At 35.7% G+C, this 117709-nt stretch overlaps 1 protein-coding gene across 1 annotated transcript; it reads left to right on the forward strand.

The window, feature by feature from the left end:
* Positions 1-7601: 7601 nt before the first annotated feature.
* CFAP54 (cilia and flagella associated protein 54) lies at positions 7602-114742 on the forward strand. The gene is made up of 69 exons (XM_050324831.1): positions 7602-7783; positions 12847-12952; positions 17151-17297; positions 19337-19508; positions 21392-21450; positions 22801-22944; positions 23255-23368; positions 23463-23561; positions 24081-24306; positions 25358-25426; positions 26678-26790; positions 26905-27073; positions 27688-27773; positions 29474-29608; positions 30668-30815; positions 32573-32631; positions 33615-33743; positions 35047-35194; positions 35994-36071; positions 36155-36276; positions 37859-38032; positions 42422-42514; positions 44122-44307; positions 45266-45408; positions 47966-48113; positions 49113-49268; positions 50900-51022; positions 53119-53262; positions 54813-54900; positions 57079-57168; positions 57832-57958; positions 58739-58799; positions 59793-59908; positions 61421-61639; positions 62048-62184; positions 63929-64104; positions 64527-64754; positions 64969-65192; positions 65292-65427; positions 67098-67212; positions 67777-67929; positions 68419-68616; positions 69486-69573; positions 69999-70205; positions 71764-71827; positions 73499-73681; positions 76186-76272; positions 76928-77050; positions 79932-79985; positions 81338-81554; positions 81894-81988; positions 83358-83527; positions 90447-90549; positions 91977-92115; positions 93050-93207; positions 93402-93587; positions 94843-94969; positions 96247-96402; positions 97476-97584; positions 100042-100147; positions 100884-100976; positions 101505-101646; positions 103739-103939; positions 105189-105397; positions 108396-108578; positions 109924-110030; positions 110849-111038; positions 112393-112470; positions 114562-114742. Exons 1-69 carry the CDS (start codon positions 7602-7604, stop codon positions 114679-114681), a joined length of 9435 nt encoding a protein of 3144 aa, XP_050180788.1. The 3' UTR covers positions 114682-114742.
* Positions 114743-117709: the final 2967 nt, after the last annotated feature.

Raw genomic sequence — 117709 nt, forward strand, 5'->3', positions numbered from 1 at the left:
AAAGTTTGTAAGCATTTCCCTCTGCTCTGTTTGCAAAGAAAAGTGGAAAAGTGGTGTCTTAGAAGGCTATCTTCAAGTAGAGATATTTTAAAAAACAGCTCTCCCAAAATGACATAATTGTTTTTCATCCTGCTTCAAAAAAATGTTGTTTCCCAATCAGCAAAGTAGTCTATGTCTATATTAACAAGGAAAATAGTGTAATCACAGCAGATCTATACTGTGAAACTAGTTCCAGGGACCAAACGTTCACATAATGCATATTGGGGGGGGGTTACTTTGAACTTGTTCTACTCTATTTCTAGAGACTGAATTGCCAGTACCAGTTGGAAGATGTTGGATGTGCTCATGGAGTGCACATTTCAGTTTAGGTCCATTCAGAGGAGTCCAACTCACACACTCACGATCACTTTGTAACATACAACAAGTGCAGATCTGGGGATACTTCAGAAGTGTACTCTTGATCACAACCAAATTGCTAATGCAGATGCATCTCAGACCTAAAAATTATCATTTTTTTTTTATTCATGCTTGCTACCTAGTGATGATTTTTCTGATGTTAAAATTATATTTAAATGACCTTTATGCTAACTCAGATGGATGTATAATGCTTTACTTCAGGGAAGCTCTGTCTGCCTTCTTTAAGGAACCATTCTGTCAGTCTTAAAATGGAATTATACAGGTACCACATAACAAAATTTGCTTCTTTAAGGTTAATTTATTAAACAACTCTACTGCTAACAAAACAAAAGAATATAATCTAGCTCATTTACTTTGATTCTACAAACACAAATACTACGTTTTTGTCTCTAAATGTAATAAATATGCCAGAGTATATGAAGTAGATCCACTGAGTAAAAAAAACAACTCATATATCCATACCTAACAGAGGAAGAACCATATGTCTACCTGAAAGCAATTTAGCTTCAAAACTTGCAACCAAAATTTCATCTACATTTGTGAGGCCAAGGTCTAACCACTTCTTCTTATTGCATCAATTAAACATGGTAAAGTGCTGATAGCAATTTCTGTTTTTTCTAAAGTATCATCATGTAGAGAAAAGGCAATAGTTCAATTTTGCTAATTCAAAATTCTGAGGGAGAAAAGGGTAAAGTTTACCATTTATTTTTATTTAATCTTTTCACATGTATGTAAAATGCAGAACAATCACTTGTTATTAAACATTAATTTTCTTAAAATTCTAAAGTATTAAGATAAAAGCTAACAATTACATAATTACATATATCATTATTAGAAATAATATATATCAAAAGCTCAAAATAGTTTATATTACTAGAAAGAATAAACTAGAAAATACAATTACATAGAAAATTCTAAAAAGTACTATTGAAAAATATGAAAAATCAAAATAACTATGTGAAAACAAAGGTATTTTTCCTACTTTCTTGAATAAGCAATGCTTCCAGGCTGCTAAATCTCCTAGTTCAAGGTCAGGCTATTGCCCCAAACAATTTCTGTCAGCTGCTTGAAAAAACCTCAATCAGCAGATACGCTGACCTTGGAGTGAAATATTCTTGCAAATGAGTGCAAAACTATAAGAATGGAAAATGGAAGCAATGATGCCAAAAAGTTTCAAAATTCATACTGTGACGCAGGAAGAAACGGCCTGAACAGAAATGCATTGATCTAAAAATACTGAAGGGCATCACCAGGTTATTTTAGGCGACCCTTTGTTTGTTGCCAATAGATAATTCCTAGAAGAGTCTATTTTGATCCTGTGAGTACTCCCAGACCAAATGCACAACAGAGAAAGTGTTATGATAAGGATGCATTTGGCTACTCAGGAGTTATATAGACAAACAAGAAGATTTCTATTTACAGCACCTCAGAATTATAAACAGCAAATGTACATCAGGAGAATATGAATAAAAATGCACTGTCATACTTGGCTCCAAGAGAATTTGGGAAGATCTTCAGAACTAATTTATTTCTTGGAATAGGCCATAGTTACATTTAGTTTGTCTTGAGAATATATATGAAATGAAGAAAATGCATTTAAAAAAAAAAAAGTCACCATTTTTTCCAAAATCTAATCTTGTTACTAGATGTCTATGTAGCATTCAGCTTAAGCTGAATGTAGTTAAAATAGAAATAATTTCCACAGTCCTTCTCTGCCACTTCTTTGTTCATATTCCATAGAAAACAGAACCATCTTGCCTGTCTCTCTGCTCAATAAACTAGATGTTGTCTTTAGCTCAGGCCTCTCTCTAGGATTTTATATAGATAGCTAAGTGTTCTACTTTTTTAGTGTGTTTCTAAGATGCAGCTTGCATCTTAAATGTCGTTCAGACTTTCACCTTTTCATGATTGGAAGGGCTTTTCCGAAAGACTTCTTTACTGTTGCTCTAACTAGCCTTAGGCATAGCTCCTTCATTAGAAGAACCCCTACAGTTTCCTGAGATTTGAGTGAGACAAGAACTTTCCTCCATGATCTGTCTGATGAACTGAAATTAGTACATCCTTAGACAAAATATTTGCGAGTTCCTGGAAGTCTTTACAAAATAAGCTATATCAGATGATGTCTATTTGAATAGAATTTACTTGTAAACTGGAAAATATTTGTAAACTGGAAAAGTATCTTAAACAAATATAGAAAATAATATGAACTGTAAGCAAACTCTCTCATTGAAGCAATATTTCTATTTTTGTAAAGTCACTAATGGACTTTGATATATCCAACTCTTACCTCTGGTACTTAAGTCCATAAAGCAGATTTTAGAATCTGTCGTGTTTCAATTTAAATCTCTGACAAACTCAGACAGCTATATAAAAACCCTGCTGCATCTCCCTTCCCAAAGACTGGTTAACCCACTCAGTGCATAACAATACAACCTGAGTGGGTGAGTCAAATCTCACAGATTGTTCACACAAGTATTACACACTCCTACAACTTTCTTTGTGTGTGTGGTGGGGGGATTCAGCTGAACGAGGTCACTTCTCCCAGATAACATATTTTCTGCAAGTCAACTGAGATTCATCTATATGCCTAAGAATATTTCCCTAATGATAAAAGGAAACTGAGGAAACCTTTTTGTGAGCGTTCACACTCACATTAAAAAAAAAATTACTTTTATATTATAACCTTGAAAGCTGACACTTCATCTTCAGAGTTTGGCACTGAAACCTTTCCTATGATACAATCGAACACAGTGACAGCTGTCACCCCGAACTCGAACGCAGCTCCAGAAGAACCTGGCACTTGCACGGGTCTCAGTTATTTCAGTTCTTTCTCGTATTGATCACTCTTTTCCCTTCCTCTTACAACACTGATGAATTAGATCAGAAAAGAAGCTAACAACCGTTTTCAAGTAACAACTTAGCATTTTCCTTCTCTTAGCACTCACTTGCATTAAAACTGCCCTAGATCTGCTTTCAATATATCTTAAAAGACCACCAATTGGTTGTCAATAGACACACATGCCTCAGCTGCTTGGTTAATCTATGTTCCAGAGTTCAGAGACCATTCCATTGTCTAACAAATTTTGTATACTGCTCAGGAACAGTATTGGAATATTTTACAAATATGTGTCACTGTCTTAGAAAAGGGCTGGAACAGCTGTGTTTTTTGAAAAGTTATCTGTATTGTTTTCTAAGTAAGCCATTTCCACCATCTTTTCACATTTCCTTATCTTTGCAATCAGACATGTATCTTAATTCAGGACATGTTTCTTCATGGTACAGCAAAAAATACACAAATGCTGTCAAAATATATCTCTCATCTCCTTACTAACTCTTCCATTACAAGGTAGCAGGTAGCCCTTAGATAAGATTAGGAATCCACAAATTCTGGTTAAATGTAAAGGCAGATTTAAGCAAGGCATCTGAGTCTAAAGACACTCACTATCAGCTGCCACAAGCAGCACTACCAAACAGCCCTAAAACATGAAGGTGGGAAGGAAATGATGACTATAATCTCTCATAGCTGTCCATAAAAGCCCTGTATTCCCATATCTGTCTCATTAGCTGTAGGTATAGGCAAGTGCCACAGGTTGCAATAGCAATAAACATGCAGGTCTGCTGCACCTCTCTGCTTCCTCTACAGTTAGTTATTTTAAAGGTACATTGATTTCAGTGTGCATTTTGCCTCTTGTAAGCTCAGTACAAATTCTCCCTTTTCCCTCTCCCATTGGACAACTTCATCACATTTATAAAGTGCCAGTACTCCTGGCATTCAGCAACTTAGTTCACACCTTCCACACCTATCTGGTGGCTTTTTAAGGACCTTTATCAGGTAACTTAGAGCTACTATTTTGTAATGTATCTGATTCCCCTATACCATCTGAATAGCAAATGCTGTACTCTCATATAAGACGTGTTTCCTTGACCTTCTTTTCCTTGACTAACTCACAAACTGAATTTACCCATAAGAATCAGCACACACCTGCCACTGCTTCTTTCTCTAGATTTACTTCTATTTTTTAAATCCAACAATGCACTCCTACTCAAAGGGGGAATTCCCTACTGAAAGTGGATTCCCACTGGCACTTAGGAACTGGCAGGCATACTGCAAGTAGAGTAAATGCAGATCCCAGTTCTGAATATGCTAGTACATAAATATGTTAAGCATTATTTTAAAGTATCATGTCTTCATTAGCCTAATAGCCTGAAGATGCTAACTGATGAGCCAGAATCATTTTTACTCAGAGTATTTTCCTTAAAGCATCAAGGAAGAGATGACATAAATGTAGCTCTTTCAAATCTCTGAGGACTGTCATGTTACCCTACCAGACCCTGAAGTCCGGTCACACAGCATCCATGACCACCTCTCGTCTCTGAATATCATACAGCAAAATCTACGGGCACCATAATTCAGGTGTACATTTGCTACAAGCACCTAGGAAGAGATCTGAACATGCATCTGAGAATTATTCATAGGAAACAAACTTCTACTGATGCACTAAATAGGGCTCAGCAGACATTACCTCAGCTCCTGTGCCTGGATATCACTGGACACTCTTCCTGCCCAGCTCTGCTGTGATCATACAGTGTTTCCCCCCTTTGTCTGCTCTTGGTAACACTGCTATTCACACAAGTGGAACACAAGAAGTAAGCAGGCAGCTTGATGAGTTAACAGCAAAGTTTTCCCCCTTTCCAGCTCAATCATACTATAGCTATGAGAGCAGACACTTCCAATAAATTAACTCTTTGTGGGTCCTTCCGTTTCTGAGGCAGCTTTATCCTATCTGACCTGGTGGTGTTAAACCACAGGTTGCTATAACCTCTCAGCTTGGTTCAATGGATTTACCTAAATTCCACTTCTTGGGAACCTGTCTGTGCCAGTGCTCCATAATCTCACTTACTTTCTCCCTAATGTTACTGTAATTCAAATTACTATCTAAATGTTCACCTACCAATGATGAATAAATCATTAGCCTTCCAATCACCAGATCACATTTTTTTAGGGTGTAGTAATTCAAAAAATTGCTATGAACCTTCCAAGTCTAAACTTAAGTTTTTGAGGAAATTATCCTATCTGTTGCAACTTCAGTAGCCATCAGTCTCTTACTGTTTTGCACACACCAGGTTTTTCTCTGTAAAGATCAGATTATACAAGCTGAATGCTTCTGAAGAATCTATACTCTTTCCAAAGTTAAAAAGTTCTATTCATTTATCTATAAACCTTTTTGTCTTTTGGACCCGTTAAATGCCCAACCCATTAAATGTTAGATGGAGATTTGAAGTGTAAATTTGAGTCTTCCCCAGCACAGTAAAATAGGAATCAATATTGTAAGCACCCAGAATTGAAATGACACACACTACAGTGTTTGCTGCTGTGTAGTTCCCTGCTATGATCCACCCTGAGTGCTGAGAGGGTCAGAACTGCCCTCCTTGTACTAAACCTCCACGTAGCAGGGAATGGTCACTTGGACCCTGTTGAGCTCACACGTGAATTTTAGACTGAACACTCTACGTGAGCTGGCTGACCAGCTACGCCCTGGGTAACCTCCCAGTGGTTAAAGCTTTATCTTAACATAGTTCTGTAATCTCTCCCTTTAGAGAATGGCTATACTCCCTCTCTCTGTTTTCTTTGACTCAGTTTGTTTCTATGGCTGAAACACTAATCCAAATTGCAAATGTTACACTCATTCCATCATGTGCTAGCAAAATATTAGAGATATGCACAGTTGTACTGAGCCGTCTCGTTTCCAGTTTCTCAAGTTCCCCTTGAAGCTTCTGGCACTGCTGGTTTGTGAAGTGCTGTCTCTGCATCTCGCGAATTTGAAGACCAGCCCTTTGGGATGCAGCACCACCTAGTGAGGCAAACTAGCTCAGAACTTCATACGGACTTGAAACGGATGCCACCAGCAGTACTCACGGTGGCACAAGCCGCCTTTCACAAGAGGCCAGTGTTTATTAGTCGTCTGGAATCCATCACGGGGAGCTCTTTGCATAAAGCACAGGCAAAATCTTTAAATGTAGCAGTAATTGCTCTCCAAGCCAAGATCTCATATTTCATTTGTCCTGTAAAATTTGGTTTTATACCCAATGATTTCTAAATCCCCGCATCAACACCTTTTTGCCGTGTCTTTTCATTGCAGGCTTCGTTTTCTACTATCTCCACAGAAATTTGAGGAATCCACTTCCTCTTGCATTCAGCCTAAATTGCTCCCACCTAAACGCATAGCCATCGTCACTGGAATTAACTACATGCATACGAACTGTAATGATTCCTGCTAACACCTTCCCATAGTTACACAATACCTGTTGCGCACAACTCCCAGCAGGTGGGATACAGTACAAAATCACTGTGTAAAATGAGTCAGACACGTTAGTCATAAGTTAATTAAAATTTCTGCATCTTACCCATAATATGTAGATGATTCCCATATTGTTTATTTGGCCTCGCTAATGCAGTATTTTCTGATTCCAATCATTCAGCATGCTGATGCTCCATCTCTCCAGTTGTTCGAAGGGCAGTTCTTTTACTGTCATCTATGAAGTCGTCGGATGATTTTTTCCAGTACTTCTTTGCCTTATCCTCCTCTATTTGATCGTTTTCCATTCAGTGTCAAGAAACTGCCTCCAACTGGCCCTGGCTACCATTGCTCACTCACATTTCTAAGCATTCACTTTCATGTTTTCAATTAAGCCGTCCCTTGTGCTCATCATGATGATGGACACGGCAACGAAGCCGGTTTCCTTCACATCCCTCCCAAACCTCTTTACCAAATGCGTCTGTAATGAACTTCAAAACACATAGGTTGCTATGGCCACCTCCTAGATCATAAATATGGCTGTTATTTCCTAGTTTGCCACTTTTTTATTATTTTTTAATAGACAAATATAACCATTAGAAGGGTAATCACACTTTCACCTTTTTTCCGTAGCCGTGCAGGAGGCAGGCTCAGTGGCACAATCAGTAAGTTCAAAGCGACATCCCCGCTGAAACACGCTGTTGTGACTCTTGAGGACGGTTCTGTTCAGGGGTAAGAGCTGGACTCGCTGATCCCTGTGGGTCCCTTCCAGCTCAGCGTGTTCTGTGACTCTGTCCCTCCCGGCCTGTCCGGGAGTGGCTCCTCGGGCCCGCTGCCCGCGGCCGTTGCCCGGCGACGGCTGCGCGTCCCCCGTGGCCGGGCCGAGCCATGGCGGACCCCGCCGCGCCGCCGCTCCGAGCCGCCGCTGCCTTTGGAGCCGCGCCGCGGGGCAACCTGGCGGTGGAGAGCTTCGAGGCCGAGCTGCGGGGCGCCCTGGGCCTCCTGCGGCGGCTGGGAGGCGCGGGGCCGGGGGAGGCCAAGCCGCCGCAGCACGAGCTGCACCGCCGCGGGTAGGGCTGCGCCGCCGCCCCTTGTTCCCGCGTCGCCGCCCGCTCCGGGAGCCGCTTGCCGTTCCCCCTTCCCCTGCCTCAAATCCCCTTCGTCGGCTGCACCCCTCTTCTTTTGCTCTGTTGCTCCAGCCCCGTCCCCTCGGCCGCCCCACGGGGCTTTCCGCGCCGCCTCCCCATGGCTCTCGGGCTGCTCGTCCCGGTCCCCCTCGCCCTTTCCCTCTTGCCCGGGTCCCCCCTCACGCCGCATCCCATGGGCTGGGCAGCCCCTTCCCTCATGCTCCCCCTGCACTGGGAGCTAGCCAGGAGTTTGTTCACCCGGTCAGCTTTTCCAGCACTGTGGCAAAGCACCGGTAATCCCTTTCCTCTTTTTTGTTCTTTCTTTTTTCTTTTCATTATAATTAAATCCCCTTCAAAATCTGAAAACAGCCCTTTTTTTTTTTTTTTTCCAGAACTTCCTAGAAGTCTATGCTTTAGGGGAAAAGCACAAGGTGTTGTGGAATTTGGCAGCCGCCACTGTTGGCTCTATCAGAGCTGCCTGAGCTTTCTGGTAGGAAAATCCCTTCACAGTGCTGGAGCAACTGGCAGAGCACCAGTGTGTGCGGCTGCGTGCGAGGGTGAACACTTGTGGGCACGGACATGCCTTTAAAAGATGCGCTCGCAGTAGGGCTACACGAGGATAACACCACACAGCTCTCTTTGTGCATATGTCTCTGTCTGCGTTGGTATATTTTTATACACATATGTGCGGGCAGAGCATATGGCGAGTATAATAGTGCATATTTGTTTGCCCGCATACATGCATATCTGTGGGTATGCATAAATCTAGATTTTGCACTGCAGTTAAGATAGAGCAACTGGAATGGGTGTATGATTCATAGTGCATGCATATGTCTTTTACAGACTGTGCATTTCTCATGTAGCATTTAGGTACGTTGTGATATAAGAGCTCAACTGGTTCTTTTAAGGTAAATAGTTAATTTTCTGTTGTTATCCAAACAGTGCTCTATCCTAAATTTACAAGTCGTTAACACAAAACCCTCAAATTTCCCAGGATATCAGAAGTTGCTTCAAAAACAACACAGGAATTAGGTTACAGGGTGGTTACCTTGTCACTTAGGTGCAGCTTCTATGCTTGCATATTTCACTGAGTACTTTTCCTGGATGTAGTCGACAAATGACCCTTTTCAAAAGGAGCTGTTTACATTTTCACAAGGTACTCAGATTGTGCAGCCTGGCATTTGTCTGAACTGGAGATCTTAATTGCTTCAGCAGCTGATTTCAGTATTTTGCAACGTTGAAGGCTTTCTGTAGTTTCAGGTCTTTTTTTTTTTTTTTTTTTTTTCTTTAGCTGATCTGTATTATTACTATTATTTTAAAAGTTATCCTCTCTAGGCCTCCTTTACTGCTTCAGACACCACCAAAATTGCCAATAATTAATCTTCTATGCATCTTTGGTTGGGAGGTGGGCATGCTGAATCTTCCACTTTGCAATGGATTGCCAAATTACCAGTTTTTGTAAACAGGGTCTCCAAGCCTTTCTTTACTTTACCCTTTCAGATATTTTGATCTAAATAGGTTCTGTGTTATTCAAACTCGTATTTTGTGAATGTGACCCGTGACCGTGCATAACCCAGTTGGCATGAGAGCATTTTCACATCTGAAGAAATCTACGGTGTTTGTTGTGGAGAGAACTAATGCTACCAACACCTTGATCCCAGAAGACACTAGTGGTGCTGATCCCTACCAAAATTCACAGGCACAGAGAATGTTGTGTGACATGAAGCTCCCAGTAGCTCTGCATCCTCAGGTGTTCTTCATTTGTATAGGGACAGTACAGAGGTAGAACACTGGAGTTCTGGTTAAGAGCATAGGTTCAGGCAGCCAGCAAAGTCATGACTATTTATTTGCTACTGTGAAATTTCATGGTTGTTTTTCCCTAGCCTTTCATTGTTTGATAACTCAAAGTTGGAGCATGTGCTGCTTGCAGAACCAGCCTTACTCTTGCTGTTCCTAAAAACTTCTGAAGGTAATGGCTATTACAGATGCTTTCCTAAATGCTCTAAAGACTTCATGCTGTGTCATTTGTCAATCTACCTTTCCTGGTCTGGGTTTAGATCAAAGTGTTCTTGTTACTCAAGGAGCAAGAAAACCAATTTCCACGTGGCAAGTATGTTCAGTTTAAAAAAAATAAAATTGTCAGCTTCATTCCTCCAATGCTTTCAGCCTTTGGTGTTGATAGGTCAACAGTAAGGCCATAATTTAGGCACTTGCAATGTTCTAATGTAAAACAAAAATTACTGAGGACCTGCTCTGGAATCACAAATCTTTTCAACCAGAAGTAGCAATCAAAAGTAATTTTTCCTCAACTAAAATAACAAGAAGTTATTTTACCCCATTTCTCGTGGCAACAGGGCCATCAAGACATTACCTTGAACTATGGATTTTATCTCACGTTGTATGGCTTAGCCAACCTTATTTAATAAGACATCTTTTGATCAGTATCAGAGAATCCTTTACTACTTGTAGTAAAGGTTGTAGCCATGAGGGTCTTACCTTGTGCACACTATTTAAGGGTGAACCATAAGGAAATTTTTTCTGTTGTTCATAGAATGATTGGGAATAAAGAAATTTCATGTCTGAGCTCCAACAGGTCAGTGTTTTTTTAAGAATTCAGTTGCTTAACTTGTTAGTCGGGCCAGTTTAAAGGAAAGCCTGATGAGGTGTTTGGGAAGTGTCTCACTCCCCTCCTTCGTCTGTTTCAAAGAAACGTTGTGTCATGAAATCACTTGAAGTGAAATCAGTTTACCTAATTTTCCAATAGAAGTTGAAAGTCTGGTCAGGTTTGTCACTACTTTGCCAAAGTAGTTTCTTACAGGTTTGTTACTCGTTTATTACGTCTAATAATCTCATATGTTAATATGAGCATTTGAAACAAAAAATGAAGATTACCTTCACTGGGGACTTTCCAGCTGATGGGTCTTAAAGAAACGTGTCAGTCTCACCTTTCCAGAGCTTTATCCACAGTCATTCTTACTATCCTTTTTCCCACTTCTTCCTACTCCTCCTCTTCACCCCCATAATATGCATCAAATCTCTCTTTTCCTAAGCTTGTTCCTTTGACAGTTCAAGGGAACTCTGCTCAGATGCCTGACTGATTCCTTTGCAGATACTAACTGGTGTGGAATACTTCTCTCAGTACGAGAAGTCAGTAACCACCCAGCCTGTTAATTGTTATTGATGGACCAGGAGGGAATCAGTCCCATTTGGAAGGTGCCCTTCATTAGATTGGGCTATGGTTTCCTCCAAAATAATTCACCTTAAAAATGCCTTAAAACATTTTATTCAGATTGTTGCTTTTGGCCTAGTTTGTGCTGTGACTGCATTTTTCCTTCAGGATACACCTCTAGAATGTCCTACTTATTTCTCTGCTGCTTACTTTCAAGAACTGAGAATTGTGCTGAGATGATACTTTTAGAGGAAAAAAAAGGATTACGATTGTTGCAATTCTTTGTTGTAAAGATAATTTTGACAAGTTTCTTATAAAGCCATCTGTTTCACCTTGAAATGTGAAGGTGGTTTGCAGCTTTCTGTGTGGAAAAGATGTTATTTATTGTGCTTTTTTTTATTGGGCATGTTCGTACAAGCTGAAATGAAGAGCTGTATGGGCACCATGAGAATGGATTCCAAGTTCCTGAGTGTTAGAAAACAGTTTAGGAAAGTGTCTTGCATTCTAGTCTATCGTACCTGTTTTAAGAGATTGTAAAGTTCCAGCCACCTCACACCAGTAAGAGTAAGGTTTACACATGACAATTCAGCTAGATGGGTATTTTCAAATGTTAATTTCTTCAAATGTTAATTTCTTTCTTCATATTTTTTTTCTTTTAATCTCATAAATTACTATATATGAATAATTTAGCAGTTGTGGTTTCACAAGGCAGTCTTTGCTGAGGTTTCTGTACAAGTGATTTGTTAAGAGTGTAAATGTAAGAGATGCCTAGCATTGTGAACACTGTCAATACTGTTAATGATTTGCTAATGGGATTCTCTTCCGAAAAAGTCTTAGTGCTTATTGACAGTCTGTCTGACCAGTTATTGTTTTCCTGTTTGAATGTAGCTTTCCTAAAGAAGTGTAGTGTGGGGATGTTGTACACAGGAGGGCACTGGGCCATGGAGCCACAGTCAGTAGGGACTGTAGTACTGGCATGATGTAGTCAGTGCTTCTGCAGTGGAGGCGAAATGCTTAGAGTTACCATTGATGGGAGGCTTGCTGGTTCAGCAAAATGAGTAATTTGTTACACAAAGGCATCCTTGATGGCAGCTGTGGCTAGAATAACAGACAGAGGCAACAGAAGAGCACCACAACTATTGCCATAAAATCCTGTTTATTTTAACAATGTGTCATTTGGTTCTCTCTGAATCCTACCCCTACAGTTCAAAATTCCTGAGCACTTCTTTCATGATTCATGGTGTAGCTCATGGTATGAGCTTTATGTCAGTAGTTCTATATAGTCTATAGAGTATATATATACATATTTTCTATACACTCTATAGCTTAGTTTATTTCATAGCTACCAGTTCCCAAGGTTTCAGCTACCTTACATACGCTGTTACTTTGGAATCTATTTTCCTGCTCGTAACATCTGTAGTTTCCAGTCCATTAATTGCTGTGAGCTGTAATTCATTGAGTTTAAAATATCAAATTGTTTCTTCAAACAGAACCTCTCAAATACTAGCTGAAAGGTGGGACAGATTTTCCACTTGTGACACCTTTGAACAATGCAAGGGGATTAATATTAAGATGTTTTAATAAGAATTTACACGAGAGAAAATTCATCCTATTTAAAATGTGTGATAGAAACTGGTGACAGAAATGAGACCCAGAAATGTCCTTGTCTACCTGTTAAATCCAGCTTTAATGATCACTTGTTTTGAAATACGTAGAAGTTCAAATAGATTTGGAAGAAATGAGTTTTCACCATTTCAAGTTTTCCTGATTTGTTTATTTGTTATGACAGGTCTGCTGCCAGTTTAATCTGAAACCTTTTCTCCTGTATCTTTTTTAGAGCAAATGCTTTGTTTAACATTTGGATCAAATATAAGTCAAAACTACCAGAGTGGTATTACAATGAAAGACTCGTGCAAGTTGGTGATTCCCTTGCTCGGATCAAAGTAAGTCGTATAAAATTAGAAAAGCTTCAATCACAGAGTTTGTTTCATTATGTTTCTGTGCTACTTTAATTTTTAATCATATTTTACTGACAGCTATTTAGAAAGTAGCTAAAACTTTTACAAAATAATTCCAGTGAGAGTTGGTGATTTGTATCTCTCGCTTACTTTTGTAAAATTTCCCTGATTTTTTGGTATGTTTTCTATGTCTGTATTTTCTATGACCTGATGTCTTTTTAAACACCCCAACATTTTTCTTTAATATTTGTTTGATGTTTCAGCACAGTAGAGTATAATATCTGATTGTGCCTTTAGATGCTGTTTAAGTACAAATTGGCAATGATAGAGCAGTTCCACTGACTCGGTGCTCAGTTAAGCAAATGTGAACAAAAAGACAGGAGAGGAACAGAGCACGAGAACCAAAGTGCAATTACAGCTATATGTATTGATGATGCTCCTGCATCTTGAATTATTTGCACTTCTGATCTCATAAAAAAATTTAGATCACAACAGAAACAGGGAGCTAGATTGTTAAAGATGGAGAGTATTTGACAGGTGTTTCACTATGTGATAACTGTATTTTTATACTCTTACTTAATCATCTGTTATTAGCTACTGTTGGAGATGCAATACCAGGCTTGTAACTGTTGATGTGACTCAGTAAGGCTTATAAACTTCTTATAAACTATTTGTCCTTTGTGTTTTTTGGGGAAAAAAAAAAAATCCATCAAGGCCATGTCATTTACTGCATCAGTGGTATTTGTGTCACAAGATCATGTCATGAAATCTGGGGCATTCAGAGGTAGTTAGTAAACAACACTCAGAAGCAGCTTGGAGATGTATAGTTAGAATGTAATTTCTTCGAGGTTTGACGAAGGGTGTGTAGTCCTGAGAGATACAGTTATGAAGTGAAAATACTGAAGAATTACAGAATTATAGGTTAATTTATTATAAAGATTCAGTACTTGAAAAGCTGCTTGAGAGAATACAAAATAAAGTTGTAGAGAAACAGCATCATTTAAAGTAAGGAACAGCTCCTAAACAGATGCTGTCTGCTTGCTGTGATTTTGTGTTTGGAATAATCCATCAGTGGATTTTTAAACTGGTTTCCATGAACATATTAGAAGATATTTATTTGTTCAATATACTTTTCTGGCTTAAAACTCTGGCTATTTAGTTTGTCAGTGTTACGGGACAGTGAATTATATATTTTGACTTTGTCCTTCAGTCTTTCAGACTTATTTCAGACACAGATTTTTGATATTACTCTTCCAAATAGTCGATTTTCATAGGAAAATTATACTTATTGGATAAAATTTATATATAATTGTATACATATTCATGTACATATACATATCAATTTCTACATATAATATATATTAACATATAATTTTATATATATATAATTTTTTTATATATATATTTATAAAGTCTGTAATTTATTAGTGGAATTCTTCCATGCTTTTGGAATGGTTTCTGTAACTTCTACTTATTTTTTTAACATAATGAGAATAAAAAATTATCTTAAACAAAGTTTGTATTTTTTTTTCACAACAGGAATATTACATTTTAATTCTCCTCTCCCTCCTGCCACCATGGAAAGAAAAACATAGCTGACATTGTGTTTAAATTGAAATAACTTTTAGGAACTTGACTTCTGTGTTCAAAAAGCAATTAAATGCCAGTTGTCACCTGTATTCACCCTTTTTCATTCTCTGCAGCATATGTCACTTTAGATTCCTTTTTTTGCCCCAGAAAAGAAGAGGTAACAACTAGAAATGTATCAAGATAGTTTGAGGGGCCATCTTTTTGAAGAACATATCTAGTGAAGCTGTTCTTTCACTATTACGTCCTTCACTTATGGAAAACAGCAATGATAAATGCTAGCTGTGCTGTTTGTGGAAAGCGTATATGAAGTTATGTTATGTAGTCTTATATATCATTGCATTTGTGGAGCCATTCTAATTGAAGGTAGTGGTGTAGGTTTAGAAAAATAGAAATATAGAAATGCTTAAGGAAGCTTGAATATCAGCAGTTGTTAATAATCCCCTCACTGCCTAGGCAAGTCCAATCGTGTTTTCTTCATGCTCATAATTTCCTGAAGTTTTCTTAGCTTCTGGGCCCTAGGAATTGCTTGGAACATTACATGAAGCTTTTAGTACTTGGGAACTGCTGCTCTTACAGTATGCACAGTAGGGTTATTTCAAACACATCAAACCCTACTCTCTATACTTTACATTGGCTTCCCATAGCACCACTCAAATATTTGGTCCTTGGTATTCAAGGTGCTTGATGGCCTGGTCTATATTGCCTAAAAGTAATCTAGAGTTCTCACTAATGATTTCTGCTTGCTGCCTAAAAATAATCTAGAGTTCTGGGTAAAGACTTCTGCTTGCAACTTCAGTCTTCTAGTGCAATGTGTTTTTCTACAGGAGAAGTAAAGTTATCAATGTTGTTGAAAAAGTTGTTTTGCTGGCCAGCCTAATATTTTGAGATGAGTTTTTTTTTGGAACTCCCATTTATAAGTGTATTTCTTTGAGTTACTTTTGGAATTAAAATCTGGTTTTCATTTTATCTGTTTTTTTCCTGGGGGCAAAAATGAAAGAAACAACATGAGATAGATATGCAAATTTTAAATGTATTACAGGAAAGATGAATGTGATGTAACACCAAGTTCTGTGATAGGTGGGGTAAAGCCCATTCCATAAGTACCTCTCATGACTCCTAGTTGAAAACTGCTGTTGATTATTTTTTGATCTGCTTTTACATTATATAATAATTAATGATGTGTATTCTTTAAAAAATAATTATTGCATATGAGTAGTCAGCAGGTAATCACCAACTTAGCTGTCTGTCCTGCTGCTATTTTTTTAATGCCTTCTTACTTTAGATTCTTTCCTATTATACATCTGCTATGTATTTTTTAGGACACACCTACATTCATGAAGTCATATATCTGGAAATTACTTAGTCCATTAGTCATCATACTGATCAGTACTGACTCATTTTTTTTCCTGCCTCCCTCTCTACCTGTGTCTGCCTGCTGCCTCTGGTCATACACCCATATTTTAAACTATTTAGGAGAGAAATTACCTTTTTGTTATGTATCAGTAACTACCTTAATGGTATTCTGATCCACGGCTTTGGATTCTAAGTGTTATCACAGCCTGAATCTATCTGTTAAGTCACGCAAGTGACTGACTGCCCATAGCTGTCCATGGAAGGCCAAAGCCTCTGTGTATGGCTGCTGCTGTCACACAGCAAAGAGGACAATAGGGCCATGTGAGTTAGGCTCCTCAGATGATTAAAAATTCAAGGTGTTACTATGGTGAAGGAAAAAAAGTGAGTACAAGGAAATACCTAAGAACTTTTTGTGATTAAACATGAAAGGATCGTTTTTACCAACAGGAATTAGTTGCTTTTTCCTCGAGCATTTATTTAGTGTGTGTGCTAGAATTAGTGAAGTTGGTAGAGAAACCTCTATATAACCTTTGCTACAGAAAAGGTGATGGTGATTCAGTAAATGGCACTTCCATATCTGAGTCAGATCTGAAGCATAGTTTCAGCATGATGTTAGTGGTTCAACATGCTGCTGGGGAGCTCTATTTTGAATGAAATATAAAGCTCAACATCTGTTTGTTAACAGTTCTTAAAGACCCAGTGGCTGATTTCTCGGATATATGTAAATTCCAATTGTCACTTGTTTCATTCTTTTTTAGTGCATCTTAATCTTCCTCTCTGCTTTTAATAAAAAAATAAAAAGGCTTTGACAACAGAGAAACAAGAAGTGATGATGTCTGTATTGTTTATAAAGTTCTATATTATGAAATACTTTTCTCAGAATTGTAGTGTCATTGTCATTACTGTTGCAAAGATGCAGAACATTTGAGGAATCCTTTGAGTTATTTATCATTATCCCAGGATCCTACTTTATAGTTGTTCTGTGATAGCTCATATTTATAAATAAAATAAACAGAAACTCACAAAAGCTTGCAAGCCATTCTTTTAAGTGTTTCAGCCTTTCATATGCTGAGTGCTCACACTGCATTGTTGAATATTTATATGAAACTGTAATGTTTTACTCCCAGTTGGTCTTTCACATTGATACTTTTTTACATGAGGATAATAAAAAATAATATGTTTTATAGAAATAGAAACATAATATACACATTATGAAAAGAACATGTTATTCATGTTTCAGGAATATAAGTTGGCACTTCTCCACTGCTATGAAAGATACCTTCAGCAATTCGTTTCTGTGAACCTTGATGATATTATGGATGATGTACATCAATTTAAATCTACCTTTTTTCCAAATGGTTTCAGAGACAAAAATGCTGCTCTTACGGTAGGTTGTGGGTTTTTTTCATTTTTTTGGTCAAAGACATTAACATATTCCAAGTAAGTAGCTTATTTTATCCTCCCCTAATGTGTTTCATATTAATTATATATTAACATTAACTAATCTTTATTAATTTGTTGCTATAAATTGTATTGAGATTTAATGATCATGTGCATGATATGAACATCTGGAGTTGGGGTATATTTTTAAGAGGATATAAGTGCTTAATGCTTTTGTGGCATAAGCCAACCACTATCAACTTAATGTTGATATGGTAATGTTGATAATGTTTCTCTGAACTGGTTATTCTGTAACTGTTTACAGCAGTTTTTGCTCTGAAATAGTTGCTATTATCCACTGTCAGAATTAGGATATGGGCAAAATTTGATAAATGTACTGCAACTGTAGACATTTCTGTACTGTATGATCTAAGAACTAGGCAGAGTGCAAGACAATTAAAACATTGTCCTGTAATTTGTATTAATGCACAAAAATGCTACATGTAAAAGAGCTCGTGGCAGTAAACAAAGCAGCATTGGATTACTCCCTGTAGCTTGTTTGCTTGCTATGAACAAAAAGTGCAGAATGCTGAATAGTTTTGTAAGTGCTTTAAGCTCTGGGAAGCTGAGTGACCTCAAGAGTGTGTTGAAACCCTTTTTTGTTATTTGCTGATTGAGGTAGGGACTTGCAGTATATCTTTTGTTATCCATGGAAGAAAGTGTGTCAGTAGATATAGGGAGAATGCTAAAAACGTGTTAGATTTTACCATAAGCAGTTCTTTGCTGAGAAGGTCTATCTTTATAAGTGGTGGATATTTTGAATTAACTAGTGAAAGTTACTATGTGATCAACAACAATGAACAGAAACAGTAAGCATCTCCTGTGTATTGAGCTAATCAAATTTATATTCCTCTAGTCAGAGTTAGAGTGCAAATAGGTGTTTAGGAAAGAGAAAAAAGCAGACAGTTTGCTTAAAAGCTAGAACCAGATAGAAGATATCTATCTGTCATGATAGAAGAGATACTCTGTTTGTATAATTTTTTTGTTTTTCAAATGTGGTTCAGCTTCCTAGAAAGAATATGATCAAAGACTACATTAACCAACTTTTAAAAAGTGTTTTGTAAATACATTTGAAGTTCCAGAGTTGCTTTCTTCTGTTTTCTGTATGTCTGCCCTGACCTTGAACCAACACTAGTGCCAAATGTTATCATAGTCTATACTAAAATGCCTGTTCTATAACTTTAGAGACTGAGATAACTATACATTTTCAGATATGGAACCTAATTTGTCAATGATCCCTACAATTGGAAATGGAAAATGATAATGTGTCAAATGATTGCACCTAAAGGCTTTAGATACCATTCTTTTTTTGGCCAGTTTCTGCAGCTAACTTTTGGTTTTTTAGTATAACACTAAGAAAATCATTAAAATGGAGTTTCAGGGCTCAAAACTTTCAGCTTCAGTTAATTAACAAAAAAAAAAATCATATATTATCAGGTTAGTAGTCTTCTGAGAGGTTGATGGGTACTGACTGTCTGTGCCTCAGCTCATTTTCTCACATGTTGGTTTGTTCAGATGATGCTGTACTCCAGGCAACACCGTGATCATGTTAGGTTAGGTATTACAAAGAAGAGAAAAGTAACAGATGTGAGTGAGAAGTAAGATATTGGTGATACAGGTGGACAAGTCCAGAAAAGTTAAGACTTGCCTTAGTTTATGGAAGACATCTACAGAGAAGCCAAGAGTTAAAACTAGATTCTTTGAATAGCAGTTTAATGCCTCTTTCTCCCTTCACTCCTTTCAGCAGTCCTAGTGCACTGTGTGTATTTTCATCCTGTTACACAGTGGAAACTGGTTCAGGCTATTGGTACAGCAACTCTAAAGCTTTAGCACTTTATCTGTATTCTAATGCTCATTTCAATGTCATGCTGATTTTTTTTCTGATATGCTCGATCTTTTCCAACTCACCATTTCATTGTACTTTGCTGATGTGAACTGACATATTCTGGTATTTTAATTAATTTTGTATATGTTTCTGTGTTTTAGTTCCATGCTTTGCAAGCAAGAAATGTTTGCATTTATCAGATGGTTTGTAGCAGTGACAGAAATCTCCAGAATCAAGAGTCCCTGCAGACTTGTTTCGATGTCTTGACCTCATTACGACTCACTATGCAAGTGGCTCTACCTCAGGAGAATTTGTGTTGGCTTATCTACAACGGTACATTCCTTTGCTAAGCAAAGCTCTGGAGGGAAACTTTTGTACATATTCTTTAAGGTCAACCTAAGGGTCATGAATAAATCTCTAGTTAGTCTTACAGTTAGTCTTCACTCACATTAGGGGTTTTTTTTGGTGGTGTTGTTGTGGGAGTTATTTTTGTGTTTTGTTTGTTTGTTTTTCTAAAAGAAGGGATTTTAAGATGGAAGTTTCTACACAGTGTGCCTTCTCAGGTGAACTCCTGTAAAAGCAACAGCTTTTTCATCATAGCTGTTTACAGTATACTAATAAAAAGAAATCTAACAACACAGTAAGGGCATTTTTTGAGTGGATCCTGATTAACCAAAAAACCCTCAGGATTTTTTTGTCAATAAATGTTTGTGTTTATGAGTTTGTTTTGGTTTTGGGTTTGTTTTTGGGTTTTTTTATAGTGGAATATAGCTCTAAGAGTAGAAAATTATTGTCTGCCATTACATATTTGTATTTTTTAAAGTACATTGAAGGCTACAATTAGTAATAAAACTATTCTAAAAAATACCACATGAAATTTAAGAATTTTAATCTCCATATAAGACTTTAATGTGCTATTTGTAAATGCTTGAATTAGCAAAAAGTTGAAGAAAGAATGGAACTTCTGCAGGCTAGATAAAAAGAGAATGGTGTATCAAAATTTTAATTTCAGGAACAACAACAGTATATTTTTGCTTTGAAATGCAATGTCATTTAGTCCAAAGTCAAAACATTGTTATGAATTTGTTGTACTATGGTCAATTGTTGCAATACAAATTGAGGAGATAATATGTTTTTAATTTCATTTTAAAAAAATTACCTTCTCTGAGCTATAATTGGTCAAAATTCTTATCCTTCTGTTTTTCTGGGACCGCCTTTGCCATCCCTACTTTTGAGGTGTGTGTTTTATTGTCTGTTTCTATGGGAGAAGAATTAAAATTAAAGTATACTCACCTGCCATTCTTACATCCCAATGTGTGTGAGACAGGTCTCTGTACCCATCCTAGCCAGGAACTCAGGCAGGAATTCAGATTTTCCCAAGTTCCTGAGCATTTTTCTGCAATTTCAAACAATAGATTTTGTGCCTCATTACACATTTGACTGACAAAAAGAAATCTTCCTACTGCTTGCTCCGTTCAAGCTTATTGGCATAATAACACCCTTCTAGCTATGACAGTTGACACTGTGATGCCTCCTGCTGCCTCAGGTGTCCCTTTCTGAACATTCACGCAGACAGAAGAATAGGCTTTTTTTTTCTCCCAGAACTGCAGTGTCTTTTATACTTCTAGGGCTGATTTTTGAAAAGCAATTTTATGACATAGCTTAAGTTAAGTAAATTTTTGACAGGTTTTTATTTGTAAGTCACTTTGATGCTCTAGAAAACTCTACTTGCTATCAATTTTCTTCATGTCAATTATCATACTTAATATCATGTAATAGTGGTGTTGTCTGCCAGGACAGTGCCATGAAAGACTAAAAGAATCATGTAAGGTAAGGTCTGTGAGGGGAAGTAGTATTTTCTTTTAAAGACCTTGGCATTTGGGGATGAAAAGATTTTTCTCTCCATCAGTTACTTAATAAAAATTTGATAAATTTTTAACATTTCATTCTTTCATGCTACTACTTCATTATGTAGTTATTTTTGAAGGTAATATCACTAAAGAATTTAATGCCTTCATCTTCTCTAAAAGTTTTTATAGAAAAATCATTAGTTTATTTTTCAATTTGTTTTTTAATGAAAAGTCAACAGTTTCTTTTTCTCTGGAAATAACAACCTGGACAATAAAAAAAAGTTTCAGTTAGTTAACATAACAAAATTTTATGTCGGATGATGGAACTTACCTATTTTTTAAATTTATTTTAATTTATTTTTGCAGGTACTATTTATATTTACACCATATGCAGACATTTGATGACGATAGGTCAGTCTGCTCAGGTATGGCAAAATATATCGAAAGGCTTGAAAAATTTACAAAAGTTTGGAAAATGTACTTGTATTTTGCATAACATTGTGCCCTGACTTCTCTATTTCATTGTCATTGCCAAGAGTACTGCTTGGTCACAAGGAAATAAAATGTTTAGATTGCAAAGTGGCCGATTTCTAAGCCCTCATGCCTTCATGAGTCTGCTGCTTCCTCAGCTATCGAATGGAGCCCAGAGTAATGTCTTGCTGGACACTGAGATGGCATTTGTTAGGCAGTTTGAGAGGATTATGGGTGCTTTGTTTCGGACAACTATGCCGTGCCCCAAGAACTGGTCTTTTGTTTCCTAAAATGCGGAAAGGTACTGACATCTGGTGGCTGGGTTTTTTAGTTGAAAATAGTTGATGAAAAGTACCTGGCCTTTCCCTCCTGCTTTTTTCTTTTTGACTGAATGTAATATTTGTTTGTCTTAGCTTTACTCTTTTCTCCTAAAACTTGAACAGAATATGATTCAGCCTTAATACAGTATATTTTCTTATATGTTGGTTATATTAATCTTCATTGAGCAGGAAAGACTTTTTCTCTTTCAACAGCTTTTGTTGAAATCAGAAGATTAAACACCTCCTTTAACATATTCAGTTTCCTACTATAGAGGAAACAGTTGAATTGGTCATAGGTATTTCAGATTCTTTAAATTCAGACTAAAAGAAAATCTGTATATTGACTTAATTTAGGGCTGTGGTTGTGCACATTTTATATACCTCAGGGAACAACTGACCCGAAGAAAATAGTAAGGGGAAGATATTGTTCAATCAATTTAGTAGGACTAATTCTTAAAATGAGACTGCTGTTCATCTGAAAATGAGACGGTCTATGTTGCTCCACCCATTAAGAGCTGACAGTATAGGTCCATGGTTATAAATTAATCTTGCCATCAAACATTAATCTGTAATCAAAGAAGACAGACTCCATTGCATCCCAAATAAGCTTGCTGATCTTGTTGAAAACTGATTGCTAGAGCTGCCAGAAGGGAGAGGGATAACTCTCGAGGTAAGAGCAGATGAGAGAAAAGGGCAAGACCTCTGGTGGCAAGACTATCTTGAACTGGAGTGGTTAAGGCAGTTTGGAGGCTAAAATATAATGCTTGACCACAGTTTCAGATGGAAAAAAGCAGCATTATGCAGGAGGAATGCTTAAGTCAATAGAAATGTTAAAAATTAATACAATTTCTGTGATCCGCCCCCTCCCCTTTTAATTTGTCCTACCAGGTGAGGATAAATCTTTGTATCTCTCCTTTAGTAGTAGGAAGTATATGTATGTAGGTAAAAATACATTAATTTTGAAACTGGATTTCTTTAATACAGGTTCTGGAGTACTTGCTGTGGGCCAGTATATGTATGGAATCATCCATTCCACTCTTATCTGTACATTATTTGACATGGAGAGCCACCCTATATACTGCAGTTTCTCAGTGTTATTTTGATTGTCAAGCCGGCATTCATGGAGAGGTATCCTGATTTACCTTATGTAGCATTTCAAATGCAATCAAATGAGAAGTATTTATTTAAATATTCCTGCTTATTATCAGATTGTATGCATTTAGAGTTCTACCAGTATTCCAAATTTTAACTGCAAAGTGGAGGTGTGTTTCCACATGTAATTGGGTATATCAACTCAAAGTTAAATGCAATAATACTTGGTAATATACTCACAGTCACAGATTTCTAGCATTAAGCAGTGGACAGCTCTAAAATTAAATACCAACATGCAGAATATGAGCATAGAGTATCATTTTTTGTTTTTTAATTCTTTGGATAGGTATTTGCTCGCCGTGGTCTGATTAAAATTGATGAACTGAAGCAATTAGAAAATATCAGCTCTTCCCCAGAAAATTCAGAAACGCAAAAGATTTTTAAAGAGGCCACTCTAAAGGTATCATCTTGCAATTTATTATAAACAGGTAGTTATAATCTCTATGAACAGAAGATGTAACATAGTTATTTACTTGCTTTTTTCTTTGTGTCAGATGTCAGTGATGATTTTCAAAAGAGCAGTATATGAATCCAGAAGAAAGTCAAAAAACTCTCAACGTGACCCAAGAGTTAGCACAAAGGAAGCACCAAATGTAAGTCTAACGTTTTGTGTAAGCCTTCTCTTCGTTTACTGTATGAATGTGATAAATATAATTCTTCTAAATATAGATGGTATTATACACAAGCAGAAAGTTCTACTTTTTCTGTTTCCTAGTTAGCAGAATTTATCAATAAAACTGAGAACAAACTCAAAAGAGGGGAAGATGTAGTAATTACTACTTCAAAAATTGTGAGGAGAGATCTGCTTAGTTTTAACTACATGGTCTTAATACTCTCACTCATAATTTCTATTGTATTATTTTTGAAGTAAAATGGCATGCAGCGGGGCATCTGCTTGCTATGAAATTATTACCCTTCTTAAGTACTGTGCCCTCGTAGCTTTGCTATGCCTTTGAAGCATGAAATTAATAACAGCAATATATTTTACAGTATGTTATTTTCTATTTTAAATGTGTACTTGCTTTCTGATGGAGAACTGTTTTGAAAGAAATTTTGCTCTATTGTAAGCCAGTTGAGATGTCACAAGGCTTAAATTATCTTTTCTTGCTTAGTTGTCGTGGCCTCGCACTATCACCGAACAGCTGCTGGTGGAAATGTTTGATGGTCCTGCAGCTCAGTTCCTTGCCATCCTGGAAGCACTCTCTGACAGTAATAGGAATGTCTTGCACCCTCATCCACCTGTTCCCGATGAAATTGAAATTTGTGATGTCATTTCAGAGCTTTTTTGTGCAGGCCTAGAAATCCTCTCAGGTAACAGCTTAAAGAAGCAAAAAGGGTGTTGATGAGGAGCCTAGACCTCTGTTATACTGTATTTTTTTTCCTATTAAAAAAAGAACTTGCCTGAAGGCATATATTTCATTTGTAACAATAGCACCTGTAAACACAGGTAATTTTTCTTATCTTCATGAAATGTGAGATAAAAATCTGGGTTGATTCTGTGGTCCATTATATTAGTTAAAATCTACAGTAGTTTATGCATATATTTTCTAAGTAAAGTGGAGTTCACTTTCTTTGTAGCAGCCTTTACAGTGCTGTGCCTTGCATTTATGGCTAAAACAGTGTTCTTAACACACCAGTGTCTTTACTATTGCTGAGCAGTGGCTACACAGCATCAAGGCTATGTATCCAACCCTCCTGTGCCCTGAGGCAGGCAGGTTGGGGGTAGGCAGGAGGCTGGCAGAGGACACAGCTGGCACAGCCGACCTGTACTCACTGAGTGTCTGTTCCATGATAAAACATCATGTTCAGCAGTAACACCTGTGGCTAAGGGAGAGGATGGGGGCACTTCCCAAGAAACTGCTACACATCCTGAAGCCCTGCTTTCCAGAAGGTGACTGGATATCTGCCTGCCTATGGGAAATACTGAATAAATCCCTTGTTTACTTTGCTTGCAGTCACAGCTTTCTTTTTCATTAAACTGTATTTTATCTCAACCTGTGAGCTTTCCATCTTATTTTTTCCTCCTGTCCTGCTGTGGAGTGGGAGTGAAAGAACAGCTGGGTGGGGATCTAGAAGCCAGGCAAGGCCAAATACCATGGTGTTTGATGGTTTTTTGCATCTGTTTGTTTGTTTTTAAAAATAACCCAAAGTTAGATTTAAAAACTTGAGAAAAACACTGGACTAGATGGTTCCTACGACACCTTTTTTTGTTGGGCTCTGGGCTCAATAGCCATAGGTATAGAAATATGTTGTCATTTTGTCAAGAATTTATAGAGATTAAATACCCTTTGGAATGATATTTTCTTTACATGATTACTGGCTAATTAGAACGCAACAAATCAAAGACATTATAAATTGATTTAATGAGTTGTCTATATTGAAGGTGGAGCAAGCTGTGGCACCAATCGTTTTGGTAACATTAATCCATCATCAACCCTTCTGCAGTTGATACTAACAGGTAAACTAGCTTTGAATTTCAAAATACTCTGTACCCAGTGATGCAAATGTTCAGTAAGCAGACTGCAAAATGGTGTCCACTTGGAATGGTTTTGTGCAGGGCCAGGAGCTGGACTTTGATGATCCCTGTGGTTCCCTTCCCTTCCAACTCAGGATATTCTATGAGATATGTTTGTTTATACATATAATGTTAAGGTATCCGAAAGGGATTATGTACATATTGTTACAGTTTTCTTAACACAAGAATTATTTAAATAGCATACAGTAATATCTGGACATTGTAATCACATACTGTTCAACATAGAAGTTCATCTAGATATGTTAATGCCCCTAAACAATAGTTGGAAGGCCAAATTCTGCAGTGATGTCCTGGTACCTTCTTACAGAAGAGAAGTGGGATGCAGTAACACAAAGATTGTTGAGATCCTTGGACCAATCATTGCGCTGCTTTGGAAATAACAGCAAAGTTACATTACTAAGTTCATACTGCTAACATCTTTAGCTGAGTAACCATGTGCCCAGGGGATATGATAGTGACTGTGGCATATTGCCAGGACTGCAGAACACTGCTGAATAAATATATTAGCTGAGATACTTGCTTAGAGTTCCAAGGACCATGAAGTCCCTTTTCTGCCTTGCTGGGGTTTGAATAAACTTGAAGAGTGAGAAAATAGGCTCCCTATGTATACATGAACATTTTCTGACACAGTAATGAGAAATGATTAACTATCTTGAAAGAAATTGTCTGTGTTTCTATGTAAATTTCAATCTAAATTTCTGTCAATAAGGGTCATTATGGGGTGATTCCAGACTTAAGCTCTTCCTGCAACAGACAGGATTAGATCCTTGGTATTCTGTACATGGGTATGTTAATACCAATAATAGTACAGCCTCTTTGGAATGTAACAGGACATTGTGATATGGTTAAGTGGGCATGGTGGTATTTGGTTAAAAGTTGGACTTGGTGATCTTGGAGGTCTCTTCAAACCTTTATGATTCTATGATTGCAGATACATCATTAAAGTAGCATGGAAGCATAGACGTTATCATGAAATAATAAAGCTGTCATTTCTTGTAGAGCAATGAAAGCATCCTTCAAGATTATGCTGATTGTTCAGAACACATGTGGAGTTTTATCTTTGTACTTATCAATACCCAAATTATTAAATTAAATTAAATTAAACTTTAAATAAACTTCTGAATATATATATATATATATATAACAGAGAAAATATTTTTGTCATCACTGCAGGAGAAAAGGGGGTGTCTGGAGATGCTGCTGTGAAATTCATAAAATTAGCTTTCAGCTATGAAGAATGGGAAGTGTTTGATTCTGCTATTCAACTTGTTGTTAATTTTCTTCAGGTAATCTGGATGCTTTTTAGACATTCTTTATTTAGGCTTTTTTTCTGTGAGGGTAAGTATTCAAACTACATATTTTAAAGACCAATTTCTATGTTTTTTTTCCATCTCAATTAGGCTCAAGATGACCCAACATGGAAGAAAGCTGAAATGGAGCTCAAACTTCTTACACTGCTGCAACCTTTACTATTTCCAAGAAAATTTGAGCGTGTTCCTTCTGTTAGTGAAGATAATAGCAAAGAAGCTAGCCCAACCCAAGGTTCTGAAAAGACACAAACATTTAGAGGTGAGTGTTGTTCAGTTATAGTTATGTTGGAATTTCAAATATTTTTGCAGCAAGAGATTTTGTTAATTATTTCAAAACTATGTAATATGGTGCATGCAGTATTCTATGACAAAAAGTAGCAATTGAGAAACTGCCACCTATCAAACTTTGTCCAGTTTTCATTGGCCAAAATATGACTATGCCAGTCCCCTAAAGTGTGAAATGCATGATGGATGTTAAACATGCATCAAGTTATAAGCAAAGATATAAAATGAATGGATGCTTTCAGAAAAAAAAGGGGTTTTCCTGTTCTTATACTTAATTTATGCAAAATTTCTTTCCATAGAAGCAAGAAAAACTTATTAGAGTAACTGCAGTTTAATTCTATGACAATTAAAAAAGCCTGAAAACTTCTTGAAAACTTTCTGTTACCTAAAATAGAAATGCTCACTTTTCACAGAAGTGAGTAAACTTGGGAATATCTGTCCCCGCTGTATTTACTGTTTCTTAGACCACATTATCTGCTGGCATATTTTGGTAAGTCAATTCACTCAGATGTTTTCAAACATAGGTTTGTAATTAGATATAATGTCTTGCCTTTCCTTTTCTTTCTTTTTTATAAACACTGAACGTAGAGGGTTCCTTAAAGCATGGAGAGCCTTATAATGATCTTACCATTTTGGCAACAACAGTGTTTTCCTGTATTTCCACATCTCAGCAGGTAATAACACAACTAAAGGCATTTCTTTTAAGTGCATGACTTAATCTGTGATTAATGCATCTAATTGAAGACCAAAGGAATCAGCTGCATGATTAACAACCTGCAAGAATATAAAAAAATGAAAAAATGTACTTATAAAATTTGACCAATTTGTAATTTAAACAATGGTTTAATTTTCTGAAATTGGTGCAATGTAATCAGGCTACTTAAAAATGTTTAATATATATTAAATCTGTTTGGAAGACCATAGAGCTGATTGCATGTTTCAGCTTATCAAGCAGAGATCAAATCTCTTTATGTGTGTTAGAATTAGGTAGGCAAATATACTCAGCTGTAGAAAACATTTCTGCAGTATTTATAGAAATGGGGCAGTTACCCTAAGGAATTATGTCTTTATAGCAGCAGTATGTCTGCAATTTAAGGTAAATTCTCACTGCAAAAATCCCAAAACAAGCAGAAACAACAACAAAACCAGTGAGAGTGGGACTCCCTGTGCCAAAGAATTAATCCCACTATACCTCTGATTGTTTATTCCCACTTTTATATTACATCCTCAAACTGAGATTTCCCCTTAATGTGCTATTGAGAGGGGAAAACATATTGTTGTATATATTTATTTGTCAATTTTTTAACATGACTTCTGTATCACAGAGGCAGTTACCTAGATTTAAACTCTTCTGGTTCTTCTACACTTCCCCACAAATCTCTTTGATACCTAATCTGTCCGGGAAAGAAAGACAAATTCTCCCCTACTTAACAGAGCATTCACTGATGATGAAGTTACACGATATAGCCGAGGCAGTCTAATAGCTTGCTGCTACCAAACCAGTGGCAAAAGTGATTTTGATTTACTTCTTTTCCAGTCTTTGTCTCCCCCCACTTTCATTGTTAATATCCCTGAAGTCTTTTCACTCAAACATGTATGAGTGTATAGATAGTTGGATATACAGGCTTCACTGCACCTGAGATACTGATCCAACTCTGGTATAAATGATGCTAGGGATGTGTACTGATCCTTACTCTCTGATCAGAATGTGTTTAACATGGGGTATGTGGACTATTGCCTTTTAAAATGTGTTTATTAGGAGATGTGAATTTGTTAAGTATTCTCTTCACAAGATGCAGATGTCGTTTAACATTTCTTTCAGTTGTTAGATATTTCACTCCAAGCATTTATTCTAGTTCTTTAAGTTGTTCTTCTCTGCTCCATCATCTGAGATGCACCAACAAACCATGGAAGTACTCTGTCAGTGCAAAGTGAAACTACTAATTAAGGTTTTCTTCTGCAAATATTTAAATACTGTAATTAAAAAAAGCATAATTTCTCCAGAATGTTGATTATTATAACATTTCACGGATCATTTTCTTTCTCATGTAATTTTCATTTCACTTCTCTTTTTGTCTGTGTTACTTTTAAGGGCTTGTCATAAAAAAAAATGAAATAAAGCCCCCCGATACTCTAAATCCACTTGTACTGTTGGGAGAAGAAAAGCTTGGGTGGTCTACCAGAAGTTACTTTTTAAAAGTACTTCTTAGGCTTTCAAGATGTTGTTAATATGTTGTCATTCCTTGGAAGAAAATTACATATGATAATGGTTTATTTATTTATGTTGAAAAATGTTGAGACTCTTGATATACTGGGTTATTTGTGTGTTTGTATGCCTACCTGTTTCCACAATTATATTGTTTTTTCTTTCCAGAATGTCCATCCTGACAAAGAAATACTTTTTGATGTAATAATGTGTTTGTGGAAGAAATGTAAAATGGAACTTCAGCAAATCCAAACAAGTGGAAGTGACTACTTAGAATATATCCACAAATACAAAGCTTACCAAGTACTCCTTCATTACAATGTATTTCTCTCAATGAATGCAGTCTATTATAGTTAAGCCAAGATAAAATACTGATATCCAGCCTAAGTACATTTTCTTATGGTGAAATGCAGATAATCTTCTTCACTGAAAATAGGAATTGTATATATGCTTTGAACAAACTGTGCTCCCATATGTCAGCATCAAAATATCTCATAGTCTTTTTGCTGTAAAGTAACTCATTCTCTGCCAGTGGGCCATGGTGTTAAGAAGCTAAAATAGTGAAAGCATTTGGACATGGTATAAGAAGAAGCATTTGATATGTTGTGGCAGGAAATATCAATATATTTCATGGAAGTTCTCTAGAAAGTTGAATGAAGTGGCAAAAACCTTACAGCTTAAGACAAGGCAGAGTGGGTGGTCAATAGTATTTATTTGGCCCACTGGACAGTCAGAGCCTGTACCCTAAACTTTTCCTGAGACTGGGAGGCTCTTGGTGAAGTGCAGTCTTCTGAAGATAATTCTCGCTGGTTTCTCTGGGCTGCCAGTTGATGCTAACCAAACAGTTTCTGGAGGAGTTAATTTTGTGACCTGGTTCCTGTAGTAAAATTGTTCATAGATTCACCAAGAGCTAGTTTGTGGTTACTTTCCTCTGTATGTACAACGATAGCATTCAGGTCTCTTTTATACTGTTCAAGTGGGAAGATGTGGGGATAAATGAGAGGCCTATAATCAGATCTACTGGAAGAATCACTACACTATACCAAAGTATAAAAGTTGTGGCTGTAGAACGTTCATAAACCTTTCTCAAAGGAATGGCAAAAATAATAACATTCTAAAATAAAAAAAGTCTGCTGTCTGAAGAAATAGGGGCTATTGAGCAGCATAAATTCACCATCTTAGTCTGGTGGCATTCAAAAAAAAGAAGCCCAAGCCAAGAAAGGAGTTGTGTGCATGTTTATGAATATTTTTAAACAGTTTTGAGTGCAAAACCATATCTACCTCTGTAATACATAGCTATCTTCCAAAAATTTGTTTTAACTCTCTCTTGACTCTTTTTCTTTCTCCTCCCCCAATTTTTAGTGGGTTCATATACTCTGGATAATAAATGAAGTAATTGAGAAGAGCTGCATAGCAGACACTAATGTCATGTTTGCAGAGATAACCTTATGTCTAACTACAGTATTGGAAAACATAGCTGATTCTATGAGTGAATCTAAGAAAAAAGAAGGTAAAGCTTTCAACAAACATTTGGTTTTCTTTCAAGAATGACTTTCAAGTTAGGAACTTTCCTGGGTTTGACAAACGTAAGTATTCAAAAAATGTTGTAAAGAGATTGTTGAGAGTAGAATGATAATTTTTTGCACAGAATTTCACCTGTAATTGGAACTACTGAAACCTTTTTTCATAAGATTTATGCCTTATTTCCTTACATTTCCAGTTACACCAGAGTAACCTTATTTTGAATTACACCTCATTACTCACCCTCCCCATAGGTCTACATGTGTCATAACTCCTTCAGAGTAACCTCAAATCACTGATACGTTCTCTGAATATTGGCTGGGCAGAAGGTAGCACATTCTATGGCTCATTTGGAGCATTCAAATGCTGGTTGACTAATGGCAGGTCAAACAAAAGAGGAAAATATTGATGTCATACTGAAGTTTTGCTTTTACTAGGTCATCAGTTTGGTTTTCTTGTCTACATAGCCTTGATTTTTGTATAGGAATTCAATTGTCTTTGAAACTGAATTTGGCTGGCACTATTGGGATATAATGCAATTGCAATTACATTAAAAAATTCCATTCAAAACCTGACTAATGCAGTAAAATATGAATATTTAGATACACTTTTAGAAGTTCTTTGTTATTATGTATTTTGGAATATGTATCATAGTTCAAATTAATGCTTTACGGTAACTAGTGAGTAAATGTTAAGGATCCTTTTAGACCATATCTAGAAACAGAAAGGAATGACAATAGCTTTGCTCTTTTGAAAGTAAAAAAATCTTGGAAAACTACTATTCATTAAAAAGGTAGAGTAGGTATTGGTGGAGTTATAAAAATGATACTGTTCTCAGGGAGACTGGAAGAATCCTCCTTTTAGAACCACTTCTATTATTTTCCATTCTGTTTAAATATGTCTTTGTGGAGGAAAAAAACCTGAATAGATAGGAGCTATTGGTCAAAACAGGCTGACAAATAGCCAGTCAAACAGATTTTTATGCTAAAGTCTATTTACTAAATGGAGTGAATATAGATTTTCATATTTATGAGAAAGAGACGGTGAACTAGCAGAAATAAGCAGGCATAAGTGGAGTGACTAGAAGGTTGCCCCTCTGTAAGGGTAAAAAATTGATTTACTTCAGCGAAGAAATGAAATTAGAGGGCTGCAACTCAGAACCAATAAATTACTTCCTCTTGTTTTGAAAAGGAAAACACAAGCCTGGATGCATTCTTTATAAGTGAAAATGATTTACAGAGTCAAAGTGAGCATTAAAAAAGTGATAATACCGCTTAGAGAAATACTAAATTGAAATTATATATATCATAAAAATATGACCTCCTATACTTAAAAATGCTTCTGTAAGTAAAATTAGTGTTAAACCCACTGTGAATCAGATATAATAGATTTGAATTGATTTCAAAATGGAGAATTGATATGAATTGCACAATAATGTGAGGATCTACAAAATGAGTCCAAGTTTTGCTGGCTTGGATGTAATGTTTGTGTGAAATATAGGGTAAATTTAAAAATGCAAAATCATTGGATAATGATATCCTGTATTAGTATAAGTGTACATATTGTAGCTATGTGTCTAAACCCCAGAAAGGTTGCCAAGAATCAATATAATTACCTCTCACAGTCAAGCACTGATGAACTGAATTATTGCCAGATTCTTACATTAGTAGTAGAGCTAATCAAATGGAACTAAAATTTTCTGAGTTTATTTAATTTTCACTTCTGATTTTCTTCCTATAAAAAAAGGAGAAAGAAGTGCCTCTCTGTCACAAGATGAAACCTGTGATATCCCTGAAATACTGATGGTAACGTCTAATTTATCTTCATTAATACAATGATTTTGAATAGCATAAGAGTATTTCTGCTTGAAGCTTTTCATAAAATTTTACGTTTAGTTTTACAAAGATTAAATGTTTCACACAAACTTGCTAGTGCACAGGAAAAAAAAAAAAGATTTTTTTTTTTTCCAAATGAAATAAAATTTGAAAATTTTCCCTGAGTCTCTTTTATCAATCTTCTGTGTGGCAGAAGTTTTATTAGAAACTTCTACAGCATGGTCATACTGTTTTCTGCCACACACTTTTTTTTAATGCCAATGTGTAGTACCAGCTTTAAATGGTTTAACAGCACTTTTTTAAAAAAGATGGTAGAAATTTTAGTCCTTGCTTCATTTAGGAAAATATTTTGGGTTGTACTTTTGCTTCTTTGTTTTTGTAAGGGTTGTATGGAATAGATGAAACATCTGGAGTGTCCTTGCTTTGCTCAGTGTGTTAAGTGGTCAGCAGTTTGCAGAATTGCCCAATCAAATGACTCACTAAAACACATTAAGAAGGAAAGATATGCACTAGTCTGAGGATTCAGGAGTTTTGTCAGTGGTATGTCTAATGCTTACACATAGAGAAGGCTTAATTCATCAACAGTCTATTTAAAGGTGGTGTTTTCTGAAAAAACAGTGTTTTCTTAACAACATCTAATAGAACATTGAAAAACTGCTTGTGAAAAATACTGTGTTTTAAACTTAATTCCTTAAGTTCAGTTTCATTCTGCTATAAACTAACGCCTGGTAGTTTGGTTTTTTTTTATAGCTGAAGGAAAATCAGTCCTACTTGGAATTTAAGTCATTGATATTAGTATATGAAAGCATGGGGAGCAGTGCCTATGTAAAGATTATTTGACAAATTTTAAAGGTCAACAGCTAAAAACTACAGCAATTTACCTTTGATAGTCCATGTTAAAGTTTTTAATGCTGTTATCTAATAAAATGTGTTTATATGTGTTTTCGTTTCAGAAAACTCCTACAGAACAATTACAAATTGCTTATGAAAGTCTCGAAAAAGCAATTAATGGAATGAATGCATCTCGGGTAATGACCCTTCTACCAAACGGAAAGTCAATATTTGACAACTGCTGTACAAAGGTAAATTTATGAAAAGCTACACTGCAAAAGAATCTATGAGGTTTGTGTATTTTGATGACACAAACATCATATTTCTTTTATAGTTAGTAATCTTAGCACAATCAAATGTGCCTCACCTTCCTACCCCATGTAAAAAGAGAACAGAAAAAATAAATCTCTGTTTATTAGTATTGTGGTTTGACCCCAGCTGGCAACCGAACTCCACACAGCAGCTTATTCAATCCCTCTCAGGGACATGGGGGAAGGGTAAAACTGAGAAAACTCATAGGTTGGGATAAAGACAGTTTAATAGGTACAGCAAAAGCTGTGCACACAAGCAGAGCAAAACAAGGAATTTATTCACTGCTTCCCAATGGCAGGCAGGTGTTCAGGCATCTCTAGGAAGGCAGGACTCCATCACTCATAACAGTTACTTGGGAAGACAAACACCATCACTCCGAACAACCCCCTCTTTTCATCTTCCCCCAGATTTAGGTTCTGATCTTGAGGTTGTACGATATGGGATATCCCATATCCCACACCCAATATGGTTTGGGATATGGGATATTCCATACCATACAACCAGCTGGGGTCAGCTGTCCTGGTTGTGTTTCCTCCCATCTACTTGTGTACCCTCAGCCTCCTTGCTGGTGGGGTGGTATGAGGAGCAGAAAAGGCCTTGATGCTGTGTGAGCACTGCTCAGCAATAATGAAAACAACATTATTGATACTGTTCCCAGCACAAATCCAAAACATAGCCCCGTGCAAGCTACTTTGAAGATTATTAACTCTACCTCAGCCAAACCCAGCACAAGTTGAAATAGCATTTTTCTCTTTCAGTAGTAAATTATGAACTCTTTTATGTTTTCTTCACAATTTTCTTTTGAAATAATTATAACATATAGATTTCTTCTATAAATTAAAAACAAATTTTCTTTTAATATTTATTGCTTGCAACTGTTTATTATTAAAATAATTTTTGCTGTTGATGGGAGTTCAGATTTTCTAAATATTACCATTCTACACTAATATGATTTTTTTGGTGTGGATTAATAAAATGTATTTTTCTGCAGTTTCATCTTTATTATTGATCCAGTTTCCTATTCATACTCAGATTTTGTCTAGTTTACTCTCTCTGTTATCTATGCTTTCTCTGCCTGATCATTCTCCTTCCTTCCATGCTTTCTTGATTGACTGCATATTACACAGATATGACAAATTCAGTGTTTGTCAATTTACTGAAATAATATCAGTGTTAAGAAAAATGCAGTAAGCTAAGTAAAAAAAGTTTTTATTTGCCTAATTGCCACTTCCTATTTATTAGGTGGACTCAAACGATCAGAATTTGAATTCTGTTTTGGGATGTGGTAATGATAAAACAGAAACAGATAATGGTTTTGTAGCAGATTTACACCTGGAGCTCATTCAAGCCCAACATCGAGTAGCGGTGAAACTTCTTAAAATTACACGAGGTAGGTTTCAGTAAAGTTAAATAATCTTCATAGCTTGATTAGAGTCCTTTTGTTAATATATTTTGTAATATTAAGAAATAAAGGAGTATCTGCTTTCTGAAGAGGAGCTGATGTTGGGCAGTTTGTATGCCTCGTGTAGACAGAAATAATGTGCTGAATTTGAAGGATTTAGATTTGCATGACACTAGTCTCTAACCTCTACTCAACCAATGGAAGCTAAACTTTGCTACAAGTAGTGGATTTCATTGCTAGACAGTTTGTTGTTGTATTTTAGTTATTGACTGTTACAGTGCCAGTAAAGAAAAATGGGGGGATGTTCTGCAGATTTTTTTTTTTCTGTAATGCTGATTTTCTCTCTAGAGAATGCCTTGAATATTTTATTCAATGCTCTTGGTAATTTGAATTTCTACTCATGTGAAGTTGTCTTTATATCTTTTCAGTCAGCGGATATCCCACTCTTGCCAAATGGCTTCTGAAAAAACTCTACTCATTCTTAGAGTTGTTTTGTTTTCTTTAAAATGAAAAGCTTTGACACTACAGAGCTCCCCTGTGCCGTGCTCCCTATGATGAAACAAGAGCTCTCTTTTTCTGTGATGTTAGTATAACTACTAGAGATGTCAGAGCAGGAGGGTGGAATATTTTTAGTGGCATGATCTGTCCAAGAAATTCTACTTGAACCAAAGAGAAGAACATGAGATGGAGCAGAGCTTTACTACAAAACAATGTATTAAACCCTCTCACTGAATTTTTCACAATAGCACCATCAAAACAAATAACTTGGTATTTCCTTCCCACACAGGTGGTGAAGTGGATCACAGAAGTCTTAAGTCTAGTAAGTCTGATGTGAAGAATATTAAAGATTTCCACTATTTAACAGGTAAGGCCCATTAATTAAGATTTTAGAAGTATAATAAATTATTGCTGCTGTTTTATAGATGTCTTAAAATATCTATTTTATAGAGGCACTTATAATGAAAAAAATAAAAAGGAATAAGCTATCCAGAGCAATCTTTTTGATGCAAAAGGCTGCACAGAAGTTCCCTGAAGAGTTAACTGCTACTTCCCAAAGGCAGCTACTGGAGGTAATAAGAAATAACTTATGATAGAAATCCTTTATCGTTAACAGAGTTTTTCATGTTCTGTGTAATTAAATCAGGGATTACTCCTTCTTACAAAAAGAAGGAAAATGGAAGGAACTTGAGGAATAGTGTGTGTTTTTAATTTCTATTGTCAATTTTTTTCCTGAAAAGTTTAATTATGATAAAAGAACAAAGTGACCTTAAAACAAGGAAAGAGCACATCCCCAAATTTTGTGCTCACATGGAGATTTCGGGAAACCTGAAAGAAGATATGGTCTTTCTTTCTACACTTAATCACCCAGACTTCGCAGTTATGAACGTGTGCCTAAGAGCCTGTACAACACATAACAGAATCTACAATTTTCAGTATATAATAGATAATAGAGGATTTTAAAGAAGAAGTTACCAGAAAGTGTTTTTCTTTTAAATGCCACAAATTTGGAAGCATGATAATTAGTACATATATCTTTTATGTCAGAAGAATTAAAAAACTGGATTACAAAGGTATTAATTAAAAATCTCTGATATATTTGTAGAATATTTTATTTATGAATACCAAATGTAGTGATATGGTATTAAAGTTGTAATTGTAATCACCAGTGAAGACTTAGTAAGCAATTTCCAAGAAATCTGTGATTATCCCAAACAAATATTTGTCAAGGCCTTACACTGACCTTTGCTGTATTTTGCTTCTGTTCACTTTTCACTAAGAAATATGTAGATAAAAGAATATAATATATCTGCAGCTATTTGCCAGAAAATGTAAGAATTCACTTTGTCTGGACAAACTTAGTATGATCTCCTTTGATATTATATGCTCAATTATTTTTCCTCCTTGAAGTAGACAGTGCTCACTTAATAAACAGCAAAAACCTGAAAACAACAAACCCCTTCTTTTCATGCTTTTGCCTTTTTTATTGTAGAGCTCTATATAGAATTACTTAAAAAATTCTGGCCTTTTCTACTGTACCCAGCACATCTAAGTCTGTTTTTATTATATAGCAAAATAGGAAGCAGTTTATTTTATTTTCAAGAGCATTAAAATAACCACTTCTCATGCAGTAAACCACTGTTCAGGTATGGACGCTTCTCATATTCTCCTCCTCTTTCTTAATTTCTAGACTTAATTTCTTTCCTTTACTTTTGAAGTACAGAAAATCAGTCTAAGCACTTCCACAGCTCATTCAGAAATTCCACAGATTGGGTTTCCAGCTCTCTCCCCAGTAACACTTGATATCTCTTTGGTTCTTATTGGAGCTAATCCCTGGTTGGCACTAATTGCTTCAACATTATTTGTAATCATTCGCTATTTTTCCTATAGATTCTTGCAAAACTGGATATGCCTCAACCCTATCTCTTTCATATGCAACCCTGCATTCCCTAATTGTGAAATTAATCTACATATGTAAGCTTACACAAAGGACCGTTTATCCTGATTTAGAATGTAAGATGATGGGAAAGTCTGTAAGTTTTCTACATAGCAGTGAATTTTTTTATGATAATTTGAAAACTATTTATGAGTGCTAAATCTCTCTGATTGTTATATTTTAATAGTTTCTCCCTTTTGTTTTAATTTAAATCATAGGCAGCACTAACTTTAATTGAACAAGTTGAAGCTGAACAGAGCACGTTGTATCACAGTATCAAAGAAGTTATGAGCAGCAAGAAAAAAAGCAAAACTCCTCCTCCTCCTCTTTTACTTTCTAGATCACATTGTTCCATGACATTTAAACCAGCCCCATTCTCTTCAGATATTCAGGTAATGTGTTTCATTATGAGTGCATGAGAAATAACTAAACAATAGACTAGATAAAAAGTTGTTTCAACAGCGCTGTACCATCACATTTTTCTCTGTTCTTAAGAAGATTATGTTATTCTGATTTAATTAAGTATCATTTTTTCCCTCCTCTTTGAGTCAACTGTGATTCACTGTTTTGATCTTCAGATTTGTATGAAACTTTCTTAATGGAGTGCATCATGTTTCTTGGTGCTTCTGTTGTCTAACACTTATTTATTCCACTTACCAAAAGCTCATTTACTTGCTTGGGGGCTGATATACTCTTAGTTACCTTCTGAAGAAATGTGAGACTGCTGCATAATATGATGCAAGAAAGTACCACACTAACGTCTCTGTTTATGAAGTGTTGAAGTGACATAGGTCATGTGGAAAAATTTACTTTCTGTTGAACATGTAGAGTCACAGAACTATGCAGATCATAAAGGATTTTAGGAGAGGTCTCGCGTCCAACCTTCTGCTCAAAGTAGGGTTGCCTATGAGATTAGACCAGGTTGCTCAGGGCTTTATGCAGTCAATTCTGAAGACTTCCAAGAATAGAGACTGAACAGCTTCTCTGGGCAATGTGTTCCAACGGGGCAACATGTTCATATGGAAACTCTATTTTGTATGTACAGTTGGAATCTCCCTTGCATCAGTTTAAGTCTATTGTTTTTCATCCTCCTAGGATGCACTATTGTGAAAAGTAAATGGCATCTACTTCTCTCCCTTCCCCTGCTAATCAAGTAGTTTTGTCACAGGGCCCATCCTGGTGATCAGATGTGATTTGCCCTTGGTAAATCCATGCTGACTGTTCTACCTTATTTTCCTTCCCATGTCCCAAAAGGGTTCAAAAAGACTGAATACACTAGCTACACTCAAATCTTATTAATAGTAGTAAGAATGCTTCTGTGAACAGTTATTTCATAACTTGCAGTTTTATTGCAGTTTTATTAGTGAATTTCAAATTAATTAGTTAGGGAAAACCTTTTTACTTAAGGAGTCTAAAATAAACTTTTAAAAAAATCTTTAAAATTCGGTAGTTCAGTTTCAGTAAGTTTTCAAACTTCATTTTCTTTGATACAGGAGAGTGAATGCACCATATTGGGCCACTAGATGGCGAAATAAGATTACTATTCTTTTAATATATTATTATATGTTATTATTCTTGTAATTCTTATATCCAGATAGTCTAGAAGAGGTTTTTTTTCTAAAGTTATGCATAGCTGTTGAGCAGACATGAAATGTATTTTTAATGAAGAAATTATACTTAGGATTACTAGTTTCTTAGGATAGATGTATACCCAGGATTTAATTGGACCTATGTAGTTCTTGTACTAGGAGTCAAAATATCTCTAAAATTTTCTGATATTACAGCTCTTACTGAAAATTATCTTCTCAATTTCAGTAACTCCTTCTGAAAAACAGTCAGCATTCATTGTAAGAGAAATTTTCTTAAAGCTCAAGAACTCTCTCTCCAGGTGTGGAAATCAAGCAAGGCAGGCTGGAAACCAGCATGGCTGAGCAAGGATCTGCTTCTCAAACTGAGGAGTAAGAAAGAAATGCACAGTCAGTGGAGCCAGGGACAGGTGACCTCTGGAGAGTAGAAAGATATGGTTTGAATGTGTAAGGATGGGGACAGAAAAGCCAAGGCAAAGCTGGAACAGAACTTGGTGAGGGACATGAAAAATAACAGGAAGGGATTGTGTAAGTACATAGGTCAGAAAACAAAGGCCAAGGAGAGTGTAGTCCCCCTAATAATCAAGAAGGGTAAACTGGTGGCAACTGATATGGAGAAGGCTGAGGTACTCAATGAATTCTTTGCCTCAGTCTTCACTGGCAATCAGGCTTCCAGCTTCTCTCAAGTTCCTGATCCTCTGTATGGGTGCATGGGAGTAGCGAAGTCCCTTTCACTATCAGCAGTGAGCAAGTTCAGGATGACCTGTTGAAGCTGATTAGCCACAGTTCTGTGAGACTTGATGACATGCATCCCAGGGTCCTGAGGGTGATGTTGTTGCCATGCCCCTCTCCATCATATTTTAAAAGTCATGGCAGTCAGGCAAAGACCTCAGTGACTGGAAAAAAAGAAACGTTGCTCCTGTTTTATAAAAGGGGAGAAAGGATGATCCATCAGCTACAGACTGGTGAGCCTCCCCTCTGTGCCTGGGAAGATCATGGAGCAGATCCTCCTAGAAGATGTGCTAAGGCACATAAAAGACAAGAAGATGATCCAAGGCAGCCAGCACAGTTTACTAAGGGTAAATGGTGCCTGACCAATCTGGTGGCCTTCTGTGGTGAGTGATGGCAATGGCTGAAAAGGGAAGACCGACAGATGTCATCTATCTAGACTTCTGTAAGGCCTCTGATACTGTCCCACATGATATCTTTATCTCCAGACTGGAAAGCCATGGATGGGCTGTTGAGTGGATAAGAGTTGGCTGGATGGGTGCAGCCAGAACATTTGGTCTGTGGCTCTGTGTCTGGGTAGAGGAAGGTCATGAGTGGTGTCCCTCAGGGCTGGCTCTGTCTGGGGGCTGATGCTCTTCAGTATCTTCATCAGTGACACAGGCAGTGAGATCAAGTGCACCCTCAGCAAGTTTGCAGACAACAGGAAACTGCACAGTGCAGTTGACACAACAGAAGGAAGGGATGTCATCCAGGGGGTTGGTTTCCATGTTTGATCTTACTGGGCACAAGTGAATACTGATCTAGGACTGTAAATCTCACATTCTTCCTTTGTTAAAGATTGGAAAGTGTAGATGATATGCCCAATGAGTTTATGAGCAGCTCAATGGCATTAAAAGATGTTGATTTCAATAGGAGGTAAGAACATGGCTTGTTTGGAGAATATTACTGCATTGCTTCATATCTGCATTTCTATTGCCTGATTTTAAGGATCTGTCCACAAGTAGTTTTGCTGAATCAGAACCTGATACCAGCTTTAGAAGAATACCATTCTTCTCCATCAAATAATGCATCTAGGTGCCTTCAAATCCATGGGATGAACTCTAGAGTTTGTGTTTTGGGATAGCTTTGATGAATAGCATAGCTCAGGATAGGAAATAGAACAGTGGAGAGTGATTTGCTTTTATTGCTATTGTAGTCGCAGTGGGTTGACCCTGGCCGGATGCCAGGTACCCACTAAAGCCACTGTCTTGCTCCCCTCTGCAACTGGACAGAGGAGAGAAAAAAAAGCAGCAGAGGAGTCATGAGTTAAGAGCTGGGAGAGGTCACTTACTGATCACCATCATGGGCAAAACAGATTCAAAGTGGAGATATTAATTGAATTTATTACTAACAGGGTCAGAGCAAAAGAGGGAGGAGTAAAATAATCTTAAAAACACCTTCCCTCCACCCCCTTTCCTTCCATGTTCTCTCTCCTCCTCCCCCACAGCAGTGTAGAGTGATGGGGAATGGGGGTTGCAGTCAGTTGTTGTTTCTGCCACTGCTCAGGGAGAGGAGTCCTTCCCCTGCTCCTGTGGGGTCCCTCCCATGGGAGACAGTCCATGATAGACCTCTCTGGTGTGAGTCCATCCCATGGGCAGCAGATCTTTCCAAACTGCTATCCTGTGGTTCACTCCTCCATGGGGTGCAGTCCTTCACAAATGAGCTGTACTGGTGTGAGACCCCACAGGGGCCAAAAGTCCTACCTGGGAAAAAACCAGCTCCGGAGTGGGCTTCCCGCTTCATGGGCTGCAGGTCTCCAGCAAGACCCTGCTCCATCCTGGGCCCCTCATGGGGTAACAGCCTCCTTCATGCATCCACCTGCTCCAGCATGTGCTGCAGGGGGATCTCTGCACCCCAATGGTCCTCCATGGGCCGCAGGGGCACAGCTGCTCCACCATGGTCTGCACCTCGGGCTGCAGGGCACAGCTCCAGTGCCTGGAGCACCTCCTGCCCCTTCTTCTGCACTGACCTTGTTGTCTATGTTGTTGTTCCCATGTTCTCGTTCCGCTCCTTCCTGGCTGGAATTCCTTCTGTGTAACAACCTTATGTTCTTAAATACGTTATCCCAGAGGCGTTACTATTGCTCCTAATTGGCTCGGCCTTGGCCAGAGGCAGGAAGCCCATCCTAGAGCCAGCTGGCATTGGCTCCATGGGACAGGGGAAGCTTCCAGCAGCTTCTAACAGAAGCTTCCTTGTAGTCCCCCCAGCTACCAAAACCCAGCCACAGAAACCCACTACATTAGTATATCTCATTTCTCCAGCTAAATAAATTAATTGATGTTTCTAGTGCAGTTAGACTATACTTTTTTATACCTAAGGTGAGTTTTTTTGCAGGGACTGTTTTCACAAAATTTGTACATTCTACACTATGAAAAAGTTGGAAATCGTATGGTGTATCAACGAATTTTGTTCTCATTTTCTTCAAAGGTTTCATGGTACAGTATTTTTGGCTCTGTAGCAGGAGGAAGTAATATGAAAGTAAGGTTAAATGACAATAAACTTCCAAATTCAGGAGAACAGGTAAGACAGAGGTAAAACTTGTTTAGGTCATACTCTCTTCCTCTAAAACACATCAGCTTTCTAAATCTGTATATCTGACATATATTTTAATCATGTAACTGGCCAAGCATTTGACAAACTCTTTGATCTTTACACCAAAAAACTTATAAGGAATCTTTTTTGAATAATAAATTATTCAAAAACTTAAAGTTAAGCAAGTTTCTGTCCCTTCTGTTACGTTTTTTTGAGTGATATCTAAGAAATGTAAAAGTATATGGTGTATTTTTAGAGTGTGCTCCAGACACATTTTAGAGTGTGCTCCATGAATTCAAAAAAAGAGAAATTGTAAATGGATAAAAAATTATTATTTTTCTTAATTGTGTAACTTCTATCAGCCATTTCTTCTTAACCAGATATTGCCTTTTATTACTTAATTCTGACAACATGATAATGTAAAGGAAGGTCTGTGGAGTACTACTGGCAATAGAGGCTTTGATGTTTTTCCTAATACTCTGATCATCAAATCCGGATAATCAAGTTTTCTGTGATGTTCAGTGAATTAGTTTCTGCTGATGAATTAAGTGTTTCACTGACTTTTACCCCACTGACAGCTGTTCTTTCTGTGAATTTGCTGCAATCCATCCAAGCCACTGGCTGTTAGCTGTGGCAGGCACTGGAGATGCACAGACCTGAGGTTAACCATATGCCTCAGCAATGGAGTTTCTGTTTGCTTTAGAATTTGCTTTTGCAAAATGTTGACCTGCAGACAAAGTCATTATCTGTCTGCTCCAAGAAAAATTCTTGGGGGTCAAACGACCCCCAGCTTATCAACATTGGAAAGTCTTGCTCTAAAGGGATGCTATGGACTGTCGTGCTCTAATTTCTGGTCTGCTGGTTCAGCATTCAGGCCCAGCATTTGAAGGGATTTCTGTTGTTCAGAGGTCTCCTTATGAAGGCCAGACTGTGTTTGATGAAGAGCACTGTATTGATGCTACATTATGATGATCTCAAAAACCTTCAAACTTTCCTTGTGTAAGTTGTCCTGGTTGTGGGGGCAAGGTAGAAAAGCATGTTGGGAGTGAGCTGTGGTGTTAAAGTGCAGGTGCAAAATTACTTGAAGGAAAAATCAAGATCTTGAAAGTATGATGTTTTCTTCACAAACTCCAAAATGCTCTTAATGGTGCTGAAAGGACCTGGGATATCCTCTGCCCCTATCCGATCCAAGAAGGTGGCACGTATGGAGGAGAGCAATATACTCTTTCTCTGGAAGCACAGCTCAGGGCCAGAATGTTTGCAGCTCAGTGACTGCAGTCATGCACAATCACAGTGTGAATGTTCAAATGGACAAAAGTATCTTAGAAAAACTCCAGCTCCTGATACTTAACTGTTCTCTTAGGTTATGTGCTCTGTATACGTTACAGTATTCAAGAGAAAACTGATACTTTTTTCACCTGTCATTTCACTGTTTTCTCATTGTTTTCAAAAACCTAGTATTACATGGAAACATTACAATCTAGATTGTACTTTGTATCAAAGATCATTAAATAATTTAACAATGAAAGTTTAGAATGTGAGAATTGGTTTTGCTATGTACAGTAGGTGTAACTAGAAAATATTTTAATTGATAGATACCAGCTGATGGGAAGAGCTTTTTGGAAATACAGGGCTTAGATGCCAATGAGAAATACGTATTTGCAGTTGCAGCATATGCTTCTGATGGAAAACTTATTGGTGATGCCATTGGGGAAATGACTAAGCCAATCCTTGCTTATCCACCCCTTTCTACTACTACTGCTCGATCCTATCTAACTCAGGTAAGGTTAGAGTCTGATAATAAACACATACTTTAGTTTGGTTGTAATTACGTGTTGTCACTGGTAGCTCTAAAACTGAACTGCATATGGTAAAAACTCAAGACCTTCTTGCCAAAAGCCTGATAAGCAAAAATCACAATTTTAGCATAACAAAATTCTCAATTCAAAATTATTGAAAATTCCATGTTAAGGGTAAAGGACTCTCTCAAATAGTTTTCTTACCTTTGTCCCTGTTTTTCAGTCTACATTTAACTTCTTTCTTCTTTTTCATACTTTACTTTTTCATTTTTGTGATTGAGACCACTTACAGGTAATCATCTTATTAGTCATTAAGGTATGGCATGAAAAATGTGATTGGACTTACAAGTTATCAAAGGTAACCATTTTCATGTTGAAATTAGTTTTGTAATGTCTTGTGGAAGATCACAAAGACTCTTTCAGACCTTCATAATAATTTTCTGTGTTCTTAATAAAGGATATTTAAAACAGAATGTAACACAGAGAAAAATTAAACTGTCTAGCCCTATAGATAGATTGTGGGGAGAGATTAGAGCATTTCCTAAAATATTCCAGAGTAAGAATTTACACCTACTTGCTTGACTTCATTTAAATCCCATGATCCAGAGAAGTGGGGCATTCTGCAGTGTTAGCAAAAGTAAAATAAACTTAGATGAAAAAATATGCTTTCAAAAACTGCAACACAAGACCTGTGAAGTATTTCACAAAGGAAAGTTAGGTCAAGAAACTCTTTTGCTTTCTCTGATGTTAAATCTAAACCAAACTGATACTAATAGAATCAGGCTGTTACTACATATATTTTATTCAAATATGCTGGAATATTCTTACAGAAATTGTATGTTGGGGGGAGTTTTAAATCCTTCATTATGCTATAATCATATCTGGCATGGTTATTTGATGAACATGTCAACTTGCTAAGTTTTGTTTATTTGTTTTGTAGGTAGCCTATCAGACTGGAAACTTTAGATTAGCCAGAGAAGCATTTTCACCAGTGTGGGATTATTTTGTTTTAAATTCTTCTCCACTGCCTGCCAATGCAGCTGTTATTTCTGCAAGTAGTAATTTGACTATATCTGAAAAAAGGTAACTGCCGAAAACAAAATTAAAATAATAGTTAATTACAGATATGCACATTTTATTTTAAAGAGTTCCAGGTTGTGCAATTTTGCTAAGGCTTATGAAATTAAGAACATTCTGAAAAAAGAAGTGTGAAATGTGTTATAAAAATATAGTAGTTTACAATTAGCAGAGGATTTTTGCTATTTATGGAACTGCTAAGATTTATACACCTAGTTCTTTATAATGACTGCTTTCTTAAGATAATTAGGAGACATATAAAGTGGGTGCTAGTTCTGGGTGGTGCATTTTCATATACAAAATTTATAATATGCACTGGGTTATTGACTTTTCAATTAAGGGAGCAGTAGAGTTCAGAAACTGTGAAAATTTTGTCAAGAACACCACCCAAAATAGGTTGCTAATTTTGTTTTGGAGTGGCTATATAATCTGCCAATAACATTTGCATATATTAAAAGAGCTTTAGAAGATATATTTCAAATTAATTTTTTTATAAATAAATTTTAAACGTTGAACCATAATATTGCAAGTTTTTCATGATGACAAAGCCCAGCTAGAAATTTTGTGGTTGCATTTACTGAAATTCAATAGATCCAGATTCAAAATAAATCAAAACTTAATTTACTCCCAGATAAAAGAGATTTTCATTAAGTAATAAACATGAAATATTGTAATAAAATAATTTCAGTTGTAAGTCAACTATTTGTGATTTGAAAATGAATTAACATCCAATATAATTGAACACACATAATCATCTTCACTTGTATGTAATTCTTTTAAAACTAATCCATTCATTAGAAAAGTTTTGGCAAGCTTGTGGAGGAGGTACGGAAAAGTTTCACAGCATCTCTGTTTCAGTTTGACAGACTGGCTCTTAGTCTTGAAATCATAATGACAAGAAGCAACTTTATTGCATGTGTATTAATAGCTCTTGAATGTTTCAATAATTAAAGAAGAAATAAAAATCTTTGTTTCAAGAAATAAGTATTAGAGGGATTTCCTCTAAGGTTTGTCAGAATACTTCCATTTCCACTTTACATGCAGACTAACCAGTAATCAGCTATTCTGAGACGTAGCAAGTTTTATCTCTATATTGTTTTTATATACTTGCATCAGAGCCCATGGTTTTCTCATGGTAATGCTGTTTGGTTGCAAGCAGATAGCATAGACTTTGTGTGTTTTGAGTCCTGTTATGGGAGAAAGTAGTGTGGGTAAGTGTATTCTTATTATTCCAGGCTCAGTCAGACCACTGGTGTATATCCTGTCTGTCCTTTAAGTGCCACCATGTGTCCGATACGAGGCATACAAATTGACCAAGGGTCTTGATGTTACATGCCATGGCAGCACCTGGGATTTACAGACAGCCTGAGGACTGCATTGATGCAGGCAGATAATCACTAGACATCCTATTTCGTGATTATGTAGTTTTTTTAAATCTATCCCTGGCCTAGGCAACAAAGCAGGAATGCCAGTCTGGTTATTGTGCTGGTTTTTTGCATTTGTTTTTCATTAATATTTTTTTTCATAAGCAATTATTTCTTCTTTGAACACATGCAACTCTAGAGATAACATTTGAATGAGTCTGCTTTCAGATAAATCAAATGAAGGCAGAAAATTTTAAATAGATGTGCAAAGCAGTTTCAGGGATTTTGCTTTTCTGACAGTTATGTCCAAGCCTATTATTTTAATTTTTTTTTTCTTTTTACAATTAACATGCAGTATCAGGCAGTTTCAGTTTTACTGATCAGTAGCTAAGAAATTGGACTAGCTTGAAAGTAGACACGAACTAAAGAGACAGCAGAGGGAGCTGGAAGGAAAGAAAACCTCTTATTTCCAGCCAAAAGCTCTGTTGGTGATACCTTGGTAATGTCAACTATGTGAATGTGTCTATTTGATCTTCCTTCTCGAATTTCAGTCTTTTTTCAAGAAATACAATCGGGGAGAAGAAGGAATTTATTTCTTGTACTTCATAATTCATAGGATTTTTACTGTAACAAAAATATAAAAAACAATAACAAGGACAAATGCCTCCCTAGCCCCAGGGAAGAAAAAAAACGACCAAAAACCAATGGGATAGAGAAACAGGCAGAAGAAATTCTTTTTAGACTTGTAATACAAGATATCACTGATGAAAAGGAGTCTGTTAGTGATACTCAGTAATGGGCTTCACAACTGCATGTATCATTGTCAGAACACAGAAGAATGATGTGTAAAGGAAGACAGTGAAAATAAATAATCTGTAGAATCCCAAGTTTTCAAAAAAAGTTGAAAACAGGTTTCACTGGATTTGATGAGAGAAATGAGGAAAAGTTGTCTGTAGAATAGTAAAAAGTGGACAGCAATTTGAAAGGGAGTCATATTATTTTTATTTTTTTTTAGAAATGTTAAGCTATTTTTTCAGTTTAATGTATAAATCTTATTTCCAGAAGAAGCTGTAGTAAACCTTTTTGTCCATAATTTTAAAACTAAAGACTCCATTTTAATATAATGCAGTTTCAGGTGTGCAAGGATCTGAATCATAATTAACATGCTTTTACTGTTCTTTTGCTCTTGTATTTCCTAGGTTATGTTTTGAAGCTGTATCTCAGACTTCTCCTATTACCTTGCACCTCTTTCTAAGGAATATATTTGCTGTCTCTGACATTAGTGTCATGGAAGGAGCACTCTTTTGTGATTCCATCTCTTCCAATGAGATATTTTATAAGGAACAAGTATGTGTGGTTTAAAATAATATACTGGATTTGATTTTACTTTTTGATCAGCTTTATTTTATCGTTGCAAGATAGATTTTGCAATCTACTAATCCTATTTACAGAATACTCCATTTGCTGTGGGTTATATGGTCTTTCTTTCTGAAGTACTTTAGAAGCTGTTGGTTATTTGTATCCTGCTGGAATGATGGTTTCTGAATCAGTTATAGACCAGATCCAAAGCCCACTGATTCCTACTGAGGAAGAATTTTCCTTGACTTCAGTGGTGGTAGATTATAATTTAAGAAATAAGTGTAGTAACTGTTATTTTTGTCCTACTAAGATGTACCTTGAATTTTTGATTTTAAACATTTCTGCTATTTAATACATATATTTTAATTAAGATTTAACTACTAACAGGATTTCATGGATTTAATACACTAACCTTCTTCTACCTTATTTCAGACTTTTTCATAGTATAATGGCATATTGATGGCAAAAAAAACCCTTTCTTTTTTATTTGGATAATCAAGTTTTGTCTTCTGTGTTATTACATTCCTATTCTATTATTTTCTTTGCTGAAGTACTTGTCTTGTAAAAAATGTGAGCAGGTGGTCACTCAGTGGTTTTACTGGATCTACTCATGCTTGCAAGGACTACAGCAGATAACTTGAAGGGAAAGGAAGGAATTGTTATCCTACCCTTACCTAGTCTGAGAGGGTAGCATGTGAAATTTCCACTCCACACAGGCTGAGTTTGTTAACCAGGTTTTGTAAATTATATGAACAAACTCAGAGTGCACAATTAGAAAAAGAGAAATTGTTTCTTTTAGAATAATGAATAATATCCCATTTTTAATACACTTCTAACAGGTGTCAACGTAAATTAATTTTTAAACTTTTATCTTACTTGCTGCATACGCTGCTTTTGAAACTGCAGTAGCATTTGTCTTCTTCCACTCTCAAATTATTTCAAGCACCAGAATTCATATTTAAATCAAAACGTGTTTTTCTTTTACAGGTTGCTAGATTAGCAGAATGTGAAACAATGACTGCGGCAATTGAACTTAGCAGCTGGTTGAATGATGCAAGTTACAGCCTGCAGTCTGTTGTACAATGTTACGGTCTCCTTGCTCCACTTATTTATCACAAGATTTTTTCAGTGCCAGTAGTTCAGGTGAGAGCATTTTAAGACAAAGCAGCTCTCAAGTCCTGCAGTTACAGTGATTCAAATAAAACTTATAATAGAGAGTACAGTGGGAGAGCTAAATATCTAGGCTTTGAGTTCTCAATAGCTGATGAAAGAAAAGCCTTTTATAGTTTATGTGTCCCCAGTGCATATATGTTCAGTGTAAGCTGCACACGTTCTGGTCTCAAGTATGACAAGGGAACTGCAGAATATTGACTGTTTCTTCAGGATGATTTGTTGGTATTTTAACCTATAGTAGAATCTATGATGTAACTTCTACTTGAATGTTATTTGCAGATGGCAATTTTGAGGAATTTGTGTATGGAGTTTGTTGGGGATTTTTTGGAATGTTTGCTTCATATACAAGTTTCTTCTTAAAAAACGAAAGCTATTCAGTGTTTTGCTAATGCAGTCTTTAAGTTTTCAGCCATGTTCTCCTTTCCAGAAGCAAGCACCTTTTCTTTGAAAACAGTGCCTGAATCCTTTCCTGCCATTTCTGAAGGAGCAGGTGTGGTTTTTAGATTCAGCAAGTATACAGCAGAAAGGTGCAATCCTTTCCCCCTCAATTACATAGCTTTGTTGGGGGCAGCAGTGAGAGCATGTTTGCTCTGTGAGAAAGAATGAGGTAACTGCACTGCAGGCAAGGCACAGACTAGCAGCATCTGAACATGGCAAACAGAGCAGGGCATGGGTAAGAGGATCCACTGACGGTCCAGAGAAGGTGAAGTTATTTGGCTAGCCCGGGGTCCATCCATGAGGAAAAGTCAAGAGCCGCAGGAGCTGGAGCCAGAGACTGGAGACGAGGCTACAGCACAGGTCTGAGGTGTACCCGGGATAAGAACTGAAGACCAGCACACCAATACCACAGCTCAAGCAGGGACTGAAGGCTTGTGTTGGAGTTTAATTGGGACTCTTGGGCCCTTGAGCAGAAGGTGTGAGGGGATGGCTCAAGTGAGGATGCTCAGGGGAGGACTACTGGAGCATTGAGGGCTCTGAGAAGTTTTTAGAAGAATGTTTAGAAGAAAAATATAATCTATTTGATTAGGGGTAACCTCTTTCTTAAGAAGTCATTGGCTGTGATGACCTATGAAAGGAACAGCTAGCCACTGGAAATGGCTACTGTTTCAGATTTCCTAATTTAAGTGAAAATAAATTAGTCACATTTTTTTTTTTCATGTCTGATAGACACAAATGGTGCAAAGAAGTATTTTATTTTTACAGCATATGGGAAATATTTTCATTTCTTTTGAAATTGTGACCATTTTGATATCTTTTTAAGCAGTTCTCCAGTAGGAGGAGTATGTCATCTCACTGAATTAAGCATCCTTGAATTTTATGTTAATTAAATCAGCAAAAATATCCATCATGTATCTGTAAATTTAAGATCTGTGATTTTATGTGAACATGTCATTTATTCCAAAGGGCTATGGTTGAAATCTTGACACCGTTAAATTAAAAGGAAATTTTATTATTGGCACTTGTAGAGCTAACATTGATTCTACCCATTAGATTTCAAAGTATTTTTAAAGTTCACCATCAAATACAATAAGCTGTACAGAGGTACAGGCTTGTAAGTGTGTGGCAGACTCCAAACTTTGTTTTAACTCTTGTATTTACAGATTCTCATTAAGTGTTTGGCTGTCCTCCAAGAAATTCCAAGTGATATTTTGCAGAGGAGACAAGAAGGATGTTATGAGAGTATTCAGCATATGATAGCTTGTACGTCATTTTATACAGCAAAGGTATGACATTATTGTGCTTAGAGCTTAATTTGAGATACAGCTCTTGTCATTTAGAGAAAAAAAAGAGATTTAGTAAGCTGGCCTTCAGAATGATATCTTAGAGAACCAGCACTCTTAAATAGTAAAGTTATACAAATATCTATTAATATGTTTTATCAGTGCATTTTATATAATAATAACATTCTGACTTTTTAATATTCATTTGTTCAGAAAATAAACTGAAACTATTACACCATGACATCAAATCTGTATTTTATATAATTGTGTGTATTTTTACATTTAAGGTAGTACTATTTTCAATAAGGCCTATATGTAATATATTAGTTTAAAAGTCTACTTACTGCAAATAAGCCATATTTGTAGTTTTAATCAGATTAACATTTCTGGTTTATTTGCTAATTAGATACAAGAGACTTTGTATTATTTGTCTCACATGCTGGCAGAAATATAAACACCTTGAATTTTAACCATAATATATATCTGTAGATTACATTTATGATTCACATACTCAATCTATTTAAGTGAGATAAGGAGAAAGATGGTACTGGGTTTTTTTTCCTCGGGTATAGAGACATGCTACAGTTAAATTACTTACCATCATAAATGTATGATACTGGAAAAGTCAGCTTTGCTGTAGGTTTGAGTACACCTCAACTAAGAGCTCATACTAGGCTGTGGCTAATGGTTTGAGGGATTCCCCTGAGGTGGTAATGCTTTACCCCGGCGCCTTTATAGGAGCTGAATCTCTGTGCTCACCTCACAAGACCAGATCAATATCAAATGACCCTAAAAATTCTCTGAAAGAAGACCCAGTTTTCATTCTTTCTTTAAAGATGAGTATCTTAAGCCTTAGTGTTGTCATTTTCTTTGTATGAAGCAAATACATTTCGTGGCTGTGAGGCCAGGAGTCAAGGGCAATGCCATGGCTGGTAGGGCACCACCTGGTAGTCAGGTTCAACCAGGAGCCCAGATTATCAGGTGAGTTTGTGGTGACGAGGCAGGTCAGAACTGAAGCTGGAAAGTCAGTCCACAGGTCAGGCTAAGGTGTGGTAAGTGTAGATAGGGTCAAAAGTAGCCCAGCAGGCTGGTCCATCACAATAGGAACAATCTGAGATCAAGCTGAGAAGTTGGTCCATGCATCAGATGCCCAGACCAGTGGATCCATCACCAGGCCCAGGCATGGCTTGGACCAAGCTGGAGACCAGCATTCCTGAGACACAGGAGCTGGCAGGGACTGTAGGTTTAGGCTTGAGTTGAGAGGAAGCTCCTGACCCCACAGTGAGAGGGCCCAGGTGGATGCTATAAAGGCAAATAAAGCCTGTTAGGAACCCTGAAACCTTGATTAAGTGTTTGTTTGTTGTTGGATTCCTCAGCTAAGTGACTGTCACTTATATTGCTGATTTTTTTCCTTAGAGGTAGCATTTAAACAGAATAGCATACAGAATAGCAAACAGAATAAGTGAATTGCAAATGCTTCTGATTAAACCATGGTATATAGTTTTCTTTTGAGTTACAGTCAGCTCATGTACTGTATTTATGCTAAGGTAATCTGTACACTTATTTAGTATTGCAAAGGCAAACATCCTTACTTGAAGTTAGCTTGCATATAGTAGAAAGAAAGCACTTGGGCCTTTAGAGCTCTATCTCAAGAAGATAAAGCCTAAAAACATTTCCTATGTTGTTAATTTATAAATTTTGTAACTTAAAAATAAATTTCACCACTCTTTTCACTAATACAGTTGGGATTGTAAAATATGCCCTTGGTACCAGAGAGGTAAATGAGAATCATTTAGTTACCCTTTATGTTCTTTGATAGCAGTTCTGCCTGAGAATAGGGAGAGTGTCAATCACAGAAATAGATACTTCTATTCTCTGAGGGATAGGTTAAGCAGAAGTAGAACACATAGATAATATATCTGCAATTCCAATTATTTTACAGGTCTATAGTCTTTGTTTTTTAATGAAAAGAAACTTGAGTATTGAGTAATTAATTTCTATTTCTAATATTCATGCATTTTGACAATTACAAGTAGACCATAATGAAAAATTACATGTTATGTAAACAAAAAACCATATAACAGATTATTCTTTAATAGGTACTACGTTCATGGAAAGAATATGAACTTGCAGTAATTATCATTAACTATGGGAAAAAATTGTTGGATTCCTCACCAACAGTCTCACTCTGCCTGTCTGGAGCTACGAAAGCTGAAGAAACACACACTAACAAAGAAGTAAAAGTAATTGCTCTTGGTTTTACTTTTTATTTTCTTCAAATGCTTTATTGTATAATTTTGAAGAGTAGATTTTTTCTTTTTTTTTTGTTTTAGAATCATAGAATGGTTTGAGTTGGAAGGGATCTTAAAGATCATATAGTTCCAATGCCCCTGCCATGACCAGGGGCACCTTCCACTAGACCAGGTTGCTCAAGGCCCCATCCAACCAGGTCTCGAACACCTCCAGGGGTGGGGAGTCTACAACCTCTCTGGGCACTTCAGAAGCGATTGTATGGAAGAAGAGTTTCCCTGCAGAATAGAAGTTCCCCAAGTAGAGCTGAAAGGCTTCTATTTAATCGTAGCCATCTTTGTTAAGGTAGTATAAAATTGCAGTGTGTGCAGGTTCTCATCTAGTTGAACTGGAGAGCAGTTAGCAATATTACTGTTCAGAGCCAAGAGGCTTCTGCAGATATTTGTACAAGCATCCCTAGCTGATCTTCACATATAATTTCCAAGAATTACAGACTCTATTAGACAGAAAAAGAACAATTAAATAAATGTTTAAATAAAGAAGAGCAAAAATACCCCAAATAGTGTAGAAATGTAGCATTTCACTTTGTGTAGAAGTTGCTTGAAACCAAGTCATATAGGAGTATCTTAGGAATTTTGTGGACTGAAAATTATATCTCAAGGGAGGAAGAACTTCCAACCTCAAAGACCATAGTACTTCAGTTACAAAGAGATGCAGCAGGTTGCAAGGATTTCCTGCAACTTAGAATCAAAGTAAAATATTGATTCTCCATACTGTTCTTAAAACCAGTTCTGTTTGTTTTTTTTTTTTTTAAATAATCTTAAAAAAGGTTTTACTGAAGAGGAGATCTGAAAAAGAGGAAAGAAAGTAGGAATAAATGAGAGAGGAAGAAAGGAAGCAGTGGGGGCATGAAATGGAGATATATTAAAGAGAGTCAAAAAGTCAATTGGCTTACAGGAAAGGGTTTCTGTAGAACACTGGTCAAAATTTTGTCTCTTGTTTATTGCTGAGTTTGTGTTAGCTGCTCCCAGGTTCATATCAAAGAAAGAGAAAAGTATCTAAGATTATAGGAACAATATAATATCTTCATCCAAGTAGGGCTGACTGAAAAGTATAATTTCACTGAACTAAAAAAAAAGAACTTTGTTTCCAAAGGAGTATTTTGATTTCTGTAGCCAGTAAGTAAACTAAAAAAGATTATGTTTTCTGGAAAATGGCATGTTTTGTCAAACCAAAAACCTGGCAATGATTCATTCTGGATTAATCTCCAAGGGAGTAAGTGGAATTGCTCTACCACCAAATAGGTTTTTAAGGAAGTCCTATATGCTATGACAACAACATATTTGAACAGTCTGCTTAACAAAATATGCTGTACAAAAAAAAATCATTTTTATTTCACTTCAAAAGAAAAATGAGATAATATTGATGAAATTATCAGATGGAGATTCAGAAGACTTCAGATCTAACCTAAATTCCACTATTGACATGCTGGTTTTAGTTTAATTAAAGCTAAGCTTTCATAACAAAGTATTGGATATTTCAGGCCAGTTCCTCACATTTAGCTGCAATGGCAAAAGCAACAGAAAATCTAAGCACTCTTGAATCAGATCTCCTCAGACTGACAGAACCAGGTGGGTACTATTGAAACACTTCTTACCTTTTTCTGTGGAGTTTTCTATGCTTTATTTGTAAAAAATATTTACCTAAGAAATACTTTTATTTCTTATCTCATCCACAATAAATCAACCCAAATAATAAAATAATTTCAGTGATCTTATTTATACCTGGTAGTGATGTGCGTAATGACCTTTAATCATATTTTTCATAATTTTCACTGGAACTTTCATTTCTTCTTTCAAAGGAATGTTCATTTGTGGTTATTCTGCAAATATGTATGTTCTCCCAGTCTGTGTAAATTGGGTTCCATGTTATTTAGGTTCCCTCTATCTTCCTAAATCAGAAGATGCAGTGGCAAAGACCACTGTACATTTACAGCATGTCTTAGTACTCTACCAGTGCTAGTAACAACGACCACTGCAGGAAATTTTAGGAGAGAAAATGCTTCCTAAAGAAAGCTCACAGAAATTATCCTTTCTGTGAAGGAATTGCATGTATACTAGCATTTAACTACCTTTTAACTCAGGAATGAGTATATCAACTTTGAAATATTTTAGAGTCTGGATTAAGCATAAGAATTTTCACGCTAATAATTCTGCCGAAGTTAGATAAATTAACAAGTAGAAATTATAAAGAAAATTTGAATGGAACTTAAGAACCACTCAGAGCCACTGCTGATTTTTTTTCCATTATATCTACACGGCATCTTGTATTCCTTGGAGCCTGGATAGACCTGGAGAATAATTTAGGTGGGAAGGGATTTCTGGAAGGTATTTGTTCCAACCTCCTTGTCAAGACAGGTACAATTAAATCAGGTTGTTCTTGGACTTGTCAGGTTTTGAATTGCTCTGAAGAAAGATATTTTGCAACCTTTATGGGCAACCTGTTTCTATAGTTGACCACTCTTATGGGTTGAAAGGTTTTTCTTTATATCTGTTTGGATCTTTCTGATTTCCAACTTGTTTCTATTGTTTGGTTTGCTACTGGTGAGGATAGTCTGTCTCCACATTCTGTATTCTTCCCATTAGGTAGGTGTAGACTGCTCTTAGCCTTCCCTTCTTCTATAAGAAAAATGGGAAAAAAAATCTGCCTCTTTCAAAAGAAGAGAAAACCAAAATATTTCATACACAGTATGATTTAAATTCTGGAATTTCAAATCTTTTTCCATTTAAAAATTTTTGGAAGGTATTATTCTTTGTGAAAATGCTTATTTGAAGCAATATATTTTTGAACTTGTCAAATAGGAGAGAGTACTAACAAACAGTGTGAATTGTCCTAAGAAGAAAATTTTTAAAAGTCTGCTTTTTCTGCTGTCTGTCCTATTTGATTGGACATTATTTGCATTCAACAGACTTAAAATGATTGCTCTCACTGGAAGGTGTAGCTGTTGATCCACTGTTACAACTTGTTCCAGAGAGTACTTTTAACCTCGCTTTTTGTGGGGACTCGCTGCATTGATCTTTTTCAACCACAGGACTTGCCTAAACACAAAATTTGTAGGTCGTGTTTCTTTATCAAGACAAAATAAGAACTAGCACATGTAACATTGTTCTGGTGCTCATCAGCTGCTAATGCAATTCCATTTAACTTTCAGAAGCTTGAATCCAAATTATTGCCCTATATATTATATATACTATTTATATCTATATATTGTATATATTATTTACATTTATCTATGTTTATAAATATATTATTTATAGAATATAAACACTCCTGTAGACATATATTTGCGTAAATATTTAGATTAAGGAAAAAATCCTTTCCCTGCATATGCTATCTATATCAGGAGCATGTATGTAAACTCTGGTCACTAGTAGCATTGTGTGATCAGTTCATGCTTTATAACCTTAAGTACATTTTTTGACATGTCCTTTCTGCATATTATCCTCCACATATCATTTGTATGGATCTTTGTTAGACCTCTGGTGAACTCCAGACATTCTCTGTATTAGTCTGGTAGCTGGAAGTTCATCAGTCACATCTGTAAGCTCTTCATTATTTAAGTTGCACAGCTACTTCTGTTAGAAGAAAAGAGCAAGCATTTGAATTTCTCTGGATGACAGTGAGAGATTTAAAAGCAAACTCTGTTCTAAAGAAGGATTTTTCTAGTTTTCAGTTACAGTTCCTGGTAGAGTTTCTATTGCACAGTATCAATGTTTAGCATAATGGATTTGATTTGGTTATTGATCTAGGTCCTCGAACAGAGCTCACAGGAAAGGAATATCCTTTGTTCCTCTACCCTGTAATTTCATGTTGGAAATCAGATCGTGCTTATCGAGAAGGTAGGATAATTGGTGTTTATTTTAATTGTAAAGGCTTCTTTACATTAGAAAGCTGTCAGAAAGCTGTCTTGTTTTTGCTTGAAATAAGCTTCTGGAAATATTATCTTCATTTCATTTCCAAATAAATAAAGTTAAGTGAAACATAGCCTATAAAAAGTTCTACTATAGTCACATATAGAAGTGTATGCAACAAATTATTTTGGATGTTGAGGCTAAGTATATAAAATACTAATATTTTAAATTGAATTATGTTTATTTTCTAGTAGTCTTAGAAATGAGCTAATTTTAAAAAAATAATTTTTTTTGCCAAGTTTTTTAAAGATTCTGTTTGTGTGAAATGTTCTTTTTAAATTGAGGTACCACATTTCCACATTTATTTATTTTACTGGAAGAGGAATTCACATAAGTCTCTGTCTCTAGAAATCTTGCCATCCTAAGAGTGTAAACAGAGTGAACTTGTGATTCTGGATGCCCAACAACAAGAAGTATTTAGCAACTGCTATTGTGTATCTATGATTTCAGTATCAGTATGACTTTTCTTCATTAGCATGCAACATGATATAAATATGTGCTTTAAGACTTACATAGCTGTAATTGTAGCTGAATGCAGAATCTTTTTACAACATAAATACAGAACCTGTGATATCTGTTACTTTATTGCAGTGCTTAAATTCAGAAACCAATCACGTTTCCTTGAGTTCTTTGTTCAACTTTTACAAAAAGTTTTGAATGAAGAGAACTTTCAATGCGTTCTGGAATGGGCAGACAATGTGCAAGATTACTTGAAAAGGTAAATCTCTATTAGAGTAGTAGCAAAAAACTACTACTTAGGTTCACCAGAGTCACAGTTACAGCAGCAACTATAAGTTATACCTGGTAGAAGACCCATCTGTAGTAATTTCCATGACTTCTAGTCTGCAGAAGTTCCATGAACACAGAGGATTATATAGCTACATTAATTACTGTGCTGTGACCTGACTATATATAGAGATGTAATGATATGGCCATTTGCCATTAGAAAAGTATGCTGAGTTAAATCAAAAGCAAACTGACCAGGGCCTACCTGTAAGTGTCACAGAAAAGTTAAGTGGAATTGAATTGTAGGTACTCACCTGAAAGGATCCCAAAGAACTTTAACTTCTTTAAAAGTGCACACTGGCATTTCTAAAACCTGAATGGAAAATAATCAGTGAAAAGGAGATATATGTTTTAGGGAACAGGAACCACTGTGAAAAGAGACCAAAAATTTGAACAAGAAGTTCTTTGTAGAATTCTGTAGTCTAATTTGGATAGTGAAGGAAATGTTTTTGTTTTACTAGGAGTTAGGAAGGTTAGATAGTTGTTGCTTAAAAATTCAGATTTCTGTAATAAACCTTGAAGGTGAGCACTTCCTATTTTCTGAAGGGAAGAAAGGAAAGAAAATCTACTGATTTTAAAACTACCAATGAAATAGGAATTTCATGTGCTCTGTATGTTCCCAAAGATAACCTTTTAATTATGAAAGGAGTTTAAGATGATGATTATAATGATGATGAAGATGATGATGATTTTAACAATATTTTTTTGTCAGGAGGAATGACACCATTCTAGGTAGTGATGGAATTTCAACACAAGAAGCAGGAGTTGAGAAAGTGAGTTTTATTTTTAAGGAGTCATGTATGTTTTTCCTGGGCAGCAATACCATAAGCATTAAAAATAAATTTTTAAAATTTGTCTTATAAAAACCTCAATTAGAGACATGCACAATTGCTAAAATTTAGGATACAAACTCTAGTCCTCAGCTCACCTCTGCATTCCTAAAACCAGGAAGAAAAGTTGGCATGGGATTTATCTGAAAGACCAATTGTGAGACTTTGAGATGAGTCAGAGTAATGCATTAAAAAATCAGTGGAAACTTTCCTCAGCTCCCTTAAAAAAACCACAGGGTTAATAGAAAATGCCTTGGGTACCATCATATTAAGAAAAGGAGATCAGCTCAGGCCTTTTTGTACAATATATTGTGCTTACACTTTTTCATGAGTAGTTGTTCATGGTTAACTCCTTGTGCAGATACTCTAATTCCACTGTAAAGACTCTTCATTCAGAATTATTTTAAAATAAATTATTGTTTTTATTGGAAGGTAAGACTAATGGATTTGTATTGTTTTGGAGGAAGAGTTTTCTTCTTCATAACCACCTAGTAATGTTGTAACACTGGTAGCATCTGAAATAGATTAGGGAAAGGATTTTTCTGTCTCAGTTTTTGCATTGCAAAGTTTTATTATTTATAATAATAAATTTAAAAAATTATAAGAATAGGAAAAGAAATATCATTATTTTTGTAATGAAAATACTGGTACATGAAAGAAAATATCTGGGGACTTGGCTGGCTTCTTAGTGTCAGGCGTTTGACATGTACTTTCCAGAAAAATTGTGAAGCTTTCTGGAATTTTTAAGTATTCATTTTACAATCTTATTTTGACAACCAGTTCCAGATTTTTTTTTAATATTCATTTCTGTTCCTGTGTAAACCAAACTGCTGCATGCCTCAAATAATTGATAATGGACATATAAATAAGTATTTGAAACATATTTAAGATTTTCATGGAAGATTTTTTTAAAGAGAATGCCTTCTTTCTTTGAAGAAACCAAAGGCAACAAAAGCATCACCTTCGAAGAAATCAACTGCTAGAAAAGAACAGACTCTTAGAGAGCTTTTAAAGAAACAACCAGATATAATGAGTTCTCCAGAAGGACAAAGGTAAATGAACAGAGTTGTCAGTTTTATATACAGAAACAAAATATTTTGACTAAAATCTAGTTTACCATTAAGTGTGTATTTAATTTTTTTTATATCAAAGGGATGGATTTCTTCATAGTCCTCTAACTTTTCTGCTTGAGTTGAGTATAAAATTGGCTTACTCTCAAGAAAACAGAATCTGTCTCATTTCTGTTTTAGAAAATAATTGTTGAAGATTTTCAAGTCTTTGTATTAATAATTAAAGATTGTATTTCATTTGTGTTAGTCATGTTAATTCATCAAGGTGGATATTATAATGCTTTTCAAACTGTGTTGGGGAGTTTACCTGACACAAATCTAATGAAAAAATGTTTATTATTTCCTGATGTTCAGGTAATTTCAGAATGATTTCTGTCATCCTCGTGCTAGTTTTTTTGGACTATGTGTTCTGTAGCTTTCAGAAAATTTTTTCCTGATAAAAACAAATAAATATTCATTCACCTCTTTTTTGGCAGGTATTTCTATATGTTAATAACACTAGCTTCTAACCTAAAAGAACATATAGTATTCATTTCCTAGTGTTTTGGTCACTTATGCTTCCAGCAATTAGCAAGTAGAAAGCTATAAATATTTGCGTATAAGCAATCATGTAATTGATTCTGGAAGTGTTTTAAATAACCTAAAAAAGTCTTACATATAATCATCTAAATATTCCATTTTTTCCTCCTTAAAAAAAACAAACTCCACCTTACTTAAAATGATTTCCATGGCTTTCAGCAGAAGTGGAGATGTTAAACTTATCCTGTTTTTTTTGCTTTTGTATCTTACATAATAGTAGTACTGTATAATATAATCATAATTCTGTATGGTATACTATTCTGCTCACATTTTAAAGGTGGAAAACAGGCAGAAAAAATAATTTAGTTTGATAAAGGAATCAGTTTACAGTTCATTAAAAAAAAGAAAAAAGAAAAAATGAGATTTGGGTTGAATATAGCAATGTACGCGTGCGAGGTAATACAGAATTGTTTGAGAGAAACATAAAAAAAACTATAGCTGGAAATTAAAGCCTTGCATCCAAATCTGAAAAAGCTTGTTTTCTTCACAGTGAGGATGATTAGCTACCAAAGCAAAGTAATAAAAAGAATTATCCAAATTCATAGTTTAATAGTAGACTCTCCATCTCCTGAATAGATTGTGTGAAGCACGTTGTATTTGCTATAATACTGTTTCAATGATTCAGGTACAAATAACTAAACTAAATTTCCTAAGTACTAAGGCAAATATCATGGAAGCTGATAAAATATAAAGTGGGATTTAATGTGTATTAAGTGCACTTAAAGAGGGAAAACTAAATTGCTTTTCTTTACTAAAGCAAAAATCTTTTCCTTAGAAATGTCACATGCTTCAGAGTTAAAATAAGTCTGTGGATATGCATTGGGATACTTTTGTGTATCTTTACCATAATTTTGTTTTCTAGAACTTCAGGAAAACACAGTTTCATTTTTTGCTACTTCATATGTTTTGGTGTAGGAAAGGGAAGGAAAAGTTGCAAAAAGCAGCTCAGCAGACCTTAGTGGTACTGCTGGGTAATCACTTTAAGCGAAGAAGGTTTCGTCACATGTGTCTTGAAGAGATGCCCTGGAAGTCCCAGATGAATATCTATCTGGCAGTTGCACACTACCACTTATTTAAAAAGAACCTGGAGGAGGAATATAACATTGGAATTTGTGGTTCACAGCATCTGGAGAGGTATATCTTACTGCATTATCAGTGATTCCTACTAATATATCTTATTGTATTATTGCTGTTAATGCAGACAGATCTGAACGACAATGTCATCAGTCAGTTTGTCATATGAACAGTTCAACTTCCAAATACAAATTGATTTACTATGTAACGAGTTTAGCTTTCCATCATGTGGACATCATGCATATTTTTGGTTGCTCACTTGTTTGGTCAGACGACAGCTTTGAAATATGTTATCTGTGTTGTTTTCTGATTCCTTATAACATTTGGCTGTCATTCAAGATTTCTGATTCCTGAAGCTGTAGGAAAGTAATCACTTCTGAGAAAGTGAATTTTTGTATTCTGAATTCTTTTTGATATTGTGTCTGGGGTTCTTTTTTTGTGCTTTCTTCTCTTTCTCCCATTCCACAGTTACAATATTTTGGATCCTGAGATATTCTCACTAAACAATTCTGGAACTGTGATGGTGAGAGAAGCTATAGAGAGTAACATGAGAAAACCAACTCCTCCTCTCCTTGAAAAGTTGGAAACGTCTGAAGACCAAACTGGTAAGATCTTTTATTGGGCACACAACTGAAATCCATTTCAACTTAACTTTTTCTTTCTCTTAAATTCTATCTTTCCCTCCATCATTAGTCCTCCACATCACTTTTGGAAAAACAGTCATACCAAGTTAAGAAAAGACGTTTCTAGATTTCAGCTGTCCTCTGTACTTTTTTGGCATACCTAGTATAACAAAAGTCGTAATCAGTGATGGGGCATATCTAATAATTGTGAGCGTTTTTTATTGTATTTGATAAATACGTTACATTTTATCAAGTAGTTTTACTACTGTTACTAACTTTATGTTACATTTTATCAAGTTCTTTATCCTATACTTTAGTAACAAGTTTATAGGTTCTACAAAATTAATGATACTAGCTTTAGGTTTGCAGATACGACACTACCTAGAGCTATTACATTGATAATATACCAGATTATTCTGAATGCATTAATAATTTGTTTCAGTTTCTGAGGTTTCTAATTGGTCTGTACTTTCCTTTACATTTCCTAGCAGGCCAGGAATTTCCTGGTTCATTCTCTAAGTCATTCTTAACATTATAGACCGAAGCTTATTATTATCTTTCAAATTTTAAGTAGAATTTAGTTTTCCTTCTCTGCTGCTTGCTCTCGAGTGTTTTCTTTGTCAAGAAGCTATCTCAGGACCATTTTCTTGTTTTCTACCACTTTCACTTCAGTTTTTCTATCTTTCACGTTCAACTGTTTTATTATTCCAGCTATTTTCAATTACAACCTGTGAGATTTCAACAGGAGGCAAAATGTTCCTGTTTGTGGGTAACTGTAAAATGCAGAACCTTAATTTCCTCAGATGTTAGTGATAACATGCAAGTCAACACAAAGGAGTCTGCCTAGGCTCCATAAGTTCAAGAAGAAATCACAAACCTGGTCTTTTCAATAGCACTTCAGGGACACATTCTGCCAGAGCTGTATAGATCAAAATTCTCCTGTCAGTCCATGTAGGACTTCCTTAGGTAGAATCAACTGTCCTCTTTGCCTTTTCCAAAGAGGTGTGGCAAAACCTAGCACCTGAATTCACTGGTTCTCTTTGCAACAGCTTACTTTTAGATAAACAGTTTGTCTTCATGCTTACAAGTCGATGAAAGTTGCTGAAACCTGATAGAAGTCCTGTTTGCTATCTCCTAGCCTTTGCAGCAATTCTGAATAAAAGAATTACATGCAGTGTGTAGTTTGCCACATAGTTCAAATACTATATAGCTTGAAATTAGCTTCTGCCTGAAACCTATAGTTCAAGTGTTATTGTATTCCAAAACCATGTTGCCCCTTGGGGGATATTTGGTATTAGTAAAATAATGAAGCAATTATACATATACCTGAGAATTTGTCAGAAATTTTCCTTTTTTCCTAATGCCTCCTTTTAAGAAGTCTCTATTTCAGAAACATTCTTGAGAGCTTGCCAATTGATTTCTTGCCTAAAACTTAACTTCTGTGAGAGTAGTGTTTTGGCTTTGAGGCTGAAAACTATTTGGTACCCATTACTAGTTTGCTCAAACTTATTTTCCTCCCTGCTTCTCCCAATGCTTAAATAACAGCATCTTATATTTTAAATATCATAACCTTACCAATATGATAACCTTAACATTGGCATTTCGTAACATTCAAGTATTTAACTGCCACAGGAAAATCCTAGCTGACTGATTTTTTTCAAATTATTTTTTATATTTTCTTTGAGAACTTTAACTAATTTTTAACCAGTGAACTTCTACTTTTCAGGTACAGATAAATCTTCTAAGCGCAGAATTAAACAGAGTCCAAGTCCTCAAACACAAACAACAAAAGAGAACAAAATATCCATCTCTCGTTTCCCAGAAAAACAGAACGAGTTTCAGTCAAATACCATTTTATTGAAGCATTTTACAGAAATCTTCTTGCATTTAAGAAGAGCAGTGGTAAGATATGATTTCTTATTAAACTTTTTATTTATTACTAAGTATTGTGTTATGATGCCTACTACTTTCTACATTAAAAAACCCCAAACTTCAGAAACTTCAAAAAAAATTTCAGTGGGTAGAAACAATGATTTCACATTTTCTGACAAGTGTCTGAGTACAATGTACGAAATGTCAGACATATCATCTATCATAATGTGTATTTCTATCAAACATACAATAATTAAATGTAATTGTTCTATTTTTCATTCCATCTTCATAACTTTCCTTCTCATGTTTGTTAAGTTTTTCTGAAAATACTTGCAGACTTACCCTTCCCTTTACAGGTCTTAGTGAATGTCACACTATAAACAAAAGAAACAGTGATTGAAAGGAAATGCAGACTAACTACTCTTTTTGTTTATTGTATTTTAATTACATAGGTTCTTGCTCACCGTGGTGGCCACTGGACGTTGCTTCAAAATGCTTGTCGAGAACTTTGGAACTATACTCAAGACTTACAACTGATTGCTAACCATTCACATTCCCAAAGGGATACATTTCCCATTACCTGGGGTTTTCTTAGGAACACCATCTGGTTGCCATTTTATTTGGCATCAGACATGATCATTGATATGATAACTGAACTACAAGCAAGCAGTTCTCTTAAGGTAGAAATTGTTTTTGTTAAGACAATATACTCTTTATTATTACATCTTTACTACGGGTAGTTTTCTCTTTTTTACATTATATTCTGCAATATAAATCCAAGTTATTCTCTGTAACAAGTTTTTTTGATGATTACAGTTTTCTCTAATCTTTATAATTTATTTGTCCTAAAAACACATTTGAAAATAACAGGTAGAATAATGTTTTTCCCTGTAGATTGTGGAGCCTGAGGGAGACTTCTGCATTCCCAGTTGTTTAGGAGGTATTATGGATGAGCATGGTGGTTCAAATCTTCATCCACAGCCTCCCCTGGATGATGTGAATGTGGTTGACTTGAAATGGATATGTCATCTGATTCTTAAAACGATAGAACTGTTATATCAAATGAAGAAATGGGAAGCGCTGGTACACATAATTGTACAGTTTAATATACTTACACAGTAAGTTACACCAGCTCCAATCAAAACTAAAAAACTAACACCGTGTAGCTAAATACATGATTATTTTGCTTGATTACTATAATTTGCTTCTTTTTCTAGTGAGAGATATGCAGAACAAGTGAGTCCACTGCTGGTGTATGCTCAGAGGCAGCTGCTGGAAAGGATACGGCAAATCAGTGGTCCAAACAGCCGTGAATCTCATGTCATAAAATACCTGTCTGATAATGCACATAAGGTGAAACACAGATTTCTTTTTGGGGCACTGACTCATAATGTGAACTAAATATGGAGAAACACTTTCACTGGTTAGATTAATATGTTTTCTCATAATGTTCCCAAATAGTCAATTATAATATTAATGACCATAATTGATTGCAGTGCATAAAAAGGCTTATATTACATGATTCCAAGAGCAGCAGATGACCCAAGGAACATTTTTTCCATGCATAACATACCCATTCTATATTATGAGCCTAAATCTAATTTCATGTTAGTTCTTAATGCTGCCCTTCTAACCTGAAAACATTTATTTGAATATTGTACAATCTTTGTAATTAAGTAACATTAAATACAAAGATTGCTATACGTCTGCATTGAAATACTGTTCCTAAAGAACAAAGTTAGTAAAATTGAGTTAGCCCAAACACTGACAGTGCCGATAAAAAACCTGAAAAAAACTTGATCACCAATAAAAATCCCCTAGGATGCTCAGCAAGTTCCTCTCATTAAAAACCATGACTCTTTATATTTAGCAGTGAAACTTGAAAATTTTTCATCCAATTATCGAATAGAAATTAGGATTTTTCTTTTTATTTTTTTAATATAAGATTTATTTCTAAGAAGTTTTGTTGAAGTCAATCACACTGTGTATACTTTTAATATGTTTCTATTACTAATATTAAGAAAGGACTTGAAGGAGAGGAGGGGAAAGTGGCATTTGGAATACCAAAGAGGTTTGTTCTGAACATGAACATGGGGTTCAGGACCCATCCCTTGTGTAGAGACAGAACACTGGTGCCCAGGGCTTGTAGGGACTCTAGAGTCACTCCTGGCTCATGAAGGGCAGCTGAGGTGTGCTCTGTCTTGTCTTTCTGAAGCTGTTTCCTGCTGACTTTTTTCAGGCCCTGCTATTCAGAACATAGTCCTGTGTCTAAAAAAGGGCACTGTGGCAAAGCACCACATACTGCTGATAACTGAGCAATTTGGAAAAGTAATCATAGTTTTGAAAGACAACTTACAGAATAAAGACTAGTGTTAGTTAATAGTAATAAGGATTGTTCAAAAAAGACATCACTGAGTTGGAGATTTGGAGGTTATGGCTACATTTGATAATGCAGGGCCATTCAGAGGGTCTAGAAATAGTCCTGAATTGGTTCTTCGGCTTCTGAAGTGGTGTAACTACATTAGCAAAATAAAAAGTCTCTTCTAGATTTGTCCTTTATAGAAGTGTGAAGGTTTGCTTCTTTGACAGGATTAAACTGCTTTTGTTACTTGCTTAGAGCTGTTTTGTATATCCCTATGCAGCATTACATTGTGTTTTACAGGCAGTGTGCCCTTTAGGCACATTTACAGTGACAGGTCCTGTGCAATCATGCATTCATCTGAAGAAAGAAATGTGGAATATTTGATGAACATCAAGGTGTTTCTCATGATTTTGACAAATACCAAATAAGATACGAGTTTAGTTCAATAACTTCAAAACACTTATATCCAATTTTTAGGTGGTGTGAATGTTTCACCTCTTACTGACAAGAATACGAGTTACAGGTCATGGGTGTCTTTGTTAATTAGTCCTCTTTCTATGTTTTTTCATATGCCTGAGTGTTTAGGTTCTTAATTTAAAGCACCAAATATTGATTTTGCTGAATATTATTCAATTATCATGAAACAAAACTTACTTTTTAGATGAGTTGCAGAAACTATATAGGTCACAAATTACAGCTGCCTGTTGCCCATTCAGCCAGTGATGAGATTTTTCCTGGATCCTTTTCCTCTCCTGAGATGAAAAATGATTCTACAGGTCAGAGCACATTTCAGTATTGTATGTTCTCTTTTCTGCCAAACTCTTTTCTTTGTTTCATACTGGATTTTTAATTTTTCCCCCTCCTTCTTATTGTAGTTCTTTCACTACTCCTATAATGTTTCTTTTAATATAAACCCAGCTTTGTCTTCAAATTTATTGTTCTTGATATTTTGGATGGGTAGTAGTGTTGTTAAGATCTTTCAAAATATATTCAAACTTTGTCTGAAAGCAGGGAAAAGCAGTTGTCATCCAGATGTCAGATGAACTACAGTACGTGAGCGAGCTAGGTGGTCTTGGTCCCGTTTACTGTCAGTATTGTTGGACACCCAGCCATGTACCCAGAAGTCAGTGTGAACCAGCACTGTTACCAATGGAATCAATGTTCCTGGTGATTAATAATCTGGTTTAATTCATAAACCAATGGGAAACAAAGCTGAAAATTTTGATATACTTTAGTTTTAAAGTTCTGAAATTGTTCAAGTATGTTTTACAGGGTGATTTACTAAAAATATTTCTATATTTATTACACAATTATTCTCCATAATTATTAATTCCTTTTAGATCACAGTCAGGCAAAAGCCCTAGTTTGTGTGCCTCTTGATGTGAATGATACACTGAGATGTTTTAGAGAGACTCTACAAAAATCTAAATATCACAGCAGAGCACTAAGACACAGCAGAAAACTACTTTCATTATTTCTTGCACACACACAAGGTGAGTTATTGAAGTGTTTCTCATTTAATAAAGTGTATATGCATTTAAAATAATAAAAAGTGAAAGGAACAGATTTTTCTAAATTTAAGTTTTATTGTTATTGACAGCTAAAAAAACCATAGAATATGAAGTTATATATGAAGTTCTATAAGCACAAGCTCTAAGCCTGATTTTTATTTTCATGCAGCTGTGTCACTTGTCTGTCTGAAGCCATACCTCTGTGGCCAGGCAGGGGACTGACTGGCAAGTCTTCCCAAGTTTATTTTCACTAGCAGAGCACATATTTTCATTCGGTTCCACTGGCCAATGAATTAAGTCCAATAAGATTAATTAGGAGACACACAGAATTATAGCATAAGAAACCAAATGAAAAGAAGGTGCTCGGGAATTGTATATTTGTTTGACTAACGTGGTGTGGGAGTATTTGTGGTGCTAGATATAGTATAGTACTTCTCCAGGCTGATCATATAAATCACTGTTTTGATCTAGAAAATGCTGGAAAAGCAATCAGCAGTCATACCTCTTCAAAGAAAAGGCTGAAATTTAACATGGGAGCTGAACTGATATTTCTACCAACACCATGTGACCTTTCTCAAGAAAATTTTAATTTCTCCAGTATGATTGAAAGTAAACCAATACCACAGTCACAGCTTTCAGTAATTATCTCTTCCTATGAACAAACAATAGGTAATTTTTTTTCATAAATTTCTGCTTGCAGCTAAGAATAGTAACATTCTACCTGTCTGTGTTTATATATGTTTATTCCAGTGTTATTTTCCTCTGTCAGACAGCTGTAACTGTCTGAAAACTGGTTTCCAGGAATACATAACATTTCTTCCTGTTGACTGAGAAAATCTGCATTAGATGGTAAACAAGCCACCAGTTGCTTCATAATCTCTCCAGTTATCTTATGAAAAACCATTGCTTGAGTGGTGTTACTGATGAATCCACAATTCAGAACTTGATGTAATGTTCAGCAGATTAATTTTAATGCCATGACAGTTACTTTTCTTCTAGCAAACAGACTTCAGATTTTATGCATTTGAATATGAGACAGAGTTACTTGACTTCCATCTTATATTCCATTATGGCTTTACTCACACAGTTACAGCTCCTCACTACTACCTCTTTTTGCTGTATGGCAAAACAGGTCAAGTGTACTAGGTCAACTCGTGCTCTAAGTGATTTTATTTGAAGTAAGGGATTAAAAAAGAAGCCTGTGAGAGTGGTACTCTGCTGTATGCAGGCAGTGTTGTTTAGCAGGGCAAGTGACATGGTTTGCACTTTATCTTCCAGAGGAAGAAAGTTGAGAGATCTGAAAAGACAAAACTACAAAACCTTAAGTCCATAAATACATCCCACTCTTGTTTTCAAAGTTAGTAGAAATAAGAAGTGGTACATTTGGAGGTAAAATATATAAGTCCACTAAATTAAAAAAATATTCATGCATTGAATTACATCTGAATTCATGTCTACTCAAGCAAAATTTGTTCAAGATTCAAGAACTGGTTTAGTGATGTGACTATTTTTTTTAATTGATTAAAAATAAATAACAGGAATCCTTGAAATGAATAACCAGAGAGACCTCAAGGTACAAGCTCTACATGAACTTGGAAATCTTCACTTTTATGCAGGAAACAAAAGGTACATATTTACTATGTTAAAAAAGTGCATTGTTTCATTTCTTTTAATTGGCAGTCCTATACCCCTCAACTGTCATTGTTGTTGTGCTGTCCTCAAGTCCTTATAACTTCTTTCTTCTAACTCACTATTAGGTATATTTTGAGAGGCTTTTTTCCTAAACATTGTTAATTTTTCTTAGTTACCTAATTGCCATTTAGCAAATTATTTTTGTATCTTGTGTTTTTAAGAAGTAATATCTATTGCTTGATGATTTGAGTCCCAGTAAATTTTTTGGCCAGGAATGGTATCATTTTTGTGTTGTAGAAACTGTATTTAAGTTTTTGACTCAATCAGAATTAGTTATATCTCAGGCAATTATGGACAAATGAAGCAAGTCTTATCTTACTTTGGAAAATGTCAGCAACATCATGTTTTTTATGTCACAGAGATGCTTTTAAATATTGGAGTCAAGCCCTTGATGAAACACTGAACATTGCTGATGCTCTTAACAACTGGCAAGAGTTAGGGTTACCAAAAGATGCTACAAACTGCTTTGCAGTTGAAAGATGGACTGATACGAGTCAGAAATTTCTTTCTCAGGCTGGAGCTTGGGGTTGTTTACATGCAGCAGTCTTAGTGGCTAAGATAGCTCAGTAAGTATCTTATCTGTATATGTATTTCTTTTGTTTTTTAAACAAATTGGTCATTCAGGACATTGCACAATTTGAAATTAATTAAAGATCAATAAAGATTTGGTATAAAAAGGGCTTGTCAAAACAGAGGAATTCTTCCTTTCAGGAAGAAAGTTGCTCTTTTGGTGAATATTGTTGGTTCCCTTTATGATCAAAGTGCTCATCTTTGATCATAATTGTAGCTGTATATTATATGGAGAGATCATTGAAATAAAACAGAATGATAAAAAGTCATTTTATATAGGATTTTACAATCATATTGATTTTCAATCAAAATATCGCATGTCCCAAGTCATTGCATATATTAAATATTAATGTATCTTGAGAGCAGATTTACTGCCTAAAGTACTAGTTTTCTGGTGAATTAAAACTAAAAGAAATTTGAATTACTGTATTAAAGTCTACCATCAATAAATATTTCCATGCAGTACTCCTTGACTGCTGGTAAAACACTATGGATGTAATTCTGAGCTGTTCCTCAATGTATCGACAAAACATAAAATCTAGAAGTATCCAAGACAGCTTTAAATGACCTTAGAAACATTACAACCATGAAAAGGCAGAGCTTCATCCCAGTAAACTGCCTTATCTGTGGAGCAGATCATAGTAATAGCACTGTAAAATATCTGTCAACCAAGGCAGCTTTGAAAGTATTAACGTGGGTATTTCAGGATTAAATGTCATTGCCATGCCTAGAATTAGCACCCAAAAGGAAAAGGAGTGAGTTTAAGTGGATTGTAAACCACAGTTCTTCTAACTCTGAGCTGTGGTTCAGTCTTGGGTCCAAATAGGCAACACCCAATGCCCAGCTGCTTTTAAAGGTATTTGTGGCACCTCTTTGCTGCCCTGTGTACTATCCATTTGCTGCTAATATGTGCATTCCAAATCCTGGCAGGATTTGGAGGGAGCCATCCTCCTGGCTTCTCTCTCAGGTTGTTCTTTTGTGTTCAGGCCTGACTTGGACTGTTAAACTTTTGAGTTAAACTCCTTTGAGTTCTGGTCAGAGGCTGTAAAATGCAGATTAAAGGCTTATAATATTGAATTAAAGATTCATGTAGATGAGAGTAATACCCTGCTGCCAGGATGGTTTAAAGATCTGATAAGGTATTTTGTGGGAGTCATTAAATTTATCTAGACATCTACCATGTGAAAAATTCACATGTGCTAGCTACCTTAGACTTCCTTTATGGAAAGAAATACACTTTAAGGTGTGAATTGCCTAATCTGCTTTATATTTTCAGTCCTATATGAGATTAATTTTTCACTTAGATTGCCTGGTTCTCTTGTTTAAAGAGAATCTTGACAACTCACTTTTGTCTAGGTATGGCTTTGGTCAAGTGCTTCTTCCTTTGCATGGCATGGCTGAGCACCTATCTACAGAACAGGCAGCTGTTTTCCAGTAGGGAAAACATCTAGATTGTGTTAGTACCTTTATTACATTAGACTAAAAAAAAAAAAGAATTTAAATAATTTATATGGAGGGGCACATTCATATTTCTTATTATTTGTTGTACTTTAGGTATATAACAACACAGATAAGAGTAAGAACAAAATACTGCTATTTTTCTGCTATACTTTTTAAGGTAAGAATGTAATTTCAGTTCAAATTCATGAGGTTGTCAAATTGCTTCTAAAACTTAAATCTCTATGACCCTCTGTTAAAATATTTCTCTTTTTATTTTGATTGTAAATGAAAAATGGAGATCAGAGGTAGTTGAGAATTTATGCACGTTAGACATGATGTTTTTATTCTTTGTTTTTTAACGTTATTCCTGTGTTACAGCTTAAAAATTATCACTTCAATAGCAGGCTAGTATCTCAGAGAAATAATGAAATACTGAAAAGTGAACATGACTAAAATATTTGACAGTCAAATATATTTTTCTTCTCTTGAAGTACTCTGCTCAGGAAGAGCTGAATGACATCAACAACAGCACAGTGTTCTCTTTTAGATCTGTAGAGTCTTCACAGATTGTCTTAAATTTTCAACCAAGAGCACAGACTTTAGAAAAAGAAATTTTTGAATCTTTTTTAGCACTGCAAGATATTAGTTTATGATACTAAAATCTCAGCTCTATAAGAAGTTAGCACTAAAAGTACAGGATAGTAAAAATAATCCAGTTTCACCTACAAAAAGTATGATCATTAAAATGAAGTTTGGAAACTTCCAGAAAAAAATATAGAGGAAAAAAAGCATTTCAATTTACTTTTAAATGGAAGTTTTAAGATACTGGTAACAAAAGTAGTATAGGAAAAAAACCTGCAAGTATTCTGCCAGTTGTATCTACTGGATCAATGATTACTCATCCCAGTGCAGCTTCACAAAGCTATCTTTCTGTAACTGTGTGACCTATGCTAGGCTACACTTAAAAATCTCATTAAGTTCACCAAAGGGGGAACAACTTGAAGAAACAAAGATAAAGGATAATTTTTACTTACTTGTAGCACTGTAATCCTGAACAATTACAAAGCTGAATAATGGTGGTTCCTCCTTTTGACAGAAATAGTAGAAAACATTTGTTCCAATTGTATAATGGTAGAAATAATTGTGATTTGACTGAAGTGGGTCTGATATTAATTGGGATAGGAGCAGCTTGCAAGGTGATTGTCTTGAAAAATATAATCAATTACTGTCACTGTGCCTCACGAAGTTCAAGCCCATAATTTGTTCTTTGAATTGGAAATCTTTTATAACCCTATTTAAATTCCACCTCTGGTATAGGCTTAAGGCTTGTTAATATCTCAAATCTGAGTATGTAAATGCAAATTTCTCTAGCATATCATTGCTAATTACACTGAAATAAACACAATTGGGAAGGAATATCCAACATCAGATACAATGTTAGCATATCTCCATTTTTAAAGGAGAAACATTTAAATGATTTCCTTAAATTTCATGTTGTTTTTAGTTATATGATTTAAGCGCACTAGCTGATAAGCTGCACTAGGTGACCTAGTTAAAGGTGCAACCAAGGTGGAACTAGCTTTTAACTGGCCTTACAGTCAGCAATTCTCCTAGAAACGATGGGAGAGAGACTGTCCTTAGACTATTTACAGCCTTTTTTTTCCTCCATCAAGTTCACACATAAAGCATTTTTTCTAAAAAGGTTTTTCATGTATTTTTCTAGAAACAGCGGGATGCTTAAGGCATTGATGGAAGTTTCATTTATGAAGTCATTTATGAGTTGGAGTTCATAGTGTCTCACTAATACCTGTACATTGTTTCACAATTAGTTCATTGTTATTACTTTCAGACCCTGTTTAGAGCCTCTCTTCCACATCCGACATCTGACTGTGACTTTGTACAATATGAAATAAATACTCTTATTCCTGGTATCGACCTGTTCTCTGATCGCTACAGAGCTGATATCTCTACTGTAGTTGCAAGTCTGGATTTCCTTATGTTTGAACTACATTGTGCAAAACAAAATTTAATAGTAAGTATTAGTTTCATACTCTGGAAATGAATTTTAAGACACCAAGTCTTACTTTTCTCTGTGGGTGTACTTAAGAGATCCCTCAGAACCTCTGGCAAAATACCTGTAATTGTTAGTTCTGTGGCACTGAAATAAAGCAAGGTATACAAATTTTAGAATGTCCAGGGAACTTGTTTATTCTGGAAGATGACAACACATAGTTCACTTAGCTTAGGCATTTTAGAGGAAATCTATTATCTACAATTTGAAATACACTGTTCTGAGAATTACTTTAAATGCATTATGTCCAGAATGCTTTCAATAATTTTACATTCACATTCAGTAAGTAAAAGTCTCTTCTGCCTTTCTCCTTCTCATGTTCTGCTATTCTTCTGTATGCAGCAGTGTTTTTACAGCTTCTCTCTTACACTGATCATGTGCTTATTTCCTCCATTCAATGCCTGACCATTTTCACTTTAATCCAACTTCTTTCAAAGGTGCATTGGAATAAATAGATTGAATTGATTACTAGGACTGAAAAAGGTGCAATTCTGTTTTAGTTTAATCCTGTATGCTCTAACAGAATTTCATGTCAGGTGTTATTTTATAACTGCTATAAATAACTCTAAGCATGACAGAAAACTTTCCATCAGAAAAAGTGTTTCCTTCTGCTTTAATGAGTTGAATGCACTTGTGGCAAGGTCCTGCAAGTAGCAGAGCCAATGCAAGGGAGGGGGGAAAGATGGCATGGCTGGCAGCAGGGGAGTAGGAAAAGATGAAGTGGTAGAGATGGAAGAGGAGTTAGGAGGACGCAGAAAGACGTTACACTTTTTTTTTTTTTTTTTTTCAGCAAGCCATTTGTTGGACTGATTTCTTTTGGAACTTCAGGCTAACTGTCTATCTTCCCTTCCATTGTTGCTTCTTCCCATCCTGCTTTACTGGAGTTACTTTGTTAGTTAGCTTCCTTATTTAGTTTATTTATCTAACTGTCCTTGCTATGGGAGATCAAGTAAAATCAAGGAGCAGACAGTTACCTGGAGGCTGGGGTACTTAATTTGACTCTTGCTTCATATGGCCCTGCACATTTTTGATTCCTTCTGCACTTGTAGCAGCAGAATATAAATCCAGGTCATAGATCATGGTCAAAGCAATTGCAGTTTTAGCAAGATGAGAGCTTCATTTCCACTGAATGCTTATTGTGTGGGAATGTTTTAGATGGTGGGCACTAAGTTGATTTGACACTTAAATCAAAATACATCAAGATTCAACTTTTATTAAAAATAAAACTTCAAAGACTAATTTTGTTGAACTACTTCAAAATATCAGTAGGAAACTGTATGGGTACAATTAAAACATTTGCCTCAAGCATTTGTAATCCAAATTCAGAAGTGTTAAGCTACATTATGAAAACTTGAAGTGAATTTACTAAAAATCTAACAATGCTGTTAGCATTTTCCAAGCTTGGGGGCATTTTAAAGTGGAGCTTTAATGTAAAAGCTGAACAGTAATTAAATTTTGGAAGTTCTTTCATTTTCAATAACAAATAAATCTGCTAGGAAAGAATCATCTTTTTCTGAAATATTATATCACAATAAATAATAGAATCATAGAATGTTGAGGGTTGGAGGGGACCTTAAAGATCTTCTAGTCCCAATCTCCCCTGCCATGGGGAGGGACACCTCCCATCAGACCGGGTTGCTGAAGACCTTATCCAGCCTGGCCTTGAATACTGCCAAGGCTGAGGCATCCACAGCCTCCCTGGGTAACCTGCTCCAGTGCATCTCCACCCTCACAGTAAGGAACTTCTTCCTTATATCTAACCTAAATTTCTGCTCTTTCAATTTGAATCCATTACTCTTTCTCCTATCACTACAGCTCCTGACAATGAGTCCCTCTCCCTATAGGCTCCCTTTGGATACTGGAAGGATATACAGTCTGTATACTTTAATAGAACTCAGTTTTAAAATGTTTGGGTTTTTTTTTTTAGTTGGCCCTACAAAAATGTTCAGTTTGAAATGAATACAAATAAATTTGTCAATAAGCCTCATCACTGTCTAGTTTAGTTTACAATTGGTATAATTTCATTTAGAGAGTTGCAGGACTTAATTGTGTTTATTTTATAATGCTTACAGAATTCCATTCTTCTGTTACATATACTGAATAAAATATGGCATCAAAATGCAGAGAGTTTTAGAAATCCCTGTATCAACTTATTTCCAATCAGTTTACTCACTAATGATGTAGTAAAAAACCCACCTTGAACACAGAGAATAATTTGGAGAAAATTCACTTGCTACGTTGTGAATTGCATATAAGGTGATATCAGGGGTTAGCTTTAGCCAGCTGAAGAACTTTTTTACCACATTAATCTTTCATAGAGCATAAGAGAAATAGAAGTGATATGTGACAGTCAAAGCAGTAATCCCATATTATCTCTGTATTTGTGATATGTAATTGCAATATGTATTTCCCTAATTGTACCCTGTATGATGTTTATAATTAGATGACATACTATTTTACTACAGATTTTACCATTGTTCACATTATACCAATATATTGTTTCTGAGATTTGTAAGGACCCAGCTAAATGTATTGAAGGAAGAATTTTCAAGGTAATCAAATAAACTTTCTCATAACACATTGTATTCCAATTAACCTTTCATATGTTTGTTAAATGTAGTCAATTTAATCTTCATATATCACTAGTATGAAAAATAAGGCTATAAGGTTCAGCTGTTGCTTAGTTTTTTATCAGAACAGATTGTAGGGCTATTTTCTAAAGGAAATTATTATTTATATTCTCAATTTTAGTAGTATGCAGAGTTATTTATACAGTTTTACTGTTCATTTTCTACAGAGGCTGTTGAGTACTTCCATCATTTCTTTCTACTCTCTTTAACAAAGAGGAGGTTTTCCTTCCTAAATCCAAACTTTTTAATTGGTATTTTTTACCTTGTTCTACTTTTCTTTTAAATGTTTCCTTAAGTGCAAAACATCAATGATTTTTTATTCAAAATGTTCACTTTTGGATTTGTTATCACTATCATGGTGGAAAAAGGCTCCACTAAATCTGGGAACAGATTTTTGTCATTTCACTAATGTCTGCTTATTGATTTTGTTTTAAATTTTTTTCTTAATAATTTGTGGGGTTTTTTGGTTTGTTTTGTTTTTAAGGAATCTAACTGGTCAAAGAGGCAAAGTATTATTGGTTTTATATATTTTCAGGAAATGCTAATATAGGTTAGGTAATTTTTTTTTTTTTCACAGATCAAAGTACTTACAGATATAGGATTTTTTACAGAAGCCTTTCATGAACTATCTTTGCTTAACTATGGAGAGAGAATTCCGTGGAAAATACCTGAAGGATACAGAGCAACTGAACAAGTGAAGGTATACCAGAAAAGTATAACATTGAGCATTCCATTTCCTTCATGAAACTGCACATACTCCATATCTGCAAGTTATGACATATTCCCAAGAAATTCCTACATTTCTTTCAATAGATGGGTCAAATAGTAGGCATTGAATGACGTTAATTTCTCTCACTGAACAACAGGAACAAAAAAATCAATTTTGAAACATATGTGCAGTTTATTATAGAGTGAGTACTGCAGATAATACTGTAAAAAACAAAAGTGATTTTGTATGTATCCGTATGAAAAATATGGATAAAGTTCTTGCGCCGTTGATGGCCAAACTTCCACTGCCCCAGCCAGGAGCAGGGCAGCTGAGGGGCAGCTGGAGCAGCCCCAGCCCAGTGGGACCTCTCTGGGGCCAGAGACAGGCTGGGGCTGTGCCAGGACATCAGCCTGCAGGTGGGGGGCAGGCTCAAGCATGGAGAGGAGAACCGGGCTCAGACACAGCTCCAGGATGGCCACACGGGGCTGCTGAGTCTGGCTGGGAACAGCTCGGGGAGTCTGTGGTAGGGCAGGGCTGTGGGGACTGGAGACTGGCCTGCTGACGGCCCCAGGGGGCTGACATGGGGTCCTGGGCAGGGTGGGGGCAGCGTCTGGGGATGCTGGGCAGTACGACCTATCGATGCCCTCAGAGCCTTGACAGTCACATCACCCCAGGCCAGTTTGATTTTTCTTAATGTGCTACAAGGATTGGAAGCTGTTAACAAATGACCTGGACTTTTGTCTTACCTGTGAGCGTACCTGTGCAGGCAGATTGGGTTACTGGGCAAGGTTCCCCCATAAGAGTGTTGTATCCTTTCCTTGTTTTCCAAGCCCATACCAAAATAATCTAATGATTTAATCCTGGATGAATGTAATCGAGGTCTCCCCTATCTGAGTGGTGCTTCTGGGTAGGTGACATGACAAAGTATGTATGCCAGCACTAGAGATCTGGACTGAACACCAGGTGAAGTTTAGATTGAATAGTAGGGAAAAACATTGGAACAGGCTGCCCAGAGAAGTGGTTGAGACACCATCCCTGGAGGCATTTAAAAGATGTGTAGATGTTGTGCTTAGGGACATGGTTTAGTGGGACTTGGCAGCATTAGGTTTACAGTTGGACATGATCATCTCAAAGGTCTTTTTCAACATCTGAATGATTCTAAGACTTTCTTTGGTAGAAGACTAGTGGGACAGGTGGGGACACTGACAGCAGCATAGATTGAACTTGATTGTACAGCCACATTCCATATATGCAATATATGGTATTTCTAATGACATTTCTATGATATTTCTAATCTGGAGATAATTAGAGGCTAGTCCTGAAAAGGGAATTCCTAACTGATCTCCATGATTTCATATTTGCTTCCTTTGCCCTGTGTTGCAAACAGTGAAGCTGGCATTGCAAAGAAAATTGAGTTCAATGACCTGAGTTGAAGGGAAATTTTCCCCCTCACACCTCACCAGTTTCTGAGAGGCAGTTACCATCTGACCTATGGCCTTGAATCTCCTTACACTGCAGCCTCACAATTGCTATAACTAGCACAGAGTAGCAGTATCTTTTTTGGCAATAGCCAACAAATCAATGTCTAAGCTACTTAATAATGGAATAATTAGAATTGCATTTATGATAGAATACCAAAGTTTTGCATTTAAAAAAACCAGAAATACAGACAAGCACTTCTCCTAGAATAACCTGCAGTGGTACTCAGTTTTAAATGAAACATGAACTTAATAAAAAGTAGAATTAAGATACGTATCAAAAGGTGACCTTTTTAATTTGCCACTGACAGTTTCAAACTAAATGCATGGGAAGATAAGAAACTGAAATCTAGAGATTTTCCTTAGAGCAAAAGCAGCATTACATTCTCTCTTGTTTGAGCCATAAAGAGTTATGAGCATCCTCACTGGAACTGCTTCTGCAACGCTTTCCTGTTCACGGCTAAAGGAGAAGGCATTGACTCCTTACTGATACTAATCAGCTTAAAATGCATCTTTAGGTCCTTTTCTTAATTTGTGTATTATCTGAAGAGCTCACAGAATTAGTGAAGTCTGTTTGATTTGTCCTTTGTCACCTCACAGGTGAGTGTTTGGGTCAACAGTAGAGGAGGTTCAGCATCCGATCTCTAGTTAGGGTATGACGTGTAGAAGCTAAGTGCTAGTTGGACTTTTGCACAGCTCTCAGAATAAAAAGGACCCATGCTCCAGGGAATGACAAAGATGATATAGGGCTACATCTGGTATAGATATATACATATACATGATATAGAGTTAATAAATGAAGGCTGGAAATGATCTTTACCTCTGCCTTTTTCTCCCCCTCAGTAGGTGGATTTGTCTCATGGTGAAAGGGTAAAGAGCTTTTTGAGCAAGGACTAGAATTAGTATTAGGATTTAGGAAACTGAAGCACATATAAAGGAAAAAATAGTTGTTTTAAGAGCTCAGATGAGGCTAAGGTCTCAGGTTCATCTTGATTTGTAGCTCTTGTTTTCATTCCATTCACAGATCTGTGCTCTGGTGAAGAGCTGAGTAGGAATGTGCTAAGCCCCTGCAGTTACCTTTGGGATTCAGAAATGTAAAGAACATAAAGGCAATTGATGGTTGGTGTCCATAGAGCTCCTAGAATTTGGAAAAGGATTTTTACTGGTTTATGCCTTTTTCCTGGTGAAAGGCATAGGAGGTGTAGGGGTAGTTTTATGTCTCAGGTTATGGTTCAGAAGTGTAAAATCCATAGAAGTGAAGCAATTGTTGGTATTTTCAGAGTTCTCAAAGTAGAGTTGGAAATTCACTACACTTGTTCACTGCTCTGATAACTCTTTTATTCTATACTCATATTTTAACATATTACTTATTTTTGGTTTTGTCTGTTTTACAGGCATTACAGAAATTTGACTCCTCAAAATCTCTCATGACTGTTACAAATTTGCAGGTAAGAAAATCTGAAGGAGTTAAAAGTTTTATGCTATCTGTAAATATTTATTTCTGTGGCTTAAGGCAGAGATCATCTAGTCCAGAAACACTACTTGTTGCTATTAAGAAACTCAGTAAATAGAAAACATGTTCTTCTAAATGGATAACCATTTCCTAAATTTTATATTTTATGGCAGACCTCTCAAGGGAGAGGCAAGTACCATTATCACCATTTTTCACATATAAGAACTAGTACATAAAAATCTGTGACTTGTCTATGCAAAACATTAGTAGAATGATTTAGGTTTTGTTGTGATATATAAGGTTTGGTGTTTATCCTGCTAAAATACTGAGAGTATCAGTCATTTAATGTTATCATTTCTATCAACCATAGCTGTCTTCATAGACTTGTCCTAATTCAGATGGGAATTGAAGTCCATTTCCGGAGGAACAAAAAAATTAAAATGGTGTAAACCAGTTGACAAACAGTCATTTTCTCATTTTATTTAAAATCACGTATTCATCCATAACTTATTTTGTGGTTTTCAATTTTAATAATTTCCATTTATTAACCTTGTCATAGATCCATTGAGCTAGCAGGGGTAAATGTTAGCAGAATGTGAAAAAGTTGTACCATTAAATGGATAAATTAAACCCCCTCCCCTTTTTCCCTCCCCTTTTCTCTGTTTTGTTTACACTAAACTTGTGTGTCTTCTACAACAGTTGATATTAGAAGACAGAAATGAGAAGTCTATCTTGACAGCTTTTGATCTCACCAATTTCAGATTTATTTTGAAGTAATGCATTATCCTGAGCTTTTGATTGGAACACTTCACAGTACTTATGGGGCTCTTACTGGTCCCCTTAGGATTTTTCAAATCTGTATAGAATTTCAACTTCTAAATTTATTAAACTGAAGTGAAAATATTCAACTCGAGATAAAACGAGGATACTGTAATGAGTAACAAGAAGATTCCATGAAATACACTAGAATGGTCTCATAAAAGAATTTTTTCCTTGTTTAATCTTTCTAGTTATGGTGAATTCTAACAACGCACTTTCCTTAGGGTTGAAATTTCTGAACTACAGGAATACCTGCAATGCAGAACACTAGAACTTGCACAGAGTAAGAGCTGTAGCTTCACAGATGCACCTTCTGCTGAAAAAGTGATCACTGAAACTGTAACAAGTGCTACTAAGGGTGAAGTTTGGAAAGAGAAACAGTAACTCATTCAGAATGGAACATATTACTAATATTATTCATGTTAGTTGTTGATAAGTGTAATTATTAATAGAAGCAGAATATATTTTGCTAAAGAAAAATGTAAAATATGTAATTTCAAATAGTCCCTATTGCTAACTTTGTTGTAGGTACTGGAGGACATATTTAATTGGAGTCTGTCTTTAACAATGGTGCCACTGTGCAACCAACAAATTATGAATAAATTAACCTTAGCCAAAATGCATTTCATCGTTTGTCTTTCTGCCACAATAAATAACATACCTGCAAACGTTGAAAAATATGTATATTCTGGTGACAGCAACAGCTTGATGGAGCCAAGCAAAATTGCAACATCAAAAATAAAAGGTAATTATAAGGATGGTGGAAAAGCACATTTATTCTGCAACTTGTTTCAAGCATTTTTTTTCCACTTTTAACTGCATATGAATCAATATGTCATATTATGGGCAATATTAATATTAAATGTTGCTAAAAAACCACTCATTATTGAAATAATAAGCATTAAGGTTTGTCAAGATTTTTTTAGCTAGTATCTCTAATATTAGAGTTGTATTCCATTATACTTTACTTATTTTGGTATTGAAATTCCTAGTTGTAAGTAGAGAGAAAAGGGCCATATTCTTCAAATTACTGAGAATGCTTTGGTTCTGTGCCTGTTATCTGTATTTTATTTGTACTGGACAGTTGATGCTGATCAGAATTCAAGACAAAAGGAACAAAGAGACACAATGGTGCAGCTTGTTGACTGTAGAGATGAATTAAATATGGCCATGCTGAAGGTAATTTTGGTTTTTAGGAAAAAAGGAATAAGAAACTGCAGATTTTGCCAAAACCTTGCTAATGCTTTCAATGTAACAGAAATTACGATGAGGGGATGGTATGAATGAGGGGACTAGAAATCTGTTTCTAATCTGACTGTAATCTTTCTAGGTGTGCATGAAATGTTGATTGTTTGGTGCAGTTTTTCAAATGATGGGAAGTATTTTCACAATCAGATCTCAATCTGACTGTGCATAAAGGGTAAAGACTGAATGGGATTTCAAGATAAAATCATCTCCTTTCAGAGGGTGCCACCTGTATAGAATGTCAGAGACTCTTTGATGGTGCAGTATGCTCTACAAACAAATAGAAAACCATTCTCTACCAAATGTGAAATGTCTCAAATTTTTCATGTTGTTCTTTCTGGTACTTTATTTTGAAGAAAACATACCACAGCTTATTAGCTTCTTTGTTTGAAGGGGTTTTGTTTGGTTGGATTTTTTTTTGTTTAATTGTAAACTTCATGTTTGACAGTTTCACATCACAAAAAAACCCAAATTAAGGGCTTTTATTTCAAAGGGGTCTTGGAAGTATCTACTTTTAGCCATTGTTACAAACAAAGTAATACACAAAATACATCTGCAGAAGGGAAGATGATTTTATATGGTAATTGGTATAGGTCGTAACTAAAAACTTGAAAGTTTTAGTATAACTTGAAAATAGCATCTTGAAAATAACTAATATAGAAATAGAAGCAGCGCTCTGAATTCATTGACAAAACTGATCAAAAAAGTATTGGATGATGCAGACCTTTAAATTCATTTTTAATTCTACTTAAAGCTCTACAGTTGAGCTTTTCTTTATAATTAACTTCTGTTTAGATTTGTTTTTCACAGCTTCTTACAGCTTTGTTTGTCAGAAAGACTGTAAATTATAGTTGAACTTTCAGGATAAATACTGCACTCAAAGATATGTCAAAGTATAGCTAGTAAAGAGTGTAATACTTCTTGCAACATATTTAATGTTGTTTTTAATATTGTATTTTATTGCTTAAAATTACTAAGCATAACTAGTAGTATAGTATAAAATTATCAAGTATAGCTGTTAGATAAAGAATGGGAAATTAGTGAGTGATATTGCTGAGCCTTAAAATATGTAGGCAATAATGCAGGCACAGTTGCTGCTTTGAACACAATAATTCTATAAACCTGAGAACAGCAAAATTACACACACATCTGCCCCATTTATAGAAAAGGCATATTGCATTTAAGTTGATTTATTTTAAGGTGTGGTGATAGCCAGCTATAACAGAAAAAAAATTACTTTCAAAGAAATTTTTTATTTCTTTAATTATTTTTTGAAATCGTACAACACTGTGTTCTTCTCTAGGGGATTTTATTGACAGAAGCTGAAGAAAGTCTTAGCCATCTTGTACAGAACATACAGGAAAAATATGATGGGAACGTATCTCGGTATTCTGCAGAAGATTTAGAGGCTCTTATTGAGGCTAAACTTGAACTTGCTTATATTTCTCAGCAAAGGCATCAAGCAGCTTTCAGGTAAGTAATGTTATGAACAACCTTATCTTGCACATCCTTGACTACCAAAGATTTTAAAAAAATTCTTTCTTTCTACGTTAATATTCTAAGTCTTAATAGTCATCTGTAAAAACTTCATTAATATATTTACAAGTGTAAGATACACAGGCATTTAATTTTTTCATTATTGCTTTATTTTACTTTTTAAAATGTAATCATCTCTATGATTTCTCTGTGAGCTGTTTCTGTGACACAATATTATATAAAACCAAATAAAAGGTTACAATGTCCACTGTTTTTGTTAAAGTAAAAGTCTAGGTATGTTAGGTCATGCATTTTCTTAAGATTTAAAGTGTACGATGGAGCACTAATGTTATCTCTGAACTACTGAATTCTACTTTGTTCTGGAATGCCCTGTGTTACTGTTCTAAAGAACATTTCTTCTTGATGTGCTTATTGGTTTCAAATTAAAATGTAAAAAATATATTGTATAAATGATGTGATTGAAAACCGTCGATGCAACCTTTAACATATTAGAGTAGATTTTAGCAGACATTAATTATATAGGTAGTGATAGTGTGTAAAACACTGTTGTATTTACAGGATCTGCCTGATATTTTCCCCAAATTACAATTCCCAAATTCTGTGTGTGGTATTTTTTTTTTTATTTTTAGATTCTGATTTCTTTTGGAGAATTTAATGAAAGAAAAATTGATTTTCTTTGAATATATTTGACATACAGAAATATATTAACTCTTTGTAGATGTTAAATTCCAAACACTGTTTGGATCTTTTAGCTAGGAGCATTCTTCTGTTTAGCATACCTGTAATTTTACATTAATCTGTGTCAGAAGGATAGTAGTATAACAATACCTCATTTTTATTGGTGTGAAGCTCTGTTTATCTAATTTTTTATTAGATGGAAAAATCTTTGAGGATACAAATGGCTAACTACAGATGCAGCATACAGAGGTGTAGCACTATCACTTGCAAGACTATATTGAGATTAGGTACAATGTAATCAGTATTTGTATTTTTTTTAGGTCTAATCTGACTAAACACACTGGAGTTGGTACAATAAATCTTATATCACAGTAAGCATAAAAAAAATAAAAAATGAACCTTTTTTTTATAGCTGCAATAGTGGTGAATTCTGCTTAACACTCCTACTGATGAAGTGGTAGGTGATTCATCAGGCCAATAGATAAATTAGTCTCAGTGGGATTTTTTACCCAATTAAAAAAAAAATGTTTTATTCTATGACAAAACAAACCACCTTTCTTCTCTCAGCTCCCTTAGGTGAATAAACAAACCTCCAAATCAATACCTTTTAAATAGCACAATTTCTTTTGTGTTGCTATCATACAGGAAAAAAAAAATTAGCAAAGGCAGGAGCTTCACAGTGCTGTGTAGATTACTGAACTGAAAACAGTAACACTGCAGCATGGTCTTTCACCCAGGTTTTGTTTATGTTATTTTAAAAGATAGCAGTTTCCCAAAAGTTCAGATATTAGGACTGTACTCCCAGTCAAACCAGTCAATTGTGCGGGATCTGCTGCTCCAACTGGATCCCTACAAGTCTATGTGGCCTGATGGGATTCATCCCAGAAATCCCGAGGAGCTGGCTGATGTCATCACAGAATCTCTCTTGATGATTTTTGAGCAGTCTTGGCAATCTGGAGAGGTCCCAGCTGACTGGAAGCTGGCGAACGTTGTCCTGATTTTCAAGAAGGTCAAGAAAGAGGACCCTGGAACCTACAGGCCTCTCAGTCTCACTTCAGTGCCTGGTAAAGTTATGGAGAAGATTATTCTGGAAAGTACTGAAAAGCACCTGAAAGACAATGCATTCATTGGTCATAGCCAGCACGGCTTCATGAGAGGAAAGTCCTGCTTATCAAACCTGATTTCCTTTTATGACACGGTAACCCACCTAGTTCATCAAGGGAAGCCAGTTGATGTAATCGTTTTGTATTTCAGTAAAGCTTTCAATTCTGTCTCTCACAGAAACCTTCTGGACAAAATGTCCAGCACACACCTGGACAAACACATCATGTGGTGGATGAGCAATTGGCTCATGAGTCAAGCACAGAGGGTAACAGTTGTCGTAGTAAGTTGAGGACGGTCACGAAAATAAATTTGGGCACCTTTATTGATGATGGCCGACATTCAGCTTTTATTGCTTCATCCAGTATATTGCTTCTTGTTCTCACACATCTGCACTCACACACTGTGTACAGAATGTACAGAACCTTACATACCATTACTATTATTAGCTCTTTATCTATAATTTATTACCAGCCTTCACATATAATTGGATGTTCACTTCTTAGTTACATTCTTTCCTTACTGGTCAGCACTGGCACCTTTTCAAGTCTTTCGCAGTCCCTGCTTTACCCCAGGGAAATGGCCTCAAAATGTCTAAGTCAAAATCCTTCACCCCTGCATTCTTCATCAGAGATCTCCACGGGCTTGCCGCTCACCCCAACAAACAGTGAATGGGGTGACATCAGACTGGTGACCTGTCACTAGTGGGATTCCGCAGGGCTCCATCTTAGGCCCTGTGCTCTTCAACATCTTCATAAATGACTTGGATGCAGGACTGGAAGGGATACTAAGCAAGTATGCAGATGACACAAAACTGAGAGGAGCTGCTGACTTCCTCAAAGGCAGGGAGGCCCTGCAGAGAGACCTGGACAAATTAGAGGACTGGGCAATCACCAACCATATGAAGTTTAACAAGGGGAAGTGCTGGATTCTGCACCTGGGATGTGGCAACCCTGGATGTTTGTACAGACTGGGGAATGAGATGCTGGAAAACAGTGCCACAGAAAGGAACCTGGGGGTCCTGACTGATGGCAAGTTGAATCTGAGTTAGCAGTGCCCTGGCAGCCAGGAGTGCCAACCGTGTCCTGGGAGGCATCATGCAAAGCATCGCCAGCCAGTCGAGGGAGGGGATTGTCCTGCTCTGCTCTACACTGGTGCAGCCTCACCTTACATATTGTGTGCAGTTTTGGGCACTGCAATATAGGAAAGATATTAAACTGTTAGGGAGTGTCTAAAGGAAGGTAATGAAGATGGTGAAGGGTCTTGAGGGGAAGCCATATGAGAAGTGGCTAAGGTCACTTGGTCTGTTCATACTGGAGGAGACTGAGAGGAGACCTCATTGCGGTCTAAAACTTCCTCATGAGGAGAAGAGGAGGTGCAGGCACTGGTCTCTTCTCTGTGGTGACCAGTGACAGGACCCAAGGGAATGGCCTGAAGTTGTGTCAAGGGAGGTTTAGGCTGGATATTAGAAAAATGTTCTTCACCCAGAGAACGGCTGGGCACTGGAATAGGCTCCCCAATGAAGTGGTCACAGCACCAAGCCTGACAGAGTTCAAGAAGCATTTGGATGATATTCTTAGGCACATGGTGTGACTTTGGGGAATGGTCCTGTGCAGGGCCAAGGGTTGGACTTGAGGATGCTTGTGCATCCCTTCCAACCCAGCATATTCTGTGATTCTGTGAATGAGTAGTAATGTCATTAGTCAAGATGCAAGGTGAGAAGTTGTAGGCTATTTGTGGATGTTTCTCATCATGAAATACAAGTCTACTTAAGTGCCTTTAGAATTAGATTAATTTACCATAAATTATCGAAGACAAATCAACCAGTCACTGGGCAGTGACCTCATCATGCTTTTGAGTGTCATGGATTTTATAAAATACAGTGCTAGTAAACAAGGAGAAATTTGCAGACTTATGAAATATCTTGTGGATAACCTTAGCTTGATAGTAGGCTTGGGAAAACCTGCATTAGTAAAGTTCTGTCCCAAACTTTGTCACCCTGCTAAACTGGTTCCAGAATGCCACCCATTTTCAGTGCAGGACCCTTCACTTTGCTGTGCAGTTATATCCTAGAGTCTAGTTTCTCTGTTGGTTTATAAATTGTCTTAGATTGAAGACCTTTTTATGTCAAATATCAAGGACTTCAATGGATGTCAAGCATTTTATGGATCATTTTTTGTGACTCAGATTTTTGATGGGTTTTTAATGTGTCTTATATATTGGTAGTGGTCAGCAGCAGGAAAAAAAGGCATCAAAAAACAAAGTAAGGGTTTGGGGGTTTTTGAACCTATTTTACAATTTTATTGCACTGCCATCCATGGCAACTGCTGATATATCTGCCTCAGATACAAGTGAAACATTTCTTCAGACAGCTGAATGTTTTCTGTCTGCCAGCCTAGAAATCAAACTTTGCATGATATTACAGAAATTCATCTTTTTTTTCCTTTGGCAAAATGACTTAGTGGTGAAATTGTTATAGTCAGCTGTACTTTCCTATTTTGATCATCTTGTCACTTTCTGATTCAGCTGATAAAAGGATGTGTATTTTGTCAAGGGAAATATATAGACACATCACTCTTGCTGACAGCAGAAGAGGGTCACAAAAATTTCATCAAGGGAAGCTTCAACTTTACAGCTTCTGTCTTGCAAAAAATGTATGCCTCAGAATAAGTTTATGTATAGGACTAATTCCATTGATCTCAAGGAGAGTACTTACATGGTGTTTGTCCTAAGAATGTGAGCTTTTTAATTACCTAAATATGTCTTGGTCTGTTTATGTGAATAAATTACTGTTTGAAACAATACATATATGAATCTTTGGGCTTGTAGTCTATCTTTTACTTATGGAATTTTTATGGACAAATGTAGGTAAAAATAGCCTCATTTTCAGAATTGCTAAATGTTGACAACAGCAGTTAGCTGAAGGCAGTGTTGTTCAGCAAGTTAGGTTAATATTTCTTAAAAGCCTATATATACTCTTAGGTGTTGTACCTTGTCCAGCGTATTTGAGATAGGGTAACCATAGCATCTCAAACAGTGCTTTGAAAAAAGTCAGGTTTTGCTGTAATTTTAACTTTGACGCCTGGTTTCAGGGGAGAAATCTTAAAAAAAGGAAAGAAAAGCAGTTGGAATATTTCATTGAATTATCTTTACTGTCTGTTTGCTTTAATAAGGAAATTCTGTTTCGCCTTTTCCATTGCTAGAGAGAAGCTTATCATCAAATTCAACATCGATTTATTCTGTTTTCAATTTGTTGAATAAAACTGAGATAAAGGGATGATGAAGGAGATTCATAAGGATTGAATTCTGAGAGGGAAAAGGCAAGATATTAACAGCTTTCTTTCTTGTTGTTACTTTGGGGTCTATTTGTGCTGAATTGGTGTAATCCATCCAGGTCTGTGTCACAAAAACAGCAAGCAGGGTAGAATCAGAAATGACAGGAAGACTTTAACTACCCTCTTATCTCTGGAGGTTTTCCATCCTGTGGTTAGATATATGTTGACAGAATAATGTGAGTAATTTAGTAGTGCAGCTCTTGTTCAGACTTCTTTGTGCAAGATCTTTGCCTTTGCAACCATTAGTCTAGAACACCTCAAAAGTTGTAAATTCACACAGACCCTGAATCTCTCTTGCATTAAAAGCTCTTTATGGTGTTCCAGCAGTGTAACAAGGACTTAAGGGTGTTCATAATTCCTTTTTTTCCCCATATGCTTCATAGCAGCCAGTTTTTATACAAAAACAGGCTCTCTGTGTAAAAAAAGAGCATAGATGAGAGCTTATGGTTATACATTTTGAACAACTAATCTGTTGATAAATCTTTTAAGTGGTGAGGTAGGGATACTCCCTGGTATCTCTAGTAAAAATCTTTCTGTGGGATGAGAGTAACTAGAATTGTAAAAAAAAAGACAAAACAACAACCCCCCCTCACAAAACACAAAACACAAAACTAAAAAATGTTTTAGAGAAGAGGTAGGAAAGTAGAGATTTACAGATGTAGAGGAAAATGTGCAATTAGAGATGGAAAACCAAATAGAAATTGATTTTGGCCATTCTCAGAATATTTTGAGTGGTATGTTCTCTGGACAACAAACGTGTTATGAAAAAGATCTTCTCACTGTGATGGCTTTGCAAGTGTCTTCATAGCACAAAAATAATTGTATTCCCAAAGTTTGCTGTTATACATTTTTATATATGATATACATTTTTATACATGTAATGAAAATGGAGCAGTGTATCTGAGAGCTTTAAAAAGACAGCATAAAAGGAAAAAAACCCCAGTAGTCAACATTTCAAGAAACCTGACAATATTTTGAGATCCCAGGCCATTTTTTGACATGGGGATTTGAATACTGCACCAATCCTAATGGTGGTATCTGTATCTTTCTAGATTCCTTTCAGAGTGAACTCCAGAAAAGGATTTAGGACTTTGGGGGAGAAGAGGGGAGGAGTTGGTTGCCATGTGATTGCTTACTGATGAGGTTTTGCCAGGACAGCACCTAGATCAATTTTTGGTGTTTACTGGGATCCTGAGGGTATTTGGCTATGTGCATTTAATAGAGGGATTAACATATAGCCTGGAAAGACTTTAAGGAGGAAGGTGTTACCTTTCCTTTCCAGTTGTGGATGAGATACAGAACTCTCCTAATAAATATTGTCATTTTCAGTATTTTTACACCTTCTAATTTCTAAGAACCCATCCCTGAAGACAGATGTGCCATCATCGGTCTTGATCTACTGGTTGGACTAGATCTAACAGTTGGACTTCATGATCTTAAAGGTCTCTTACAGTCAAAATGATTCTATTATTCTGTGTGTAATTGAAAGTTATAACAGAGTTCTGTTTTGATTGCTCCAGCAGAATATGGTATGTATTAGTTTATCTGTTTTTATTGGGTTAAGACAAAACTTCTCTTACTGCTGTTTTCTCGCTTTCATAATGCAGTGCCTACAAATTCAGAAAATAGTCTGAGTGCAATTTTTTTATTCTACTGAAGCAAAAATCTGTAACTGCTGATTTACATCTCTGAAATAGTAAAAAATTAAGTATCTATTTTATTAAAAGCACAAAGTGGCAAATATAATTAGTATTTTTAAATAACATTGCTCTGTACCACAGTGCTGCTTTGGCTTTCTCTGCAATTCGACTTCTCCAAGATGCAAAAGTTTTTAGGATGGAAGTGACACATTTTCAAGAAGAAAAGGATGAACAGGAGTGTTTGGTATGTTTGGATATTTGTTTTAAACTAATCTTTCTTAGTATACGAAGTCTTTTATTAAGTATTGAGTGATTTTTCATAATACTAGAACATAGCAGTCATTTGCATTTATCATTAACCTGGGGAGAAAATGATCTTTGACATGCTTCAAGTAGCTGATTGCCTAAGATGTACTCATGTGTCTGTAATCGTCATTATAATTTGTGTGTTGTTAGGAAATACAGTTTTTGTTTGTCTGCTCTCAAATGGCAGGACTGAAAATCTCCTTTTGTTTAAAAATCCCCAAACAACCAGGAAGTGTAAAAAATAACTATCAGGTGAAAATCTTATATTATTCAGTTAAGGTATTTTAAGTTTTTTGATGGAAAACCTACTTCAGATTATTCCCTTTCGAACAGACAAACTGACCAGTTCACATTGTTGCTGTGTTCCGCACTGAGCAAGATTTCAGCTGACTTGTGTTGTCTGACACACAGAGACACTGAGGTGTGCTTTGGAAACCCCTGTGCAAAGCCTGTTGGTCAGACACCACAGTAAGTCAAACTGACCCACGTGGACAGAGCAGTGGAGCAGTGAGGCCAGATTTTGTAATGAATAATGATAATGAGACTGGACTTTCTCACATGCAGTGTAATTATTTTCTGTCTCTGTTGCATATCAGGGTCTTTTGTCACTCTGCACTTGCTTCTAGGTTTATGTAGGACATTCCAGTAGACAGTAACTGAGATAGAGAGATATTTTTTCCTCATTCGCGTCAATGCAAGTCAGTCATGATGATTTTTTGTAAAAGGAAAATGCAGGTGGTGCATTGTCCATTGATTGCTTGCTGAAACAAGTTGTAGAATATGGACTGTAGAATTTTAGTAATAGAAAGACTGTTTATAATGTGTGAAGATGGCATAGGAAGTTGAGCTGAGAATTCTCACAAACATTCTAGTACTACGTTACATTAATATTTGTTTCTAAGCACCAGAAACACAAAAAACTAGAAATCAAAAATAAAAATTTCTTTGTAGTCATTACTGAGGTACCAGAAATTTAAATTGATCCTGTTCTACAGTTAGAATTTTATGTGCCTTAGAATTTTGTATAATGTCCCTGTTTCAGAAGAATAAAATCTAAACTGTTAAAATTATTCTCCATAAACAATATATTAAATGGTTATATTTATTTAGTCTCACATAAAAACTGGTTTAATTTTCAATTGTTAAGATTATTTACATATATGGAGAGAATTTAAATAATAAATGTCCTCCTGTTATTAAAAATATGTAGTTAACCTTCAAATCAACTTTTGTTTAGAATGTTATTATTTGTGATATATTTGTATTAATTTGATTTATTTTAGACTGATGCTGCCCCGCTGCTTTGTTTGTAGTAAAGTATGTGACTCAAAAAGTAACATTTTTCTTGCTTTTGAAAATTATTAGGATTCCAAAACTGAAGATGTTCAGCTACCTCATAGTGAAATAGCACGAGACCATTTGAATGTGCATTTGTGGCTAAGGTGTCGTACAATGTTAGTGACTGCACTGTTAACACAGATACATGGTGTTGGTAATATGAAAGGTATTACTCTTTTTTGGTTTAGATTTTTGAATTATAATGAACAAGTGAGACTATTCAGGCACAATTCTTACTCATAAATAAAAAATATTAACATTAATTCTGCAGCTGTATTATCGCTGAACAATTATTTATATTGAATTCATCCAGTCCAATAAGGAAAATATATTTCTGTGTACAGTCTCTCCCTAGATCATGGAAACAAACAGTATTATATTAATTTTCATTTTAATGGTCATTATTTTTTGATAAATCACTTGTGTGTAGAAGTTTCAAATGTTCTAGTGTAATTAAGAAAGTATACTTGTTTTAAAAGATGATGCTGCTAAGTACTTCTAGTTTTAAAAGTCTCAAATTATTTTCACTTTTTAAATGTTCCGTAAATGAAATGTTCCTATATAGCTCTTAAAAATGTTTCAGATTATTTTAAAAAGAATTTAAGGGAGATGTTACAAAATAAATTTATTGCAGTTTAGTTATGAATAAAATGTTTTTCATTCCTTAGCTCTATGAACTTAAAATAAATGCTACTGCTCACCTCAGGTATCAAAGTCACAGTATAATTCTATAGCCAAACTTTAATTTAATCACTTTTGGATAATTCCTGTGGAGGCTGTTACTATTTTGGAATTGTAACTAAAATCAGATTTTTGAATATGTAGGATAGATCTACAATATCTTATTATTTATGCTGGTGGCTTACATATAAACCATGCATTTGGGTGAACTTAAACAGAGTGCAGTTTAGAAACAAAGCGGCTTTTCTTTCTTTTAAGAGTAAATTTGACAAAGAATTGATGAAATGGTAAGTGTGGAATCTATAATGTCATATTTTTCTGTAACTTTTTAGTGTAGAATTGACTTCTTAAGAATGGTAGAAGGCATAATAAAGTCTTTTCTATTGTATTTTTACTATTCATATATTCTTTTCTTTTAGAAAATGATGTGGCCCAGCGCAGAAGTGTGATAAAAGAAGTAATACTACAGGCAGAAGCCTTTGGTGATATTGAGACCCAGGCTGAAATTATGGTACAAGCTGCTATTCTCGACCTGCAAGAAAAACGTCCCATGGAAGGCATTAAACTTCTTTTGCAGGTTTGAGCACAAAGGAGAAACTGTTTACTTTCTTTGATGCATTTTTCATGTAGTCAGAACAGCTGATGGCTGCATTAAATAACCTTGAAATATTGCCTGTAAAACAGATTTTTTTTCAATGTCTGTGATTTGTCCTCATGAACAGACAGTGAAAGTAGTAACTACTTTGGTTCATGTTTTCTGTGTCCAAACAGAATATCATCAGTTTACTCCAAGAAGATACATTCATTTCCCCTCCAGCTTCTTTGACTCTTGTGAAAAGTATGCTTCTGCTGGCAAACTTACTACCACTGCAGATAGTAGAGGATACAGAACATTGCTCTTCTTCAGTGGAACCATTAAACTTACTTGTTTTGGCACATGAGCTTACCATTAAAGCAGTGAGTATCTGTCGACGATTTACAAGTACTTCCAACAATCTTAATTATCTATTCTGAAAGGTTTTTTAACAACTTATTAAAAAGGGCTATTCTTATTGACTGATCACTTCAGTTTTACCAAGATTGGAATAAGGTAAAGAAGTAATTCATTTGACCAGAGTTATTTATCCATACTCACAATGCATATTCATGTATGCAGTCTGGTATTTTGACAGAATTTAAAAATATTGAATACTTCCAAAATGCACATCCAGATGTTAAAACTGAAACATGTAGTTTGACTTTTAAAGAAATGCAGAACACTAAGTTTTCCCATTTGAAATGAGGCACATGTTCATACTCAACACCTCAGGGAGGATGTACATCTCATTAAATTCCTAACTCCTGAGCATCCAAGTTTAAGAGTTTAGCTTTGTATCTTAGACTAATTTGAATCAGGACAATCTTTGTAAAGTAGCATGATGTTTTAGATTGACAGATTGTTACAATTGGTATGAAGAAATAATTTCCATGTAAAAATTTAAATATGCAGTAAAAAAAAAAATAAGGACATGAAATCTGTGAAAGAAATGTGTAGTACTAAACTATTTACTTATTTTTATAATCTCAAAATACATATGTACTTCTACATACATATACATATATATGTTCTAGTTACAGTTTATAAAGTTTTTATACAATTCTTTCCTCATATTTCCTAAAACAGAATGGTAATCCATTGACGTATTTATTTCCCTAAGTAATAAGGTATCATATTAATCACTTCAGACTCAAACTTCCAACTGTGAGACTTGCTAGCTGTCAAGAGACTTGACACTTTACAGCATATCCACATCGTCTTATCTCCATGAATGAAAAGTTTGACTGGTCCATATATGCAATTTTCTTATTCTTTTGTGGCCTTTGTTGAATGTCAGATTTCTTTGTAGAAATGACAGTTTCTTTGTAGGACTCGAGTTAATTGTGAGATCTATTTCTTATAGACTGATTTGAGGGAGTTTTCTTTTAAAAACCAAAGACTAACATTATGAAATTCAATCAACAGTTCATTGATTGTTCATTTGCATCACCAGAGTCCTCTGCAATACAAGTATAAACTAAAGGAAAGGAGTTCAGGCATATCAAGTCCTTTTCTGATGCTCTTTTACAAGACACACTTGAGTTCCAGGGTTTTGCAATAACTAACTCACTTTTTCAAACTGCTATTTAATTTGCTGACTGCAACTTGATTTTACTAAGCATACTCTTTTCATAGATTTTTGCTTGTGGCCAACCCATTGAACAGCAAATAGAAGACAGTACATTGACTTGCCTGGTCTTACCTACAAAAAATATCTACCTGCCACATATTAACTTGCTAGCCCAAGTCAAAATGAAAATCGGTAAGAAAAATGCAATTAGTTGTTATTTTTAAGTTTTAGTTAATTTTCTTTCATATTTTATACAACAGCAGATAAACTGATGCATCAGAAGTAAAAGTAGTAAATCTTTTTTTTCATTATACAAATAAAGTATTCTGAAAACCAACAGTAGATGCCTGTTTGGCTCCATGCAATGTGCATGAACAAGGTACAATTGCAGAAACTATAATCAAGAAAGACTTAAATTTTAATGTTATAGCTTGATGAAACTAAAGAGGACTTCAATTTTTTTCAGTGCTAATTCTCTATCCCAATAAAATAAATAGTGTCTGTTATCATTGCCCCCCTTTATTTTAACAACTTTTCTTGATATCTTTATATAGAAGATGGGAAATATGTTGACTACTAACAGAAGATAACCTTGAATATCTGTCTGAGATTCATTGCTGTATATCAAATATAGGGAAAGGGATACTGTCTCCATGTTCTTTCTGCTAAACTTAGTTTGTAGTACATCTGACTTAGACTACAAAATCTAGAATTCACTTACTGCACTTTAGTACATAATGTGGAGCAGCCTCAGTGTATTCTGGATTGTTTTTCAGGAAGATATGCTCCAAAACAACATTGGTGCTCTCCAACCACTACTTTGTATTCAGCCCTTAGGACTAGAATAGAGGTAGTCCGAAGTAAACACTCTGAAATAGAACTGCTGTGGCTGTCAGGTCTTCAATACCAGCTAGTTTGCTCTGAAGAGTCACTCTTTTATTGTGCTTTGTTGATTGCCAGAGCAGGCATGGCCAAACTTGCTCATAGTAATGATTGCATTTGTCCTGTTCACATTTCTGAATTCCCATTTTTAGGAAGAGCCTAGGAATACAGATGAGTATTGGGGAGGACAGTATAAGAGGTATGCAGTACATCAAAGAAACTTTTAGAAATTGTTAGTACAAAAGGAATCCGGGAATTTTGAAATGCTCTGAGAGGTTTACATTTTGGCTACAACTGCCAGGTCAATGAAGTTATGAAGTGGCTTACTGCTAGTCTTTCCATTTAGTTTGTGAAAGGGTTGATTTGTGTAGCTTGGGCGTCTTTCTGAGGTGAACCTCAATGGCATCATGAGATAGTGAAATGACATTATACTTCTGTATTTATATCCATCAATCACTTGAATTTTTGGGAATTGGGTTGTAACAGTAAATAGGTAACAGCATTTGTTCTAAGGAATTTGCTTTCTTTTGCATAAATTGGTTGTCTATTGAATAATTTACTAAAAACTGTGGTTTTTTTTCCTTTAGGATGCACATTAGCTGAAAAAGTAGCTTGTACAGCTGCAAGAGGAGATCCCTTGCAATGGCTACATGCTCTCAGACAATTAGAATCAGCATTGAAACTTTGCAGAGCATCTGCAACCAAAAAGCTAGACATGGAAGCCGAACTCCTTTTTCAGATAGGTAAATAAACCTGTTTGTACATCATGATTGCCTTCCTAGGCAATGTTATGCATGTGGCCTCTCTTAAAATGGAGACATTTTACTGTAAATCTAGAACAGAACTGGATATTTATCACTGTCTAGCTGCAGATCTCTCTCCTGTGTTTAGTATCATACCAGCATAGTTCAGAATGCATTATGCTACAAATAATTTCAGAACTGCAGTAGGACTTCTTTCATCTGTATGTTATCAGGGATCAGGTGTAGCCAACGAGATTAAGGACATTATGTTTTGCACCAGGGGGTGTTGGCTTGTGAGGATCCCAGCCCGAAGGACATTCAAGACTCTCGAACGTATATCTTAAATTGCCATTTATTGGAGTTAACATTATAAAAGAAAAAGGAGATAGTGCAAATAACCTCAAATTCCTGCAGAGGCTGAGAACCTCAAGTTGTGCAGTACTGAAACACTTCCAGTCAGAGGGCAGCACAACAGGCAGATCCCGTCTGTGGAAAGCTTGCCTCATTTTGGTCTTTTGAGCTGTTAGAGGACTTTCTTAAGAGAAAACAATTCTATTCATCATTTCTACTGTCAAACAAAAGGCATACTGACAAAAGAACCTCCTGCTTCACTTTGACAGAAAGGGCAGGTGGTGTAATCACTGGTACTGAGAAGATGCTGCCAACAGGCTCTTCTGTTACAGCAAGCTGGCTACATTTATCCTGTAGCTATGGGATGTGCACAGCACAACATGGGCTTGAAGGCCACACTCTATGTGCAGCAGAGCACAGCACAGCACAGGCCTGTGCCTGTGCATTATCTCCTCCACGTACACTGGTCTGCTAGTCAAGATCAGTAAATGTCAGGGGTCATCATGATTCCCGAATTTGATTATTTTAGCTACTCTGTGAAGAGAGTTGTTATACAAGCACTGTGTGCATTACCTTTTAAACAAACTGGAAAAGATTTTGCTTATCAGGAGGAGAATAACGTACTATGTTGTTCAACTTTCCTGGAGGGAAAAACAGATTGCGTCTTACTGAAATAAAATTAATAACATCTTGAAAATCTCCTTTCTATATTTATCTCTTAGGTAAGGTAGAATGCCAGATAACTGAAGCAGGCAATAACAAGTCATCTCAAGCTGTTGAAAACCTGTTGGAATCTATAAAACTCAGCCAGCAACATGATCAAAAATATGAGTAAGAAGCTATCTATATAACTTCCAAAATAATTTAAATCATACATGAATTTTGAACAGTTTTTTGAGATTTGGTCTGGGACTTCTACTATGGAGTATCTTTTATGTTTTAGAGAGTTTTCTTCTATTGCAATATAGAAATGTATTTATTCTCTTATTTAAAACAAATGCTGAGAACATTTAAAGCATTTTTTACACCATAGAAAAGTTACAGCTTTCTGTTCTGTTTCCAAATTTGTACCCTCTCTGTCAACACCAGGAAAAGAGCTATCAATTAAATAGGGGGTTTATTCATATTTCAGAAGATGAGCTGTGGTCTGCCCCCTTCCAGATAACAGAAATCCAGCTTGAAAAGGTTAGCAGCCAAAAATAGAAGAGCAGAGGCAGAAGGAGCATAGGAAATGTGTTTGTAACTGATATCAGGACAGTGACTTTGGAATTAGTTATCAGCCTAGAAGATGCCTGAAGAGCTGAGCCAAGACAGCCAATAAATTCTGTCAAGTAGCTCTAATACATTAGACTTTAGCTTTTTTTTTAGTTTCTTGACCAGTCTAAATGAATAATGTGCCATGTCTAGTTACAGACAGTGTAAAGGCAGCAATTTACCTTGCTTGTTTGGGTATTCTGTTACTTAAGTTAATGAACCAGAACTCTCAACACAGAAGCAGTAGCATAGTAATAAACCTCAACAAGCAGTCAGCATGATGGAAGATGGTACAGAAATGGACTGTGGTGATGTTTTGGAAGTTTAATTTGCTACACTCTTATTTAATTTTCTACCATCTTTCTAAAAGAATGTACAGCAACATCAATGGACCTCAGCTTTCTTGTTTTAGACAACTAAACATCTTGATCACATTTATACAAGCCCTGTGATACCTCTGGGATTGCTTAATTAAAATTGTTTCTTAATATCTCAAATCCTGTTTTGTTAGCAAGACTAGAAAGTTAATTAAATTGTTGCAAAGTAAGTGTTGGATTTGCCATCTTCTCACTTAGTTTGCTCTATCTTGAACTGTACCCTTTACAGAAATCATACTAAAGCTGGAATTTATTGTACTGTATAAACAACCAACTCTGTGCAATGTGACTCTGTCCAGAATAGTAACATGAGCAGGAGTTTGTTGCTATGCTTGGAGAAGTTAATTCACAGGGGAGATCTGGAGAAATCTGCAGAGCCAGGAGGAATCTGCATAAAAAGACTGTTATAAACCCATTGGGAATAGAAATTTTTGAGAAGTTCTCCAGATATAGTGATTTTCAGCAGGTTGAGAGAAGTAATTCTGCCCCTCTACTCCAATCTGGTCAAATCCCACCTAGAGTACTGAATCTAGCTCTGGAGTTCTCGGCAGAAGAAAGACATGGACCTGTTAGAGCAGGTCCAGAGAAGAGCCACAACAGTTACAAGAGGGCTGGAACACCTATCCTTGAGAAAAGGCTGTGAGAGGTGGAATTGTTCAACCTGGAGAGGAAAAGGCTCCAGAGAGACGTTTTGGCAGCCTTTCAATACTTAAAGGGGACAGACCTTTTAATAGGGCTTATAGTGATAGGACAAGGGTAATGGTTTTAAACCAAAAGAGGCTACATTCAGACTAGATATAAGGAAGAAATTTTTTACAATGAGGGTGGTGAGACATTGAAATAGGTTGCCCAGAGAGGTGGTAGATGCCTCATACCTCAAAACATTCAAGTTCAGTTTGGAGGGGGCTCTGAGTAACCAGATCTAGTTGAAGATGTCCCAACTCATTGCAGGGGAGTTGGACTAGATGACCTATAAAGGTCTCTTCCAACTCCAACCAATCTGTGACTCTGTGATTTTCGCTTGGTTTACAATACTACTGTAGAAATCACTGAAAAGAGGAGGAAGCGTAGGAGACATCAGGAACTAGTGAGCACTGTCTGAAGATGTAAGGTGTTCTGGTACAGAACTCAGAACTAAGAAGTTTCCTCAGCTGAGCCCAATGAGGAAACAAAAGACTGTTTTGGTCACTGTGGGTATTTTTGCTGATTCTTGCAAGAGGTTGACTGAGGACCCATATCCAAATTCAGCCAGCTGTGTTTCAGGGAAACCAGGACAATGGATGTATGCCTTAACTTGAGGAAGAAAGAGACACAGTACAGAAAGATCTCTTCCCTTGCAGAATTATGTTTTTCATACTAAACATTTGCAATTCATTTACTGAATATTTGTTGGGTATAATGCAAATTATATTTGATATACTGAGAAGTCAATGTATTATTTTTTAAGCATACAACAGAGATGTTTTAGATTCACATGACTTTAAAACAGGACCCCATGGCTTTCTGAAAGAAGGTACACTTTAAGTGGATGATGAGGGCTGGATGAATGATTTATTTGGTGAGGCTACCTGGCTGGTCTTATGCAAAAGTCAGATTGTATCATTATAACGCTTACTTTGATAGTAATGTTGATTGTTCTGTGTGTTGTTTCTTGCAGGTTAATAAGACGGTCATACCTTGAAATAGCACTATTATATTTGCATTTTGCCACAAATAATGAGGCTGTATCACAGACAGATAAGATGGTGCCTTCCAAATCAAGTGTATGTTTTCTATCTTTTGAGTAGTGCCTCTTCAAAGCAGGAAATATATTCCAGCTAGAACATTGTGCACTTTGGCATATTATCACTTACAGTGACTTATAAATCATACTGATGCTGAAAATCCTCCTAGAAAAATCACACAAGGAAATTGTATAGTAGGATTTGATCTTGTTTGATGTAATCTCTGATGTTTATTGCAATGACTGATAATATTTAAAATATTAAGATAGGAAGACACAGAACCAACAATGTTTTCAATTCCAATTATGTACAAATTAATTTGTACCTTGCAAAGAAAACATAGCATTTAAACTTGTTTTTTAAAATTTGTTCTTCACCACAGTTCAGTTTTTCCATACAAATATGAATGACAGCATGAGAAAAATAAGTGTCTTAACTATGTTATAATTCTTAGAAGCCAGAGATGGAAAGCAAAATGTTTAAGGTTAGAGAAAAGAGGTAATTAAGATTCCAGAAAATGGAAAATGATAGCAAAACTGTGTGCAGTAGTGACCATAGTATGAGGTGCTCTGAGAAAATTTTTTCAGGAGCAGCGAATTAGTATGCTCTGGAAAATTTTTTCATTTTTAGCAATTAATCCATGAATTCATAATTAATGCCAATTTTTCAACTTGCAAATGAAACAATTATTAAGGAGAACTTTTTTTCTGTGTTTAAAATGTATTTTATCATAATATATTTTGACTCCTAATTATGAACTTGTGTCTAATTTTAGAACTCTTCTGGAGAACTTTCTTCTCCTGAGGAGGCTTTGAAATCAGAAATCTACAAAGGAAAAGCCTGGATTGCAATAAGAGCTGCTACACAGGTTGGTACAATATTCTGAAGAGGAGTTTTTGGTTTTTTTTAACATTTCATCTTACCCTACTTACACAAGCAAACATGACAATGCAAACAAGACAAGTATTAAGATTTTCTGAAATTTCTGGCATGGGTAATATTTGAGGAAATTAAAATGGAACAGTCTAAATAGCGTGTTTAATCTCTCTTGGACAGATCTGACTCTGTTTAATTCAGCGTGGGTTCAGTGCAAATAAAACAGCACATGACCTGATATGTGTACACATGTATTTGACATGTGGGTAGACAGCAGTGGCATCCAGATGAGGATATCTAGTTTGAAATCTCTTATGTAGTAATTAAGCTGTCGGCAGTAATGATTTATTTAAGTATAATGTGTGCCATATGTCAAAAAGAAATAAAATATTTTCCTGACTTTAAAAAATACAGTATGTTTAATAATTAATTTTTTTCATCATCTTGCTACTCTGGTATTTTTAAATCTATATAAATATTGTAGTGAACTGGTTCTGAATAAAATAAATATTATTCTTAGGTCAGTGAAGCTGTGCTTGCTTCTCAGCTATTAATTGGAATGAAGAGTGTTAAAGAACACAGCATGAAGGATGAAGTGCAACAGAAAATCCCAGAATTTGCTTCTATGGATCTTCTTTCTTCATACAGAGATTTCTTATCTGGTATTCCTTTATACCTATTAATATCAGAACATTAAATAACTAATAGGCTATATATGCCATGTAATCTAGTAATAAATTTAGTATCTCATTTTGATTTTTGAAAAATTGTAAGTCAATTTTGGAAATTAAAAGCAAAACCCTCATCCTGCATAGCAGTACAAAATATTAAGTAGAAACCTCATGGATCTTCAAATAACAGCCTGTCCATCTGTTCAGTATGTTAAGAAAAATTTGTTGTTTGCATTCTGTGGTTCAGGGAGACAGAATACACATACTACCATAATTTTGGAAAAACAGGTGGTCCTTTGTTACAGGACCTCTCCAGACTTCTAAAGTAGGTCTTGGGCCCCCTATCAGTCATCACTACTTTTTCTCTTCAATCACTGACTTATAACCAATTTTTTTTCCCTAGGTATATTAGCTTTCCCTTGGAGATTTTCAAGTTTAGTCTTGATTTTGCAAAAGAGGTTGGTGTTGAATAGCTTGTCTCTCCCCACATCATCATCCCCCTACAAAAAAACCCAAACCCAACAAAACTACAAACAACAAAACCCAGCAAAACCAATAAACCCAAAGTCATCTACCTGGGTACTGTATTCTGAAAGTCAAAGTTAGTATAATTTTCACTGTCTTTTCAGTCCAATGGATTATCATTTAGAGATGCTTCCATCAGCTTGGTAGAACTTCGTCCAGTTTATCTCCAACTTCTGCATTTATTTTTCAGCTAATGGTGTTGATGAAAGGGAATTTTTTGATTAAAAAAATCCCCAACAGTGAAACTAGGAATACTGGAATAATGATTGCTAGATGTTACATAAACACTAAGGCAAAATATCCATATTTATTTTTAAACTTGGAACTGTTAACGTAGTGATAAAATTTTGGTTCAGTGGCTTAACTTCAATCATTCCAAGTGACTGGCAAAGACTAAATTTCTCTGCCTGACAGCTGCTGGCAAAGCTGAGCAATGTCTGCTTACTGTACAGTGTTTAAACATATGTGTTTTGATTGGTTTATGAAAACAAGTGTTGTATGCTAAGACTTCCCATCAATCTGATTGTTTTGTAGTAGCTCTATTTGCTTATAATTACAGATAATTTCTTCTTTTACCAAGTGCAGCAGGTGTTTCTCCTGATAGGTCTGTTAGCCAATACAAAGAAGAATAGAAAATGTAGAAAAGCAATAGTAGGCTAAAATATAAGGTAAATTAAAAAGGAAATTATCAGCATAGCATGGTAAGTATTTTCTGTAAAACCCTGAGTGAAACACATTGTTTAAGTTTCAACTTGTAAACAATGTGGCCATTTTAACTTTTGGAATTGACAGTGAAATGTCAGGAATAATAGAGACATTCAGATTGTATAGAAGCACTCATAATTATTTTCTGGAAGTTTACTATTAGGAATTACTATAACACAATGTTTGTTCAGCTTGGAGTGAGAAACGGCAGAAGAATTGTGTACGCTTTAGAGAGAGCCATGTACTAATACAGTGAAACAAAATATTGAATATAAGCAGTGATGTAGTGATACCTGTACTGGTATTTTTTTCCTCCTTTCTACATAAGTATAACTTTAAGGTAGAACAAAGAAAAGATCATTTTTTGTTTTATTCCATAATCAAGAACACATTTAATGGAAAATGTGCTTAATATCTAAAAGGTAACAATAAACATTTCAGAATACGTAACTGTACTGAGTTCAGGTCAGTATAACCAGGAAGTTCAACTATTGCAGTTATGAGTGATGACTCCTTGTATTGTTTCCATTTTGTAAATATTTTTCACTGCACTATGTATAGGAAGAATGGGCTTATATGCAAATTCAGAGAGAGAGAAAGCACCTTGCTCTCTAGTCCTTTTAACTTCTTGTTAGGACCAGTCAGGTTCCTGGCCATGATCTGAGAAACAATTTTTTAAATTTTTCAATTAATATTAAAGCAGAATAGAAAGAATTTTCCTTATATGAAAAACATAACCAGGTTCACAAGTCATACTTTTAGTTACAGATTGGTCAATTCGGACACAATGCAGAAATAGCTTTGGAATTCCAATCGCTTAATGTGTGTTCTGGAATTCTTGTTGGATTTGCAGATGGATACAATGTTGTCTCTGAAAGTCCCAAAGCATCTTCTGCTGAAAACACCGAAGTCATAGAAGACAAGCAGAGTGAAAGTGAAGGAGCAGAAAGTCTTGACACCAAGGCCAGTGAGAAGGAAGATACAATAACATGGGTTCACCTAATTCGCTACCACAGTTATTTAAAAAGGCTTTCTAACACAAACCTTCAATCTGGTATGTATTTTTATTTCCTTCTAGAAAACTGCCATTGGTGAGATACTGTTCTTGAGGGCCAACAGGGTCAGAGTCAAAGGCTATCTGAAATAGCGTAATTTTGATTTCCTTTAAATTCTCTAATTGTGAAAAAATCTTCACTGAAATCAAGATTTATGTCAGATTACAAATGCTTTAAGTGAAGATATTACTCCTTTTCTTCATAAGTATTCATAAGCCTTCACAAAAGCAGGAAAGACCACTCGAAACTTAATTTTTATTACTATATCTGAAGCATTTTAAAAAAATTTATAATCAGTATTTATTTTTAGTTCTAGATATATCAAACTTAAATCCCATCAGGAATAAATCTGTTCAGTTTGAGGTACTGTTGGAAAACTGAGTCTAGTGTAGTTTGGAAGGCTGAGCATGATTGAGTGTGTTTTGACTAAAACCCCAGATGTGATCTACGTACTTGGGTTATTTCACTATAAACAGAAGATGTCTTCCAAACAGACTAAGAATCCATTAATTACAAGGCCCTAATACTATGCATCTATATTGGATGGCCAGCTTCTGGCTATACAAGTGATGACCTGATAGGTGAGAAGAGAACTAGAGTCTACATGTAGGTGCTGTTTAGAGAGAAATCTAGCAACTCTGAAAATAATAATTTCAGAGAGGGCTGGGTTTTTAACTTGCAGCACCAAGTGAAGGGAAAGTATTCTGGCTCACCACGGAACTGTAAGGACAGTAAGGTATCACAAGTAGGTGTCAAAATGTGCATGCCTCACACATGTGCACGCCTCACACATGTGCACGCCTCAGCTTGCCTAGGGAGCAACTCAGCTGATCAACCACTAGTTGTCTAAACTGGAATCTTAAAAGTTCTTAAAGCTTATTTTGACTGTATTGAATACATATACATTTATTCTGGTGGATACTTAGATATCTACTGAACATACTGATGCTTACACATCTGAATATAAGTACCTAAACTTCAAAATTGCACCTCCCATTTTATGCTACTTTATAATGTCTAGACAGAGGTTGTTTCATTATCAGATCACTGGTGAAAAATTACAATACAAATAGCATAAGCTAGTAATATTTAAGGACAATCAATATAATTGTTGAAAATCCATTTATTTGATATTGAATCTGTTTACATAGTTTACTCTATTTTCAAAATTTATGAGTATAGGTTAGCTGTAGAAACCTTACATTTTAATGGCAAATAACGATGTAATAAAAACATCTCTTTTCAAAGCTGCCCCTAACTCAGGACCTGGATCACTTTCTGCAAGAGATGGACACCTTAGTGTTGTTTCTGACACAGGAATTGTTCTACGCATAGCAGAAATGCATTCCTTTCTTAAAGAAAATTTGTTTGAATATTCAATGTGTTGTCTTGAAAATTTTCCAGAAGAGCTACATGACGTAGAATTGCCACTTAGTAGGCCAGCTGATTCTTCAGAGGTAATTATGTTCTTTCGGATGTTTCAAAAATATTATACTGGTATTTCATTCAGATTTGATAGCTCCAATGGTGATATTTCCAGGAGCACTAGAGAAAAATGAAATTCATTATGCAGAGGATCAGTATCAAACCAAAATCCTGTGCAGGCAGTGAAGTACTTCGTTAACAAATGCAAATATCCATGTGTTATTCATTCCTGCAAAAATGATCTCAATCCCACAGCCAGTGTATTTAGATCCTAGAATATTAGGCAGAATGATATTTGAATAGATTTTTTTTTATTAATTAATTAAATTGGCTCCTCTACTCAGTAGGACTGAGGCTTTAAATCTTGTAGGTCTCTATGTTTCAAACCAAAAATGTCCTGATGTTTGTTTTGTAATTTATATATGTACAAGTCTCTATATTGTTAATTTGGTCTATAATGAAAACATGATTTTCAAAAAGTATATGTTATTTTTTCTCAAAATTTCTTGAAGGCCTTGTGTGCCATTTTTTTCACTGATTATCATCCAGCTAGAAAAACAACCTTTTTAGACATCTGGCTTCCAAACAACCTATTTGAGCTTTAATATATAGGCAATTCAGAATATATTACTTGGATAAATCCTGAATTGGAATTTTGGTGTCTATATTGACCATGGCACATGTATTGAACATTGAATGAAATTTGTCCGATGTAAAAATAATTGTCTTCAAAGTTTCTCCATCCCACTTCTCACATCAATAATTACTGTAACATTAAAAAATTAAACTGAAAGGTCACTCTCCATGGCTTATTTTTTAGCTATTATGTTCAGTATTAGATGGAGACAGAGGAGCCTTGAGGATGGAGAACTTGGTATCTTATAAAAATGAATAAAAATACTTTTGTGATAGCTCTTCTAGAGTTGGTGAACTTTCTGCAGTGTTGGACAGCATATCATTACTCATTTCCCAACAAAGAGCTGACTGTGCCACTGAATAAATTGTAAATATATGGTATGTGACATTTATAACAGCCATCATATATCAAAAATTATTTTACTCTGTCTGTTCTTTTTTTGACATAATTAGTATTACAGTGTCATGGAATAATAAGCTTCAGAGATCACTGTCATGTTCGTGACGGGTGCAAGCTGCATAATCATGTGTTAGCTTCGCTATTGTAGACAGCTAACAAGCATAAAGCTCTTACTTTTTTTAATTCTAAGCTTCATTGATTTTTATCACAACATTTTTAGAATCCTTTACTATTCAGAAGGCTGTATAAGTTATTTTTAAAATGTAATTTAGTACTGGGATTTTTAACGGCACAAGAATATACAGTTTTTGAAAGTATGATTTTTATGTTCACTTACATGTGTCTTTGTAATTCTGTTTTTTATTCCTGAAGGTTTTTTCAGGTCTGCTGAACAAAGAATCCAAATTACATTAAGTCTAATTAAAATTCTCTGTCCCGTTACATTTCACATGCTTGTTTTTTATTCCACTCCATAATGGTCTGTAAGACTGGAAACACTTAACTAAGACAATTTGTTGTTTTCAGGCTTTTGAGAAAGTTTATGTATGTAATTCAGCAACCCTCCAGTTTGTCAAGAGCAGTTGTAATATCTTCCCTCAAAAAGATGATGTAAACCCCAAAGATGCAGTTCAGCCAAAAAACAAAACATAACGTACATTTTAGAAAGAAATATAAAGCACAAAGTGGAATTTTAGGAGGTCTAGTTCAGGGGCACAGCATAAATTAGGTTGTTCCCACCTCCATATATGTGTTTTCTCCTAATTTTGTTTACACTCCACGCTAGCAGGATAGTGGGTGTTTCATTCCTGAACTGAAGGTCCCGAATGTAAAAGATGGTTGTAGCAGGTGGGTCATCCATGCACATCTCATGGCATACCATGGGTTATGACCAAAGTTATCGCTGCCTACTGAAGGCATATCCATATGCTCAAACACATGACTTCCCATGCATGGATTCAGCTTTATCTTCCCTTACTAAATTTTGATGTGGGATGTTAAGTTGATTTATGGCTTAAGATTAAGGTATTGTGCAAAATTCTGTCTTCTGCTCACTTGGATTTACTGCCCTATATGGGACATGAGCTGTATCTTCTGAAAATAAAGTGTGTAAAATTCTCCCTTTTTTTCAGCAATGAACATTCAAAATTTGAAAACAAGTAACTCCCAAGGCAGCTGTTTTCAGTGTCCACATTTTGGTTTCAATGATGGAGACATTAAGGACCTCTGCAAATAGCTTCCATATTCCCACAAAATGCCACTGTTTGGCTGCTCTTCTGTGTCTTTGCATAGCTGCGTAACACTTTAAAAAGTAGAGATGGTGTGATGCTGTTCAGCCTTTAAATCAAATGTTTCACAATTTTTAAGGAAGCTTTTGCTCATGAATGAATGTTGGTTGACAGTTTTCCTCCATTACTTCCCTGGGAAATACAGCCAACAGTAATTATTTGATGAATGGCCTGCTAATGTTCCATATGTATTTTAGTAAATACAACAAATTCTCAAAAATTAAGTGATGGAATTTTCAGCAAAGAAGAACTTTTGAAGAAATATTGTTAGTTGCACCGATAATGAGAAAACAGATAGGTAAACATAAATAAAGCATTAGTCTAACATTCGGAATGCTGGTTTAATTACCAATATGTATAGCTGACAGATTACTTTTTCAGCAGTATTATTTTGTATGATCAGCTTGTCAAATAATAATTTGGGCAAAAAACATAATGCCATGATGATTCTAAGTCAAAGGCAACAGTCATTATTACTGCAGGTTCTCTAATCCAGCCCAGAGGTGCTTTGCATTACCTTTAGAATGTCTCATCATGCGAGCTTTGAAAAGCCTTAACTTGGTGAAATGGACACCTTTTAAAACCACTCATTTATCTAAATGAGCACATACCTGTGCAGGAGTGAAAGTCACACCAATTCTAGAAGGTAATATAGGAGATTTTGCATGTTTCACTAGAGAAAATATAATTTAAATTTTTGTGTTTCAGATTTCTCTTGAAGTTACAGAAATGACATCAGAAGTGTCACATGTGAGGATAGCTTCTCCAGTTTCTGTCATCGCAGAAGACAGTCAGATTGAGAGTAGGGCAGCAAATGCTTCAAATAAGGAAATTAACATTCAGTGGTACATTTCTTCTATGGCAAAGCCATCAAATGATACGGAAACTAAGGTATAACTAGGGTAAAGCAGTTCCTTAGGTATTGGAACAAATTAAATCTCATTTCCAATGAATATTTATGTTATGACTGATCAGCTTTTTAATTGAATTATACATATGCTGGTAGGCAAGCTGGACAGCAGGGAGCTATATATTTACTGTGCACAAACCTGCTCTGCAGGAAAACAGAATGTCCTGACAGTTTTTTGTTGGCAAGCCAAAAACCCACTTTTTTTACCATATAGAGCTTCCAGGCCATGTTGTATTCATGCCTGTTGCAGATCCCTCATGTCTTTAAGATCCCCACTCTGTTAAGTTCGCTTAGAGCTGACCGATATGGTCAAATAATAGTTTGATGGGAGGCTGTTGGGAAAGGAAATATATATATATACAAGGAAAATGGGATTTTGTAAACTCATTTTCCTAAAGGATCAGACTAAACATGAAAGATAAAAGAGGCTGCAGGAAAGCAAGAGACTAGGACATGGAATTTGTTTTATTTTTAAACAAGGGATCAATGTGTAGGTAAAATTTCTGCTTCTGCAATAGAAATCCATGATCTCCAAACTTTTTGGCATAGCAGATTGGTATCTAAATTTCTACTCGACCCTTTAAACACTGTAAGTAAGCTATAGAAGCCCTGTGGACTTAATGCAAATAATGTGCCTCTTAATATAGTTTTGCAGGTTACTTTAGCATGGCCATACAGATCAGTAGAGGTCCAGAGACAACTCTTCTGAACACCTAATACACGAATGCCATATTCTTGGCATTATCCATATAGTCAAAATATTCAGCTACCACTAGGAAATGTATTTTCAACCATACTATCAAACTATTGCAGTGAAATATGAGAACATTCTATTTAATTTTCTTATATTGATGCAGCTTTATTAGATTGGTGAGTTATGCACACTTCATGGACTTAAACCTGGTATGATGACAGCCATGCACAAGGCCATGTAGGAAATATAGCTAATTGCATAGGGCCTTTGGAAATTCAGTAAAAGCTCTCTATTCAGCCTAACTTCAGTTGAAACTTTGGACATGAGTGTAAGTGGGACTGATTGACCAGGACCAGGACAACAGTGGGATTTTGATGATGACTCTATGAGGTATCACTAATTTTCAGACCCACAGAAATTATATTCATCATTATATTGCTTTAAGACCTATAAAAAATGAGTATAGCAGAAATTCATATAAGGTCACACTCCCCTCTTTTTTGAAGGTCAGTTATCTATGACTTCATCAATACACTGTATTTGATATTTATTATAATCTTGTATCACTGAAATAGCTCAGGTCTACTATACCATACTGCATGTCATCTTAGCCATTCCATCTTTTTTTACAGGTTTTGCTGCTTTATGCTTATAATACACAGCCTGTCAAGATTAGCAACATCAAGATTTTCAGTTCAATGTCTGTGTTTTCAGGCCACTTGTGGATTCCATTGGCTGGGTAAATAATCACTGACTTTATCCTCTTATTTCATGCTGTATTAAAGATCAGTCAACCATTTAGGATGAGAGAAAAAAAAGTACAAAATTTCAAAGAGCTATAAATCTGTAAAAGCATACATTTTTGCTTTTCACTATAAAAACTGTAAGATGTTGTACAAAGTGTTAAACCCATCTAAACAAATGCTTTTTCAATGCATTAGCATTTTAGTTTTGATTCTTAAAGAACTGAGTAACACATGCTAATTATATTATACTGGCATAGCAACATAGCAGATCTAAGAAGCAGTCCCAGCATTCATTCTCATTCTCTCATTGGATCAAGTAGTTTCTCCACCCCATATTAAAACTCTGAGCGTGCCAGGATTTTTCTCAGTTGTAGCCCCAGATGCAGCCCTTAATTTTACTTTGTGTGGCATTTTTCATTACCTCTTCCTTGTCCTTCATCTAGCTTCAAAATTTTTGGGACTGCTAAGCAGGTGGAAGGGAAAGAACAACAGGCCAAGAAGAGTTGCAGTCTCTGCCACTCTTGTACTGGTTGGGTTAAAAAAACCCTTTCTTAGAGATGAATTCCTAAAATAATACTTCTTATAATTTTTAATGTAAAAAGCATTCCATATCTCCACTTTTTTTAATGGAAAATTTATTTTTGTAAAATTATGAGATCATAAGATGAAATCATGAGATCATGATGAAATGAAAGAAAATGTAGAACCTAATCAATATGTGATAAAAGCAAGGTCAGCTTAATTATAAACTGGAAACAACAAATATTGTTGTTTTTTAACAGCAAGAATGAAAATCCTTGTTTTCTCTCAGAATTATTTCTTTAAGGAAGAAACTGTCTAATCTGAAGGAGCAAGTTGAAATATTGATGCAAGATTCTAAAAGTTTGTCACCAGTTTTAGAATCTACAGATTTTCTTGAACAGAGTGAAACTTTGAAGTTAAGTCCTTCAAAAAAACCCCAAATGCGTGTTGCAAAAGTGCATCTTGATGAAAAAACAGAAGTAAGTTCTGCTTTTATATATTTCTGCCTTTATTTAAAATTTCTGTTTTGGGGAAATAAATGACAGGTAACTTGGAAGGCAGGAATAAAGACAGACATTAAGTTTCCCTCACCCCTTTCAAGAAATGTTGAAATACTTTCATTCTTAATTTAATATTTAGTTTTTCTCTTCTTTATATATTGCTTGTCACTTTACAAATAACCCCAGCATTTTCTCACCTTTCACTTGAAAATAAAGGCTACATCTTCAGGTATATAGATTTAAAAACTGATTCCTAATTTATAGTAATCTACATCAGAAAAGCCTTGGCTCTGTGATAAATCAGCAAGGTGATCAATCTGAAAGTGCTTTTTAAAAATCAGCTAAACATTCTCAATGCAAAAGTTGAGTCTTCAATGGACAGTGGTGATTTCTGAAATAAGAACCTTCTAATAATGTTATGGAGAGAGAGCTAAAACTGACAGTAAATTTATTTTCATTTTTTCTATGCCGCCTCCCTCTCTTCTTTTTATTAGCAAAGCTGAATATGGTCCATAAGCAAATAACTCTCCCCACATACACACACAGAGAAAAGGTAATTTCAGAATTTTCCATATGGTCTGTTTGAGATAATGTCATTGGAATAGAATGTTGCCACAGCATAACTGCTGCTTGATAAATGCCAAGGCAAAATAGACGTTTATTTTCAAAGTGGGAGACATTTATCATGTGACAGGATTCTCTTTATATCTATTATATGAAATGATTAATGATGTAGAGGCTGTCACTTTGTCTGATGGATGCTGTGAAACAGTGACAGTTGTGCACTGTGCCATTATTATGAGCCTGTATTTTGACCAGCTTGGAGAACAAATGGTATTTTGGCCAATCATAGTTCTCAGGAGGGTAGACAGAGCTGTCCTTTAGTGGGTGTTTCTGATTACCTGAAGGGGTTTGCTCAAACTTTCATTAATATATGTCAGTAATTGGAAAAACAATATTTAGAATACTAATAAGATTAACATGGCATGCGTTATACATATATAAATATAATCTTGTCAAGGTGTTTGTTTATAATGTCTTCAGTAAACACAGAGCAAAAGTATGTTCAGTCACTGGATCTAAAACCTGAACCGGGGCAGTTTTGCCTCAGTAGAAACTACAAAGTTTGGGCACTTGTGTTTGTGCAGCAAACACAACTATTTGTGTTGCAGAAAATTTATATTCATCAGCTAAAGTTTATTTTGCAGTAAATTCAATTAGAATAACCTGAAACTTGAATGCTCTGAAAAATTTTGTAAGGCTGAGCCATCTGTTAGCTTATTGGAGGAGATTGATAGTACAGCATCATTTTTTTCTTGTTTTATATCATTAGGAAATGGCTAAAAGTTGTTTATCTGAAGTCAAAGCATTGCTGTCTGTTGTTCCAGCCCTGTCCTCCCCATTAACTGAGGTACGCTGTTCTCATTAAGAGTAAAAATCTGTTTTCTACAATAAAACAATTGTTCAGGTAAACTGAAACATGGATTATTCCCCTAAGTATCTCCCCATTTTTCTCATACAACTTTGGGCTTTCTGTTTGGGTTTTATTTTTAGATACAAATGTGCATGATTACAAACTATGAATATCTGCACTGTTCATTAGAATCACCTTTTCATACATACAAAAATGTATTAAAAGGGAATCTTGCTTACAACGGTTAACACAGGCTGTACACCATTCTCTGGTCATTTTTTACACAGACTCCAGTGAATTTCCAAATGCAATTGCCAAATCAATTTCCTTCCGTCCTTGCATTTTTGCAGTTATTCAGGCTTTTCTTCTACTTTCTTTAGCTTTCTCTGCCTTGCCCATGACATGTTTTGAGAGCTAGCATGCCATTTTTTTTTGTCCAGCCTGTTGCATTCATTTTGTTACCCAGCTGTAGTCAGTATCCCAGAGGAGATTATGGGAACTGGCCCACAGTGAGCAGCAGTGTGGTTCAGTGTTCTGAGACACTGTAGGGAGATCAGGAAAGGACCACGGCTGCCAGGGCTCAAGGGACTCCAAGGAAGATTTTGGAATTCACTGTGATGTATCACTCCTTCAACTAATCCTCAAATATTTAATTGTTCACAGTGGAATGATAATGATAAAGCATCCACTGTAGACTTCCAGTATAAATTCAGTAAGACAAGAGTGCATGGTCTTAAGCTCTGCCAGGGAAGGTTTAGGTTGGATATTAGGAAGAGTTAACAGAGAGAGTTAATCAGGCATTGGAAGGGGCTGTCCACAGAGGTGGTGGATTCTCCATCCCTGGAGGTTTTTCAGATGAGACTGGATGTGGCACTGAGTGCCATGGTCTAGTAACCGCAGTGGTAGTGGATCAAGGGTTGGACTTGATGATCTCAGAGGTCTTTTCCAACCTGGCTGATTCTCTGATTCTCTGAAGTCAATGGAACCTGTAGGGTGTTCAGCCCTTCATTATGTATAGCATATTTCAAGGTAGTATTTCCAAACTTTCAAATAAGTTGTATGCATGTGTCACCTCAGCTAGAGACAGAAAGCTCCGAGTGGGACTATGCACACCATAAAGCAGTACATTCTCTTTGTTTTCAAGCACGCAGGAGAAAGCAGCAGATACATTGCTTATATGTAGTTTTACATCATCCTCCCACCACAGAGTGTTTTTGTTGCTCATCTTTTGGTGAATTAATTGGACAAAGTCAGTTATAATTTGTGGTATTTGTTTTCTCACTGTCTGAGCTGTCACACTTTAACTCCTATCGTGTTCCACCTTCTCTTTTTTGATTCTTTTATTTCTCTTCTTGTGTCTTATGGTGCTTTTGATTCAGCCCTGGATTACATTTATAAATGGAAAAAGTGCATTTTTATTGAATTATTAATTTAAAATAACAAAACTGTTCGTGTTTTAAGAATAAAAATTGATCAGCCTGCTTGTTTTCAATGCTGTTTAATGAAGAGTTACGTCCTTGAGGGAGACAAAGTATAGTATTTGGAAGCTGCAATCTCAAATGTTAAAAGTAAATTCATAAATAAAAGAATTTCATTAAAAATTAACCTCCCTAGGTAGCCTACTCCAAGTTATCTTCCTTTAATTGGTTTTCCATTGATATCCAAAATAGCTAAATAGTTCTCCATGTTCAGTGGATGCACAAACCAGTTTTTCATTGCCCTGTTTCACCTTTTACAGTTAGCTCAACTCTTTCAGCTTTTCAGCTTCTCATCTTAGGAAAAGCCTTCCAAATTACTAATCATTCTTACTGCTCTTGTCTGATATCTTCATTTTACCTATAGGTGATCAGGATAAACTTTGTGAGCAAGACTGTTCACAGAAATTTTCTCCCTTGAATCCTCTTTTACCAGTTTATTGCAAGAGATGTCATCAACCACTAATTTATACTGAGGCAATAAGTATTTCTAACTTCTTTATTGATTGCGGGTCAGAAATATGGCTTTCATGTGGAGCTGTTCCTACTTTTTGGTACCTCTAAGCTTAATGAAGTTATTAATTTGGTATTTTTTCCTTTTTTTATTTTCCAGATCCCATTTGATATTACTTTGCAATCAATAGCAAGTTTGGAAGACATGTTTGATCCTGCCAATGGATGTATAATAACTGAAGAAAATCTTTTCAATTGGATCGTTTCTCTGCTTCACTAAATTCTCTTTTGCAGTAACTTAATCAGTTGCTGAGTGCTATAGATTTAGACTTAAGTTCTAATATTAGAGAAACAGCTTTATTAATCACATCAGGATTTGGCTCCTGATGTGTTTTATAATTTATATTTTTCTCTTTTTTTTTTTAAATATTTAAACATAAATAGTTTTTTTGTTTGGTTGGTTGGTTGGTTTTTTTGGAATTAGGTGTTTTAAAAGTAGTTTCTTAATAAGAGGATTTTCTAGCTTTTCAATAATTTCTTATTGTTTAGAAAAGCTGAATAGGTCTGTAGCTTCCTAGTGCCTGCTAATAGATACTCCTTTTTCCCAGAAGTTTTATTCTCATTAGCAATTTTTAAGTTGCTTTTGCAGTTATCAAAAGTTGGTGTTATTTATGAGGTTGAGAATTTTTGGGCAGGCCTAAAATCATCACTGAGTTTGTTCTTATATATATCTATTTGGAAACTAGCATTTAAGGTTGTTGAGGGTGCAAGTGATCATTCAGATGTCTTTATAATTTCAAAGCATTTTTGTGAAAACAAAACAAAACACAACAACCCAAACAAAAAAACCCACAACAAATAACCTAACCCCCCCCAGGCAGTACAAAGAATAAAATGGTACAATATAGAACATTTTTCATATCATTCTAAAAAGCTAATAAAACCTCTATGTGTTGCTGTAAATATTATTTTAAAGCACTGAAGAAACACAAATGAGTCCTAACAACAATATGCTTGTCTAGTGCTAGAGATGGAGAATGAGATGAATAATGGAGTTAGCTGACCACTGGACACAAGAGAGTGCTCATGGCTCTTTGGTTTTGCTCATATCCCAAGGCCAGGCTTGCAACAAACAGCAAAAAAACCAGGACATTTGGGCAGAAGTCCTGTGAGAGAGACTTGCTCGATCACTAGTTATGCTTCTGTGCTGCCATGAAAATTCAGGACTAGTAGTTACCATTCCTGGGTTCATTTTCTGTGAAAAATGCCGGTCCCTTTCAATTCAGTCAGGCTCTCCCTGTACTGTAGCCCAGTGATAAAACAATAAACTATTTTGAGCTATTTGGAAATTGCAGATTTACCTTGGATTCTACTTCTCAGAAAAATATTACCTGGTTGGTTAAGTGAAGTTTCTTCAAGGGAGAGAGAGGAAGAGAGAGGTTTCAGCATAATGAGTATCTTCAATGTGATCACTACAGGAAGAAATAGGGTGAGGTTTTCTGCTATTTTTCTCCTATAAAAGAAGGAAGACTATAAAAGAAAGAACACTGGATATATTTGTGTTATGTGTGGCTTTTAAAAGTTGTGCTATTTTTTGTGTCATCTCTTCTGGAATGTTGTAGGTAGTAGAAAAGTTAGAAGGATTATCATACAATGATAAAGAGAAAGCAAAACCCGAGTAATTGATAGGAAAGGTATTTTTGCAAGACAATTTTAAAACTGAGTTAGCATGATTATTTAACTCAACTGCCTAACAGACAGTTTGGAGGAGATGCTCCTTAGCATTATTCTTTCATTAAAAGAGTTTATTGTTCTGCAGTGCTTCAAAAAGCAGGAAAGATAAAAATTGACTACTCATTTTTCTCTCTTTTTTAAAAAAAGCTGTTCAGTCTTTCCTTGTGCTTCGTAAAAAGTATAAACTTTTCTTTTTCTGTTTGGGGTCACCTTGAGGATTATCATAGGACTTTTGTGCAGCTCAATTAATATTTGTAAAACACACTATAGCATCGGATGAAAATGGAAGCGAAATTCTATTATAGACAAGGTGGTTTTTCATGCTGTCTGCCTGGACCTTGTTATAATTCCTATGCTTGAAAGAGAAATATTAAATAAAAGGCTTTACATATTCATTTAAAATACATTATACTTTCTAAGATATTTTTGTTGAAAGAAAAATATTTTCCTACCATCTCCTTTAACACAACACAATAAAATAATAATGTTGAAACGTTGACCTCACTGTAACCATAGCAGCAGATTTTATTCTCATAAACACAGGATAAAGTATTCAGCGCTGGTTTCAGAAGAAAACATTGGAGAAAACATTTTTCTTTTAGCATATAATTAAACTCTTTAGTTAATATCTGCTTGTAAGGGAGGAAGCTCATATCTAAACATCTCCAGTAATTGGACAGAATAAAAGTATAAAGTTAATTGCAAAATAAATTGCTTCTTGTTTTATGCATTACAGTATTTTGGGTGGTTTTTTTCCCTTAGCAATGAATGCAGACTAAAGCTTTCAATATGTGAAACCAGAATAAATTTGTGTCAGAACCATTCTCAATTTCCATAGAATACTTGTCTGTGTCACTGTCTCCAAAATAAAAAAGGAAGAGGGGAAAGGCACCTTCTTTGATTTCACTGTGTAAAGGATGTCCCTCCCTCTGTGGGAAGGTCTGCTCTGTGATCTGCCCCATACAACAGTGCCGAAGGGCTACTTACCATATTGACAGCTTTGAACCACTGGCACGTTTACCAGTTCTTTTCAAATTTTAACCGAAATATTTTTCCGTTCTACATCTCTGAAAGGAATGGATAGTGCTTCCCTCTCTGATAAGTTGTGGGATGGAGCAAGAAAAGAGAGAGAGCAAGGAGCACTACGGGGGCAAATTGAAAGATTCTGAATTGAATCACATTTTATCTTCAGCACAGCCCCTGGGTGAGGGACAAGAAGGACCTCTATGGAACTGAAGAACAGTAAAAAGAGGTGTTGGGGTTTTAAAATTCATTTGGTATTTTCTGTCCTGTGAACTGAATGAAGCATTCTAAGAACAAAAACAGCTTCTGGTCCTGTAATTAATAACTGCATGACCAAGAACATGCTAGAGCTTAAACTGAAATTGAACAGGGAACTTAACATTGAAAGGTCTGAATGGATTTTAGAATATTTCAGTTTTAAAATACTGTTTCAATATAGTTTTAAGTTATACTGCTCCCTTGAAAGAGAGCTGTATATTCAAGGCATTCGCAAGATTTGTTTCATGCCTACAAATACATAGCAACTTGAAATTACGTCTGGCAACTTGACA

The sequence above is a fragment of the Myiozetetes cayanensis genome, unplaced genomic scaffold, assembly GCF_022539395.1.
Source record: "Myiozetetes cayanensis isolate MyiCay16 unplaced genomic scaffold, myiCay2020 scf3, whole genome shotgun sequence".
NCBI classification, from domain to species: Eukaryota; Metazoa; Chordata; class Aves; order Passeriformes; family Tyrannidae; genus Myiozetetes; species Myiozetetes cayanensis.

Excerpts from the sequence above, each read along its gene's own strand:
- CFAP54 (XM_050324831.1), top strand. The coding sequence starts at position 7,602 with ATGGCGGACCCCGCCGCGCCGCCGCTCCGAGCCGCCGCTGCCTTTGGA. Across the intron at positions 57,959-58,738 it reads GTGCAAGATTACTTGAAAAG|GAGGAATGACACCATTCTAG; the intron begins GTAAATCTCTAT and ends TTTTTTTGTCAG. Across the intron at positions 108,579-109,923 it reads CAAATGATACGGAAACTAAG|GTTTTGCTGCTTTATGCTTA; the intron begins GTATAACTAGGG and ends CTTTTTTTACAG.